Below are 124,433 nucleotides of genomic sequence, written 5' to 3'. Positions count from 1 at the left end.
GTCCCGCTCCTGGTCCAAGCCGGGTAGACTGTGGTGCAAGATAGAAAAACATGGTCCTGAAATTGGTAAGGACTCATTAGTATGAACCCCTGTTGTCCATTGCTACGAGGCATGCAGTACAGTATGTCTACAGAGAGCTCATTTGAGACTTTCTCTGTCACCATTACCGTTCCAATTTTCTTTTGAAATGACAGCACAATACCAGAAGAATTAACTCACTGGATTCTATTTGCAGGTCTGGCATTAAAAGACTGGCGTTATCTGCCGTGTCAGTGTCTCAGACGCTGTTGTCCTGTTAATGGGAAAAGGTGACGTAGCATTTAATCCGGAACCTTTATGTGTCTCCCTAATCCTCTTCACTGCTATTTTAGTGTTTTGGCTTCTAAAACAAGAGCAGTTGTACTGATTGGTTATATTTACGCCACTGACATATAAGGGCCATCGTTGTTTTAACGACATCTACTTAGACCTTAACAACAGATGAAAATATCCTCGATTTCGACAAGCGCTCCCAGTATTTACAAGAATACAGTGTCAGCTTCGAGAATAACTCGGGCAGGCTGCAGTATGACGGCCACAACATTGCTTTCATCCGTCTTCTCCTTGATTTGCTATTGCGACTCCTCCCATGTAACAGTGCTATTTGTGAACTCTGCATTTACCTCTCTCTTGCTCTCTTGTTCTCTCTACTACAAGCTCTTTTTTGCCGACTATTGTGTGTGCAGAGGCTGCTTTCTGCATCGAAGCCTTTTTTTTCTGCCAAGTCACCTGACCATCTACTGCTTGTTAAAGGCATCGGCCCCTTTTTAAAAGCCAAAGCAACTATTGGTTTACTTTAGAGCCACTATGTCAAATTGTGGTCACTGTCAATCTTTACCAACAAATCGCAGGAAAGAAGATACAAAAAAAGTGAACTAAAAGTCAACAACAGAGATAATTCTTCCATCAGAAATGAACTGAGCAAATGTTTCTGATTTAGGAGCAGAATAAAAAAAAAAAAAAACAATGAGATGAATGCTGTGCATCAGGCAGCACAGACAGGGAGAGCCACTGGATTGTGTCATACTACAGTAAGTGACGTAAAATGAACACTGAATGTCTGTATGTGTGTGACAGTGTGTGTGTGTGTGTGTGTGTGTGTGTGTGGGGGGGGGGGGGGGGGGGATTGTGTGCATGTGTAAACAGGGAAGGTGGTTAATCCTCTTACAGATTAGAAGTCCAAATTTATCAGGAGTGAGAGAGGCAAACTCAATGAGGTAATATGTCTTTTTAACCCACTCTCAACATTTGCGCAATCAGGGAAAACTTCAGAATAACTTGCAACAATTGAACTAATGTGTTTTTGATGTTGTTATTAATGTTATTAACATGATACTTGACTGGACCAGTAAAAAGCCAACAGTTGCACAAACTTCATTTTCTGCTGATTTTTCCTGCACAGACAATGTCCTAAAAGTACAAATTGTGTTTGGATCGTGTAATAGCTTGCATATCTCCTACTACGTTGCATCATCTTCTCTTCAGAGCGACCAATTGCGAAACGTTCGGAGATGTGAGAGCCTTAACACGTTCAGATGAGCCTGACACTTTGTTTGTACTACTGTATCTGCTGCAATATGGGTGGAAATAAATGGGAAGGCCACAGATGGAAGAGTTGATTTACACTTTGTCACCCTCTTCTGGCCCCCACTCTGCCTGTTGGGAAATATCAGATGTCTGGTTGAAAACACGAGTGGCTTTATGAGGTAAATACCGTGAGAGAAAAGCGCGTACAGATGTACAATGCACCTGCAGGTTTCCAACGATAAGCGTTCTTACTATTTTACCCTCCTACTGTATACTGCATTTCTGAAAGGAATATTTCCAAAACTTAATATGTATAAAAGGCATAATGACAGTAAGGAGAGGTACATTCTGAGTTTCAGCACAGTAGCTTGCAATAGTCTGCCCCCACGCTCTCCCTTTTGCAGCATGTTAGGTGTCTAGCTGCTAATGATACCTGCAAATAAATGCTGCTTCACACTTGTCTATTAATACATCATCATCTAGTGAGGGGGGGGGGCACTGCTCTGAGTTTAATTTTAGCACTGTCATGTCTTGGCTCTGTGCCACCTCTGATTCTTTAATCTGTGTGTAGGAGGGATTTGTTTTAAAAGACATTGTGTCGCTCCCCATTTTCTCACTGAAGTTTTATGTGGGCTACAGGTGATGCTGGCCCCCTGCTGTAAACACATCCGTCAGTAGATTCACACTGCCTCTCCTCGGAAGTCTTTTTAAAGAGCTTGTTTGCTGCATCTAAGTTTGGCCCGACAGCATCTGCTGAATTTAATTTGCTTTAGCTGAAAAAGCAGGGGATTGTTTAATTGCGAAATTTCTCCAAGAACCCCGAAAACGAGTCTGAGCGCATCGCATTTAGCCCACTTGTACTGTTTGTTTGACTTGAGAGGCAGCACCCCTCCCTGTAAGAATGGCAAAATAACTATTGAGGTCACGTTTCTTGTCTGTGAAAGTGGGTCACTTGTTCTACTGGTCAGCCTCAGAAGGCATGGTAAACTTCACCACTGCACAGGACACGATCGCCAGTAAAAACATATTCTGATGAACATCTGATATAGAGAAGGTTTGTGCTTTTCATATTTTAAGAATAATGCAAATAAGCACAGGGAATGTTGTTGCTGCTGTGAGGCCCCACTTGTACTCTTTCAGTTATCAGCTTGTACTTCCTCCCATGACCTTTACCTGTTTGTTTCGAAACTACCATAGTGACATTCCCTCGGGAGTCAAGTTTCTATTCAGTACACATAATTAAAGTTCTAAAGCTCCCCTTCCCTCCCCTTCTCTTCTCTTCTCTTCTCTTTCTGTCTCTCCTTCTCTTTCCATTTTCTTGCCAGTGGTTTAGCAACTCATGGGGTCTACTGCTGATTCACCCATTGACCAAACAAATCCAATTGGCAGGAAGGAGTTTGCTCCTCCTGTGTGTCTCATTCTCACCTCAGAAGCTCTGAGAGGCGGGGAAGCACTTTATCTCCTGTCCCTCTGGCAGGTAAGCAGCAGGAGGCCTTCCTTCACTAGGTTTATTAGGAAGGTCGACAGGAGCCAGAAACCTTGGTGTCAACAGCAACATCCCATCAGGCGTGTCAGTGTCCCATTGTGCTTAGGCAGGTGTGCATTACAAATTCTAGAAAAGGGAGACAAATCCACTAAATGGTTTTCTCACAGCAACAACAGCTTTAAGGACTCTAACTTTGTTTTAGAAACCTCAAGGCTTTGTAGTTACATAACATAATACATAATCATATGGTATTTGTCCACATAATCAGGGGTAAAATGATAAAATAAAAAGGCCCCAGAGGGAAAAAAAAGTCAAACAGTTAGTATTCAGGTTCGAGATGAAGAATATCTGTATGTCAACATCCCTTTACAGCAGATGATACATCCCAAAGACTGTGTTACTCAATAGCACCCCCTATATTTGGGAAATAGAGTTTGTTTTCATCATACCAAGTGCGCACTAAAAAGCCAGATTACTATTAAGGACCTCCTGGAATCTCTGTGACGCAGAAAATGTTGGTTTGCATCTCAAACATAAAACAAGCTGCGTCACCACTGTGTTGCTCACTTGAAGCCTAAGTTTTTATTTCCTTCGAAATTACGCAAAACAATAGAACAACCCTCCGTGCGTCAATGTGTGACCGTGTTTCGAAAGTATCTTTATCCTGCTTTCCTTAAAAAGTCACCCAGAACCGGTCAGTTATTTCTGATAACACTAGGGAAAAAAAGACCATGGTGTTAAATAATCGTGCCAATATGAACTGCGTAACGTCGTCTTCCACAACAGGATACGCACTATGATCCATCTCCTGCGCAGCATCCTATTCCGAGCTCTTCCATCACACGCCATCCCCTCCGATTCCACGCTTTGTTTACATCTTCATATTATCACTAAAACCAGGCACAACTCAAGTTTTAGAGCGAGAACAACAACGCTGCCGTCGCAGCATGTCCCACCATCGCAGCGGAAATTCCCACTGGATTGTATGTGGCTTGTCGGTCCTTCTCGCTGACGCAGTTTAATTTACCTGTTGTCATGTCGATGATGAAACACTCGTGATCTAAAGTGTGTATAACCTCTTCCATCAACAAGTCCTCACGTCATGTTTTCCTGCAAATAGGCTACAGGGCTTTTATTTTCTTTCTTTTACTATTCTTTACACTTCTACAGCCGCGCTGCTACAGCTGGGCTTGTATTATATGACTGTTCACACAGTGGCTACTCGAGTGGTTATGAATTAAATAGTGCTATTCTCTACGCAACATACGCACTATTATGTCGCTCTTGCCCTATAATAACATAAATAACTTACGTGTTTATCCCAACTGCATGTTTCCCTCCCGTGCCAAAGGAGTCTCATCCATTTCGCGACCGGCGCCACTCAGACCCGGTCCTCGGTGAACGCTATACATCTATGGGTGAACGCGGTCAGTCCACCAAGTTCCCGTTACAGCCTTATTGTTTGAATCTATTACGTTTATCACTGTGTATCCCCCCTAACGATTTTCCATAGCGCAACACAGAAACCCCGCCCATGACACGCCCCTGGCCGCTGGTTGGCTGGAGTCTTTCCTCATCGCCAAAATCACATGTGGATGACGCATGTTTACAAACATCGGTGAAATCACATGGGCGCCGTTTTACCGTAAACTACGTTCTTCTGACGCAGCTACCAGATGTCGTGCCGAGAGCCTTTTTCAATAACAGAATGGAAATATAAGATAGCCTATAGCCTAATAAATATTTCTATTTAAGGACACAGGAAATGCAACCACATCCTGTCGATGGCCATATAGGATAGGCTTACATAAGGGATATTATAGGGATTTAGAAATAGGAACCGCAGACTCACTTGATCCTACAGTTGGATCCAACCTGGGGGATTAATAAGGACTAAAAAGAAATAAGAAAATCCATGTATTAATTTAGTTTATTTTTCTATAATATTGGTTTTGCTTTTTCTTGTGAAATATGCCTACTGGATAGCTACATAGCCTACCTCTACGGGCCTTTACAAATCCTTCAAATAAGACAAATCTATGGAACAGTCAACCTATGTGGGGCCACAAGCAATTGCTTTATTTAAAATGGGCCAAAAAGTTTGGGAACCACTGTTCTTTATGTTACACTTACAAGTCTACTGTTATACTTCTGACCTTCTTCTGTAGCTTCTGGTGATTCTTATGTGTCATAATATCCACACAATATCTTAAAATATGAATTACCATGGCCCTTTTTGTTTAGTATCTTCATTACTTCTACAGGAATACTTTTCTTTGTAAAAAAAAGAAAAAAGAAAAAAAAGAAAAAATGTTTTGTTATCCAGAGATCCAGCTGCAATTTGAAGAGTGACAAGACAAAAAAATATATCCTAAATTGTAATGTCGTTTTTGTTGCAACAGATGGCAGTGTAACACTGATGATTGGCTTGAGTGAGTGTCTTGTGTGCTTTTTCAGTGTCCCTTTGGCATCACCATATTCTTAACTGGGTAGTGTGGCTGAATTGACATTATAGATATAGACATTAGGCTATCTTATGTAGCCTATTTCAAGTTGACTTGAAATTATGTCACATTTGACTATGACTATGGCCAAGTCAAGGACCAGCTGCTTTGAGGGGACAGGAGGCTTGAGGAAATGAGGTTTTGTTTAACTAATTTTCTGACTCAAGAAACAACTCAAAGATGCAACTTCTAATCAGAAACATAGGCTACATCAAAGACAAGGCACACATAAGGTATTGGTATTAGGTAGCCTATTACATGTGCTATTTTTGTTTCTCTATTTACTTTTGACTCCATATTCAAATTTCTTTTTTGGTATAGGCAAAAAAAAAGCCAGTAAAAAGCCATAGATAATGCTGCCTCCCTGCTTCACAGTGTAATTTACGGTAAGTGACGTGACTCTGTGCTCCACTTTACTGTCCTTTACGGTAATTGGCAGGTTACGCCCGTTTATATACCTTCTATGGTTACGCCAATCATGTTTTGGCGGGATGTTATCACATCACCCGATACCTCTATATCTAAATCAAATACCTCACCTGTCACGTGGAATTTGTGCTCGCCCTTTGACCATAACAGTCTATGCCTTTGACACACAAACTATCACAACCTTTCAAGTAAGTACACGTGTGTTTAACCAGTGGTGCCTGGGGAAGTGTGGGCCTGACAAGTTTTAAAACACGGCTCTGAAAGTAACGGTAGCTTTTGTATTTGGTTTGGTTGAAATGCAATAAGCACATAGCCTACTTAGTGTTTTTTTTTTTTTAAACAACAAGCTGAAGTCTCTTTAAGTAACATTAGTAGCCGAGCAACAGTGTTTTTGCGCACTGCGAACCTAAACATGAGACATACTGGTACTCGAGTTCAATTTTAAGGTAATGTAGTAAACAAAGCCTCTCTATAATCAGGAACATGTTTCCTGAACAACCTAATTGCTGCAATAACGAAGGACTCCCAGTAGGTGGAGACCATCTATTATACAGTCTATGGTGGAGACCATAGACTGTGTAATATTAATATACAGTCTATGGTGGAGACACAGTATTTACTATTGGTTGTGCTTTGCTGGAAACACATTATAGCACATATGGATCCACATTCATCACAGGTTGTTTTTCCATGCAGTCAAAGTGTTAGCGACTTAATATATTTCTCTCTTGCATCAGTGCACAATATGTGCTGCAGTAGGAAGTATTTGTACTTGTATTCGCCCTTTGCATAGGCCTATATTTTGTGAATATTTCCATTAGTCGCTACTTTATACTAAAACAAACTCTAAAAAGTTGGACTTTGTACTCAGGATTTTGTTTTTTTACTGTTTATCCCACTACATTATTTGGCATCTGTAGTTGGTAGGTTTGCAGATTCAGGTTTATATATTATCAATGTATAAAATGTGTATAAGGTTATTAGGTCAGGTTTTTTTAGGTTAAACTCCCCACTAGTACTATACTAGTGGTAGCTCCATTCTGACTGAAATGCTTATATAAATCTGTAATATTAATCCAATTATATAGGCTAGCCTATACTGTATGATGATTTATCAATCTGAAAGGGATAATGAGTACTTTTACTTTTAACACCTAAGTGCATTTTGCTGCAAATACTTTTACTTTTAGACTGGAGGTCTTATTTGTACACGGTGGTATTGACACTTTTACTTAAGTAAAGGATTTCACCACTGCTTATAATTTATATTAGGCTGTTTGTCTTATTTTGGAAGGTTTGGGATTATATGGAAGATGCACCTGATCATTTTCATATCTGACATGTTTGGAGTTGTAGTTCAGGTATTAATCAGGATTTGTGCTATGATTGTTGGCTCCTCCTGTCCACATGATGAAGTTCTCTTAAGCAATATTAGTATGCCAAATGAATGGAGAAATAATTGTACAAGAAGTAGTAGTAGTAGTAGTAGTAGTAATGTGCATGTAATCAAATTCTAATCGCGGTTACGATTTTGGCTCCTAATGATCACAAAAACAGAGAAATCAACAATAACGATTATTTTTTAACATAACATTTTGCTAGTAAACTGTTATTTGCCTTGTGTTCTGAAGGGCCATTCATTAAGTTCAATGGGAAAAGGATTAAGGGAAATTTCACAGTTCAAGGTAATTTCACTGTTAATTGTTTAACTATTTCACTGTTTTCTAAGTTCAATAATTGCAACATCTTTTCAAAAGTCAGTGAGATTTCTTTCCGTAATCGAGCAGCTCTAACAAGAAGTATAGTAAAACATAAACCCTAGCCCTTATTGTGTGACAAATGAGAGATTTGATGTTGTTGTAAAAGCACTGACATGTTGCTATATTTGTTGTTGTAGATCTTCAGCGACGGAGGGATACAGCCTTGTTCAGAGTCATTGCCGAACTGCTATCAGCAAACACCACGCTGACCTTTGCACCCGCTCAGCTTTACAGCAGCTGTACAGACAGTGGAAGCCTCCAGCCCGGTGTGCTTGGTAAGTGAACCGTTACAGCAGGCATGTATAGGCCGTCAAGAGTGCAACAACAAGGGTTGAAAAAGGTCACATCAGCTAGAATGACAGCAGTGGTTAATTTGCTGTTGCTCCATCAGCCACACACACACACACACACACACACACACACACACACACACACACACACACACATACATACATACAGAGCCAGGCTTTTCAGACACATACTATTCTCCCTCTCCAGAGTATCTGCACCCAGAAGGAAAGGAGACCTTGTGACGATGTGTTGTGTGACTGAATTTTCATGGCGGATCAGTGCAATTCCAATAATGTCTCAGACAACATAAGTAAAATTTGGCACAAGCTCTAAAATAATGTTGTACTAATAACACTAACTACTTGTAATGTTCTTGAGCTCTTTAGATTGTGTGTGTTTGTCAGGAGTGTCTCCTCCCTCTGTACATATGCAACTCTGGGCAATCCATTAGTCCACTGACTTCACTGTAGCACGGTAATGGTATGTTTTGAATACCAGATTTGATTTTTCATGATGAACATTCAAACTTCAGGCTTTAGTTCTCCGGGGCTTAATGTTCGACGATCAAGAGCCTACTGCTTTGCATGACAGGTTGTGTTCACTGGTTTTGGTGGAGTGAACAGTTTAAAACAGCCACAGCCATATTTAGTTTCACTGGTTCTTTAGGATAATGAGTATACAGTACTTCACATGTATATATTTACTAAGTAATTAAGTAGCTGGGTTAACTTTACCATACCAAGGATCTTGGATAGACTGTTTAGATATATTCCTGAGTACAGCTATGCATTTTTTTAACATGAAAGTATTTTACTGGACCTGGTGTGGAGGATTTTTGATGAATGCATTTTAAATGTTTCTGTTCATAAATCAAGTAACAGAAGTAAGCTGAAGACAACCCACAGAGATATTGTCATCAATCACAGTTTATGAGTCAGGCACAGGTACTACTAACAGAAAAAGCAGGCTTATTTACACATGCAGCACATTATGAAATCAGACAGTTGTTTAAAAGAGAAGCTAAACATGTGTACCACTGATGTAAAAAAAATATAAGTTTTATATCAACAACGCAAGAAGCCAGTCTTGGAAATGCTTTTTTAATGGCAGTGGTTTTGTTTACCAGCTCGGCACCTAGAAACTCCCAGTCCGTTTGGTGTTTTTTTTGTGTTTTTCCTTTTTCTCTGAATTTAAAAATGCTGCTGCTTTTTACCATTTCCAAAGACAATAGTGAGAGTAGTAAAAGTTTGCATTTGTTTAAAAAAACAAGAAAAACATGAATTAATGTACATTAATTACATCATTAAAATCACCATGCTATCACAAAAATTGAAATGAATTTTGCAACCTATCCCAGTTTAACTTTGACCAATGGTCAGTAGTTGTCAGTAGGTTAAGTTGTTAATTATGCGTATCATTCTAAAGCATTAAGTCAAATACTCAGTTTCCAGCTGACATTTCCATGGTATGAATAGCTTGGTAGATTTATTTCATTCCTTAGTACAAACCAAAGCCCATGATTGCTATGCTATCGTTGCTAATACTATGTCAGTTGGTTAACAATAGTGGCAAGCAATTCTTTTGCAAAGATGGCAGTTTTTTTCATTACAGTTTGGCAATCTGTGAGAAAACCCAAGTTAAAGTAAAAAAAAAAAAAAAAAAAGTTTAAAGATTATTTTTTGGCAAAAAACATTTCCTGAATCAAAGTTTTAAAAAAACAACAAGCAGTGACCATCAGTCAACTGGTCTCATTTCAACTGCCTGGTTTGGTTGGCTTCGTTGCATCACAATTGTGGATTGAAATAATAGAGCATTTGCTGCTTCTTCGTCGGAAGTCAACAGCACATATTTGGCATTGTTTGGGGATTGTGCAATGATTGTTACAACCAGACTAAAGTCAGGGCAGCTAACAAATCTCAGTCAGTGCCCTGCTGAGCAGTCTGAGTCCCAAACACAGTGTGTGTACGCTCCTCTTGACACCAGCAAAGATCCCAAACTTTTTCACATTACAGGCATTGTCCTTATCGTCATCGTTGTCATGAGCTCCACCGTTGTTGTCGTCATCAGCGTCCCGAGAGGTGCAGTCGAGGAAGAGTGGAGGTGAATGTATTTGGCGGATTCTTGTTGAATATGTCTGTGTGTTGACAGTCTCTGAGGCAGCAGAGGGGCTTGTGGGTAGTGTGTCCCAGTGGGTGATGGTTAGGAAAGGAGGTCCGAGGTGTCCTGATTCACATCTCCGTGTCGGCCACTGGGGTCTGGGTGGCAGAGTGTCCGTTAGTGGTGGGGGCAGGGTTGGTCCCATTTTCTGGTGGAGACTCACCATTGATGGTCGGCTTGTCCAGAGGCTCTTGGGGTAGGGGAGCCACAGACACCAGGGTATTGGCCTGGTTCTCTTCATCCACCTGGAAAGATTCGGCCTAAGGGGAAAAAACACTAACATCAGAGCTAAAACAGGTTTAAGATGCACATGTACCACCAACAAGTTACATTTTTACTAGACATCAAGAAAGAACCCAAGGCACTTGTCTTTAAGAAAAATTATTTTGAAATGTCTTCAAATACATCTGGCGCATTCTCAATAGAATAAGATTAAAAAACAAATTTGATGCCGAAACGCGTGAATGTTGTTTTTTAAATCTTATTCTATTGATAATGCGCCAGATGTATTAAAGGCTGGATTTGTTCATGCCCCCTACCAAAGAGCGCCATTTTTTGTCCACTAACACTAGTTCCAAGAAGCTCTCCATTCTCTTTTGTTCTTCAAGTTTAATTTTACTGTTCAAATATGACACACAAACAAGCAAGGAAGTGTGAGGTTGAAATTGGATTTGTTTTTTGTGGCCGTTGTGCAAAAATAAACAAATGCATTCATTGTTAATGAGGTTTATGGGTTTCAGCTGTGTTTGTGTGTGTGTGCACTCAGAAGGGTGTTTGGTAATTGTTTTACTGTTGGGAGGTTAACAACAGATGAACATATGACCCCTTTTGTAAGTGACTTTGTTTAAGTTTGGTCTGTCGGCAAGAAGCCTAAGGGTAATATTTCATGCCTGTGACAGACACTTATTCACTGAATAAGACACCAAACAAAGGCAATTTAGCAATCAAAACTATCATCCAAACCATTATATGGGTGTGCCCCCATATGTAAATGCTTTAAGAAGTGATTCCATGAGCTTGAGAGAAAGGGGGGGCAAAAAACTAAAACCATCTGTAGCCCCCTGGCAGGGGATTGAAGTAGAAAAAACAGAAAGCTCAGAAAGCTTGAGTAAGGAATTGACCCGAGGATAACCATACATGTGACCTCAAATCCATGTACATTTTTTTTTCTTTTCACCGTGTACAATTTCCTCAGTGAACTGGATCTTGTGGAGCCAAATTATCTTATCTTAGGTCAATAAAGGCTTCATTACAGCGCATGATGCTTTTCTTTACTTGCACTGAAGGGATAGGCAGTTTTCCACTCGCAGATCAGTCTGGCATCTTGAGATAGAGAAAATTTGGAGCTGTTCGCCAAACGACCAGGCCAATCAGCGTTGGGTTTGAGGCGGGTTTAGGTGGTGATAGACAAATGGTTTATCCAATCAGCTAACCAGTATTTTCAGACCGCGGTAGCCCTAATTCTGTTAGCTGCTCGCTAATGCTTTTTTCTCTTGGATCCTTCTTTTGGAATATGGACCGGGAACCTGAAAGGGGGCCTTTTATTACTAAATTCTCGTTACACAAACGGCAAATATCCTTTACCGACATGTTGCTTGCTTGCTGAGCTAACGAGTTATGCTTTGCCTGCAGCAGCATGGGCTTGGGGTTGTATTTTCAAACGCTTCGTTGATCTGATTGGTTGATTTGGCCCGTCTATTACCAACATAGGTGATAGACAGATGGTTTATCCAATCAGCTAACCAGTATTTTCACCCCTTCCCAAAAGTTCTCCAACAGAAAGTTTCCGGATGGATATGCCGAGCAAATGCGAAGCAATCCATCTGGCGGAGTCAAGTTACTGAAGGGAGGCAATACAGGGTAGAAAGAAGATGTTGGCCTGGGTGGGATTTCTTTAAAAGGTAGCCAGGGTCTTCGTTTAAATGCAACCTAAACAAGATGATTGAAGAAGCAGGCATTAACCGTGTGACACACCTCCTCTCTTCTACTCACCAGTCTGACTCCTTTGGAGTTCTTGCGGTGGGTCTTGAGGTAATAACCAGCTACCAGCAGTGCAGCCAGCAACAGGCCAGTCAGTAGCAAAGAAACCAGCACCAACTTAGAGTTCTTCCCCCAATGAGGAACAGCCTCCTCCACATCAGTCTGATAACAGGAATGAGAACAAAATAACATGAGTCAAGTGTTCACGTTGTGTGTCTCCCCCAAGTCAAAATTATAGTGCCTCTAGCAAAACAAATCAACTAACACTCTGTACAAAATCTGACATGCATGGATACGTTGCAGATGTTGCGGGTGTACATAGTGTGCAATCGTTATACTGGCAGGGGGAGATCTTCATTATCAGGTTACTGTGGTCTTGTCTATCATGACTAAAAGTAGGAAAAAGCACAACCTCACCCACAGACTTTGTTTATGGAGCTGTAACTACAGAATTGGCATTATTTCCTCAGGCTTTAAGGCAGTGTCAAAAAATAAAATATGGCAGCGAGCAGGCTGTAGACGGCATAATAAAGAGTGACTGTTTGGCTGACACGTTGGTAGATTACTTATAGGATTATTCAGTATGTGCTGGAGGGAAATGTAGTGTATGTTGAATGCAAAGAGACAGAGGGGTGTGACAGGCACACCCAGAGAGTGCTCCCTAGGTAGTAGAAATGATGTTTTTGCAGCTGACAAGTGGATTGTTTGTGGGCTTTTTGTTTGTCACACAAATTGACGCCTGGCAGCTTTAAAGCCTTTAGAAAAATCTCCATACTCAGGCAGTGTTTTTCTTCTCCTTTGTGTATTCCCCCCGTTTAGTTTGATTAGGAGTCAACCAGCAAATTTATGGTGGCTGAGTCCAGTGGCTGTAACCTTGTACTGCTGGATGTGTATTTTACAGGCCCTTCATGGTGCATGGTGATGTTGACTGGACATGTGATATCGAGTACCAGCTTGGTCCATGCATAGAAAAGATATAAAGCATAATGGATTTGGAAGAAATTCACAGTATTATAGCAGTGGTATGTACTGCATATGTATACATATGCAGTGTGTGTGTGTGTGTGTGTGTGTGTGTGTGTGTGTGTGTGTGTGTGAATGAATGAACACATGGAATTATGTACTTAACAAAAAAGTGTGAAATAACTGAACTGTCTTATATTTTAGATTCCTCAAAGTAGCCACCCTTTGCTTTTTTTGATAACTCTGCAAACCCTTGGTGTTCTCTCAATGAGCTTCATGAGGTAGTCACCTGAAATGGTTTTCACTTCACAGGTGTGCCTTGTCAGGGTTAATTAGTGCAATTTATTCCCTTATTAATAAAAAAGCAAAGGGTGGCTACTTGGAAGAATCTAAAATATAAGACATGTTTTCAGTTATTTCACACTTTTTTGTTAAGTACATAATTTTTGATGCCTTTAGTGAGAATCTACAATGTAAATAGTCATGAAAATAAAGAAACGCATTGAATGAGAAGGTGTGTCCAAACTATTGGCCTGTACTGTATGTATGTATATATATATATATATATATATATATATATACTGTATGTGTGTATGTATATGTATGTGTATATATATATATATATATATATATATACTGTATGTGTGTATGTATATGTATGTGTGTGTATATATATATATATGTATATGTGTAGGTATGTGTATATATATGTATATATATAAACATGTATGAATGTGTATATATATATGTATGTATGTGTGTATATATATGTATGTATGTGTATATATATATGTATGTATATGTATGTGTATATATATATATGTATGTGTGTGTGTATATATATATATATATGTATGTGTGTGTGTATGTGTATATATATATATATATATATATATATATTATATATATATATATATATGTATATATATATATGTATGTATGACATACCACTGCTATAATACTAACATAATAATATACTATTAGAAGGACAAGATAAATGTGTAGAGTTTTTCTACAATAGATGTGGTACAGTACCTTATCTTTGATGTTGTCATTGTTGAACTTGTTAGCCATGTCTGCAACATCATCTGCAAATAAAAGATTTTGTTTGTGTTTTTCCTGTTACATTTTTATTCACAGAGAAGTGGAAGTAGAGATGGTACTTAACAAAACGCTATCCTATAGTAATATAAAAGATAATCCATCATAACTGCCAGTAAAGTAAATTGGAGTGTTTAAAGTTTGGAGCAATGGAGCCCATATTAATGTAGGTTTGAGCTTGATTTAAGGTTCTGCGTAGGCTCCAAACAGAGCTTTCGTAAGTGGCCTAACGTTTATACTTGTGCGCTGGTGTGTGCGTCGAGCCGGCATTTGTGTGTGTCGGGAGTGGGTGAAAGAACGAGGGATAAAGTGATAGAGTGACGGCGATTAGCTTTGGAGCGTGTAGCGACTCTAGAGTCATAGTGAGTAAAATACTATGTACCCTGTGCTTTCTGACCATGGTTGGAAATCTGTAGCAGGAAAAGTTAACCCTCTCGTTGATTTCATGTTGTTTATGGAGAAGGAGAACCAGGAAATGAGTCGGGGGAAATGCAACGCTACCAAACCATGGCCGAGCGACGTACCTCGCCACGAGAGGTGCACGTCAGGCTACGGCATAAGGTCTGGCGTAGGTTTGTGTCTCCACGTACCTATGCACATAGCAACGGTCTAGATTTTACACAGAAGTATAAATCAAGCTTTAGAGAGAGCTCAATGTTGCTACTTAGAAAACTTCCAAAGCAGCCTCATAATTGCTGCTCATCTGATGCTTAAAACTCAGAATACCATCTATATGAGGTGTAACAATGTGCTTTGTCATTTAAAAAAAAAAAATCATATTAATTACCACAAGAACGTTACTGACCTTCAACATACTTTCCAGATACAAGGACATGGTTGGAGTTGTCCTCTTGGTAGATATCTAGCTTACAGTCTTCACCACACAGCTCCTGCAGAACACTTTCAATCTTCACTTTGCTGTCTTTCTGCAAGGAGACAAAAATAAAAGATAATTAGAATAGAAACATTTTATTGCCTTAAATCTTCCACTCCACCTCTAATCTCTCACCCTGTTTCTTTGTCTTTATTCCAATAAGGGCTATCACAACCCTGTGCACCCTGATGTAATTTGATCCACACATCAGAATGTGCCACACTTTGGTAGCCCTTGATCCCACTTCAGGAGTGCACAGATGGCTAAATGCCTAGCTATGGGCAGGACACAGTGACATCCATCGGGAAATCTTTGTCTTAAGAAGCTCTTTAATTGATCTCTGTGTAAAGAAAGCTCAGAAACGGCTGTATTTCCTAAGGAAACTTAAAATGGCAAAATTACTGTGCCAAGTTCTTAACTTTTAACAGAGGAGCAATAGAAAGCATCCTGACTGGAAGTATTACAAACTGCCACTGGGTTTGCATGCCCAAGAATAGGAGGGCACTAAATCCACGCATCTACCGAGCATCAGTGATAAGGATATTAAAAGAGTTAGAGTTCACTTTAGATCTCAGTTTAGTCTGAAAGGCTAAATATGGGGGGTGGTTAGAGCCAAAGTACTAAGGCAAAACAAAAGAATAATTACTATATCAATGGCTGGATTGTCGGAGTATGGTTGATGTCTCTGTTTGAGTAAGTAAGGAAAATAGAGGGGCTATTGTATATTTTGATGCTAACAGCCGTTAATGCATTATATAAATGCTAAATAATGCATGTTGGGCTATGTGAGAGCCATAGCTAGCTGAAATCACATCTAGTGGTTTCAGACTACATGGGTGCTGTGGTTCATATAGAGCTTAAAGCTGTTATCCTCCTCACACTCTGAAAAATGTATTTTTCTAAACACAAACACACCCACGCTGCTGCTTCAGGCCTCTACATCACACAGTCTACAGCAGCGGTGAGCCCACCCACTGTGGCCCTCCCCCTCTGCCCTCACGGCTCAATCCATGCCCTGGCTTACATGCAACAGAAATCTCATGGGCTTCCTCTCCGCATAAGAAGTCAGTGTTAGGAGGATAGACACTTTTGTATTGGCTTTGGAGATATAACAGTCACTGCCTCTTAAATAAGGAAGGATTTCCTGCTGAACTTATGTTTAGCAAGCTGGTAGCCAACTGGGAATGGCATCAAAACCAAGCGACAGATGATTTTCCTTTTCTAGTGCAGTTTGTTGGTTTGTGTGTAAATATGCATGAATTCTTTGGCACCCCTGCAGGTTCATGTGGCCCCTGTAAAATAGTTTGCTACCCTCTCTGTATTATCAATATTACTGCAATGTAAAAGCAAAAACTTTTTCTTTTTGCTCTGCCACACAAACATACTTTTATTCAATAGCACATGTTAGTAGATACATAAACAGACAGAAGGTGTTTTCTGAACTTACACAGTTGGAGGAGGCCTTGAGTTTTAGAATGACTGCGTTTTTGTCCTGGACCGCCTCCTTGCTGACACATACAACATCATCCTGTGGCACTGGCTGCAGAGAGAAACCAAAACTCCTTTTATTATCCCATGACTTACTATTCCGCTCATGACTGCTGTATGTCATTGTCCAAATTGTACAGAATTATTTGTTTGTGGCCTTTAACATATTACATCACATATTATGATGGACACTTAAAACTGAATGCCTCTGGCCTGCTTTTTTAAATGTTTTGATACTATTTATAGCAATCCAAGAGGAAATACAGAAGCATCTCAGAAAACTAAAGAAAATCATAGTCCCACTGGCAATGGGACTGAGATAAATCATTCATATACTACAAATTTGTACGCAATGTTAGCTGGAATAACAACATTTGTAAACAAGACCAAACATGGCCTGCAGAGAGAAGTATGAACAAATATATCCTTATTTTCTTATGCAAAAACTACCACTCTTCCTTCTCTACATGGAGAAGAACCATTTGCAAGTAGCGTCGCACCTCACTGTCATTTGAAAATTTGATGCATAAAACAAGGTGTCCCAACATGCAAAAGTAAGACAAGTAATAAATACTATTGATTTAATATAAATTATATAACACTGATTGTTATTCTGAGCTCTTTATAATAACTCGCAGATATACTATCCTTACAGATACAGCCAGACTGCATATTACAAACCAGAAACCTCATTTCTACTTTATGACAGACTGAGTGATCAGACTTCTTTATCATACCCGGGGAATGTTGGGTCCGTCGCCTCTGGCAGGCATAGGTGCTGGGGTCTCTGGTTCCACAATTTTGGCAATATCAGTATGGACCTCAACTGTGAACTCAGCTTTCTTATCTGTTGTCTCCTCTGGGCCACTGTGATTGTCGTCTCCTGCCTCTTCTGTAGCTGTTGGTGTTACTGCTGCTGCTGTAGTCTGTTCAGTCTGTTCAAGAGCTCCAATAGTAGGGAAAACCAAGATTTGTGGATAATCTGGTTCTGTAAAACCAATTTGTCCGATATTAAAACAGTACACACAGGCTTTCAGACACATGGTAGATCAGAGGTTATTATACAGTTGATTCTGAAAAGCAGAACGGGTGCTTGTTTTTGGTGTGCTGGTGATGAGTCAATCTATAGAGTCAACCTACAAAATATTTCTAGAAATGAATGTTAGTGCTAGGGAGTGTTTCTTACTAGGAGCTGCAGTTGCCTTTGGAATCATGTCTCCTCGTATGTGTTCCTCTGCAATCACAGGTGGCGCCTGTGCAGCGACAACTTCCTCTTGCTGTGCCGTGACTCCTGCTGTTAAATCAAAATAAGGCTTGGTGTGACTTTGTTTAAAAAACACGAACATTGTCATTGATATTGTCATGTAGATGCAGTGGCATACCGTTAAATCTGTGACTATCATTAAATCTGTGACATACCAGATACCTGAAATAAGAGATTTTTCTAAATCATTTCAAGGACTCAAGTACTACAGCCCTGGTATCCAGATATCTTATAATGTGATGTTTGTCACTTGCACACACCAACGCTCACATGTACTAAAGTGGACAGTTATCACAGCTGCGTAACAGATTCAGCAGAAAAATAAATTCTAAAGGATAGGAGTGTTCGCTTGCTGCTGTTTTTAGAGCAAAGTTTTCCATTTTGTATTTCCAGCTACTTTAGTCCAGCAATTCCACATCAACACATTGTGGTTCTGATGCACTGATTTGATAAAGTTGTAATGTGAGGACGGTCGGTAGTTTTCATCAGTGTGCTCTCGTAACGTCAATTATCATCGTAATGCATGAGCTCATGCAGTGTGAGAGCTCTTTGGTGTGCTCGCAGTGAGATTTCTTTGTGTCAGTAGAGGCCTCTACAGTGATGGAAGATTAGGTAAAAGATCTTATTGCAGTAGATAACTGATGTGCTCAGATCCATGGAGCGCGTTTGAATGAAGTCAATTACTTTGAAATTCAATCTTTCTCACTCCCAGGTTTTTCAAAAGATCCTGTGGTCACAGTGACTCACTTTAGGTTTGGCACGAATGGGATATACAAAATAAGTTGCTGAAATATATTATTGTGAGTGGAATGAGTTTCCATCTACGCTGTTAAACAGTTGAATGCTCATATTAAAATGTGCTCCTGGAAGGTGCCAGTTAATGATGCCATTGAAAACATCACTTTTTCCAAATTTTTGAATTGTGTAATGGTTCTGCCGTTCTACCATTTTCCGCTTTCAGAGATCCGTATGACTTTGGGGGGGAGAGTCCTTGATAAATTGAATTGAACACTAAATCAAAGTCTTGATAGGATATTTCTATTCAGGTTCTTTCAGCTGTAAATTACTTCACCTGCAAAGCTGTAATAACCTGGATAACTTTTCAGGACACGTTTTTATTCTCTGTGCAAATTAGGTAAATACGCTACCACACCCTGCATTCACTGAGCTAATGAGCTGAGGCCTTTATTGCTCTGATTTGCTAAAGTCAAATTGCAAGGGTACAATCCAAGAGTCAAACCAGAATATCCAGCATGAATTCCTTTTACCCAGATTTCCCGCTCTCTGTCTAACAACAGCATTACCTCACTATCAAAACATTCCCATAATGCCTTACCACTGCAGATCTCATTACTTCTCACTATTGCAAGATTGAGTTTGTGATTGATTTCAGGTGTTTGTAATTCACGTATTCTGCCCCCTGTTCTTACTTGCCACTCATGCCTTTGTTTACATTAAGATTAATATTCGCTGGCTGCTTGACTCTTGTGTTTAGTAATACAATTTATGTAAGCAAACATTTTACAGCATAACAAAAGAAACTGCATTCAGTTTGTTTGCCTACTTTTGCCTGCCTTATTGTACACTATTGTTTTTCACCTCTGTTAAACCCTATTGTCTCCTCATGGTGATCTCTAGTCACTACTTGAGATTTTCACACGAGGCACATACTGTATATTCACACAGTGGTGGCACTGTGACACATGTCCACTGACTTCCTTAGATAAATCATTGTGACAGACAGGTGCCACAAGTACAGAGTAAATACGGTGTGGGCAGTAATCTCCAAGGAGGTCTTTGGGCATGCTTAGCCAACTGTCCATTGCAGCAGTCTGTCATACTGTGTGTAAACGGGGGGAATAAGTCTACACTTTGTAACTGGTGCAGATAAATGAGAAAACACATCAGAGTCACTGACCTCTAGGCAATTTTGCACTTTCCTTTTTTTTTTTTTTTTTTTTTTTTTTTTTTTTTTACCCATGTCATACCTACAATAAAGGGCAAGAAGGCTCTCTTTTAGATCTGGAGCCAGAATGTTGCCTCATCTCACTATCCTTCCCATCTCCAGTTTACCATTCGTAGCATTAGTGTGGGTGTGGACCAGCAACAGGTCAAGGACTCCCTAATCTTGTTAAGTCTGTCTATTAGACCTCCAGTCTGCAGCCTGTAGCCTACAGCTGCCATCCCTCCCACGTCTCTGTGTGGTCTGTCTGTTTATTTTACCGGAAAGGATGAGGTTAAAAATAGGTAAGATGGTTGGGCATATATCAGAGTTTTTTTCACACAAATGTGACACACAGGAGTGTGAGAGTGCAAAGGCTGAAATGTGTTGTTTCAGCTCTGTGATCACTTTTGTCATCAGGTTATTTGTAGCACACTTTTAAAGGATATTGTGGTAAGTGACTAGAAATTAATTTGTATTTCCTTTTTAAAACGGAGAGAACCACAATGAAAAAAAGTATATTTGATTGCATTTCCGTGTTCACACAGCACAGTGGAGTTTGAAGGATTAAGGATGATTTTAAATCCATACTGTAAAAAGCAACTGTGTTTTACTAGTCTTGTGCTAATGATTTCATGGCTCCTCGAGCACAATTGTATAGCTTGGCTGCTACATTTATTAAAGCAAAACATGCTCGTTTAGATTCAGCCACAATGACACGTGCCCTGTTTTTTTGCAAGACTGCCAGTAAACTCTGTCCAGCTCTCTGACCAGTCATCACTCATTACACACACACAAACAAACTTCCCTTTGACAGACCAGAGCCCACATGGAATGATACCTCTGCATGTAATTGCCACTTATGACCAACATTTACAGAAACAGGATCTGACTAAGGCCTTTTATTGTTTTGTTTTCATTGTAGATCTAAAAGCTTCAAATTTGGCTGTTATTCATTTCAGGCAAACACTTTTTTTTCAAGGCTTGTTACACAACAACCATGAGTTATTATTTAATTACAGTGTATGAAGACAAAAGGAACTTTCTTGTTAATTTGTAGCCTGCACCTTTTTGTGCTGTAATTGATACAGTGGTGTAGGAGCCACAGCTAACAGTTATTACTCATTAATTTTATTGAACCATTCCACTAATGCATATTGTACATCAGAGACGCTCACAACCCCCGAGCCTCGCATCATCACTAATACCCACACAGACTTTATTCCTTCTTTTTGTGTAAAGTTAAAAAAGCGGCCAAGATATCCGTCATCAGTCGTGTGTCTCGCTATCATTGCATAAACATGACAAACCTAATCAGCCCTGACTCCATATGGTGTACAGCCTGGGCCCTGACTTCACTCCTCTCTTGAACATTTTTCCCACCAGATTGCTTTGAGTGACGGCTGCGGTCTTGAAATGCTCCACCCTCCCCCGCATCTCTTGGGACTCTGGATGGAGGAATGTGGCAGGCTTTGGAAGAAGACAAGCCTGCAGCTCGACGGCCTCCTCCCTCCCAACTCTCCCTGCCTGCTCGCCTTCTCACGCACCGCTAATCCCAGGCATCTATCGAGGTGATATGTCGGCTTCAGCCCTCACACCTCTCACACCATATGCTGTAATGTAAAGCAACATGCCAAGAGACGTATAGTAATAGCTACTTTCTCTACCGTCGCCATAGAAAGCTCTCCCTGCATTCAGTCTCTTAAGCTTGCTTCGTGGATATGTAATGGCATAACACAAGTTTCAAATGAAGGTCTTTTTGCATAACTTTGCATTTATGCCTCTTGTGCCTCTCATATTGACTTTGAGCATGGAAACTCTGTATTTCACTGACAAGATTTGTTCTACTTTCTCTAATGGACAGAAAGATTTTCATGTCAAGTTCCATAATTTTAAATTTAAGAAGTTGTGCAACTTTGCACACCCTCTTCTAAATGCAACCAATGCCCCCCTTCATCTGCAACTACTGTACATCTTTCACTGTGCACCCTCTATCATGTGTCTTATATATAAAACATGAACCAGTTGTGGGATGTTTTATATGGGTAGTCCCTTCCATGTCTTTGGCTTCCGGCCCAGCCTGGCTTCCAGAGAAGTTCTGAGCAACTGTATATGTTCATGAGGGACAAACCCCCAAAACAATCTGTTGGGGAACATCCTGTGCTGTGTAAAGGGGCATGGTGAGGTGATAATGGTCTGCACACGTTAGTGGACCACCGTGTCAAAGTCCCAATTAATGAGGTTCTACTAGTACCCTTGCTGCCACTTGCAGCATACAATAGTTACCACATGGCAAGTCTGTCCAGCCAAGACGGATTATGGATGCCTTGTACAGTGTTGATTGAGTTAGTTCGGTGGGAAGGGGCAGCACGGGCAGCCCAGCATGCAAGTCCCTTAAGGCCGCTATATGGTTGTGCGTATAATCGACAGCGTACCCGTGGCTTGGTAGCGTTGCATTTCCCCCTACTTATTTCCCCTTACTCATTTCCTGGTTGTCCTTCTCCATAAACAACATGAAATCAAGGAGAAGGTTAACTTTTCCTGCTACAGATGTCTCACCGTGGTCAGAAAACACATGGGAGACACTTTGTTTCTCTCACTATAACTCTAGAGTCGGTACTCGCGCCAAAGCTAATCGCCGTCACTCTCTCACTTCTCCCTCTACCACACACTCCCACAGACACACATATCGGCTCGACACACACACCAGCGCACAAGTATAAACACCAGGCCACTTACGTAGGCTACGGCGGAAGCTCTGCGCAGAGCCTACGCAAGGCATAAAAAGGCCTTTAACGCCCCCACTCTGGGACTTCCATGGTGGTTGATTACCATCACCAATTTGAAAAACTATTATGTTTTTAGAATAGTATTCAAGAAAGATGGTAATCTAAGTATAGGTGTTCTCTGTAAACGTGATTGTCAGCTTAAAACATTATATACAATTATTTCAGCATTTCTGAGCAATATAATACTGAACAAAAATTGCAAAAACGCCTGATTAAACTGCATGTCATCAAGTGTAATTTGTCTTCCTTTGCTGCTTCTGGACCTGCCTCAAAATTTTAATGTAATGTCAAAGTACCTCTTTAGAGGTTCTCTGTCATCACTGGCATCCATTGGATAGAAATTTGATCCAAGAGCCTACACCCCTTCCACCCCACCCCTCCTGCACTCAACCCAACATGGATTTTTAAAGTAGAACTGAAGATTGAGACAAAACAATTAATGTAATCACCCTTAAATACCTTTTCTGGCATCCCATAATTATACTATGATTTGAACTATGTTATTTTTTCAGGGTTATCAGAATCTACTCAAGAGCAGAAAAGAATATTATAGTTGGTTTCTTTTTCTGTCAAATGTAGCTCCAGAAGTTAATCAGCATTTTATATGGAGCAATTATAATTTTATTATTATTATTATTATTATTATTATTATTATTATTATTATTATGTGAAAATAAAGGTGCTACAGTATTTTTTTTTCTCATCTTTTTTTTTTGGCCCCGTAAGTGGTTACCCCTGTTTTGACTTTTTAGATACTTAATGAATTTGTCATTCATTCAGAATGTTGTCGTGATTTAAAGCATATCTTAAACAATCTGAATTTGAGTGAGGAGTGTGCTGAGGAATGTGACACCGGAGCTTAGTCCCTGAGGGTTAAACATGCTCTGCAACTCTACCCTCTTTGAAACAACAGACTGCTGACCCCGCTATCTTGAAACCCCCCCCCACACACACACACACACACACACACACACACACACTGCACCCCCTCCCCTGTCGTTCCTGTCACAGCGATTAATAGCAGAACCCAGCCCATTCTTCTCTCTTTGGCAGAAAAGCAACTGGATCTAATGGTTTCAATCAGGCCTGTGGAAGCAGCACTTACTTCACCCAATGCTGCCCAGCTGCAGCATTCACCCAACCCAACCCTGAGGTCACTTCACTCCCTTATCGAAAGCAAGATGCCTGTTTCTAGGGACCACAATCAGGAACATGACATCTGCTTTCAATCGTGAGCATTATATCATCATCACCACCCCCTCCTCCCAACACACACACACTCTCTCTCACAATTGCCCACCAATTCACTGCCTTGTTCATTACCTTGAATGAGCCTGTCTGGTTTGAGTGTATGCAGGTAGACTGTTAAGAGGATCCTGTTGCAGAGCGAGGCAGATCTGGGCATCAATAGCTCAGGGGCTCAACAATGAGTTTGTCCAGAAAAAAACAAGATATACTATATCTTTAAAAAAAAAAATCCACCAGAGTAATTACTTGCACACACATCCAGGGGTGGTAGTGAAAAACAACCATAATAGGCCATTAAGACGCTGAACTAGAGTGCCCTTTGTCAATGTGCGAGGATTTGTACTCTGCTTTTGAAACATCAGTTGCTTTCATTTTGAGTTTGTACAGTACACGTTGCCATCTGATACGCTGACGCTTTGACTTCCCTTTCACATATCTAATTTATATATCAGGGAACCTTCTAGTTGTTGGAAAAGGCAGCATGTTTGGTTTTACCATGTCAACCCTTATTGTATTTGAATAGACACAGTGTAAATAGTCTAAAAGTAAAACGCTGGAAGTGGAACAAGTTCAAAGACAAAGCCGTTAAGAGCTGAGTGGAAAGCAGCCTTTCTCCTCTTACGAACGGATGAAAAATACTAGCCCAAGTGAATAAGGATCTTGTGTATGAGTGTGGGTGTGTGTGCCCAGAGGTACTTGCCACCGCTGGCTCACTTGACACTGGGATTTGACTTGGCTCCCTCTGTGCTACTTTCTTCATGAGAGGAATGAATGCTCTTGTTGTTGACATTGTTCCTGTGATTATTTGGTGAATCGGTTACTTCAGTGGCTACTGCACAAACCATGATTTACATAATAACATGCTCTGCGGTTGGCAGTGAGATCGGACAGTGTTTGTTGCTTAACTGGGGAGCTTCTTAAAAACCACTTCACACCGCAGACAGACCTTAAAGTATATTCCAGGAATTGTTGTGCAGTTCTCTTCCACAGACGAGACATTCCAGGCACGTCCTCGACAACAAAGTTAATCTAAGCATCTTTCAGTCCCTGTGCACTGCTTCATCGAACAATCTTACTCCTTTTCCAAAAGAAGTATGCTAAACATTGTCAACAGGGGTTTCCCCACCGTGTTTCTGATTCTACTACCATGACCCCCCCCCCCACCAGGTTGTCTGAGTAACTTTTACGCTACCGCTCTGACCTCATCACCTTAAAGTTGTACAGTAAGCCATCTTTCCTCTGCTTACATAACTGCCCTGCTGCCATCTCCTGGGTTGACAAGACAATTCTGCAAGAGGGAGGGTGTGTTGTCCGAGTCAGGAAACAAGTGGTTTATCTTGTAGTTGAAATATAGTTAACTTAACTGGTCTTCTCTGTCTTTGCTCTGTTTCCCAGCTTTAATACATCTGGAATCTGCTCCATTGCTTTGTGTTATCCCCTTGTGATTTTTCAGGGAAGATAAACGTTGCAGTGCACGTCAAGAGATAATCATTTTTTTCTTTCCCTCAAAAGCAGAGTAAAATTTTTGCTGCTTCTGGTCTAGAATTTAAAGGTTGACATTATGTTACAGTTTCCAAAGCAGATGCAGCGGCCTCTTATTGCTGATGATCTCATTCTAATATATCCCATGAACAGGACAGAAGGTTTAAATTAAGCAATTCAGTGTGTGGTTCATTTCCAGCCACAACAGAGAGCCCTGCAGCTGATGGTATACCTTTTTAGTTCATTCTCGGCTCCATCTTTTTGACGTCTTGGTCTGGCTTTGTGTTTATTTTGATTTGAACTTTGCACGGCCACTATTAAAGGATGAAACACATCTACCATCTAAAAAGGTTCACTCCTGCACCACATGATCTATCTCTTTTATTTTTGGAAAACAAACGGTTTATTGTCTCTTTTTTTAAATTGTACTTGGCTTGGACTAGTGGACTTTAAAATTGGCTTGGATTGGGGGGACAATTATTTTTAAAAGTTTGGGAAAAACATTAATTATACGTGACTACATTTCTTTAAAAGTTAAAACGGACTGCATTGTGCAAAATGTGGTGATTTCAGAAACCCAGCGTGAATCTGAATTGGCCACACCCTATTGATTGGTTAACAATGATAAGATTATGTGCAGATGTTGATTGTTAAATTACATACAATAGATTAAGTTGTTCCATTCTAAATAAACAACTCTTAAATTGGTTCTTAATGTATTTAGAGCTCATGTGAGCCACATGTGGTCCTTACACATTTAACATTATCAGTCCTCCCTAATCCCTAAAGCTCGTACATATCGGCACAACCACATTAACAACCAAGCTCCACACCATGGACCCTCCTCTCACGCACGCTGGCCTCACATTACAAAGCTAAAAATATAAATAGACACATTCTACACACATGTCCTTGAAGATCGTGGGAATCAGGTTAGTGAAATCGCAAACATAGCACCAGAGGAAGATTCACAAACATTTCAAACTGAATAGCAAAAGGCAAGAAGGAAACTCATGAGTTAACACAGCAGCATATTGTAAATTCCGAATAAAGATCGTCACTTTAAATCATTTAAAACGTCCCTGTGCCTCCACATAATTAAAAACTTGGTTCTTTAAAATGATCCCTTTGTTTGCCAACATAATGTTTTCTGTCTGCATCTTGGAGAAAAAAAACATCTTGTATCAAACCCTTTCCAAACATATAAAGTTTCACGTTTTAGATTTGTTTTCAGTATGGAGATAGTTAGCATTCTAGAGAGTAAAAGGGTTGTAGGGTTAAAACTAGGATTCAACTCAAAAGATCATTCAAACAAACACTCCTCCACCCTAACCCCACACCTCCTGGACCTCCCTCTCTTCCTGTGGATGGCCATAAGATCTCTGAGAACTTGACCCTCTTTGCATTAGGCATTTTTAACTACTTACCATTTAAGAGTGAGGATATGAGAAGCAGCCCAAAAGCCAGCATTTTGCAGGGCCCGTTTGTTCTCCGTGCAGATGATGCTGCCATTCTGGTCCTGAGCGTGCACACGTCCAACACGTGTGAGCGTAAAGAATCGGAGAAAAGTGTGAAGCTGGTTGAGCCAGAGCAGTTAAGAGTTTCCTCTTACCCAGAGCAGGACAGGGTGGATAAAGCACCTCTTGTGTTCTGCCAGTTTTTATATACCACCCCCACCCTCCTTACTCCGGCCCAGCCCTACACCCCTTCTTCCACTGGTTACTTTAACCCTTCCTCTGTGCCTCCACCCCTCTCGAAGAAGCAAGGCAGACAGAGGAGAATGGGGTCTTTTTGGGATGTTGTGTATTTAAAAAAATATATATAAAAATACAGTATGTACAGCATTCTTCAAATACCAATCAATGTTTATACTTCTATATATATATACACACACACACACACACATTAAATACGCAGTTCCAGTGCTTGAATCCCCCATGAATAGGTAGGTTATGTTTCGGTGATCATTATGGTGCTTTCTTTTTGTCCACCGAAGTCGATTTACGAGTTGTTTTCCGGAGTTACGAACCGGAAGTTGCAAAAAGAACGCCACCGAGGTCGTATATATACGACTCGTCAAGTCGTCTGAACTCAGAGGACCCCGAGTTCACTTTCAAAGATGGCTACGTCGTGCATCACACGTAGTAAACATTGTGATTTTCTACAATTTTAAGCACTTTTGTCTTTGTTGTAACCAAATGAAGAAGTGGTACACATAGTGCTGTATACTGATACCTATAGGCATGTCGCTACAGTCTTATTAGGAGTTAAATACCGACTAATTAGTTATTTTGTAGCTTGTGCAGCTGAAATTGGCTAGAGACGCTCGGTTGCTATATGACAACAATGGCTTTAAGCCGAGTCTTGAGCAGAAAGCAGAGCAGTAGCCTAACGTTAATCAAAACGTAATTGTAATGTATCAAACTGTGAAATATATTTGTGTAATATGTCAATAACTGGGTGAATAGAATCCTAAATGTTACTAAAAATGTTACAAAAATCCATCTTTTCTCCGACTCGTAGTATTGTGTGACAAAAAGAACGCAACAACCCGCGTTATTCGTTTTTCGACATGGATGTGACGTCACACTCAAGCTACTAGTCGCGATTACGAGACAAAAAGAACGCACCATTGGTTCATCCTTTGCTCGCACTGGGTTACAATGTCTGCCTGATCTGTGAACCCTGTCTGGATGGGTGCAGTAATCCACTACACAATGAAAGGTGATCGCTGGCAATAGGGTGACACTCTGGTCCTTAATAGGCTTATGGAGATAGACCGTGGAGCAGCATATCATACTCCAAACAAAAGTGTGATCCACTGTTATGCTAATGGCATTAATCCGTTTCAGTGACCCGAAGCCCCCACCACTCAGCGAGGCCATCAATCAACAACAGCCACGCCAGTAGTGAAGACACCACAGGGTCCGCTTAAACCTTTCACACTTCCACAGAGTCCTGAAAGCACCAACCCCCTGCAATTTGGGGATCTTTGCTTTACTTTTATTAGCTTTTTTGCTAGCTGTTGTCATGCTCTCTGTAAATTACACATCTGGAACCACTGGCGAAGGTATGCTAAATGACTTGTTGTAAAAAACAAAAAGTCCCACCCTCCTAGACAAAGAAAAAAATAGCAACAACGAGAGGAGTAAACTGGACCACAGCTACATCTTACATGTTTGAGAAATGCTCTTGTAATTTGATACCAGTCCCACTGCTCATAGTCCCCCTGTTCCTGTTTTGGCCCCATACCCCCCCCTCCCATCACCCCATTTCCTCCCTGTTACCCTCCTCCCTTCTTGCCAGACAAGACCCCTATCAAACGTTCAGCTCAAACAGCAGGGCACTGAGATGGGCAATTGGCCCCTCACTGTGACTCGAGATGAGCTTTGCTGAAAACCCGAAGAGAATGTGCCCATTACAGCAGCCACAGCTGGACAGCAGCAGCCATGTCACCCCAGTAAAACATTCATTACACTGTTAGCTAGTTAAACATTTCTGCTACTTGAGTCCTCGTGAATCACAACTTCCTGACAAATGGCAGTAAGGCAAAGAATAGACCTTTTACCCTCAATGAAGGGCGGCAGGACAAACCCTGGCAATTTTGTCTTCCTGCCGACTACTAGATTTTTGGTATTGTGACACCCCTGCTTCATATATTGTTCCTTGTTTCCCTCTTTTCTTTCTTTTTTACCTGTAGTATACTATATTTATTCTCGCCTTCCATGTCATTTTACCTTGAAGGTAATAATAAATCCTTGTGTGCAATGACAGCCAGAACTCATTTACTCTGTCAGTGGACGTTTCATTTACTGGATATTTCCGGTTCCGCCGGATGTCCCTCATTTTCGGCCGGATGTCCTTCACCTTCCGCTTTCTTTCTGTTGGCATTCTAAACTCTGGTTGATTCGGGAAACCTCCTCTGAGCTAGAACCAACAATCAAATTATATTCTTTTTTTTTTTAGTAAAATTCTCATCATGCACTCGGCAGCTGTTGTAATTATGGAGCTCTCCTCCCTACGTGCACATGTTTCACCATCCGCCATGTTCCACCTTCCCGAGGCTGTTTTGCAGAGGCACTGCGTCCGGGCTCTTAGCGTCGCCCAAAACTATTGTAATTAAAGAAATGCCAATAAACCAGAGCACATTTTTCTCCTATCCAGGAATGTTATGTGGACTAGCCAGACCCTCCTCGCAGTGCTCTGGAGGAAGGTCTGGCAATGCAAGACTAGTAGACACGCGACAAAAGAAGACAGAGATAAGGAAATCTGTCTTCCTTTGTGACACTGTTTGGTCTAAAGTGTCACAGAGTAGCTTGTTATGGTCACAGAGCAGGAAACCAAAACAGACAGCAAGTGCATTCCTCCTAGGACCTTACAGAAAGCAAATCTGGAAAAGATTTCAACCACTGGCATTCTGTGATTCCTATGGGCCTGGCTCCATATGGCTTTATTTGTTTATAGTGTATTGACTGTTCTGCACATATGTTGCAGCTTATGGAGTTTTAAAACAGAGCCTCCATTTTCCTTTTAACTTCTTCTTCACTAACAATACATTTGCAATCATCATATCTGCTGGTGTTATAGATTATTTATGACTTTTTTTTTTTAGCTTGCAAGTGTGTTTAAACCAGATTTGAGTGTTGAGCTTTTTAGTTATTTTTTTGTTGATTTTTTTTTTTAGTCAATTTATTGAACATGTTAAACAGAAAAAGGCAAATAAAAAAATATATATATACCTCAGAGTATTAAATGCTTTCTGAAGTGTATGATGGAGTGTCTCAGGAGAATTTAGGCAACTGGATTCAATATCAAAAGAGTGCTTTTGTGCTTGCACTTTCTCACGAGGAGTCCCCTTCAGATTTACCCTATAGTTTAAACACCACAAAAACCCTGAGCTGTTGCCAAACACTTTGTGAACATGCAATTTTTTTTTTACTTGCATGCTCGGTTTCTTTTTCTTTTCTACAGTCAAGGCATATGATTCACACACGCACACCTGTTTCTGACCTCAAACAGAGAAAAACAAAGCCAAAGTTTTTTTTTGTCTATAATTAGTTTTGAGGACACACTGCTAAAAAACAAAACCCATGATGCTATAACTGGTTTTCTGAGAGCAGGGACCATTTAAACAGATTTATGATGGATGTGCACTACAACCAGTTTCTCCAGGGCATGGGTTAGACCCTAGCTTATGTTTGCATAATTAAGTTAATTTGTTTTTTTTAGAACACATATTTTAAATATGTTAATGAGCAATCACATTGCTAATTACTTTCTGGGTTAAACTAGCCAAACTTTGCCAATAAAAGAAGATCTAATAGCCTGGCTTGCAGTGACTGTAATATTTTACTTCTTGGGTGTGTTTTTAGGAAAAAAGCTCACTGGTGTTTTATCTAAGAAGGCCTATTTAGTGGAAGTTTAAGCTGATAATTGGAGACCCTAAGGATTACTGAGGCTTGGCTGACTAATCAGTAGGCTACTTTAAATGACAGATCCCCCTCACTAACTAGAGAGCTAATTAGCAGACTATGTCATGGATTATATTCTCAGGAGACTTCTGGTTTTATTTTTATTTTTTAAATGTAAGTTCAGAATGAGAGACAGTGAGTTTCTATTATAGCTTTGTTTAAAATGTGTATGGTCAATATGTTTTGCAGTACCAGCAGTGTTGACTATATTTATTCCGTCCGAGGGCAAGAGTTCACCAGCAACGGATTATTTGTAAGCCCCAGGCAGAGCGCTGGAACAGGAAGTTGTAAAACAGCGACTCTCCTAATGTGACGATCTTTTGTGGGCAGAGAATTCCTTTGCAACCCGTTCATAATTAACAATATAACTACAGAGATTCATGGTTCCGTTTTAAACTAATACATCACAGGAATAAAAAAAAGCAATTGACATGCTCAGCTAAATTAATGGTGAGGGCATTTTTTTAAGTCCTCATTGAAAGGGTGTTTTTAATTTAATTTTGGTTCATATATTTGTACAAACATATGCAACCACACACACACACATGCACAGAAAACACATACACGTTGTAATGCACATTTTATGGCCCTTTGAAAATGGGTGCCATAAATCCCACAAAGCTCACCGACAGGCTACGTAGGAGGGAGCCTGTCTTGAAGTGATTTCATGAGTGCTGGAGAGGAAAGCTGAGAAGGAGAAAAAGTGAGGGAAGTTTTGAGAGGAGGAGGAGGAGGAGGTTTAGTGGGAGGGGATTTCATTTCAAACTGCAGCACATGTTGACCGTTACCTCTCTGGGCTGAGCAGCAGCGAGGTCTTTGCCCTCGAGTGAGCGGGAAGAAGAAAAAAGAAATAGGAAAGAAAGAGAATGCTCTATTGGTGACATCCCAAAACCAAATGTGTTAAGGGTTCTCTTTATAGTCTCTGGATAGTCGAGTATGTCTGTGTCATGACCTACAGGACCACTGCATGGCTCTGCAGATGTTACACAAACACACACACACACACACACACACACACACACACACAGACGGTTGTGCTAAAACAAGACACTTGTTGTCACTGACACATGCTAACCCTTTGCCCGCTTCCTGCATCACATTTTGACAGCCTTTTACCCCAGTTTGTGCTCAAACTGACGTGAACAGTGAATGAATCAAGAATGCTCATTCTGTCTCATTTGGCCTGTTCCAAGTCATGCTCGTGATAACAACTTTGGCCAGAAGATGGCTCCACTAGACTGGTGTGTGCCATCCAGATCAACCTACTGGATATTAGCTTCATCAGTAAATCATTAAACCCTTCAGTTATTGCTTCATATTGTTAAATTTTGTGGAACTAAAAGCATTTCCACCTGCCCATATTTAAAGAATCCAGCCATTATGGTTAGGTAGTGAGTAATGAAGTCCATTATGACCGGTCTGCAAGTAACCATGTCATTGCTAGTGGACAAAAGATAAATTACTACAGCAAATTGGGGAAATAAAATGCCGTCATGGATTAGCTCAACGAATAAATCCTGACACAAGTTGTTACAAATAGAGGCTGAACTGTGGTGATTTCACTGACTTATTCTATACTGTCATCAGGGATGTGTGGTTTGGACAGCTGTCTTTTGTCATTGGCAAGAATAAACATATCAGTGCCTGTTTGATTGTGTGCACTCTGATAATGCAGTCTGCATTTAATTTAAGCAGCAGGAGACAGATGCTAGCAGACCTCAATAGCCCACTGAAAGTTTCTTCCCATCTGAAAAGAACCACAACCCATTAGAAAAAGCATCTGTACACTGTATATAAAAGGATGCAGGTTTATATGTGTGGTTATCATGCAATCCTGCATGATCTGCACACCAAAAAAATTACCATTGGCTTGGCGTTGAGAGTTTCTGCAAAAACGGATCATTATATATAGAAGCTTTATTCAGTTTATATATAATGTAGGGCAATTTTACTGTATTTAATGGCTGCAACTAATGATTATTTTCATTATCCATGAATCTGATGATTATTTTTTTCAATTAATCTTTGTACTCAGAATGCTTGTTTTATTTAACCAACAATCCAAAACTGACAGCCATTTAGTTTATGAACATAAATGACAAAGGAAGGCATGAAATCCTCACATTTGAGAGGATAAAACCACTGAATATTTGGGATTTTTGCTTAACAAATTAACAAATCGATTAATCTGTGAAGTCTTGGATTGTTTTGTCTGACAAACACACAAATATAATCACATAATATAATAACCTATAATAAATAATTGTCAAATGTTTATTTTCTATTAACGTCCATCAATCGAATATATATAGTCATTGTATTACCAAAGTCCCTTTCACACATGCACTGCAAACCTGAACTTATCTAGACATTACTTGGTGGAGCTGTATGTGAGAATGCAAATGACCGAATCAGTTGGATCGGACATCAAACGGTCTTTATCCTGCCAGCTCCGTAGTACAAAGTCTGTGTAATCTCCGAGTGAGCCCAAAGTGTGACAATTCACAACAAGCGAGTGGGCGCGTTGATGATGTTTCATGCGGCTCCCGCAAAACTGGAAGAAAATAAACATGCGAGGGTGAAGAAAAAGGGTGATTTACACGAAGACGGTAACCAAAATGTCTAACTTGCTAGACCATGAGATTCTGGAACTTCTGTCAGTAAACGCCAAAATCCTCAGACAAATTCAAGGAACGGCACGATACTTTTTTATGACCAAATTACGAACCGACTCTGTGGTGCGATGTACTCTGCGTCATGTCCTGTCTCCTGAACGCTCTATCAGGCGCCGCCCCTCGTCTAAACCAAATGGAGTATTTCCAGTAAGTGAGAATGCATCTGACACGGACAATCTCTTGTTGTGCGCTACAACTTGTCAGGACCTGAATATTAGGGACATGGTCCAGAGTTCAGATGTCAAATCGACCATATAGTAGATGGCGGTAAACTTGGCACGCCTCTAGTTTGAAAAAGCAGGCATGAGTAGCTAAGCTATGTACTGCTGTGGGCAGTTGCAACAGCAAAAAACATATTTTAGCCACCTATAACAGACCCACCTAAAAAAATTTATATCCATTGAAGTGCTTTATTTAGAATATTTTCGATGTTTTGAAGGGTTAGTTAGATCTACCAAAGTCACAAAATAAGACAACTAACCAATCAAAGCAGCGGTAGACCACCAACTCCAGTGTTATGACAGGTAAAATTACTGTTTTTGTCAAAAGAGTCTGGTGACTTTAATGACATCAGATGGATATAACTGCTTCAGTTCCCCATCCAAAAGGGCTGTCTGACAGCAGTGTAAAGCGGTGAAAATATTCTAAATACAGTGTACATTTAAACCATAGACTCTAATATATACAGTCTATGATTTAAACTTATATTGGTTTTTTTAAGGTAGTTTTTTTTTAAGGTGGCTAAAATCAGTTTTACTGCTGCCCCCGTCCACAGCAGTACGTTGCTTAGCTTACATGCCGGTACTCTAGTCTGCTTCTTCAAACTGAGGGTGTGCCGACTTCCATGTACTGTAGGTAATACACTAGTCTATATCCACGATATTCCACTTCCGGGATTGCACTGGTGCTGCAGGAAATTCCACAGGATGTCTTTTCGGCGATGTCCGTTTTCTTTCGCTTTCTTTCTTTCTTTCTTTTTCTAAACTCCGGTGGATTTATGAGGACTATGGTTAACTGCTCCTCAGATCTCTGCAGGGTAAATCCAGTCAGCTAGCTAGACTATCTGTCCAATCTGAGGTTTCTCTAGCATGACCTAAACAACTTTTGAACGTACACATGTTCCACCAAAACAAGTTCCTTCCAGAAGCTATTTTGCAGCAGCACCGGGGCTCCGTGCGAAGCTTAGCGCTGCCTGTGATGATTGTGATTGGTTTAAAGAAATGCCAATAAACCAGAGCACGTTTTTCTCCCATCCCGGAATGCTGGGTGGACTAGCCAGACCCTCATCCGCAGCGCTGTGGAGGTAGGTCTGGCAAAGCGAGACTAGTAATACACTGACTATGGTTTAAGTACCTCATACAACCACACTTAAAAAAAATCTGAACTACCCCTTTAAGGACATTGCAGCAGAGACTTGTCCGTTGACTATTAAAACAAACTCTGCTGGGTTGTTCAGGGTGCATGGAAAGTCAACGGCCTTTTTCCATTCCGCCTTCGTTCCACAGTTTGAATTATTCTACAAGATCTGCAGTCTGCGCGTCAGGTCCATTTCGCCCTGAATCAAATATTCTGCAGCATGAGAAGATGGGGATCTGTTATACCAGTGATTTCACAGAAATAATTAGTGTTGCACTGTTAGTTAACTGTGCATCACAATGTAGTGTCATCAATCCTGGTCCAAAGCATGATTCAGATATTATGACAACTGTCAGAGATTGATAGGAGAATAATGGGTTTCTAATGGCTGTAGTAGCTCCATAAACCTGTTTGGTACCATCTAACTACACAGTCTATCAAGAAGATATCCTGCAGGTCGCTCAGCTGTCAGTAGGTTCTAGTCCTAATGATCCTCCTATCTCTGTGTGTGTGTGTGTGTCTGTCTGTCTGTGTGTCTGTGTGTGGTACGTGAGTTGGAAGTGTGAGGTGGAATTGCTAGCTGCTAACTGTAGGCACTCCGACAAGCAAAGAAAGAGAAGAGGAAAGACAAGGGGTTAGAGCCTGGCAGGTATACAAAGGACCCTTCGATAGGCTGATGACACCCCCACCTGGACCTGACAGGTATGCGTTGGGAGGCTCTCCTCCTCCTCCTTCTCCTCCTCCTCCTCCTCCTCCTCCCCCTCTGCTCTGCTCTGCTTGCCCAGACCCCTGAGGGTTAAACATGAATAATGAATTCTGGCTCCTTATGGCAAGTGCTCAGGAGCCCCTATATGCTGCTCACATACCATACCAAATACTGTCACAGTATGACAGCATTCAAACTATTCTTCATTCAGAGAGGCTATTCACCATTTGTTTTTTATGAAATTCAAAAGGAAACTATTTTTCTCCAGGATATCTCTTTGTTGTTTTACAAGCTCAACTCCTCTTTTAAATATCAAATGTGCTACTCTTGCCAGACAAGGTGTGTGTTAAATGGTACTGTTTGCTGCCTTTGTAAACATCCGATTTCCTTTGTATGATTGCAATTAACAGTTGTCAAAAATAGTCAAAATCATTGGCTGTCTTTGACAAAATTAAAAACCACATTTCCCACAAAGGCTGTAACTTCCTGACATACTTTAAAGAGAACATTTAAAATGTTTTCTTTAATGTACCACTATCTGTACTTTTTGTTTTTCATTTTTGAAGTACTTAAACAAGCTGGAAGTGATTGTTCCATCGGTGCTTCTTTTGCTTGCTAAAAACAGCCTTAGCAGTTTGCTCTGGAAATACAACGCCCTCTTCCTGTGCAGAACTGTAAAGCAATCCAACAGACGGACATGGAAACCCAACCTGGTAAAAATTCACTTTTGAAAATAAAAATGTATGCCTGAAGTTCCTCATTTACAACCGTTACTGAAATAAGGATTAACAATAATGCACTTATGGTATAAGATATGGATAAGATTTAAAAATGTTTCATGATGTTGTAGTATACAGTGTTGCTATTTTGTTAGATAATTAATTTATCATTGATACAAAGCTGGAACACCACTTGTCTGTGGAGATGTCAGTGGATTGCTAATGTCATTTGTGTACGTGTCTAACAATTATGTTAATGTCTAAGTACAAAGCTGAACGATAGAGGTACCCCTGGGATTTCGGTCGATCTCTGACATCATTGTCTTGCCTTTAGAGCCCTTTCATTTAAACCCAATAAGAGCTTAACTGTCAATTTAGCTTGCAAGTGCTCCACTAACATAATAACAATAGATTATCCAGTTATGTGGGGCTTGGAAGTGAGGTAATCTCTAACAGGAGCAGACATTTTGTCTGAAAAATACAATACCTAGACATTTAATGGCCATCATTTGTGACTGATGATTCTTTGTACAATCAGCTGTCTTTTATATTGTTTTATATATTGCAGTATTATAAGTCAAAGCAGTCTGAAATACAAAATTACTTTCCACAGGAATGGAGCATTTTGACGACACAAGATTTTTATCGACCAGGGATTCATTTTAGGATCTAACACCTATAAATATGGAGAACTTATGTTCAACAGGATTTTTCCGAATTTCTCATCACAACAAAAGAAACCAGGCGAAAATAATTTTCATCAGCTGCGCATTTAATGTATAACAACAGTACAAAGTGAATCTTTTTTTGCTTGCAAAATAGGAGTGTTTTGTATGTACAATATTTATACAATAATATATAGTTTAAAAAACATGACAGTTTAAACGTCTGACAGTTTATTGCACAACACATTTATAAATTATCATCATCAAACCACACATGAAACAGATGAGTTCTCTGTCATATTCCAACACTTAACAGGAAATGTATTATTTATATTGTTTTATCTTACTCTTCTAGATTAGCATGAATAAAGGTCCTGTGGGGAGTACATTAACCCCACTGATACTGAAATGGTAAGAAGAGCAGCGCTCTGAAATGACACTGATAGACAGTCGCTGTGACTTTCATATGGAACGATGAAACTGCCTCAAGCACAGAAAGAAGTTCATCTTTCTTTCAGCATTGCAATGGGTAAAATACAAAACTAAAACCCTGAATTCACGCGATGCCTCAGACGTACTTTTTCATCATGAAAATCATTTTAAAGTTTAGATATGGCACTCTATAAATACAGCAGCAAGGAGACAACAAGCGGTCAGGTAAAATGTACATATGAATGCAAAATTAAAACTTGTAAATTATATGCTGAAAGAACAGCCCGGACTTAAAGCGAAAGCTAAGATAGCGCTGTGAAGCAACAAGCAGACGTTTAATGAATGAACTTTACAAGGACCAAGAACTGATCCAAACACATGTATCATTAATCATATATCCACTCTGTGGACAAAATATTAGGAACACCTACTTTATTCTGAGCTACAGACCCGCTTGCAGCACCCACAGCTCAAATGTCTCCAGGGTGAAAAACCCTTCTGGCTCGTTTCCTACGTTTCATTTCCAGGTTACGTTTTAAAGTGGATTTATTGGGGAAAATCAATAAGGCATCAAAGCCTTCATCTAACTAAATCTGGCCAGATTACTTCACAGGGGCAGCAGGCGTTCTTAATATCTTGTACACTCGGTGCATTTCAAGTATCACGCTGGATGTAAACAATGACTGATGAGACAGGGAGGGTGGAGGAGCGGCGCTGTTGGCCAGGGTTTGGGTAATCTGATTCACGATCAGACTTAAAGCATCATTAATCATGCTTCCTGCTACAGTTCAATTTGGTCTCCACTTATCTTTGAATGGCTGAATTGGTGGTCTATAGATCATCACTGTACAACATTTTCTATCTTAAATGGGATCTTTTCCGTACAATGACATGTATTTTTAATAGCTTCTACAGAAGCGTTTAACATGAATTAAACATGAGACATATTATATTTGGCACAAAAAGCCAGAAATTAGATCTGGAAATATCTCTACATATATTTCAAATTTGAAGATAATGCCTTTTGCACTATTATTAAAGAGCTGAACCTTCACGTCGTCAATACCAAATTTTGTGTATACTGTTCAATCCCTGGCAGACGTATAATTCAGAAAGGACGGGGAACTTCAAGTGGGGAAATAAAAACTGTAATGATGCCAGTGTCTTTAGTGTTCTTTTTTAAGCCTTCAAAAGGCAGTAGGAAAACACTGCTCCAAATGGTGATATCAATCCAAACCTGTGATATGTAGTGTGAATAAGTGTCCTTCATCTTTGACATATAAAAAGTACTTTGAGTCTTGTCTCATCACATGTGCCATCCCAATGAAATAGCTCCTGTCTTTGTTGAGCTTCTCCAGTGACTTTTCAAGTTGAGTCATTCTTTATTAAGTGCTGTTCTCTTCAGAGCTCCAGCCATGCCACACACACACATTTTGTATAAGCCACTACAAAGAAAAAACGTTACCGCGTGGGAAAGAATTGGCTGCAAATTCAGCATCCGTGATGGCCCAAATCCTCTGTCTGTCTCTCTATATAGGAGCATTTTAGAAATTGAGTGTTTGCCTTTGTAGTTTCTTCTGAAAAACCGATGACATTGGATTCAGCTCGTGCTTTGGGACGATCTGTGTGCTGTGGTTTATGTATGTACATTTGTATGTGTGTATTTATGCGTGTGTGTAAATGTCTTTGTATGTATATCAGTTTGTTTATACAGTAGGTCCATTAAGTCTGCAATTTCGTTTTCTGTGCGTGTGTGTGTGTGCGTGCGTGCGTGTGCGCACATCTGAGTGCCACGTGTGTTGCCGATGGGTTTATAACTCTTCTGTTATAGTATGTTTCAGTGTGTTTGTTTTGTGTGTGTGTGTGTGTGTGTGTGTGTGTGTGTGTGTGTGTGTGTGTGTCTCTGTGTGTATGTATGTATTTGTGTATGTGTCTCAGCTCTCTATAGACATGGCTGAGATGATCTGCTCCACTTTATACGCCAACTTCTGCTTCTGGGCCTGTTCATCCTGCTCCAGTGCCTCGATGATCTAAAACACACACACAGAAACACACCAAAGGGCACAAACTGTGAAACCGAGGATGTAAGGCATATCGCCGGTCAGCTATAGGAATCATACAAATAAGCACATACACATGACTGACTCAAACAAATACACATCTACACCAACAGCTTTCACTAGTCATTCTACTTGTGATGACTTAATATATTGTACATGCATTTAAATTTCAAAATTAGGTTTGCAGGTTCATTTGAATTAACCATCAGTGATTTGACTAAGAATCCATTGCATATGTATAAACATTAGCAAAACATCTGTTATGTAACTCAGTTATAACTAAAGCTTATCAAGCTAAAATATACTAAACATTTGCTGGTTCCAGCCTCTCAGATGCAAGGATTTGTAAATAAATCATTGTAAATAAAATATCTAAATATCTTTGGGTTTTGGACTGTTGGCTGACAGTACACTCAATTAGAAGACGCCACCTTGGGCTCCGGGAAATTGTGATCTTTCGGACATTTTATAGACCAAGACCATTCATTGATTATCATCAACATCAACATATTGATAGACTATGAAAATAATCATGAATTTCAGCCCAATCTACATGCCTTTAAAGAGTGACTTAACACTGCCGTTTTTGCTGACCTCCAGTGGTTTAACTTCTCACCTTGCTGCAGTGATGTACGGGTGTACTTCAAGACACCGTGATGTCACTGTTGGGTGTGGTTACAGGTGAAATGAGCCTGAACATTTCAACCGGAGAGGATGGCAAAGCGCTACTTTTCAGCCTGGTGTTAAGTTACTACTTAAACCGGAATTCATTGATATTTTTGGCGACTTGGGGGCAGCACAATATCGACACATGATAACCATATAAAGTTGTTATGGCGGACTTGTTAGCAAACAGTTTCCTATCTGCATACCCAACAGACGCAGAGCAACATTGTCATTCATTAAAAGTTCTGATAGTCCACATGATTAATTAATGTCCAATATTCGCTCTCCTTTTAGCTCGGCCTCTACCAACTCCTGAGGAAATTATCTGTTTTTTTGGTGGCTAAATGTTCCACTTCAGTTGCTAGCTAGTCGCTAACTTTGTCTGTTTACTGTTCTGTGCTGAACAACTAGTGTACAGGGAGTTTCTCAGAGTTGCAGTGGGGTGATAATGTGGATTCACCACTACAAGCGACAGCTTTTACAGTACACACAGTCATTTTATCTTTTTTTTTTAAATAAAAAATACCTGTTTTAATATAAAAATTGCTAACTTCAGTCAACTAAACACAGCAGCAGGACCTCTAGAGCACATTTCTATGTTACAGTGTGTTGACTGGGCCTCACCTCTTGGCTGTACTTGCTGACGTAAGCGTAGATCTCATGGAGGGCACTGAGCATGTTGAACTCACTGGAGTGAAGGCGGGCCTGTTCAGCCAGATAGGCATTCATATCCTGATCACTGATGGCAGGCAGGCGGTTGATGTCAGCGTAGTACCTGTGAGGAAACACACAAACTGTGTCAGAATCAAGGGCACAGTCATGCATACCAGAGCTTTTCTCCTCACCTGGATTCAGTCTGTTGTTGTGAAAAGTCAAAGAATATCCAATTTTACAGACGTCAGTAAATCAGAGGCGTTTTGGCAGGAAAATAAGGAAACCTGTCACTTATACTGTAGGTTCAGTCATTTAGTCACAGTGGTTCAAACCACACCAGCACACTGTTTTGAAACACACAGCCTTATATGACTGTACTCATGAATATTTTCACTTGATTACACATTCATTCTGTCACTCCCAACCCTATTAGAGCTGCATGATTAATTGGGCCACAATTTGCATTTATAACTCTATGCAATCCCATTTATACATGATGATTCTGCCCTAATAGCATGGAGATCTGTTGCATTTCATCCCTGCATCAACTAAGGACTAGACTCCATTGCACTATAGGACAAATGTGTGAGAGATTCGGAAAAGGAACGTGGCAAAAGATAAAACTTCAGACAAATAACAACAAAATGGGCCCTATCTTGCACTCAGCGCAATTGCCTTTGTACACCGACCCATATATCATTCCTATTTTGCACCCGACGCACAGCGGACTTTTCCCTCCACAGACGCACGTCGGTAAATTAGGGAATGTATTTGCGCTCCCGGGGGCGATTCAGGGAAAACAGGAGGCGTGTTCCGGCGCAAATGTTACTTGGTGCTATTTTGCAGTTTCAGAAAACAATTCCGCCACTGACCAGGAAAAACCTGGTCTAAAGTCAGTGGCGCTAGTCTAAAGTCGTTATTCAGATGCTATTTTAGGGGCGCATGCTTGGCCATAATGTAGCGTGTGCACAACGCGCAAACAATTCTCTCATCTACACAGATGCAGCATTTCCAATTTTTGCAAACCATACATAATTACAAAGAAAATACTACTGAAAATGTGCTTCAGGTGTTTGGATCGGTCAAGAGGCACTTTACAGTACAGTCCTCAAAAAGTTGCAGCATTCTTTATGGCTTGTTGTGTTTTACACAACATTTCCATGAATCATGGATGTGTTGATGACATAAATGAGGAAATATTAGAGGACTTAAGGTGACGTGATGTTGACCTACGGCGGGAACTGGTCCGGGAGTAATGCGCGATGCGCTCCTGATGGAGCGGGTGGACGGAGATGGAGTCGGGGGAGGAGGAAGGGGCACAAGAGGAGCAGGTGGTGAGTTTGGAGGCCCACGCTCCATGGCTGCAGCAATCTTCTCCAGACTTGAGGAGATGCGCCCGAGAGGCCGCAGCAACATCGCCACCCGGTCAAGACGGGCATTTATTACTTTGCCGTATACCGGACAGCTCCCACTGACGTGCGCCAGGCAAATCAGCCGTTATGATAGCAATCCACCATGGAACAAGCGCGCCTGCTCTTAAAGGGAATGTGAGATGATGCTCTGATTGGTTTATTGCACGTTACGCCCAAACCACACCTAGCTACTTCAGACCAACCCATTTTATATTTGCGTCGGGCGCAAGACTCATTTATCCCGCCGGTATAATAGCAACAGCGCCCGAGATCCGCCCACAAAGCTACTTGCGTTTCACGTTTGATACTTGCGTTTAAGATCGTTAAAATAGGGCCCAATGAGTCATAATTGAGAAAACCTCTCTGATGATAAGCAAGAATAAATAGATTAATCCGTCAGTCACTAAACCTCGTAGTCAAAAAGTAGATGAATAGCAACCAATGTTCTGACATAGTTTCTGAACTGTATAGTAACACCAGAAATTATGCAAATTTTCATGTTGACACTTGTATTTTGCGTTTCTACTAGAACATGTTTACATGTTTTAATGTCTTCTCTGATTGGTCAGCATTTCCGTGTCTTTCTATAGTACAGTTGTGACATCACAACCGTACGGAGGGACTGACGGCTCGTTTAAAGGCACAGTTTCTGAATACAGGCTGTGTCCATTTCTCCGTGGATTGAGTGTTTTGATACCTTCACAGTATTTACTAGCATAAGTGAATACACCAATGCTAAAGAGGAATAAAAATGCCTTAATTAAAAAAATTAGGAAAAATCCAACCTTTAAGGACACCAATTGTCTTTGTGAATGAATAATGTAAATAAATAAATGTTCTTCATTAAAATACAGGAGGATAAGTAAGTACACCCCTATGTTAAAATCCCATAGAGGCAGGCAGATTTGTATTTTTATAGGCCAGTTATTTCATGGATCCAGGATACTATGCATCCTGATAAAGTTCCCTTGGCCTTTGGAATCAAAATAGCCCCACATCATCACATACCCTTCACCATACCTAGAGATTGGCAAATCAAACCAGCTATTATTATAATTAATTTATATATTAAATAAATTAATAAATGTAATAAATTTAACTGAAATAAAACCATGCCAATCTCTAGGTATGGTGAAGGGTATGTGATGATGTGGGGCTAATTTATAACTGACCCTGATGACATCACATGAAGATGTGATGACAACCTAAAGACTCCTCAGTTGGGATTTCAATCATCTTTCTATACTCGTGGCATTTGGCTTTACACACACACATACACACCTTTCTACCCAGCTTTTGTAATGCGGTATGTCCTTCGCATAGAGTAGTTTGGTGGAGGGTGAGTCTTTGCCCAGACGGTGTTCAGAAGTTGAGCAAGAGTCCATAAAGGTTTGGGCCACCACAGACAGACAGGCGTCCGTGATGCTGCTTTTATGGATGTCAAACACAAACTGGGGATTTTTGATCACATTTACCCAGAAGCGCAGGGGCAGGCTGCAGATAATGAAAGAGGAAAGAGACAGATTTTACACATTTATAGACTTGCAAAAACAAAATGATTACTTCATGTGTACAAGATATTCTTTTTGATCCTCCGACCAATCCTGTATAGACATTTCAAAGTGACTTTAGCCACAAGAACAAGATGAAGTTGGCATTTAGATTCTACAAAAAGCAGCATAAAACTGAAAGATTAAGATAATTTAGATAAGGGTGCACCCTGGCATCAAGGTTTCAATCATTCAGAAGTGTTCACTGGGCCCCAAGCTTTGACTGTCTGTAAGTAATGAGTAAAAGTTCTATAGAAAAGTACTGCAAGTGGGCTTGTTAAAGAAAGTGAGATGTCTCTACAGTCACATTAAAGGTAAAGAGTTCCTCCCCGTCTCTCTCACCAGTTACTCTTCCAGGTGTGACGAACGTCCATGTCATGGATGCCGTGCCTGTCGGCCTGCTCGTCCAGGAAGTCAAACATATATTTGATTGCTAGAGGCAGGGCGGTGCCCCGACACACGGTGCTGAACAGGGTCTCAAACAGATCGTCCACAAACTTTTGCAGTGTGCCCTATAGAAAACAGTGTTAGAGTTGAGACTTGTAGCATTACTGCTTATAGTGTCTACTCTAAATTTAAAGTGTAACGTGTACTACTGCATGAAAAGTGTAACTTAAGATAACAAAAATTGGCACGTGTCCAGGAATAATTCTTAATTCTAACTGAACGCCGCACCATTTATTGTTTCTCATTATGTTTTGGTTTTAGGGATGTCAGTGATGTTTAGTGGTGTAACGGACCACAGTTGATCCGTGGCCCGTACGGACACAACATAGCACTTGGTCAATGCTTTTGTCAGAAAAACAACATAGACGGGACAAAATGGTGCGTTTACTTATAACTGGTAAACCTTGTGGTGCATTCAAAGTTATTGTAAAACACAATTTTCTCATCTGTTTTTGTCGTTTAACAGCAATTTACTGGTGAAAACAGTTATTGTTATAAGTTATCGTTATTACATTTTTAATAAATATTTAAATTCCCCCCTTTTTTGTGCTAATCCGAAAATGTATCCGATCCGTGACTCAAAACCGTGATCCGAAACCGACCCATGAGATTTGTGAACCGTTGCACCCCTAGTGATGTTGTTAAAAACAAATAGAATAAATAAATAAATCAAAGTCCAACATATTGTTACTATAATAACTGTAATATATTGCACCTTTGTTGCTAGTAGCCTCGTCAGGTAAATCTCAGACACCATCTTGCTGCCGCGCTCCCCCTCTTTCTGGTCTCCGTGGTCGTGGTTCTTTACCAAGTGCCAAACTTTGACCCCGCTCTCCAGGTCTGGGGTCAGCATGGGCACACGGGAGTGGGGGCTGTCCGGGCTGGTGGGTGTCGAGCGGAAGGGAACGTCCACACCTAGATGGTCAAATGACAGATATAAAGAAAATATAAATTCCAAAATGCTCTAGAATCTGTTTGTAAATAGAATCTGACACCCATAAAACGCCAGTTTGTCAGACAACGGAAAGAAAGTCACATTTGCTTAACACATCTGGATTAAAGACAGAATGTCTATTTGTAATGTGCAAGTGAGCAGGTTGGATGTGTGTGTTTTAGAGTGTGTAATCATTTGCTGTCATTATTTCATCCCTTGTCATAGTAATGACACAACATGCACTCTTTTACTAAAGACATGTCTATCACACTTTGTTTACTGTCATTTTCTTTTTTTTTAATTACTTGAAATCTATTATGAAAGATCCGTGTGAGCTGTAGTTTCAGAGATGTGATTGAGTTTATATGAATCTAAAGTGATGAGACTAGATGAATATTTTTGAAACCGATTTTACCTCTTTGTTGAATATGCTGTATAACAGTACCTGCTAATGTGCTTTACAACAGACTGATCAGTGACAACAACAGATGGTGCAACACGGCTGTGAGCTGGATGAATATTAAGTGTGTTTGTATTTCTTTAACAGTACCGACCGTATCTGCTGATGCTTCGTGGGAAGCTGGCTGAGGAAGGAATATTGAAAGAGGACATCTGTTTGGGCACCAAGGCCACCACACAGCGCTCCGACACCTGGAAGACAAAGGTAAAGATGGTCTATTATTTTTATGAATTGGTGGCTTGCAGCGGTAGGTCAAAAGCAATCATGGCTTGAATACGTTGTTTGCAAATACAAATCAAGGACCAGGGATTTGTAAAATTATGATTCAGACGTGTTGAATAGTCTTCCATCGTCCGTTGAGTCACACGACTTACAATAGACGTATAAAGGAATGGCCTTTAGTTCAAGTAAAACATTCTGTTAAAATCGACAGTTGTAGACATCTTCCATCATCTCTAGCTAGATAGAAATACAGATGGCATTTATCACAACAGCTTCAACTACCAAACACAGTAGGGCCAAACCCATAAATATCTACTGTATATCGATCATGGACTTGCTCAAAATACACCTAATTGAGCTAAAACTGGAATAAAGTAAGAAGATTTATCAATTGAAAGGAGACATCTTTTTAACAGCTTTTTCACAGCAATATAATTCTCTTGGGTGAAGTTCAAATGCAGTCAAGGGGAAGGTATATACATACATACATACATTTGGTGTGAGATTTATATATATATATATATATATATATATATATATATATATATATATATATATATATATATATTATATATATATATGTTTTTTTTTATTTATTATAAAGCAGGTCGAGGTGCTATACTGTATAAATAATACGAAGGTATCGCAATGCTCAATCCACAGCCCATATTCAGAAACCATGCCTTTAAACGGGCCACCAGGACGTCCGTTTTGTTAGACAAAAGTATGCTACACTGGAAATAGTGGCTGTGTGAGTGGTACACTTCCAAAGCCCAAAGCTGATAGTCAAGGGAAACATTTGACTGATAAAGGAACAGGATGACTCATCTGAGGTTGGTGACCTGTGTGTTGTATGAGCTGGAAAAAAAAAGATGTTGTAAAAGACACAGGCACACAAGTTCATGTTCAGTTGACTAGGCGTGCTTGTTGGCAGGGGGTGAGCTGAGTGATATGAATATTAATTAGTAATGCTCTGTCCTTCATTAACAATATCTGCTGTGAAGCCCTTGAGCAACTGGATTTTTTTTTTTTAAAAGGTGGAAAAATTTGTTAGATTTGTAAGAGTGGAATGGCTCTGAGGGACGCTGTAGTTCAGTCAGAGTTGGGGGTGCTGAGAGAAAGTCAGTCTATATAATGTCGTACTAAAATGCTGCACAACATTCATGGTTTTTGCATTAATATGAATGGCCAGGATAATTTATATTTAATAACTGTTAACATTTTACACTCATTTTAGAATGTTTTACACTACAACAGACTGCAAACTTGTGGGTGAGAGATGTGACCCATGAACAGGTTATTATAGTTTATAATATTGCAGGACAGTGAGGATACAGCCATTTAATACAGGAGACGTGCGCAGAGCTACCAATGTGGATTAACCCTTAGAGGTTCACCTGAGACAGCTGTCACTCTGTTGTCTGCAGTCTAGTTCATACACTTCAGTGATAAACTGAGAATTATACAGAGTTATAATCATGCTGTATGAGGACGTGTAGTAGCTACGTGTGTGTGTGTGTGTGTGTGTGTGTGTGTGTGTGTGTGTGTGTGTGTGTGTGTGTGTGTGTGTGTGTGTGTGTGTGTGTGTTGCGTGTGTAACAGAAATGATGTCCCTCTGTGGGTGTGTCATCGCATTCGGCAAAGACAAATATGATTACTTAATACATGTTTTCAAAATAAGTAAATCACACATGAAGATGCTCATAGTCTTAGGCCTACACCAAACCCAAGTTATCCAAAAATATTTTGATAGACAGAATATTAATCTGCAACTATTTTCTTATTATTTATTAATGTTTTAGTCACTTCTCAAACTAACATGCCTGGCGTTTGCTAGTACCAACTTCCTAAATGTATTTTCTGTTTTACTGTTTTTTATATAGTTGTAAATTGAATATCTTTGGATTCTTAAAAATTAGTTGGACAACAGGAGCAATTTAAGTATGTCCCCTTTGGCTCTGGGAAATTGTGATGGGCATTTTTCACTCTTTTCTGTTTGTTGTAGATAAAACAATTGATCTACTTATCAAGAAGGTAAACAGCAGATTTCATTGTTAATAAAAAACAACAACAAAAAAACAGTTAGTTGCAGCCCTAGTATTAATATTATTAACAGACCTGGTAGTGCATGAGTGTGTTGAGTCTCTTCCAGTCACTCTCTATCTTAGTGGTGATGTCCTCATCCTGCAGGACCACACGAGCTGTTCTGCCCTGCCGCCACTCTGAAGGAAAATGCAATCAATAGTGAATGTATGACACATGTCATTTTGGGGAATGTTTGTATCCCAAGCGCCAGGCAGTTACATATTGTCTAATGCCCATCGTTGTCTTGCACTGTCCCTTTTGCGCTGCAGGTGAGGTCATGTTATCCTTGTGCACTGTGTTAGTTTGTTCTCTGAAACTCTTGTTGTCAAGCCAAGCAGCCAAAGTGTCACTAAGACATCTTCCTGTACATTTCCTCTTGACATTTGAAGTGATTGTGATTCTACGAACAAAACACAAATGACACTGTGTCTTCACAGAGATTAAAGCTGCCCAAAGCAACAAGGAGAAACTGATCCTCTCCAAATCTCTAACCTGTAAAAGCTCATTAAGGTATATAGTACAAATCCAAGGCAGTATCAGCCACTACCTACATTATTTACCGCCTTTTGAAGGTGCGTGTCAGCTGGATTTGTGCCAAGTCATTCAGTACTGGATGACATATTGTGGGTGTAAGCCTAAGTGTAGGTGAGCTGTCAGTAAGGTTTAATGTCAGTGTTGTTGAGTGTTGCTCTGGCTAGGGCTGTAAACAGGTTTCGGGAGGAGGTTTTCTTCCAGAAACAAATTTTTGAGCTCTTTGCTGATGGCATACATCTTCAGTCAAACAACTGTGATAACTCCCTGACACACCCACTCTAAGCTGTATTCTTCCATCCTGTCATTATTCCAGCATATCATGTGCCATGGCTTCTGTCTCTAGTGTACAAGACAATTAGCATTATGAAATGAGTAGGGCTGGGCACCGAACTTCGATACTTTTAGGCAACAATCGACTTGCCTCCATATATCGAGTATCAAAACATGCCTTGTCATTCAATACCAAATTCTAATACCTAAGGAGTAATTCTCAGTGACAGTGAGCCAATAAGCATGCAGTATACTTCCATACTACCAAGTAATAATAATGATGCGGGTGATTGGCTGTCTACATGTCATAAAGGCATGCAGGAAAAACTCTACCTTAAAGGTCCCATGGCATGACAATTTCACTTTATGAGGTTTTTTAACATTAATATGAGTTCCCCCAGCCTGCCTATGGTCCCCCAGTGGATAGAAATGGCGATAGGTGTAAACCGAGCCCTGGGTATCCTGCTCTGCCTTTGAGAAAATGAAAGCTCAGATGGGCCGATCTGGAATCTCCTCCTTATGAGGTCATAAGGAGCTAGATTACCTCCCCCTTTCTCTGCTTTGCCCGCCCAGAGAATTTGGCCCGCCCATGAGAAAGAAGATACATCATGGCTTGCAAACGAGCGAAGCAATGTCAGTTGGTCAAGGCCACACCCCCACCCTCCACCTTGCCCCCCCCTCTCTCCTCCTCAAGAGCATTTAAAGCTACAGACACAGAAATGGCACATCCTAAGGAAAGCTCATTGTGGGACTGGCTCTAGTGGCTGTAATTCTGCACCAAGGCTGAATTTTGGGAAAAAGACTTCAGATGCAGTATTAGGGGACCACTAAGGCCTATATGAAAGCATCCAAAAAGCAGCATGTCATAGGACCTTTAAGCGCAGTGACGGGGCTCAGTTGTCTGTGTGTTGTTGTATTTTGAGAGGCTTGACTACATCACAGAGGTGTGAAGAAGCTGAACAGTTAAAATAAATATTTGTTCCATAATGTGTAATGTTGTAATTTCTTTTTCTTAAAATGGATTTCATAAAATAAAAATATAATATATATATATATATACAACAATTATTTGCATATATAAATATATAAGGATTGCAGCCTTACCGAGATCCATGTCTGCAGCACGTGGTCGCTGTGAGCAGGGCATGTTCTTATACACCGCATCCAGGATCTTCTCCTTTACCTGGGTAATGGTGTCACAGTTGAGCACCTTGACAGGGATTTCTGGGCTATTCTCATTGTCTGGGTTTACACAGCTCAGCGTCTGGGGATGCCGGATAGAGAAAGAGGGAGAGAGGGAGAGAGGAGGGGGTAGGGGGAAGTAAGAGAAAGAGGCAAAAAGAAAGGTGTTGCCTTTTATTTCATGCTCCTCACCAAACTGTCCTGGTGGAGCGTATCTTGGCCAGAAATGTAATTTCACACCTCCAGGATGTGGCTGTGCAGCTCCAGCAGGAGCATTAAACAAGTAATGAGACTCAGACTCTCAGACTCTCCGACATGGATATCAGAAAGGTGTCATCCTGTCGCTGGCTGTCTCTGTGTTGGAGCAAAAGCCTGAGGGGGAACTTATTCTGACGGGCTGGTGGAGGAACCCAGCCGGTTTCATTTTAATGGAAAGGTAAAAGAGAGGAACTTGTTGTGTATACAGGTGGCCCTACTACATGACACATGATAAATGTATGTTCCTTCCATTTCATTATTTCTCCGTTAATTTGGGCAGCCTTGACAAAGTTAATTCTGCCTAGAGAACCTTAAGCCCAAACGTTTTAGGCAAAAGCATGATCCTCCTCGCATATTATGCCCTTCCAGTTAAGCAAGGAGAGGATAAATATGTGTCTTCTTCCTCTACAAACCAACTGGACAGTTGGAGTCAACTGTGACAAGGACTGCAGTGACCAGGGAGTTGTTTTGAATAATGCAGACAGCCATGCTTTTACGCAAATAAGAAAATTAAGCTGGGGTTAAACTCACAGCTAATTGAATGTCTGTGTCAACGTTCTTAGGTCTTATTTTCTCAATTTGTTTTGATGAAACTTTGTCTAGATCTCCTTAAGCCTGATGAGATGGACATCTGGCTATGCAAGATTATTTGTTGTTATTGTTATTGAAACTCCCCAAATATTCAAACCATTCATACAATTACTTTCACAACACATGCCACATTTCTGTGGATCTGTCAAGGTTCTTTGCCAAGAGATGTACAAAGATGAACACAGACAATATTTGGGACTTTTTTTGTTAATGTCTTTATGACTCACCAGCGTCTTGTATTCAATCTGCTGTCGGATGAGCTTGTCCTCACTGAGGGAATAGCGTGCCTCTCCAGTGATGGAGTCTATGGGTCCCTTCTCCATTTGCTGTTTGATGGCACAGAACAGCATGAAGAGAGGCTCACCAGCACACTCCTTTGTTTTGGAAGGGAACCCAGGGATTAGAGTGAAAGGTGGGAGAAAGGAAAATAAGACATAGGAAAGAAGGGAAGGCAAGGACAGAGATCTGTATTCATCAGCGCAGACGATGAGACTTAGTAACTAGAGCATGACACATCAAACATGATAACACAGAGCTTTCTCTCCTTTTAAATTGCAAGCTGGAGATACATTTGACCCCCACAGGTAACGATTATCCTTCCACAATGTCCATAAAACTCATCAATAACACACCATTAAAATGACAGCTACAAAACTTACACAGCAATCTATTTCAAAATCGATGCTTATAATTTTAAGAAGCATTGTCATAGTACACTCTTTAGAATGTTACATTGACGCCCATAGAGATGAGGTGTGAGTTAATTTTACCTTGAGAAATTTATGTAGCAAGAAGGCAAACCAATTTGTCAGCATCTTCTCCGCCACCGACTCTGTTCTGCAAGACAAGAAGAAAGCACACTCATTTGTTAGCAAGAGGCGTCCCACAGAGAGCTGGAGTGCTCTGATTATTCTTTTATAATTTAAGACGTAGAAGAGGCTGACATTGTTGGATAAAAAATAAACTTGACAGAGTTTACAGAGAAACACCATCCTTACTCAGACGCTCTGTCTCAAAGGACACATACTCCGATATACTGTAAGTTGAGTGCTGCTAGTGCAGAGAACATATTTGGGTCATGACATAATTGTGCAGACACAACTTAGATGTCCACTTCAAGTCCTTTTACTGTTTCTTCCTCGCTGTGTCTGCACTTAGCTACTTTAGATTTCATGGTTTACTGTAGCAAATCCTTTAAATCATGTAACAGAACCGTTAAATGGCGTGTAAGCTCTTTCTAATCAAAATGTAATCCAAAGCCTGCAGTTTTATAGCCACGTGTCTCTCTCCATGCCTAACGTGCAGTCTGTCTGTCACTTGTTTTCGGTCCTTACCTGTATTTCAACCCTAACCTGTATTGACCCGACTGTTGACGGCATCCCATTAAGTGTTTTAGCAAGAGCAGCATGTTAGGGCTAACAAGTTTGTGTTGTATCGGCTCCCATGTGAACTCATCCTTATATTTAATGAGTGTGCTTCAGATTGAGAGAGCCCTCTTTTTCATAAAAAAAAAAAAAAACTCATGAAATATTCAGTAGGCCAGTCTCAGCACTGGGAAAACAATCGGTAGATAAGCAGAGGTGGAGGAAAGGGGGAGAGGCGAGAGAAGGGAGGACAGGAGAGGTGACGGGGGAAGAAACGTGAGCTACAGCTGAATGTTTCATGAGTGGCACACAAAAGATAAGTCAAACTGACATTGACTGTGCCACCACTGCACTCACTCTTCCCCATTAGTTTCTCTTCCTCTGCCGGTCCCTCCCACTCTCTATCACTATTACCGCTCCTGTCTTTCACCTGTCTGCTCAGGCACCCTGTTTCTCAGACTTGTAGCGGCTGTTTCACGCCACTGCACAAAGCAAAGCTGAATAGAGGTGGGCTTTCCTTTCTTTGGCCTACTTACTCATCCATCACAAGTGCCATAACTGGGCTGGAAAGAACAGTGCACAAAGGAATTATCCATGCCAAAAGATAAGCAGCGCTGATTAGAACTGGTCAGCTTCGTGACAGAGAAGGCCTCCAGTTTAAATCCTGTGCCCACAGTGGAAAATATGGACAGAGAAAGTGAAAAGAAATTGTCGGGTTTAAGTCCAATTTTGGTACCTGAAATTTACAAGGAAAGGTTTGTGCGACATACATGACTTACATGTCAGACTTCTTACCAATAATGTGCTTACCCTCCAAGTGAGTGTTATTTAAAAAACAGTGATATTCTTCTTAGCAACTGCAACTAAGATGCCTAGATGCCAGAGATGGGGGACTCAGGTTTGATACTCGAGTCACACTTAAGTCGCACACACAGTGACTTCAGACTTGACTTGAGATGTAGGACTCTTGAACAATGTTTATTTTTAGGAAACGTCTGATGAGCTGAATGTTATTTCCCTCCCTGCGTAAACTATAACCTACCTATGTAACAACGTATCTGCTGCGCCCGGCCACGTGTGAGAGAGGACAACCAACATGTTGACCGCAATGGCAGCTGCTGTGCCTTCATCAGAAGCTTTGGCTTTAAGAACTTCAGACAACAAGGCCCAAACAAAAGAAGCGCTGAATGCCAAATATGTGTTATCAAGATAAAGGATTCTGGCTCAACCACGTCTGATTTTACCTAGCACCTGAAAACGCACCCTAATAGGTTAGCAAACATGTTTAGCGCAACATTAGCCATCTAACGTTAGCTTGCTTCTTGCTTTAGCTACGACCTACGGGAGGTTAACTCAGGGGTGGCATATTTCATTATGTTTTAACAACTGTATACTACTATCCCTGTATGGATGTGATATGATTTCTATCTTTGTTGTCGATCTGGCTCAGGTTAAACTCTTTGTGAAACATGAACAAACACAAACAATGAATGCCCCAGAACTTTCTTTTATTCTCCAGTTTGACAGTCAGTCAACGGAAAAAGAACATAAATAAACTACTTTAATGTAGATTTTCTTTAGGGCTTTATTACGTGGTATCGGATCGGTCGACTTGAACTCTAGCTCAGAGACTTGACTTGGACTCTGGCTCAGAGACTTCAGACTTGACTTGGACTTAGCTTAGAGACTTCAGACTTGACTTGGACTCTAGCTCAGACTTGACTTGGACTCTACCTCAGAGACTTGAGACTTGAACTCTAGCTCAGAGACTTGACTTGGACTGTTGCTCAGAGATTTGAGATTTGAACTCTAGCTCAGAGACTTGACTTGGACTGTTGCTCAGAGACTTGAGACTTGACTTGGACTGTAGCTCAGAGACTTGAACTCTAGCTCAGAGACTTGACTTGGACTCTACCTCAGAGACTTCAGACTTGACTTGGACTTAGTTTAGAGACTTAAGACTTGACTTGGACTCTAGCACAGAGACTTCAGACTTGAATTGGACTTAGTTTAGGGACTTCAGACTTGATTTGGATTCTAGCTCATAGACTTGTGAGTGTCTCTGCTAGATGCCTAAACCTGAGCTTCCTGTGTGACATAACTTTAACCCTTTGTTGATGAATATAACACAGTTTTCCCCCCCAAAAGTACTGTATAACACAACTGTGAAACTACTGGTTTACCTGCGGAGGAGTAGTTTGGGGTGGTTCTTGCTCTCCAGGTTGCGCTCTATAAGATCTGAGAGCAGGTGTTTGAGGATGTCTGTGGCGTACTCCAGCCGCCCCTGCAGAGCGGTCATGATGAGCGAGGCGACGTAGCCGCGGTCCCGCATGGAGAAGGAGCGCTGCAGCTCCAGTGTACGGATGAATGTCAGCAGGAAAACCTTGTTATTCACCAGCTGAGCAAACTGCTTCAAGGCTTTCTCCACATTTGCCTGTCCACTCCCCAGCACCTACACGCATCATGCACACAAAGGTGCACATGCTCATTAGACAATGCTCACTCAGGGATCGGAAAAGTCATAACATAGATGGGGGGAACATAAAGACAGAACCACTGGTGTGGTTACAGGCTTATCGCTAACACATCCATCCCCACCGGGACACAATTGGTTGATTGCTTCTAAATTCATCAAGATGTTTATCAAGAAAACACATAAACTATGCGTATGCTTAATTTTTCTGCAACAAATACAGGGCCTGTTACTTTGATGAGTCAGGATACAATCAGAGACCTTTTTAAAATCATTGTGACCATTACAACAGCTTGATTAAAGCAACTAATGGCTAATTGGCAACCCCAGCCAAATTAATGTAGCTGAGAAGTTGTTCTACACTTTATGAAACGGCAAATGGTTTGTCATCAGAGTTTCTTTAAAATTAGTTATAGAGTGCTACACAATCCCTTAAAATGTAAAAACAATGTCAGCCGTGTCGAAGATCCTTTTAAAACCAGGTCCTCTTGAGTTTGAGACAAGATGCAATCCATAGGGAACTAGGTAAGGATGAGACCAAAATGAGAATAAAAAAAATCCTACCTATGACCAGTACAAAATAGGCAATGGACACCACAGCGCAAATGTAAAAAAAAAGAATAATACTTAGGGAATTTCATCAACTAAAAATGTAGAACCTTCATCCTTCAACATCCAGCTTGTTGATGCAAAGGAATATATAAACATTTGACAAACACCTAATACTATCCTGATGTAAAGTTTGTGATGAAGAAAATACACTGTGTAAGATCAGGTGTAGACAAATAATTTAGTTAGAAAGTTTTGACTGTAAAAAGTTAAGAGTCAGAGACTAAGAAAAGTTGGACTCAAAATAGCTGCGTGACTGAGGTATGCGGCAAACTAACCCACAAGCTCTTCCAGCTGGTGTGGACCCCATCAAACAAACAACAAGCAAAGACTGACATTTGCTCACATTGCTCTGCTAGACAGCAGTTTGACAGCACTCACCAACAAGCCCCAAATCAATCTATTTTGGAGTGTACTAGAGCCCTAAAGTCAAGATGTCAGACCATTTCAAAATGGTTGAAGCTGGATTCATGTACTGCAATCCTGCTTCAGAGGTTGCCTTACCTCCAGCTCCCTGAGCACAGGGTGATCATCGATGCCAGGGAAGAGAACCCTCATGGCGTAGGTGCGATAGTCCAGGTAGGGGATACCAGCTCTGTCCAGATCGCTCGTTAACTCGTTGATATCTGTCTGCAGCTCTGCAAAGGCTGCACGGGACAAAGGTGCACCTTAAACATTTTGCCTACAATTGTGTCACCACAGTAAACCTAAAAAAAGATGTTTCCTTTCTCAACTGTTTCTGATTGATAAATCAAACATCAGCCAAAACATCAGTTCTCAACAGATGGCGCAATAATGCAACTACAAATCAGACGTTCTTTTGAGAGTGTGACTGAAGAAAACAGGCTTTACGATCCCTCAGATCAGTCTCACTCACCTTCCTTGCACTCCAGAGCCACTCGGGACTCCAGATTGTCCATCTGCATCTGCAGTCGCTTCAGAGTGAGGTTGTTCTCATGCGACTTCCGTCTGTAGGCCAGTAGGACTATAATGACGATGATGAGGAGCAGTCCCCCTCCAGCTGTGATGCTGAAGATAGCAGGAAGGGTGAGCAGGCTGTCAGACCTGATGTGAACTTCTCCTGGAGAGATGTGGAGTCCTCCTACTTGGACCTAAACAATAATTATAATACAGGGGTAAGCAAAGTAATAAGCCCAAAACAGTGTTGAAAATGCTCAAATAACCAACCTGCAGAATGAAAAAGCTAGTCTGAATTCAACACAGTGTTGATGAAGAAGTAAATTGGCAAATACAATAGAGATGTGGATCATTTTCCTTCAACGGACGCCTTTGAAGAAAACAATTCCTGATAGTTCCAGGCACACCAGCTTTCTTTTTATAGCTATACCTCATTATTTACAAGATTGCCTGTCAGTAATTCTGCAGAGCAATGTTCTGTAATTGGGAACCCACCAGACCGTGAGTGACAGACAATGACAGAAAAGCCAGCGACTAACTGAAAGCCTGTCGGTGACCCACAAACACAGTGACGTACAGACAGTGACCCACATCCACTCAGACAGGCGATCAGATGCACAGGCTGACAGAAAACTGCCGGATAGGCAGAAACGTTTTTAGACTGACCAGGACTTTGTGCTGCCCGGTGAGGTTTGGTGGCTCGCAGAGTAACTGAGTGTCAGACACAGTGAGAGAACAGGGCGTATCTCCGATCAGCACCGTGTAATTCAGCCGGGCTCCACCAGATGCAGATGGCACCAGGTTACGTCCCTGCAACATGGTTAGAAAAGCATTGTACAAAACTGCAGAACATAACAATATATCAAACCTAAAACTTTTTTTCTTACACGACTAAAAGTAAACTAACTAATTGATTGGGATCCTAACAAACAAAGGTCTCTATGAGACTGTTATTTTTCTTCAAATTGTATCCACTGTACAGTAACTATTTAGTAGACAATCACCCCATTGGAATTCCCTCTATTTTTTCTACGCAGTTTCAGTTTCGTGGCTTCATTTCTTGCTGATCACATGTATTGCATTTTAAACTCAATAGATTATTACCGTGCAATTTGGGGGCATTAGTATAATTACTTTAATCAGCCTTCTTGGAGAACACTGTGAGCAACTGACTCATATTCTGCAGGAAATCAGCTAAATTATTTTACCTCACAAAGGCAGATTGCTTCAGGATGCAAAGCAATCTGCCATGCTGTTCCTCCACAGCACACAGAGGTGAAGGCAATTGCACATGGCGTAAAAGTGAAAGGCAGATGGAAAGATTCTATTCCAGAAACTAAAAAGAAGTAGCCATGTTCACTTTGTGACAGGAGTTCAGTTTTTCAGAAAAAAAAATGAAAAACACGAGTCCACTATTGTTTCGTTTGTAGTAAAGCATTTAAATTAATATCATAAATGTATGTTAAGAAATATTACGTGTAGCAGATTGTGTTATCAGATTTATTCATGGTTTAAGGGACAGCAGTGAGGCATTAGACTAGGTCGTATGTATTTCATATTCTCACATGTCACTGTCAATGGCAGATAGTATTAGAATTTCCACTCTGTCTATTGCAGTGAAATCAAAAAAAGAAAAGAAACCATAATCAAAGTAGCAGGTCAGATGTACCTTGAGTATAATGGGAGCACCTGGTTTCTGCTCCAGAACACCTGATAGGCTGAGGGGTTCCAGGTAAGGGTTGGGGTAGTACACAAAGCTTGTGTTGCTGTAAGTGAGGAGAGCTTGGACGTTGTTGAAGACAAAGCCAAACTCGTCCACGTGTTTGATCGTCTCCTGGTCTGCAGTGTACTCCGCCTTCAGAGAGGGGGCGAAGCAGCTGATGGTGGTTGTGTTCAGCACTTTGCACACCTGCAGATGAAATCAAATCAGTCAACGTTACACACGTCACAGCACATACGGTACCCACATCATACACATATTTAATGATGTAATGGCTCACAGTGTCTCCTGCATGATTAATAATTGCATAAATGAATGAAAGACAAAAAAAACAATTCATCTGCTTGCAAGTTAATTCTAAACAAATGTGGATTTTGAAGTCCTCAGCCGAATCGAGAGTCAATATTTTACACTCAGAAATGTGGTAGAATTACTATTCTCAGTCATTTTCAACATCCAGATGTTGTGCATTTTATGGAGTCTTAACTTGTGTAATAACATAAATATACAGACGGTCTCCACGGTGTTAACCTACATAAGGATATCTGTATGTCTGAATCTTATTCATTAGCTGCTACAGTATTCTTCACATATTTACCTCCTCCCTTCCATATGTTTACCTGTCTGCTCTTGTGTTTTTACCTTCTGCTTGTAACAGCTGCTTTGCCGCAACAATTGCTAAAGTAGTGACACTAAAGGCATGCCAGAGCTGGGTCATATGTTAATAGGGGAAGTTTTTCAGCCATGTTTTCTGCATATCTACCAGAAACTGTTTTTCATATGAAACCAATCACTTGCTCCCTTGATGAGGTTAAGATGAAATTCATAAAACTTCTTTCAGTTCTTTGTCACTACTGTTGTTAGTTATTGGATCACTTTATCAATAACTAATAGCTCTCTGGAATTGGCATGCGCCTTTGGTTTTCCTCTGCAGTTCTTGAAAATCCTTCTCAAAATCAAGCAAGTCTGTTAAATTCCCCCAGCTTCAGGCCAATTTCTAAGCTTCAGTTATTATCTAAGGTTTCACAGAAAGTTGTTTCAAGTCAATTAACTGCTTTTGTGACTCAAAACATTTTTTAAGCAATTCCAGTGATGTTTTCGAGATATGTGCGATGAAGAGACTGCCCTCATTAAATTTACCAATGACCCTCTTTTAGCAGCTGATGCGGGTTAAAGTTCAGCTTTAATCCTTTCAGATCTCAGTGCTGCCAGTGACACTGTAAAACATGCAGTTTTAATTGACTGGCTCACATTCTGGGCTGGCATCATTAACACACCATTTAATTAGCTCAGGGCATACCTCTAACACACAACATTGTCTACATAAAAAAATAACTTCTTCAAACACATTACATTTGAAGTTCCAGTCGCCTCATCTTGGTTTTCTTTTTTTAAAGATTATTTTTTGGGCATTTTAGGCCTTTATTTGACATGACAGAAGAAGACATGAAAGGGGAGAGAAAGAGAGGGGTAATGACATGCAGCAAAAAGCAGAGGTCGGAGCTGAACCCGCAGCCGCTGGGTTGAGGACTAAACCTCTATATATATGCGCCTGTTCTACCAACTGAGCTATCTGGGCGCACTCGTCTTTGTTTTCTTTCACATGCTTCCACCTGAGCTTTATTATCTTTAGATAATAATGTTCATTCCGGTGCTGTGCCAACAATATAGATATTTTCAATTTTCCAGAGCATTTTTTTTTCCAAACAATTTCCCAAACTGACTATATATAATGTATTGGTCTAGACAAAGCCATTAATGCTTTCATATCATATTCATTTTTGTTTTCTATCTTTATTTTGGCATCAAGAAAATATGTCTTTAAAATATGTACCTTTTGCTGATACAAGCAAACGATATTATCATTCCATATCTGGCATTTCTCCACTTGTAACTTGCTTAGAATTGATTTTTAAGAATATATTGATCTTTTTCAAGGTCGAGCCAAAAGTTCCCTCCATTTATTTTTGACCCTCCTTCAGCCAGTGTGCAGTCTCAGATCCTGAGGCAATTCCCTGACTGGTCCAAAGTGGAATAATAGAGGCTAAAGGTGACTGGACTTATGCCACCGGGGCCCCAACATTTGGAACAATCAATCACTTTGAAACGACCTGCCTGAAGAGCTCAGGCAAGCAGAATCAGCACCATAAATCACCTCCCAAAACTGAGTTTTACTTTCATGTCACTTTTAAAAAAAATCTCATTTTGGAAAGAAACCTCTCTATATGCAACCTCTGTCTAACCCATTAGTTTATGTATAGCTTCATTTGAACATACACAGCAACGCTGACGTTTTACCAACTATGGCCTATTAGACTGTGCCATTGTATTTTAAGCTCTTGTTTGTTGCTACCCTTATTCAAAAGTACTGTGTATGGTCCTTGCTTCCACAATTTCTGGAGAGATGTCTTTCATACCTATCTAACATCTTAAAGCGGATTCTAGATCCGGACCCTCTGGTAGCTCTGTTTGGCATTACAGAGAGAGACGATTTTCATCTGACAATCTGCAGAGCGCCGCGTGGTTGCCTTTTTTGCAGTTTTTCCTCAAATGGAAGGATGCTGCCCTGCCCACACTTGTGTTCAGTCAGTAGCTCCAAGTCATAAAGTCCTGCCTTAACTTGGAGATGATAAGCTTCTCAGTCAGTGGCTCGGAGAAGAAATTCTTTAAGACCTGGGGACCATTTTTGACATACTTTCATAACACCCAAAGGACATAGCATGACATGCATTCTAACTCTACCCTTGACATGAAAAATAACTCTTGACTTCATGAAAATAACTACATCTTTAGTTTTATTTCTTTATTTCTAGACATTACATATTCTAGATAATCTAGGGCTACCTTACTTTATTACTGTTATTATTGTCATTGTTACTTTTATATGATACTACATTGGTTGGCATTTTATAACAATCTGGAATTGCCCAAACCCTGGGATTTCTTTGCTGAAAATTTCAATAAAAAGATTTTGAAAAGAAGCTCTTGTTGGTTAATTTGCTCCTCATCCTGCATGCTGTTTGGTACAGAGACACTTTGGTAGTTCTGCAGTTATATAATATTTTGTACTCAAAACTAAATTAGCTCTAAACATCCTGTCACCCTATCAGGAGAAGCAAAACAGGTTTGTGACTAAAGCTGCATACATGCTTTACAAAGATGTCACTGCAGATCAGTATGCAAAACAAAAGGTAGTAAACCACAGCCCTAAATGTACCTTTTTACAATTGTAGCAAACCATCAATAAAGAACAACTTTACTGTGACATTTCCATCAGCTTGAGTAAGCAATGCCAATAAAAGGTTGCATGCAGTATATTAGCAGTTGTCACACTCACATTGACAGATTCATGGCCGGCATATTTGACTCTGACGCGTGGCTCCTGAACTACATCCAGGTTGGTTCCAGTCACTGTCAGGGTGGTGTGTCCACTGTTTGCAAGGAAGGAACAAGATTATTCATAAATAACAAGAATTGTTGGTCAAACGCATGTACACATGCACATACAAGCACTCCACTTCAGCTCCAGGTGACCTCTTTATGAATGCAAGCCATGATTCACCGTGATTCAATTAGAGTGACGGCCGCAGAGAGAGCAATCTTTTTAACTTACAAACCCCACATTTTCCAGAGGAACTGCATTAATGCAGGTTGGAGGTGGTTTTGCTGGCATGGTAGCTCACTCTTTGTTATTGGGCAGAAGAGCCAGATCAAACGGCAAACCAGCTGGCTGCTGTTTTATATTCATCCATAACTGTGAGGCTGGCATAGCATGAATACAGGTGCTGCTTGTTTACATATCTGTGCTAGATGTGATTAAAATAAATAACACTCTAATCTTTGTATAACCTGTGCTGCAGTGTGAGCTTAGAAAACTGTACTATGGAATTGGAAAGTAGAGAAGGAGAGACAAAGAGGGGGGGGAAATACAAGTGAGAAGTGATGAAAAAATAGCTTCAAAAAAACTGGCCAGCATAGTCAGCCTGACAGAGTGCCAATCCCTCTCTTCTCACACTTCAAAGGGTACCTAAGCTTGTAGGGCCACATAGTGGGACTGCACATTCACGATGAGGGCTCTTGATTGCAGCTCCACAAAGCTCCTCCTGTCACTAGGCTGAGGGCCAGGGTGTCACTAGGCTGAGGGCCAGGGTGTCTCTCTGAAGTCTAATCTGCAGGGACGTAGTGCTAGGTAATACCACCCGACACCAAATTAACTGCCATCTTTTATTTAGTGGCATACAGGTAACGCACCTTTCAGCCGCGACAGAAATGTTTATGCGGCAAATTCACTTTCATTGTAATATTCGCGGCATCGCACTCACATTCATCTGAAATCAGTTTTCATATTTCAATGAAATGTAGCATAAATAAAAGTACTATTTTGAGCACAGATTTTATTTATTTACGTGAGTCATCTTGTTGGGAACACTGATTTGATATCATTTAAAAATCTAGTTATAACCGACAGCCACAACACCTCAGTTACTGTATTTGCATCACTCTCCCTGTAAACCTGACTAAGTAATTTACAGATTGCCTGGCGCGGCGCAGGCCACCACATGCAGGCATGAGAGGGTTTCCATCTTATTTGATTTTTACTGGAAAACTACTATATAATAATACTATGTGATAATGTCAGAAAAAAGATAAGATAGATAGACGGATCAGTGTCCTTGTCTGTTTTGTTCAGCACACATTTACCTATGCTTATTTGCATAATCCCATCTTTGTTTGCCACACAGTACCACTAATGTTATACTTCCTATAAATAGATCTGCAGTTTGTGCACAGTTTGTTTTTGGATTTGATGGCATTAAGATAAATGCAGTAAAACAGAAAACAAAGTGCAATATGAAGAGCAGCTCAAGCTCTCATTTACACCTACTTAGAGTCTCCAATCAACCAGGGACCTGGTTCCTCAAATTTGCAACATGCAAACTGCAATTTACAAAATTAGATCACTTCGTCTCGCATTAATTATTACACGTTTCTCTAATCAGACTAACACCATGCCTGCAACCCATGAGCACGTGAGAGCCCTGTTGGCCTGCCAAATGTATCCACAATTTGTAAGCAACAATTTTTTGTTAATTGCTACCGTTTGCAATTTGCACCTATGTACTCACAAATCACTTTTGTGAGACAGGCCAAGGTTTGCATGTCTGTGGACTGTATGACGTAACAAGATCACAACAACAAAAACATAAACACTGGGAAGCAAAGGTGTAACTTTGGGTTCTAAATGGGGGGGAGGGGAAAATTAAAATTTTGAGGATATCAAACACTTCATTTTTTCTGCACCAATTTGTGCTTTTTCTGCATTAATTTCTGGTGCAAATCTATTTCATTATGTAAAGGAAATTATTATTAGATATTTGGGGGTTGCACTGGCCAGTGTAGTAAATTATGCTTATGCTGGGAGGAGTTCAAACTCCACACAGAAAGGTTCAGGGAATGAACCTCCATCCTCGTGAGGTATCAGTGCACACATGCAGCTGGTATCTGAACCGTATATGCAGTGAGGTGTTACCTGGTGATGCTCCACAGGGGTTCAATGCGCTGGACTGTGGGGTCCTCTATGTACTCAAAGGCCAGACTCCCAGGAACGTTGGCCCGGTCGACACTCAAACTGACTTGCACCGGCCCGGCTCTCGTCACAGACGGCGCAGAGAAGCACACGATCTCCGACATGGTCCTCCTGGTGGGAGCACCAAATGAGCGATTTATTCATGCCTTTGATTGTGACTCTGCCCACTTGTTACTGCAGTGGCAAATCCCTGACTTCCCGCAGTTATGAGCCAATGTAACTTGAGGGGAGAGGATTCATTACAGTCAGACTCGTCTCTTCCTCGTTAGAGATACATTAGGGATGGAACACTGTAATTAGAGGGTGCTCTAGCTAATGGCTTCCTCGCCTCACCCCTGACTCCTACCATGTGAGGCATTTTGAACTTTTAATAGATATCTATTAATACACAGAGAACCATACCTACGGCTGTGGGTTTCATCAACTCCTCACAAATCATTATCAAGACTTTTTATGTAAAGCACAAACACTTAATTGTATCTAAAGTGTGCTTCTTTAAATGTAGTGATTTCTTACTATGTTTCATAGAAATTAGAGAAGGCTAACTCTGTGATGTTGTGCGGAGGCAGTCTCATGTTATTGTCTGTGAATCTGGAGTCTTAAGGAATGTAAAGCCCAGTTTATGGTCCTGCGTACCGTAGGTATGTACATAGGTACATACGTAGGTACGTGTAGAAACAGACCCTACGCCTTAGCCTGACGTGCACCTCTCAAAAAATGTAACTAACTGTGATTGGTCCACTTGGCCTCCCCAGCATACACAAATGTCGGCTCTGCTACTCTCAAAGAAATACGCTTGAACAACGCAGACAACAAATATAAACCTCATGCTACTTAAGTAGGCTACAGCGTAAGATCTGCACAGAGCCCCCGCAGCATAAATCCTGTTCAAGGCATAATTTAACATCAGGAAGTTGTGTTATCAGACTCACCTGTACAGCTCACAGGTCTGATTACCAAAGTACACATTAACAGTGCTGCCAGCGCCCAGGTTCTCCCCGACAATGGTGACCTTGGTTCCCCCCGATTCAGGTCCTCTGCCTGGGGTCAGCGCCATTATCGAAGGGTTCTGTGAAGAACCCCAATTCATTAACTTTTTATTCAGCATAGGTCAAACACAGAATACACTGCATCTCATTAATAATCTATCAGCATTGAATAAATAAACCACAGTAGAAAAAAACTACTTTGTGGTAACAACAAAACTCTCTTAAAAAGGTAGACAAAAGAGCTTCTTTAGAAAAGAAAAATAGTTTAATGAGGTATGACCCCTATCAAAATACTATCAAAATACTAATAAAACAGTGCACCTTCAAAAGCAATCAAAATCATACTTAACTTGAGTGCAATAAACCACATGATTCTTTTCATTAGCCATGAAAATAAAATAATGCACACAGTGAACACACCTACAGAAACACCTAATGATGATGAACTCTCTATGCACGTCTCGTCATGTTGTACATGTTCTGAAGTCTGCATGAGCACATATTTTGCACATTCTTTCTTTAGAAATAGCAGTTCATGTGTGGGATAAGGTGCATGAATTGTTGATGCATGTGGCAGAAGTGTGGACTGGAGTCACATGACTTGGACTTGAGTCAGGCTCGAGTCACAAATTTGATGACTTTAGACTCTAGTCGAGAATTTCAGGAAAGACTTGCAACTCGATTTGGACTTCAAGACCAATAACTCATGACTTCACTTGGACTTAAGCCTTTTGACTTGAAAAGACTTGATACCTCTCCCCAAACACAAAGATAAAAAAAGAAAAAAGTATGTTTCTTAAAACGTGCTTTACAAATAAATTGATTTCCTTTCATTTCCTGAATCAACTAACGCTATTAATTCCCAGCAAGTCAATACTTTATGAACACATCATTTCTCAGATCCACTTTAACCAATCTGACGGACCGCAGACCGGAGAGAAGCATGAAGTGAAGTTATGTCGATAAGTGCCATTTTGAAATGATGACACCAAAGAATGTTGTTTGCGTATGAAGACTACTTACTATCAGAATTACTTTTTAGAATCTGCGCCCTACTGTTTATTTTCTGGGGGAGAGGTAAGTCTGCCTGCTGAGCTCCGCTAATCAGCATTAATCAGTTAATTACAAAGCAGTTTGCCATCCCTTTTCCATGGGTCTGACACCTGATGGGCTGTGCTGATTTCAGACAGTAGTCACCCACGGGACTTACATGAGGTCAGCCCGCGCAACAATTAACGTTGAGATACAGTACAGGCCAAAAGTTTGGACACACCTTCTCATTCAATGTGTTTCTTTATTTTCATGACTATTTACATTGTAGATTCTCACTGAAGGCATCAAAACTATGAATGAACACATATGGAATTATCTACTTAACAAAAAAGTGTGAAATAACTGAAAACGTCTTATATTTTAGATTCTTCAAAGTAGCCACCCTTTGCTTTTTTTGATAACTCTGCAAACCCTTGGTGTTCTCTCAATGAGCTTCATGAGGTAGTCACCTGAAATGGTTTTCACTTCACAGGTGTGCCTTGTCAGGGTTAATTAGTGGAATTTTTTCCCTTATTAATAAAAAAAGCAAAGGGTGGCTACTTAGAATCTAAAATATAAGACATGTTTTCAGTTATTTCACACTTTTTTGTTAATAATTCCATTTGTGTTCATTCATAGTTTTGATGCCTTCAGTGAGAATCTACAATGTAAATAGTCATGAAAATAAATAGCAATACACATTGAATGAGAAGGTGTGTCCAAACTTTTGGCCTGTACTGTATATGAAGGTAAAGCTTCCCTGGTGCAGAGCTTTGCCTCCAACACGACAAACTACAGTTATTACATGTTCAATTGTCATATTAGGAGGCATAGGAATAGCTAATTTGACGCCCAGATCAACAGAGAGCTGGAGAAGGAGAGAGAGAAACCACCTCTAACTGCGAAACTAAAGTAGCTCATAACAGCGTGTAAACATTAAACACCTGTGTGGTTAGCGAGAAAGTCGCTAAAAGGAGATCGCTATGAGTGCTTGAGTGAACTAGTGTAACATTAGGTTTGAATGTGAAGTGAATAATTAGCCACTGTAATGATGAATATAACAAAAAATACTGCGGCGAGCTAACGTAGCAAGACGCTATCAACACGTCAGCACGTCAGCCAAGCAGGAGGCAGGACAGGACAGCCGAGCCGGTGTAGTTTCATTGATGAAAGTGAAAGCCGCTCCGCAAATCCATAATGTTATGTGCAATTACGTGTTCAGTGTAACCTGTCAGACTGGAGATTAAAATATTAAAGATAGCCCAGGCCTATGTAGTGGTCAAAATTACAGCTACTTCCAACTTTGTTCATTTGAAAATGCACAAAGAACGGCAACGTTAAGTCAAGGCTAAATCATTAAATCAACAGAGGCGCTGTGTCGGAAAAGTGTTTTGGGTTCCGTGGGTTCCCTCCCTAACTCGTACTTAAGTCTAAGGAACAGAAATTGTGCAACCTTGCGGGTGAATGCAACTCTTTATGCCTTTTTATGTTTGATGCAAACTGTGGTGTTCTCTCACACACACATGCACACACAGAAAGTGTATTCATAAAGTGAGTTTTTTCTTCTTTTACATTTATCTTTTTAATTTATGTAGATATAAAACATTATGAACATGTGAAGTGTATGTGTTATTAAATTCAGTAGCACTTGGTAAAACTTGTTTAAAATAAATAAATACACATTTGAAAATACCTTCATGATTTGTGTAAATTTAATTTATTATTACTCCGGTTGTTTAGATTTGGTGAATATTGCGTTATGACTTGTTTAGGACTCAAAACACAAATTTTAGGACTTTGGACTTGACTTGGGACTTCAGTGCAAAGAGACTTACTTTAGACTTGCAAAACTGACTTGGTCTCACCTCTGGCATGTGGGCCCAGATGTTTGCTTCAGAACAATTGGACAAGAGTGAATTTGTTTCCAGACTGATCTAACATGTGACATATGACAAGACGCATACTCGCTTTTTAGCGTGTTTATTAATGCCGTTTGGCCTCCATTGACTAACATTACCTTGCGATTGCGTATGAAAGGGCGAAAATCCGCGTTGGTCGGGGTGGTGGTCACGCTTGTCACGTTTCCTTCATGTCCCAAGACTCACATTTCCTAAACTCAACCGTCGCTTTTTTCTTTTACTAAATCCAACCCCGTTCTTCTTTTCCTAAACTCAACCCGTCTGATGTATACGGTGCTCAAAATGCGTACAGATAACACGCCACTTGGCTTTAGAAAGTGGCGTGTATGTTTACGTGGCTGCATACAGTGATGACATATACTCGGATAGCTCAAAATGCGTACAGATAACACACCACTTGTTTACGCGAAGTCATGATGTCATGTTGGTGTTTCAGTGTCAGAATTACCACAAAGGAGTAGAGCTGGGAGGACTGTGTGCGTAGTTCTGGCCTGCATTCGCCAACACACAGCTTAACTGGACCTGGAGCACTTCCTTTAGGAGCCGCAGCCATCTCACACACAATCCTGTCAAAAAAAAAAGACACAAATGCAAAAGGTGCAAAAAAAACAGGCGGGCAACAGATTATCGTGCACACAAGTAATAACACAAGCCAGGCACACACAGCAGAATCACTGCACTGTATCACATTTGTTCTGAATTGCACAGGGACAAGATGGCCTGTGCTGGCCAGTGTGATTGAGGCAGACTTTCATAGAAGTTGTGGGTCAATATGGAGGGCCATCTTTCTTCCTAATGGGAAACCTATAACAGCAATATAACTCAAAGGATAAACTACACCCCTACCCATCTTCAGCAAGATTGTCACCCACCATTACCTCCGGTTGCCATGACAACATGAGGGTTTCTTCAATAAATCAGTATTGCCTGCCAGGTCAATAAGATTAAGTGTGCCATGAATAAGTCATTATAGCAACTGACCCCATGCCGAAATGAATAGTTGTAACAGTTGTAATGCCATGTTTTAAAGCACTGTGTGTGCCAAATGAATGGCCCTGCTGAATGCATTGCTCTGCTCAACAAACTCTGCGTTTCCCTTTACAATACCAGCACCCAATGAATCGTCCCCGCCCATCCCTTCTATTCATACATCACGAGAGTTTTCCAATTTTCTGCTGGCATGTTCTTTTCTTTTTTTTTTTTTTTTACAAGGATATAAATAAAGTCCCTGCAGCCTGAGCCCAATCGCATTACATGGCTGTGAGAGAAACACATGGCTAACAGATTGTCCCTGCAGTCAGCAACATGCAGCGCATTTCAATTACAGCTGTGCCGACAGCCTCATAACGACAACGACACAAAGACTGTCTCTTCCTTTGGCTCTGACTGCACCAGAGCAATACAAAGCCCCCCACACAATCCTACAACCTGATGAGGCATCACAGGCTCCAGCTTATTCACAGATTCTGCTAGTGACTGTGAGAAAAATGGTGTGAGAGAGGAAAAGTGTGTGTGTGTGTGTGTGTGTGTGTGTGTGTGTGTGTGTGTGTGTGTTTACATCTGTACAGTATGCCTATGTATAGTATAGTATGAATCCATGCATGTCTGGGCAGGAGAGGAGTCTCTCTTACTGTTCGGCAGTGATGTATCCCTCCTCCTGTGGGATGCACTGCATACCCGCCACCTCCACGTTACCCTCCAGCTCAGAGAAGGACAGACCCAGGTTCAGGCCCTGGATGGTGACCAGTGTGCCCCCCTCCAGAGGACCTGCCACTGGGCTCACCTACATGGGAAGGAGAAGAAAATAAAAAAGGATGAAGAAAGGATTTGACGTACAGTGATAGGTTCTCAGGCCATTCTTGTATAAATAAACCCTTTTAGGCAACACTTGTCTTTCCTTTAGGTTTATTCTATCACCAGCAGATGGACTCACAGCAACACACGTATGTCAAGTGCATGTTCGCTCGAATGAGTGAGGATAGCAGTGAGAGCCGGTTATTTATCCAGCTTTAGGGTCAAGCATTATCATTTCACAGAGACACGTCCCTTAAGTCTAAAAAAAAAGAACAGAGAACAGCTGAAAACGACCAAGATTTTAAAAGTCTATTGTTAAATTGTGCCTTTTAAACTAGATAAAAGTCAATTTCTGGCAGAGTTTCTGGCGGGTACACATAGACGCTGACACCTGCGCATGAGAGACACAGCAAAAAGCTACATCACCTGAATGATTGAGAATCTACACGGACACGCTTCCCACACGCTTTCTGTGTAATCTCCATGTAAACAGTATATTATATATATAAGTATATTTACCTTAAGTCACATTCTGACAGGGTTTATTCAAAAAGCCTTGAAATCCACTATAATTGAAAACAAACTTTAATGAATAATGCAGTGCATGACAAAACCTTGAGAAACCTATTCACAGTGTAAAGTTAACCATCCCAGCAGGAAACCTTTAGACCTACAGAGCAGAACAGGAGCAACGCCAGAGCAACACTCCCTCTACTCCCAAGCAGAACTCGGTGGTTAATTCATTCTGCTGCAGCTCCCTCAGAAGCACTAATAATGTGATGGGGACATCAAAGGCTCGCGGCTCTTTGAAGTGGAAGAGCCTCGCATCTCTGTGCCTGACCCACTGTGCCTCATTCATGAGAACGAACAGGAGTTTGTGACATAAGATCCATCACCACTCTCTAAACAGACTGAATTAATTTAGCTGTCGAGCACTTAACGTATTCAGCCTGCGTGGGATAAAATGTAAGGTAGTCTCAGGTAAACAGGCCCTTGGAAATTGGAAAGTAGCCACGGATAAAATGTGTTCGTTATTGACATTTACATACTACCAGGAATATCCAACAAGATGTTTTGGCGTATTGTTTTCTGATACTAAGAGGTTCAGATAGACAGACGGTTGAAGAAACAGGCTTGTTCAAAGCCTTTAGCCCCCCCAAAATCTTCCAGTAAAGAACAATAGAACTTAAATGGCGGTTTCCGGAAGTATAAACTATTAATAATCTCCACAGGAAATTTGGTTATGCCTGCACTATATTTGCATAGGAACACAACTACAGTATATGATCCTGCAGAAGTCAACCTAATTTTTAAAGGAACACGCCGACTTATTGGGAATTTAGCTTATTCACCGTAACCCCCAGAGTTAGACAAGTCGATACATACCCTTCACATCTCCGTGTGTGCTGTAACGCTGTCTGATGGCTCCAGCGGCATCAGGCCAGCACAGAACATGCAGGTAATGGTTCCAGTAATCCAACTGCTCCGAATAAGTGACAAAATAACGTTGTTTTTTGTACACGCTGTGACTATACAAATCACAACATGTAAATAGAAACATGTTGGTGTTATTTTGTCACTTTTGTCACAATTCGGAGCAGTAGGCTAGTTGGAACCAGTTACCTGCAGGATCTGTGCTAGGCTAAGCTAATGCTGGAACCGTCAGACAGCGTTACAGCACGCACGGAGATGAGAAGGGTATGTATCGACTTGTCTTACTCTGGGGGTTACGGTGAATAAGCTAAATTCCCAATAAGTCGGCGTGTTCCTTTAAGAGATCTTGTTTTTTCCCACATTTCTGAAAAAGCACAAAACTATCCGACAATCCTAAGCTGAGGTCTACTAATCAAATGTTACCGTAACACCACTGTGACACTTATCCACTCAGTTGGTAACCAGGGCAGAGTGAAATAAAGTAGTTCCAGCTATTTTAACCACCTGCTTCACCTTGGTTTCTCTGTCAGACATGCCTTGCACATCAGTCAGAGTTTGCCTTTTTTTTTATTGCTAACAAAACCCCTGAAACAAGACCTATGCCTTCCTTCCATCTTCAACTTCATTTTTTGACTGATGACTGACTGCCTGACTGACTGACTGGGCAACAGCCCAAACAAACAATCAACAGACCTCAGTAATGCGTGGGTTGGTACACTTGACATTCCTGGCAGACAGGTCCAGCCAGCGGCTAGCGTAGGGAGAGATGGGAGGACAGTGCTGCTTCATGGTGCATCGGCCCTCACCGCTACACCAGCCACACTGGAACTTCCTCTCCGCCCGCAGACACATGCCACAGCTGTCCCGCAGGGCGCTGCACTTGTAGAGGTGCACTGTGGGAAAACACAGAGGTTATCTGCTCAGTTAAAATATCAAGTCATTTCACTTTTCAATATTGATGATTTTGGAGAATGTCACTGCTATGAATAGGCTAGCAAAGCAAATGTTAAGCATAGAATATTCTGTAAAAACAACAGCAGGGAGTCCTGTTACAAGCTAGTCTGATTTAAAATACTAATCAACCAATTAGAACACATCCTTAAACAGAAGGTATTTACAGTCAACCCCCCAAAAAAACAAGAATGGTCTAGCTGCAGAGCTCCAGGTTTGGGCCCACCTTCTCCTCCGGACCCTTGGAGCTGAAACGTCTGAAATTGTGTACGCCAGTCGCCAGAGACAATACGATCAGGATACTACACCCTGCCTCATAGTTCATTAGTTTGGGTAAGCCACACAACCTCTACCAATAACACCAAGGTAAAACATACAACCTTAATATGTCGATACTGTAACTTAATAATGTAATTAGGGATGCACCGAATCCAGGATTTGGCCGAATATTGGGCTTTTTGACGGGATTCGGTTTCTGCCGAACCTTCGAATTTTTTTTCCACCAAATCGTAAAAAAATTTGTTTAAATCCCTTTGTCTTAAGAAAACAAATGTCAAAGTAATCCAATAAACCTCTTCTTTAAAGTTTGCTGCTTACATCCTCTCCCGTATAAGTAGCCTATATTTATGCCCATATAAAGTAACTTACCTACGTTCCTTACGTGCCTTATGGCCGTCACTGTGTATATCCTTGGCTATGGGGATGTATTTAATATACAACCCACAATGACAACTGACAAACACCTTTTCTCGCATGATGATGGAGAGGAAACCAAGAGCAGCTGTGAGAGCCAAACTGAGCAAATATGAAGATTTACCCTTCACCCCTCCGGGCACACAAGTAATTGGGTGCTTTTTTGACAACACTCCCTGCTATTGTGAACTTTCTCTTAAGGCCTTTTGTGAGCCTTGAAGCGGTCTCTATGACCCATCTATCCTCTGTGGATTGAGTGCTTTACACTTCTCTGGCCTGGCAGTGATGGATGGCAAAGGCACCTTTAATCTTCTCGGGATTGTCGATGATGAAATTGCCGTTCCATACGATGGAGAGGTCCACTGCCAGGTCACTGATCTTCACACCCTCGTACATGTACTGAAAAGAAGAAACAGAGAGTGAGGGATTGTGTGGTAAGTGGATCCAGAGAGAGAGAAAGACAAAGCGAGACAGAGGATAAAGTAAAAACAAAAATACAGAGAGAAAGACAGAGTGGAGGAATATGAGATGATGAAAGGGCAGCAGACAGACAAGGCTTTTAACCATCTGTCATTTCTGCTATGGTTGTCTGCTCCTCTCCTCTTTGACATGTAGGGACGCAGGGGTGGCCAATCATCCACAACTGAGGAAAATGTCCTTTTCATTCATTGTCACAGAGTAGCGATGTACTGTATGCTTTGCATTGAAATTTAGTCTGTGACTTGCATTGTGCAACAACAATCTCCTGTATTAATCCCACCATCACTGTTATGCTTTGTGAACACTATACTGTAGGTGTTAGTCAGACAATATGCTGCTTACTAAACAAGCTAGTATTGAGTATACAGCCAAAGTCTTCTTTCTCTCACATGCTTTCCACCTTTCCTCATCCCTCTCACTTTCCCTTTCCTCTACTTTCTCCTTAGTACGCTCAACACCTCAGGCAGTATTCACTGATGTACCCTATGTACCTTGCCTACACAGCATCCAAGCTGTCTGCCTCATTTGACAGCTGTGAGACTCCCACTGGGAGTGTTTGAGGTCATACCGAGCTGTTCTGGCACTGCACGCTGGTGCTGTTGAAGCGCAGCGCCGTGACACGGTGGCTGACACCCTGCACATGCACCACACACTCGTAGCCCCGCTGGCCTGACTGCGGCTGGGGAAGGTTTCGGGCCCTCAGGGTGATGGGTCGGACCTCGCCGGCCGGAAGAAGAATTTCCCCAGAGTGAAGGAGCTGAGGGCAGTCCTGTGAAAACAGCACACACACACACACACACACACACACACACACACACACACACACACATGTAATTGTTCTATTCACAGTAAGAAAACATGCATGCTTGATTCATGTTGTCCCTGCAGTTTAGCCTTAACATTACCAATGCATAATACACAAGTAGTATTTTCATCCTTTTCATCTATTTCATTTCTATTTCATCTTGAGAGATGAATTGATTTATCTACAAACGTTCCTATAGTATGTAGGTATCAAGGGCGGACTGGCCATCTGTCCACTTTCCCGGTGGGCCAACCACTGACACTTTTTTATTTTTTTGTCCGGCCCATGAACCGGCCCATAAAAGTGGTAGGCCTAGATCGGCGGCCCATTGCTTTTTCAATTGACACTGGGCTGCTGGCCCAAAACACTTCAGTCAAAAATATCACATAGGCTAGGTTATTTTTTCTGACAGACGCGGCCCATGAAACATTTATTTAATTGACACTGGACTGGCCCAATCATATCTTTACACAGCACCCTCTTTGGGATTTCTGCCTGCATGCAGTTTCAGTGTGCATCTGCCAGGCTAGAATAGTGATGGAGATAATTGAGAAGAAATGCAAAGGAGGTGCAGAGAATCTGCGTGAGAAAAAGAAACAGGGCCCTTCAGGCAGACGCTGCCAAATGTGTCAAATTGACAGACATGTTTTCGGCAGTAGCAGGACCTTCATCAGCTCCCGTGGCTGATGATAGTGGTGGTGGTGGTGTCGGCGGCAGTGGCATGCACAGTGAGGAGGAGAGGGACAGAGATGAGGGAGTGAGGGTAGAACCTGCGGTAAGAAGATTTCCCCTTAAAACACTTCGCCCCTTGATAAAATTGAGCCAAAACAAGTGGTGGACAAACTGTTGATGATAACACTACAACCAGTGATGGGATTAACGTGTTACAAAAGTAACGCAATTACAGTAGGCTAATGTATTCCTTTTTGCTGTAACCCAGTAATATAACGCGTTACTATTAAAATGTCGGTAATATTATACCTATTAATGCAAGTTACAAATGACTGCAGAGACGGATACATTTGCGACATGGACATAATTTTCCGGAGGTTTTTACACTGCGTTGAAGCGAGCTGTCTCGTCACTGTTCCCGTGGTCAGAGCCAGAACCAGAGACGGTAGGCTAGGGACATCTGTGTCCTGTCAGTGCCGACAGCAATGTGACCGAGCAACTGACAGATGAAATGTCGGGAATTCATGTTTAGTCTTGCTACACGTAATATCATTACATTTTATCAGCGGTGGAAAGTAACTATACCGTAGGCTACTTAGATTCAGTTGTAAGGTGCTTTTAATTGAGTGTTTTCATTTTCTCCTACTTATTAGGCTACTTCTACTCCACCACAATTCAGAGTCAAGTAGGCTATTGTACGATTTACTTAACTATTCATTTTATAGCTTTAGTTACTTTGCAGATTCAGATTAATAATACAAAATAATATGAATACATTATTATATACGTATATAGTGGATAAAGATGAGACTTTGTTGATCCTGTGGTGAAATTCACAAACTACCTGCCAAGTCATACTTCCGCTTTTATTTTTGGTGAAAGTAACTCAAAAGTAGTGTAAAGCATTACAATTCAAAGACAGTAATATTGTAATATAACTAATTACTCTTAAATGACAGTAAGTAATCAATAATGTATTACATTTTGGAAGTAACTTGCCCAACACTAATGAGGTGTATACCGTTTTATTGTATTAATAAATGGCACTTTTTTTAGTATTTAAGTATTTAATGTCAACTCTTACTGATTCTTGCTTACTCATTACATGGCATTAGTAGTTTTAAGGTAAGACTTGGTATACATATTCAGGGGAGCGCAAGGACAGGTGGTATTTGTGATCTTATGTGGTGGGCCGGTCTGGGCCAAAATGCCAGGGCCGATGTTTGGTCCCAGTCCATCCCTGGTAGGTACTGTATCTACTAGAAATGTTCCGATACTGATACTGCCTAAAACGCTGGTATCGTTATCGGGAACTACTGGAGTTTATGCACCGATCTGATACCATGTAATAAAGCCCTAAAGAAAATATACGTTGAAGTAGTTTATTTATGTTCTTTTTCCATTATAACTGTCAAACTGGCTATCACCAGACCAAGCTCAATCTATTAAGATTTAACATTAGTCTGGGGAGTCTGCTCTGTATTTTCTACTGCACAAGATCAGCGGGCATAAGTCAAATGACTCTCTACGCAGTTGGATAGTCCTTCAACCAATCAGACCAACGTTCAGGGTGACGTAGCAGCGACAGCAGCATCAACGGGTTGCTGTGCTTTGGTGGCCGCCATGTTGAATGTAAACAAAAAGCTGCTTGGTCGCTTGTCTATCATCATCGTTTTCTACGTTTCATTCTTCGTATTGCAAGATATGTTGTTCTATTCTTAGTTCCTGATGTGAAGCACTTTGTTGTAAAGCGCTATACAAATACATTTTGATTGATTGATTGATTGATCGTGTTAAACCCGCCAATAGCGCACCAGGTGGATAAGCCAGTTTGTGATTGGTTCTTGCAGATTTGTAAAGCAGGATAGATAAATGTACAGGTTTCCAGCCTGAGCTGCAGGGCAAAATCAAATCGCCGGCAGATCAGACTGGGTTTACCTAGTCTAGGCACCCGCCCTACCAACTGAGCTATCCGGGCGCCCCACAGGATGAATTCTAATGACTTTAGGGATCCCCTGACTTTTCCTTTAGCACAACCATGAGGTTGAATTTTTTTTTTTTTTTTTAATAAAAAAGTATTTTAGTCTTAACTATTCAAAAGATTGCCATTACATTTGGTACAGACATTCATGTCCCTCTCAGGAAAACTTTTAATAACTTTGATGATAACTTTTCATTCAGCGCCATCATCAGGTCAAAATTCTAATTCATCTAGTACATTGGTTTATTGTTGTTAATGTGAGCATGTTAGCATGCTGATATTAGCATTTACCCACAATACTGTTGTGCCTAAAATAGACGCTAGCATGTTTTAGGCTGTAGACTCTAAGCTTGCTTGAGTCTTTGGTGCGGCTTTAGTTTTACATCTAAAACTTGGATTGTGCCTTTAAGGTGTGTCACAGAGAAACAGAGAAAGGGTGCTCTGGAAAGCTACACTTTAATCAGCTAATGAAACTGTAACTCTCTTTATGTTAATGAAATGGCAGTACCTCTGAGGCGTTGACTCTTCCCTCCTGGAAAGAACAGCTGCTGGGGTCGTGGGTGCACAGGTTGCGGTATTTACACCAGTGGCAGCGGAAAGTGCTATTTACACAGGACAGACACCTGCAGGACGAAATGAACACATTACATGACCAGCAACCTATTGCCTCCTGTATATCGAGTTGCTCTGCATTCGTGTAGTATGTAAAAAAAAAGATGAACTCCATTTTGTTTCCTACCCATCATCTAGGCTTCATATTCCTCTATGGCGTGAAGAAGGTTGAAAAAGGGAGACTGATGAAGGATTATAGCTTTCAGCTGAGTTTATCATCCTTTTTGTCGTATATGACCATAAATGACTTTAAGTCTTTGCAGGTGTAACTATTCAAGTGTCCCTGTCACTTAAAATCCTTTTGAAGCAATTACAATTAAACAGTGTTATATAAAAACATGTAAAGGTCATACAGTGTCCTTGTTCTGAGCTTTTCATTTCATAATTCATGAATCCTTTTTTACATTATGTTGATTTGTATTTCTGATTTATGACTACAGTAAATTTCACCTATCGAACTCTATTATATACTAAAGCTTGAATAAAAGCGACAACTGAATATTTGATGGGTAGAATTGCACAACATATTTGGCTCTGATTCAGTGAACTACAGCCAACGTTGTGGATTAAAGTTGGGCTGAAACAACCCTGATAGACTGGATTTAGTCACATTTCGTAAGTGAAGTGAATAGCAGCACTCCAATACTGTGGCTCATAGCAAGCTACAAATGCCAATAAATGTAGTGCAGCACCATTACATTTTTATATTAATTAGCTGCCTAGGGCCAGTATGGACATAAAAGAGTGTGTATATGTGTGTGTGTGTGTGTGTGTGTGTGTGTGTGTGTGTGTGTGTGTGTGTGTGTGTGTGTGTGTGTGTGTGTGTGTGTGTGTGTGTGTGTGTGTGTGTGTGTGTGTGTGAGTGAGAGAATTTTGGGGGTTGGGTATTAATAGAACCGGACTGTCAGGGAGCTGCAAACACCGGATAATTAATTATGGAGGGCGATGTGATGGTGGTATAGGGGAGGTGGAGGAGGTGGTGCTGGGTTAGAAGTGTGTTTGGTTTGAAATATTAATCACAGGAGTTCACAGGGTCACTCTGCAGCTAATGGAGGCCGTATTGGTGTGGGGCGGATGTGATGAGCTTCCAACTGTTTCTCTCTAATTGCTTAATATGGTTATATTAGGGCATTCATGTCGCAGTCAAAGAATAGGTGACATGTATATCCACTGTGAGCTAATTTCCAGGGTTTGGCTATGAATAAACTATTCAATAGGGAACTTTGTTTGATTTTGAGGATCAAAACCGACCCCGAGCTAGCTTTCTTTCTATTAGACAAGTAACGTTACATGCAAAGCATGTGAAATATATTGTGATATTGTGGTTTTGGCTGGCTAATGTTAGCTAGGTCACTAACACGGACGAACTGCTAGCTAGCTAGCTAATGTAGCAAAATACTGTCTTGAGTTTATAATGTCAGCTAATTCATCCAGACTCCCGGTGCTGATCTTACTGTAAATTTGTAAGCTTGCCATTTTCAAATTAGTTCACCAGCTAATGTTACAAAGCAACCAACACTAGATCCATGCTACACAGCTAAGATAAAGCTAGCTGGCTAACTTTAGCTTCATGTGACTGTTTTGGCCGATGCCCAGAATGCTTACTCTCGCCTACGGAGCGCGGGAATGTGCGCGAGAGCAAGGAACAGCTGGATGCTGACTGCATTTCACCTAACCAGTGTCATTAATATATGACTCTCTCAGTAGCCTCAAAATAGAGAGAAAGTGTTTTTTTCTGTTACTGTATCGTTCAGAATGTGGACGAAAAATTTATAATTTCATGATGGTCTTTCAAGAAACTAATTCAACATTGTGTCATTTCACCTTTTGTGGAGATTTGTTAACTGCTCAACTCATTAAGTTGCTGATTTGCAGACATCTTTTAAAGCTGACAAATGCTGCTAATTGACATTCACTGAAAAACTGTAGCGATTTGTATTTAAAGTCATAAGCAGTAAGCCCACAAACCAGTTCAAGCAAAGTCGAAACAAACAGGCCATGGCAAATGCATCATGTTGATTTAAATGAAACCTGACAGATAAATTGAACTCAGAGGTTATCTAACAGCCCAATCTTAAGTGGAATTGTGAGCATCAGTACATCATTGCCCTAAATTAAGTCGTGCTCCTCCATCTATTGAACAAATCAAAGTGTGTGTGTGTGTGTGTGGGGGGGCTTGGCGGTGGCAGCTGGACTCACGTTTGATGGGTGCTGCAGTTGTAGAACTTCACCTCTGTGCTGGCAACCATTTGACCCGTCTCCTTTGAGTTCAGACGAAGCTCTACGCCAGCCCAGTCTGAGAGAGAGAGCATAATGAGTGAAAGGACGGAGAGAGGGAATTAAAAATATGCGAGAGAGTCGATGACAGAGAGAGAACAGTGAGGAAAAAGAGAGAGAGAAAGAGGGAGAGATTAAGAGAGAGACGAAAAAGATGGGTGAAAGAACGAAAACAATGAACGAAAAGAGGAGGTCAAATTGAGAAAAAATTCTTTTAATACTTTTATCACACTTCTGTAAAGAGCCACCTGGTTTCTGCGTCATTGCAAGGGCATATTGCTGTTGTCGTTGGAATGCTTTCAGTCAGAAACTTCAATTGAAGGATTACTGTGTATGCTCTGAGAAAATTCTTCTGCTCCTTGGTACTTATCAAACTCTTTGGATAAACAAAAAATGCAAGGTGGTCCATCTGAAAAGTTTCTTGTGTCTGGAATATTGGTATTCTTAGTTTTTTACCGGACATTGGCATCACCATTACTCTGTATATTTAAGATGTATATATCTTTATTTTTTTTTTATCCGTTTGTTTTGATACATGATATCTGAGCTCACCTTGTCCTGCTGGTATCTGAGGGACCTCTTTCCCAGCCGGGGACAGACACATAACCCTGTTCCCGTTGACGTGACCCTCCACTTGGGCCTGCTGGCCAAATGAGCAGGTGATTCCAGCAGAAAGGTCTGGAACATTATTCACCTCCAGCAGAAGCTTAAAAGAATAGGAGAGGGAGAAGATTTAATGTGCTGAACGTTGTGCATTGGTGACTACTGTGACAGTGCTTAATAATGTCATTATCAAAGGGTTAAAGAAATAGTTCAACATTTGAGGAAATATGCTTATTTGTTTTCTTGGCACACTTACAGTATATCTAACTGTTAAATATGAAGCCGGAGCTAGAAGGTGGTTAGCTTAGCACTCCCTGTTCCGATACTAGAAACAAGGAGAAACTGCATTTTGTTGCCTTTGTCTCTGTCCAAAGGCATCACAATCTGCCTATCATGACTTCTTAAACTCACTAATTAACACATTAAATCTTGTTTGTATAATCCATATCGAGGCCGAACTGTAAAAACGACAAAATTTACTCCAGGAAGTTACTGCCCCTGGCCAAGAAATAGTCCGGCAGACAAGCACCTTAATCTGTTGTTTTTACGCTTGTGTTTTTGTACGGATTAAACAAACAAAAAATTAAATGTTAATTAGTGAGCCTAAGAGGTGCTGTTAGGCAGGGTTTGTTATGTTTGGACAGTGCCAGGCTAGCCTCTTCCACTGTTTCTTTGTGCAAAGCTAAGCTAGCCAGCTGTTGGCTCCAGCAGCATATTTAACAGACAGATAGAGAGTGGCATTAATCATTTAACTCTCGGCAAGAAAGCCAGTTAAGTGTATTTCCCTAAATGTCAAACAATCCCCTTAAAATAACCCATAGCTCCTACTGTACTTGCCTCCGCTGTGCTCTTGGCTACTGTACAAAAACAGTTGAATTAAGCTTTTAGGAAATATAATCAACTTTTTGGCAGATGCATCAGAGATGCTGACACAGTAGCTCACAGCCACAAAAACATCTCCCACCTTTTTTTAGAACATTTGTCCCCCACAGTACATGTGTTTCAACCAAAATAAATAGAGTGAGTGTCCTACAGGGAGAATCAATCTTCTCTGCATGTACTTACTGTACATGTGGATGTACAAGGCTACTCTCAGTGATTGCTCATAAACATTGTGAGTGGAGTGACAGAGCAGTGGTATTGGTGGAATGATAAGCAGACTCACAGGGACACTATGTGCTGAGACAGCCATGCTGTCCGGGTGAGCAATAACCTTCACACAGCGGTCAATGTCCGTGGCGAAACGGAATGTCTCCTCCGCCCTCAGACACAGATCCCTCCTCGAGCACCTGTGGATTACATACATAAAAAATGTATGTAACAGTGCAGCAAGTTTAGTGATGAATTGACATATCTCGACAACTACTGGATGTATGCAAGTTTGTGCAGACATGCATGGTGCCCAGAGGATGAATCCTACTGACTGAATGCTGATCCTGTGTCTTTCCCTCTGGCGCCACCATGAGGTTCACATTTGCAGTTTTGAGTGAAATATCTCAACTATTGGATGGATTGTCGTGAAATTTGGTACATTTCTGGATGAATTTCAATTATTTTGGTGACGTTTCATCTTGCACCATTATCAAGTAAAACTTTCAGTTGTTAAAAACCTGCAAAACTAATGGCATTCCCATTGGCCGCTGCTTTACTTTGTGCTTAGTGCTAATGAGCAAATGTTAGCATGCTGATGTTAAACCAAGATGGTAAACACAGTAAACATTATACCTGTTAAACATCATCTTGTTAGCATGGCTGTAGAGACCTATTGTTAAATGTGTACATCAATAGCATGAATGTAAAGCTATTAGTGAATGTCTTGTCTGAATCAAAGCTGAGGTGACATCTGTAGTGATCAAAAAGTTATCCCTGAATCTATAAATTATGGACATATACATTAATTTCTAAAGCTGTGTAACACCTTTCTTTTTTTTAACTTGACCACAAAATAAGATTGTCCATGTTTAGATTGTTTTTGGTCATGGTCATCTCCTGCACATGGCTGCAGAGCACATTACACTGAGTGCACCAGTAGAATAAGCTTTAACTCCAAGATCCCAACAGGCAATTAAAAATAAGAAGTGAAGGGGTCGACACCATAGTGTGACCTTAAAAAAATCTTGTAAGAGAGAAGTGCAAGTAAAAGTACATTCAAAGTTATGGCAAGGGGTAGTAGAAAGGATTTTTAAAACGTTGAGTAATTTTTCCAGTTTCAAAAATGGGGATTTGTTGATGAGATAGTTTTAATGTGGTATTGATACTGATTTATTTGAAAGATGCCTTATATGGGTTAGGTTTGTGCAAGCTCAAATAGCAACAAGAGTCTCTCAGCTGTAGAGTTAAATTCACAATGGCAAACTGAGAGTATTTTGGCTGTACACCATCATCTATTTCTTTTAAATGTGTAATGCGCACAGCGAGGGGAGAGAGTACTTAATACACTCTGAGATGCTGCTGAGGGGTGGGCATCTCCTGAGAGAGCTCAAAGAGCACCGAGGCCTCTGCTGTAATTACAACACAATATAAAGGCGGAATGGAAACGCTGTGAGAACTGATGCTGGCTGGGCTCCTTGAGGCGGACTAGAGCCACAGGAGTATAGACAGTCACCTTTTGACCGCTCATCAACTGAAGTGTCTCTGAAAAAAAGGACACCTTTCATGTCAGATTTCTTTCATTGCCTTTTGTTTTGCCTCTTTATTTCACCACGTTTTGTCTGATGGAGCCATTTGTTCCCTTTTTGTCAAGCTTTGTGCCTGTTCAGCTACGCCCCCCCCCCCACACACACATACACACACACACACAGATAGGTGCTTTGGTGCACCGTGCCAGGGGTGAGATCCATACCCTCCGTGAGAGTCATTCAGAGGCTAGACAAAGACCCCAATCAGGATTAAATAGACTGAAAAATAAAGTATCCTCCTTCTGCAATGTGAGGAATCATGATTGACTTTGGGGTTACTTGAGGGAGCAGCAGCCTATCTGTTCACTGATAAGTGTAAGGCATTAACTTAAATAAGCAGCGTAATGGGTCTTGCATACAAAGTCAGCACTTAGAGAAAAAAGGAAAAACAACTGCTTAATGAGGTAATTTGGATTAAGACGAAACAAAAATGTTTCCTCTCACTTCACTGGCGATACACTGGGAGCTGCAATTTAAATAATGCTGATCATTGTCAAGATATTCCTCGCCGAAATGCAGACGTCATATGATGAGATGGGTAAATCCCCGGCTGAGGTCAGCTTCACACACAGCGGCTGGTTCAGAAACACAGCGTTTTAATCTCACGATTCCCCTCTGCTCCATATCGAGGTATAATGCAAGCTAACCCGGGGGTCAGATAATTAAAATGGAAGAGATAAGCTTGCTCTGTCAGGTCCAAAATGTTCCCTGGGTATGTAGAGGTGCAGTTGGACTGACAGGCTAATCCCTCCACCATTAACACCAGTCGTCCTCCCGCCTGACAGACAATAAAATCTGGTGGGCGTGTAGTTTCTGCTGTCCTGAATAGCGCTATTTAAGAGGGATCACACTATCCAACAACCACTTCCTGGTTTTCCGTTTGTCCTGCCAGCTGTTGATAATGGTAACCTCCAGGGAGCACAATATCTCTGTTATATTAAATCACATGAGCACGTGCTTCAGCCTTATTTATGGCTTTCTACAAGCTGTTAGGTAAACAGTTATGTTGTGGTTTTAATCCCTCGGCTGTGATGTGTGTAAGTGAGCATGGGAGAAGATCAGGGAAACAGACTCACATGTTGTACAGGACACACCAGCCACAGTGGGGGTCCCCAGAGCTCAGGCACTCAGCACATGTACCGTACTGCTCACAGGCCTCCACGGGGACCTGGGCCACCTAAACCAGAAGAAGGACAGGGAGGATTAAAATGTGGAGTAGCACACGTTAAGGAAAATGTATGGACATGATTCCAGCGGCACCTAAATTGAGTTTACTGCACAGAGAAAAGGAAGCCCGATTTGGTCCTTTTGTTGTGTACATATCATACAATCTTTCAAGATAGTTTTTTTTCTCGCATTTTCACTTTCACATAGTTTAGATGCAAACAGGAAGAGAGAGAGAGGGTTTATGACATGATGTTATGAACCAGTGTCCCAAAGGGTTTGGGTTCCCTGAATAGATCTGGTTAATGGATCTGAATTTAGATTTTGGGGTTTGCAACAGAATTTAACATGGTTAATTCACCACTGTACAACTACCTTTCTGTCCTGGCATATTCATGCAGTTGTATATACGTATATATACGTATATATATATATATATATATATATATATATATATATATATATATATATATATACGTGTATATATATATATATATATATATATATACTTTATATATATATATACACGTATTTTGATTTTTACCAATCAAAAAAAGCTCTGGACCAACTGAAAACTTCTTAATTGGCAACTACAGTATTTTGACAATCGATTAAGCAATTCAGTAATCTTTCAAGCAAAACTGAATTTTACAGCTATTGTGATGTGAGGTTTTGCTACTAATCTTTGTCTTATATCATATATTTTAAAAAGACATTTGAAGATACCACCTAGGGCTTTGGAAATAGGGCTATTTTCTAGTATGTTATAGCCAAGACGATTACTTACCTACTTGGTATTTGTTTAAATATTGTCTGCTGAAGAAGAGTGAGCAGACTCTCTTATCAGTTAGGAGACAAATCACAGGTGTGATACAGAGGACTCTTTGCCCCACACACAGCATTGTGTAGACGTACAAAAGTCACATTCCACACGCAGCCTTAGTCCATCTTAAAAAATTGCAATAATGATGCAGTTATATCCTGAGAAGAGATAAAATATACATGTATTTCAGAGGACTAACTAGGAAGGCTACTATATACTGTAGCCTATGTGTATATAATCAATTTCATCCAAAATCCAACAAATCCCACACATAATCCAAAGGGAACTACGGTAGATGAAGTAAAACTCACTTTTACTTTGTTTGACCTGCATATGTTTAAATAATACTACTGTACAGAGGCCCTCTTATTCAAATGTAAATAATGTTATGTATAAAATGTTAATGCACATGTCATTCTCCTGATTAAAGTTTCCAAATCTTAGTGTGACAATTGTAAAAAAAAAAATTGACTGGAAATAAGGTCAATGAAGGCGTGCCACCAAAACATTCTGATGAAATAATAAGCAGTTCTGATGAGGAGAGACCTTTTAATCATGTTGTCTATTTTGCAATATATGGAAGCCTCATCACAGCTCCCACTGTGGAATATCTCAGAGGAAAACCACTTTGACACCAGTTTGCAACATGCAGCATTGTGGTTCTGCCCACATGAGGAATTTTCAGATTTTTCTTTTTTCTCAGATGTCAGAAAGCACATGATGTGACACTGCAACTATTTGAGAAGCATTTTTGCAGCAACATTCTTATTTAACTTTTCTTTTAAAAATTCATAAAAGATGTTCTTTCATTGGTAAAGCATGACGACTTGTAGACTCCTGCAATAGTAATTACACTGTTAGCACGCAGTGTAGGTTTATGCTGCTATTACACACACACACACACACACACACACACACACACACACACACACACACACACAGACAGACAGACAGACAGGCAGCCATACACTCTGCTACTGCTGCCACTTCCATGCATGAATGTCTGGCAAAGCATAAGCTCTCCATTAGCTGCTGTGAGAGGCACTGCTGTCACACGGCCAGCACCACCCCTGCATACAAAACCAGGTTTGGAGCTGCAACCCGGTTATTTTATATTTTGTTATTATTCAATGTCTGGACGTATGATGCAAGCAATTTCCTGATGTAAGCAATCACAAATGAAGAGTGGATTATGGATTAGAGTGTCTCTGGGGCTCCTGATAGCATAAGTGGGTGCTCTCTCAGGTCTGTGTTGGCAAAATGGATTATCTGCTGCGCCCTATAAAAGAACTTTCTCTTTTTTTCCCCCAGCAGTTCAGAACCCATTCGGTGCATTCCATTAGCAAAAGGATTTTGTAGCGTTGGGAGGGGCTGAGGTTCTAAGTCCATATCTGACGCAGTGGGAATAATCCATGAATTGTTGTGGGCTGGAGCTCGTCCAAACTAACAAAGTTGGTCCGTGGCCGTTAGGCAGCGTGACCTTTACAAGGGGAGAGCTATGGATCTTCTGCTTTCCGCGAAGAATCAAATGTGACGCTCTCGCTGCACATCAGCGTTGATTTGTTTAGTGGAACTGGCCTGAGCAGGAACGCGCTGTGTTGAATCCAAATAAAATCAAAAGACATGACCTCAGGTTTTATGTTCACAAGGTCTAAAAAGCATCGCAGCTCAGCATGTGAATTAGCATCAGCCTGCATTATATTTTTTCACGTTGGTTTAAGATGATGTTATAGTATTTTGCCTTTATTGGATAGCGACAGTTCAAGTACAGGTCAGAAGCATCATAAAACATGCAACAAAGGTCCCCAGCCAAAATCAAACTGGGGACTCTCCTGTTATATGGGTCTTAACCACTAGGCAATTTGTAGATCTTAATAAAGCACTAAATATGACAAACTATGGCCTACAGAATTAAGGTTGAATCAAATCCTCTCTGACAAAGGTAGCAGACCAAATCACATTGACATTTGTATTAATGCAAATTACTAATAATCCAGCCTTTAAGCTGCCTTTAATGAACACAATTTTTCACAAGCCCTGGACCATCACAGGTTAACTGTCCCCAGCGAAAAAGAATGCAGCAAGTGAAGAGACGTCACTAGTCCAGACTTGGCTGTAACAACATGGCTGTAGACCTTTTTAGACAGCAGAGATTACAGCTAAAAAGTTTTTTTTTTTTTCTATTACATTATATTGAGCTCTGGTGGGTATTATGGACAAAGCAGAAACTAATAGTTACCCATGTAAAAGTACCCGCGCTGCTGCAATGGTGAATTTTCAAGTGAGATAGTTTTAGTTATGCTAACGACTTAATAGTTGTTTGACTTTGTTCAGGTCACTAAGGGTTCAACTTCAAATATCAAGTATGAATAGAACAGAAAATGGATAGTAACCCACAAGAAAGAAAGGTAAATGAAATGCTAAATGAGGACTGCATTGAGCCATGGAAAATACTGTCGTGCAGGTGTTTCTTTTAGTGTCCAGCCCAATATGACAGTCACCATAACATATCTTATAAATGTAATGATACACGGGAGTTGATCCAGCACACCTCTTCTCCCTCCCAACTTGTCACATACGGATGCTTAGTCAGTGGCCCTACGCGTCAAAGTGTGACGCTCCACGTACCGCTCCAGTGTCAGTATTGCACGTGCAGGGCTGCCTGTAGTGGCTGTAGTAATTATGACGGGAGTAAAAGTAAGTTAGGTGGCGTAGTATTAGGAAACAAAGTCCATGTAGGGAGGAGGGTTGGCGTGGATGAATGGGTCAAACAAACACAGGAGTTTCACCCAGCAGACCGCTGTTTGTGTCTTGCGTGAATCCAAAAGTCAACATATACTTATTTTAACTTGAGTACGTAACTTAACTCACGTAACGTACTTAACTTACGCCACATACAGAACATCCTTAACTTATGTACATAACTTAAGGAACATAACAAACTTATTTATTTTAACCCAAATCATGATCTTTTCCTAAACCTTACCAAGTAGTTCAGTTGCCTAATCTTAACCAGGTGTCAAAGTCTATCGGACTACCCAGCACGTTAAAAAAACGGTTTCCTGACCAAAGTGTCAGTATGTGATGAATTGGGGTGGGGGGAGAATGTGTTGGATCAAGATATTTTATTGTGGAACGTTTTTTGTTGAAAGTTCATATTGTGGTGATGAGTTTAACTTCACAGTATAATCTACAATAAACTGATCTATCATCTTTCTACAATCGTGGATCACTAAATTAAGCCTTCATTCCCAGTTTATGTCCAATGTATTTTAGATTCCTCCTTAGTCATTGATTATCAGTAGTATTTGCTCATCAAGCTTCTGTTTGTCTTGTCTTCTCTGAGATCATTTCAGAAGAAGAAAGTGATCATTTAAAGCCAACACAGAAAACCAGTGAAATCCCCACGCTCCCGAGAGGCGGAATCTCAGTCTGGCTGATCATGCGTTGTATCATGGCAGTTGGATGATCATGTCCACTTTTCCAGCTTTGGGAATTACAAAATCCTTATCTTTTCACAACATCTGGGATGCCCTCACACTAATGCTCATTGTTATTATCTTATCAGCTTAAATACTTTCATCCGGATTTACTTGAACTTTACGAATGCTGTCAGATGAGCATGCAGGGTTTGAAACCCCTACACTACTGTCATCCTATACATCCTCCACCTGGCTCTGGCAAATCCACAGCCATCACGTGATACTAACGTTCATGGTGTTATCCGGTCATATCCAGGATTTTTTAGTTTTGTGGTACTCGCCAAGAAAATATATGATTCGGAATTGTTAGACCAGATTTTATTATTCAGCATTAGAAAAATCAATAAGTAGTTTCCTAAAATTAAAAAAGAAAGAAAAAGAAAATCACTTTAAAACTCATGAATGAAAGAAAATGTAACCTAAGGCTAATTGTGAACTGCAGAGCACAAGCCATAAACAATTACAGATATGTGACATTTTAGAAATTCATTCTACAATTAGTAGAATTGCAAGCATTACTGACTGTATTATCATGCAGTTACCTAGATCAGTTTATAGACAGTAGCTTCAGTCTGAAGATAATATATCTACACTTGTGCCATGTTACATTAACCTTTTCACTTTCTCAAAGTCTGTTACAGTAAGTGCACATGCTGTACAGCTGTGATTTCCAACCACGGTTATGTGTACCCATGAGGTATGAGTTGCCAATGGGTGGTAAACTAGTAAACTAGTAACTACCAGCTACACCTGAACACCATCTACTGGGATTCAGAGTTCATCAAAATTAGTTAGCAAGTGAGCAGATAAGTTAAAATATAGTTAAAAGTGCTGATAAATGGTTGTAATGTGCATTGTCTGTAGTTCAATATAAACTTGACTGAACCTAATTAATAGTATAACATCCAGTTTAAAATCCATTCAAATGAGCGCATTTGGAACGTGATGGATGGTGTTGGTAAACGGGTGCTTGAGCTCATCTGATAGAGCTGTGGAGTTATGTTGGTTGAAAAAAAGTTGGAAACCACTGGTGTACAGCACTCTTACCTACAGGTGAGAGGAGGGGAGACAGACAGAGAGAGCTAGAGAGAAACAAAGAAGTGGATTGGTGGGATTTCAAGCAATTATTCTACATTTTACAGAGTGGCACTTTGAGCGATTGCCCTGGAAAAAACCCTGCAGCAGTTTCCCCTTTTCTCTAAGGTTTAAATCCTTCAGCCATCATTTCACAGACAGATGAGTGACATTCAGTGTGGTTATAGGGTGTTTGGATACTGAGCATTTCTATTCTCAGAAATCATCAAACTAAAGGCACACAGTGAGGAAAAAAAGATTAACTGCTGTGAAGATTTTCTTTTCTTTCATATCAATAATGGTTCCCAAATGCTGTTTTGGTGCGGACACAAGCACAAGTATCCACACACACACACACACACACACACACAAACACACACACTGATTCCCTCTTTTCTCTCCTCACTCTTCATCATCATGCTAACCCTGCGTGTTTCACTCGGCAGGAGACAGAGAGGCTCATTGTTATTCCACAAGGGTCGGCTGATCTCAGCCAAATCTGTCTGTGCCTCGCTCCTCATTCCACATCATTCCTGTATTGTTTGGCTCCCAGGAATCTCTCATCTCTGGGATCTACTAGAAAATGTGGGAAATCTGTGAGTGAAGCCCTCTCCCTGGGGGATTCCGCACCCGAGCCGAGCAAAGACGGAGAGGGAGATGGAAAGAGGAAGGCTTTACTTTGCTCCGAGCGCCTTAGGGCTACAAAGCCAAAGCTGTTCTAATATTGAAAGAAAATGCCTGGCCAAGCTGCATTTTAGTTTTTGCTCAGTTATTATGTGTCACCGGAGGCAGAGTGAAGAGAGTAGCCGGCTCTCTCCTTGAAGGAAGCATGCGTCTCCTTGAACGACCAGAGCTCATCAATAAGTGATGTTCTGTCTCTTCCAGTCTATCACACAGAAGGCAGAGCTGCCTTGATTTGTTTTAGAAGACAGTACCCAACACAATAGTGTCTCTATTCTGCCTATTCGCTCTTCAGATGACATCACTTGTTTTGTAAACTTAAGGCTTTTATAGATTTTTGGACTGGTTTTCAAGCTTCCAGAAAATAGTTTTGAAGTTACTTGGAAATAACTGACACAACTGCAATCACCCCAATGCCCTTTGCCTGTCGGTCCTGTGACTCTGGCTCATCACATTCCAGCAGTCAGAAGACAACTGGGAGCAGTGATAGGGGCGCTTTCTTTTTGTTTTTTTGGCCGCACTGCACCTAATCCCATTTCACAGTGCCATGCTGCTGCGCCAAAATAATCACTTGATGGGAGTTGAAAGTGATTACTACTGTTCACTCTTATCTCCAATGAGTGCAGAGAATAACGTCCAACAACAACAACAACTGCTCGCCTCTGTGATGCCGGGCCAAGTGAGGAGCAGACGAGAGGGGGGATACAACCACACAGAAAAAAAGCCCCTAATGGTTTTTTAATGGTGTGTGTGTGTGTGTGTGTGTAATGTACAAAAGATGCATGCACTGTAAGTCGATTCGCATGGATAAGTAATTAGACCAGTGGTCCATCCCCTTACACACAGCCTGCATATTTAACAATCCCTACTGTAGACATGCAGCTTCTGAATGTTTGGGAGTTGCCACATTGGAGTTTGGGGATAAGTCATAATTATCTGGTCGGATTCCAAATAAATGGCATTAATTTATAATTTAACATAAATTAATGTTTTTGATTTTAAACTGTTTTGCTGCCAATTCCTGAGCCGTATACAATAATAAGGCTAACTGTAAAGCTGGTATCTGTGCAGAAAAAAAGCCAAACATTTCTTTTTGCAATGTCCTGATAAACTGGATCCAATCAAATCCTCAGAAAATAGGATTGACTTATGACTTATTGACTTATTTTTTGTATCTATATACGTATGTAAATACTAGTGCTGTCAAACGATTAAAATATTTAATCGCGAATAATCGCATTAATGTCATAGTTAACTCGCAATTAATCGCAATTAATCTCACATTTTTATCTATTCTAACTATCCCTTGATTTCTTTTTGTCCCATTATTTTTTTTCTCATTTTAATGCTCTTATCAACATGGAAAAGTGGATCGGCTTGCTTTGTGCTTTTGTCGCCTGTCTTTGACGAGGTGGCGGAGAATTCGCATCAGCTGTGTGTTTGGCCATCAAGTGGTATTTCAGACTGGACGTGCTGCGATGATAGCTCAGTTCACAACGACAAAACACACACACATCACTTTGGTCTTGTCAATGGAACCATTTGGCAACTTTTTTAAAGTAAACTTTCCATTCAGAATCTTATTGGCATCCATTTCGGCGTCTCGCGCTCGCCATCCACTCAAAACGTAAGGTTAGCCTACTACTCTTTGGCGGCTCACAAGCCCAAACAAGTGTGTGCAGCGTGCCTGTTGTTCTGTTTCCGGTCTAGCTAGATCCGGTGTGGAGTTGTAGTTTTTCTAACGTTACTAGTTACTAGTTGTGAAAAAAACTACTAAGTTTGCTAGGCCAAAAAGAACGTTAATCTTGCGATAAAACAATGTACGCCGTTAAAATGGGTTTGCATTAACGCCGTTAATAACGCATTTAACTGACAGCACTAGTAAATACTATATTAAGTGTTTGCTTGTACAATTTTCAAGTAAAGTCAAGTAAAACTACCAGGGCCCTTTGCTGCATGTCATGCCCTCTCTCTCCCCGGCCTTTCCTGTCTGTCTCTCTCGCTATCACGGTAAAAGACAGAATGGCAGAAATGCCTAAGTAAAATACACATAAAATACACTACATATAGAGTTTCTCGCTCAAGGACGTGTCAGCATAGCGAACGCTCGCTGTCACAGGGGCATGAACTCGGGGGGCTTTCAGCTGAAGGACCGTCTCGCTACTCACTACATCAGTCTTCCGCTTAGCGTTTCTCCTGACAGCAGCAGCAAAATGAGGGCATTTCCTCACCTGATTGTCAGACATGACATAGAGAGAGTTCCTGTCCAGGGAGAAGGCCATGTCCCGGAGGATGGGGCTGCTATCCTTCATCACGGTCACTGTCTCGTACAGCACTCCTCCCTCCAGAGGACCGTCCACTCTGATCTGCAGAGACACAGACAAATACAGAGAGTGAATTCTAGCTGCAGGACACAGTGACTAATAGTTACTGTACTTTTGTATAGTGGCATCTGTTGTCGACTGTGTATCAATTTAGTATGCCTAGTACGCTTCCTTTTGCATCTGTATGCGAGCTGCCACTTTCCTTTTTGGAGGGAAAATATGAGATCATTAGCATCTTTTCAGTTTGATGACTGAATTTCAATTTTAGCTTTCTTTCTTGCTTCAAATGGTTATAAAACTTTTTTATTCACTTTAGGGGATTGCTGCAATGCCTAACACTTCAGGTCATTTCAGTACATTGTGAAGCAAAAATGTCTATTCACGTTATTTTTTCCAGAGTCACCAACATAGTACGAAATGTCCATTTACATTTTTCTCAATAATGACAAATACACGTATAGTTGTAAATAAACTCTCCTCCAGTATAGCACTCAATTAGCTTAATAACAGAGAAGCCGATAGTGAGCAGTAGCGATATGGAGATGATCAAATATCACAATATTTTTTACCAAATACATGGATGTCGATATTGCAACAATATTGTAGGGTTGACTATTGGTGCTTTCACAAAAATATTTACACAATAAGAGTTTTAATAAATAATCATCAGTAATGTGGAAACAATGACTAAGTGGGTAAAGGCAAATAATAGAACCGCTAGAACAGTCTGGTAAGTTCAGAAAATTAAGCTACGTTCAGACCAAAAATTGGTGGATTTGTATTTGCCGCAGGGTTGTGCGGCGGAGGGAATGTCACTTAATAAAGGGCCCATTTGTGTGACGTCTTGTTGTGTTATTCAACCCCCCAACGTAGCACAAGTAGATTTTTTTATTTATAGATCTAGACCTTTCCGACCGCACTTGAAGGTAGCTTTATTTCACAGGAGAGAGAGAAAGAAATGAGACGAGCGAGACACAGCGAGTACTTTGTTGTTGCAGGAAACATTCAGCTATTGAACAAACTCCAGGCCAGTTTAGTGCTTGTGTTTCATTGTTTACCCTTGTAGTGTTTTAAAAGTTTCTTGTGGCAGCGATAAAGTTAGTGATGTTTCCTGTTTACTGTACGTGATTCTGTTGGTACCCGATCTGTGCTGCCTGCACGATCCGTCATGCACATGCGCAAGATGTTCGGGCATGTGCAGATGATAATCCTGTTTTACGAGGATCTACGACACTGCACAATCTGTTCCACACTTCTGGTCGTAGTTGTAGCGGTCTGCCGTTAGCCTCCACTGGGAAGCTAACGTTAGTTTAGCTAACAGCTAATTCTAATTATGGCAGCTTGATTCAGTCTAAAATATCGTTAACTCAAACTAAACTCTGGGAAAAGCAGGCTACAGCTAAATGAAGACTTTACAGTAATAACAATAAAGACAAGTATTGATTGATTGTATTTTAAATGAGCACAAGTAGAACTGACGTAACAGCTGTTATATATTTTAACGGTTATTTTCAGGTTTTATTTTGAGGGTCTTTTAAAGTTATTACATGCTGTCTCAGCTAGCGGTTAGCCAAATTAGCTGTTAGCTAAACTAACGTTAGCTTCCCGGTGGAGGGGGCTAACGGCAGACTGCTACAGCTACGACCGGAAGCGTGGAACAGATTGTGCAGTGTTGTAAATCCTCGTAAAACAGGATTATCATCTGCGCATGCACAAACATCTTGCGCATGACGGATCGTGCAGGCATCACAGATTGGGTACCGACAGATTCTCACACCGCTTCAAAACACACTGTCAAGTCAGATCTCCAGTTATATGATTGGCCACCGCAGCGTGATGTGTGGTTGTGTTTCTCCAAAAGTTGAGGTTTCAACGTTGACGGCCGACGCAGGCAGTGTGAATGAGGCCTAACAGCCATGACGCTGTAGTTGAGATTTGAAACGTGTTCAGTGAGCTTAGCCTTAATTTGACTTTAGAATGACTTTCAAGCAGCAATCTTTTGCAAGCATGGAGAACACATGCCCACTGGTGAAGGGTTTTCAATTATCTTCTCCCACCTCTGCCTACAAACAAGATGTGCTGTTGCAGTGAAGCAAACAAATAAGCAGGGCTGTCTTTGTAATAAGTGGCTTACTGATGTTGGAGCTGTCGAAAGGCAGCCTCGTGAGGATGTGAAACTGTTTGTAAAGATGTAAAGTGGTGAGTAAGCTAGAAGACCCTTTATTATTGCTGAAATAAACTACCCGTTAGTGTTAAAATGTATACATTTTCATCTGCTTACCAAAAAGACCTCCTTGTTTGTTTGGTTTATATTGCGTAACCATGCCCAATCAGCTTTGCACCACAAAAATACTATTTCACAAAAATACCTTGCATCATACAGCAATGATAATTTGACACTCGATATATAAGTCAGAAATGTGAAATGGGGAGAAAAGTCTGAATTAAGCAGGATAGCTAGAGAAAAAAAATCCTTATTAGCTATGCAAACCCAGGTTGAAGCTTTATTTAAATTCCAGGGAGATCATTAACCATGTGATGCAATTACAGTAAAGCTGAATTAATTTCTCAATCGTATTATTTGAAATAAAAGCAAGATAATGAGGAATTGGAGCAGAGAATTGTGGAAGTGTTGCGATACGTCTGCAGTGTGATCATGGTATTCTTCACTGCATGCATTCTGACGCATGAACTTAGGCGACCTCGCCACCCAAATCAAATTTGACTGCAGAAGATTTTGAATGCGTGCCAGGTCTAGCTCGCACACATGGTGGCAGAGCCTCAGTAGTCGCTCAATGGGGACAGTCAATCAATACAAACTGATTACATGATTGGATCCCCTGGGCACCAAAACTTCATCAATCAATCACGCCTCCACCTTCCTGGCAGCTGTGCCTCTCCAACCGTCTGCTCCACCCCCCAAAAATGAAGAAAGGAGAGAGTGTGTGTGTGTGTGTGTGTGTGTGTGTGTGTGTGTGTGCGCGCGTGCGCGCAAAAACTTGGGGGTACAGGGAGGATGGGGCATCATCTTTCACATACAACAACACTAAAGTAATGAGCACAATAGTGACAAGATATGGTCTGTTGATTCTGGATCATAAGAACAGACTGTCTCTCCCACTGGTTATTTCCTCGACACTGTGCACACACCACGCTATCCTTTGAAACGGTTATTTCATAGACAGATTTATTTTTTATAATAGAAATTTTAGGGCTAAGCTTCTTTCTCTCTCGCTCATTGTCTGGTTTCTTTTTCTTGCCCTGTCTTCTCTTGCTCCTATTCTTCCTCCACCTCCTGCTTATCCTATTCCTCCTCTCCCGTAACACTATCCCACGCAGTAATGGAGACAGTTTACATTATTGTTTCCCACACTCTTCATTCTATATAAATAGCATAAAAAGCAGAGCATGTAAGCATTTCTGTGGTGAAACAATGTTAAAATAAAATAGAACAATTGTCTAGAGACAGAGCGATACTGAGTCATGTGGGTTTTCAGTTGAGGATGATGAGACTGACTAAGGGCCATGGGTGCAGGGATAAGCTCAGACAAATACTGACCCATCATGACCGATCCGTGGTGTTTGATTTCAGTGGATTTGAAAGTGTTTTTTTATCATTTAAAACAGGGCTGGCCAGGCAGAAGCCCTCTGGGAGTACAACAGGTCCTTAATCTCTCCTTAAACCCCACAGCTCTATAATGGGAGTAAGGCAGGTTTAATTGGTTTTATAATGAGCCTGCTTGTAGGAAATGACACACAAGGTTGCACACACACGCATTCCCACCTACACACACACACACACACACACAGGCATGAAAACAAAGACACACACACTTGCATGCAAACAGACTGCAAACTGACTCTTTTGTTGGTTGCCCTCATTAGATTTGTAGTTGTAAATTATGTACATGATTACTTGTTTGATCAATACACTATCATGGATTATTGCATATCAGGAACATACACCCAATATGTAACAATCCATATAGAGCCAAATTAGGCCCCATCTTCACTTGTTATGAATAATTAGGCCCCCAGGAAGTGCATTTAACCCTGCAGCAAATGTTTGCAGGATTGCAATGGGAAAAAAAACCTACGGCACCAAAAGCATTTTCCCCATTGTAAAAAAGGGACATCTGTAAAACTGCCAGGACACCTCAAACGGCAAACAGGGTCAGTTACGACTCTTTTTATTCTGAATTTTTAATCCATGGACTTTTTATATTTGATCAACTTCCTTCTAGCTGGGAAAAGCGATTTAAAAACCTATGACATCACCATAGCCGAGCAGGAACTTGCGGGCGGGGCCAGCGGGAGAAACACAACATATTCAGTGGGCCGCATATCACAGAAGCTTAGAAACTTTTTTGGCGTATGTGCTAGGTAAGCAACTCCACTGGACTGAATAGGTGCCATATTGGGATCCAGTATCCAGTTTATATAATACATCTATGGTATCCATAAATAAATAAAACACATTGTTGAATCCTATTTGGGAAGGACAGGACTAAAAACAAGACTAAAATTACATCATCTTTACAGTCTTTGACTCACGCCGCTCCCTCACCTACAGATATTTTAGGGATTATACTGGTCAGGGGTCAGATATATGCTACAAAAGCTCAGTGCACCTTCTGTATGATCAAATGTGTTCAAATTAGCTGCCATTGACCCTGTGCATGGGTGTTTACACAAAGCTCTTACAGTTCAATATCTAGCTAGAATGCGACAACTGGATTTCAATCCACCTTGAATGCTTCTTGATTGCATTTGTACCTAGATATTACATATCAAAAGAGCTATCTGATCCGACCGAAATGAATGAAGTGACTAAGTGCAAATTAGGTCTTATTTAAGTAGTTAGGACACTTTGTTCAAAGTCAATATGAACAACTACATATTTCCCAAAACCCCCAGTAAACCTCGTTTTAAAATTCAAGCAGATTCCTCTTGTGTGGTCCATGTCATGTAACAGAAGAACTGAACTGATTTGCCATTAATACCACATGTTCATATGACCTCAGCGAGCTCCTCATTTCAATTTCTCTTCCCAGCTTCTCACAGCTGACGAGGATATATATATTTAACCCATGAATAATATTTAAACCAATAACAGCATTGTCTTCCTGCTGCTGAAATACCATTGCAGAACCTGCAATGGAATATAAACAACCCAGATTAGCATGGTTTCCACAAACAGATATGCAACCTGAGCCCATGTGCTCTTAACGAAAACAGCCTCCCTTTCTCGTAGCTGGGTTTGCATCTTAAATGCTCGGCTGCACTCTCATCCTGTGAGAGCCAAAGAAAACAAAACAAAAAAACCCAGACTTCTTAGATGTCACTTGGCTTGAGTCGGGTTGGCTCCGTTGTAAAGCTGCCAGACCTTGCATGAGCAATACACTCACCCAAATGTCTCTCCAGTGAGTATTTACATATGGGGTTGATTTTGAGATTCATTTCAGGCTATGATTTTATTCGTGCTGAGAGGAAGTATACATGGAAATCTCCCCGAACCCCTGCTTTTCCGCTGCAGATTGAGAAACATTGTAAAACAGATGATTACTTTGTTTATGTGGTAATGGCTGTCCAATCTAAAAAAGTGTGTCCATATGTGGCCAGCCGGTCTGTGCCCTCCACATTCACCCAGCTAACCTAAACATATGGATGATGACCCAGGAGGCATGGAGCACTCTGTTAAACCAATCATTCCCAATCTGCCACTCTGACAAGGTTTCATCTGTCCCTGAAGACCGCTCTGACCGACTTGAACCAAACACAAAGAGGTCGGTTCATTTATTCAACAACAAACTTGTCTTCTTCAGTCTTTGCATGGGATTTTGCTGGAAACCAGTGATTCATCCTGTATGCAAACATCGGAATTACAGTGAAGTATTGTGTTTTGCATAAAAAAACCACCAAAAGTAAATAAGTCACAATTGGGCAGGAAACTACACACATCTTCCATAACACTGGGTAAGGGGCACAGAATGAAAATACGTGCACGACCAGATATGGAGTAAATGTACACAGACTGTGAGCAAGACCTATTTTGGCAACAGCTTGACTCAATATTGTGACACGGGGCATGCAGCGACATAAGGGCCAGACAACTGGCCACCTTTTAAGGTTGAGTGGCTGTGCATATGGTCCGATGGAGGATGACAGCCGAGGAGAGCGGGCATTGATTAGCCCATATACCCATCACGCCTCTGTGAATGCTAATGAGACAAAGCTAAGGATAGAGCTGAGCTGATGCGGCGGATGAAAACAAATAGCGTTCAGGGGAGGAGGGGTCACTGAGGTGGAGTTGTGTATTACAGGACAGAACTAATCATTCAGCCATCACATTAACTAACAGTACAGTCACAAAGCCAAGTGTATTGATCATAGCCACTAGATACGCTGTATGTCGGTAAGTGCCCATAACTTAACGCGATTACCAACTGGGTCGGAAGAAAGGTCATGGCGTGTCACGTGTGTGTGCGTGTTCATGCATGTGTGTTTTTGAGGGTTATTGTTAAAAGCCTCCCAGCTGCAGCAGCCAACATTTTCAGTTTGCTCTAACCTTCAGCTGCATGGCGAGTTTCCAAGTCCTTATACTACAATTTCTACAACTTAACCACATTCTCCTCTGTCTCTGCATGTTCACTTCTTTTCTCTCTCCTTGAGGACATGGTTTCCTGTTCTCTGTTTCCTGTCCTCCTCCGCACGCCCCCCTGTCCCTCCAATCATTCCCATTGTTTGTCGGGTTCCCATGGCCCACCAACAAAAGCAGTGGGAGGGGGACAGTGGAACCATTAACGGCACCCGTATGGTCTTCATTTTACTGACCGCAATGTAGTCACAGTCCTCTTGTGTGTATGTGAGTGAGCAGGAGGAAGAAAAGAAAGAGAGGAAAGTGAGGACAAAAACAGTTTGAGAAAGAGATGGAGCTGCTAAATAAAACTGCAGTCAGAAAAAGCAGAGACATGAACACTTTTCTACCTTTCTGTTATCACAAAATTGCCTCCCTTAATACCATTCACTATTTCAGCTGAACTGAGACATCTAATGGCGATCCGCTCTGAAGACTTTCACCCTCAGGTCCAGCTCCCTTCTGGCAGTTATGAAAATTCTTTTCAGTTGGTGCCCCTCCCCTCCTCTGAAACTCCATTCTTATGCTTTCAATCACCAAATCTCCAAAATCGTGACTTTGAAAAGTCCAAGTCGTTTAGCCGTGCTCTGGAGAATTTCCCCACCCGGTCAACTCTCAAGAAGCCATATTGAATCCACTATTTGCGCATGAGAGTATTTAACTAAAGCTTTATTTGTTGTGAGCTTGACATTTCCAACCATTTCTAGGGAAATACCGCTGCTGAGTAGCTGAAGCCACTGAGGTAATGTGCTGGTCGGTTTTTATTTTGTTCAGCAACACTGCAACCCCTTCATATTGCAGCGTGCGCATCCTTCACAGTTATATTTACCAGCACTGAGTTAATTATCTTACAGTGATTGATCAGTAAAGGCATCAGTGGCTCACTCAAAAGCAGTGTTGAGGCAGCTGCAGGGATCAAATTTGTGATGCTTCAGTTAAAGGACCATTTCTCCACCAGACCTCCCTCCCCAGCATGTGGAGAGTGAGATGGAATCTTTAAATATTAAATGGTTTAATCATATGATAAAATATTACTGCAGTTGCTTTGTGGCAGGTAAGACACTGATTTCTCTCTGAATTGGAATGCACTCTAAATATTAGTAGAAACTCGGAACATCTTGATACTGAGTTGCAAGATCCTCGTCTTAGCACTCACTATGTCAGGGAAGCATCCGGTTGCACTGTGTATGCCATTGTAGTCCTTCTGAGTATTACGGCGCTCTGCTGAAACTATTCCTCAGAAAATCAATTCCACTCAACACCTGTTATGTGTTTGAGGCTGCCACAGGATAAGCAAAAGTATGTTATTCTACAGTGTGTTTGCTGCTCACTTATACTGTACTTGCTAGGATTCAGGAGCATGGAGACATAATTCTGCTGTCCTTCCTAAGTGGAAAAGTGAAATGGACCATTTATTTACAAATCAAACTACAATGCTACTCAAACCACATTTTGAGTCTCTTTACCGATTTGAGTTGTTTTGTTCAGTTCAGTCAGTAGTCACTTGTCAGTAGTCACTGACTGTGATTCACTGTTTTTTTCTAAAATAAGTGACCACTTCATCATTTACTATAAATGCATTGCATGATTGGATGGATGCATCAGTGAGCCATAACTTGACTCTTCATAATGCTACAACCTTATGGAACTGCTTTTTACTGTGTGCAGTTCAGTAGTGATGTCAGTCTCTTTCTGGTTCAAGTTTTTTTCTTTCTGGGCATAGATATGCACCGTTTATGCGATTATTGCTCAGCAGCCACCTGTCTGCTACAGAATTATTGCATCATGATTGTTTATCTTGCTTTGGCAGTCGTTTAGTAACTCAAAAGGTAATACATTAGCTGAGCTGCTAGGTACATACAGTGGCTAAGCTCTAATGCTAAAAGCTACTGATTTGGTTGGTGACAATGGCATCAAAGATTTGTCTGTACATGTACCAAATTCACCTCTACTCTCTCCACCTAACCAAGCTTCTTTCAATATGTGTTCATGTTTATTAAAACATTATGTATCTCAGGCTCTGCCTTCTGGTTTGTGAGCTCCGGCACAGTCTTTGTCACATTTGCTCAGAATTTGTTGTTTGTCACACCACCAAACTCAATATTGTTGCAATAAATGGTTAAAACCTTGATGTGACTGCTAACGAGGGGAAATTGTGCCATCGGCGCCAATGAAAGTTGCATCTACCAACACCTCCTGCCTTTAGACTGGAATAGATTTAAATAAGGATCAGTGAGATAATGGCTTTTACCTGGATTCACCTCATTAGCGTGCATGCATACAAAGTGTAAAAGCCCCTTTTGTAATCAGCCCAGAGCTACCTACAGGGTTAGGGTGGTCATATTACTCAGCTAAAATCAACGACCTAAGGCAACAAAACTGTGACAGGTGATGATAGAAATATCCTGTTCTATATCTGGACTAGGAGTAGCCTTATCGAGAGACATTGATGGACTCATCCATATGGTGCATGGAGCCTGGATGGTGAGACTGTTGTTTATCCCTGTGACCTTTCACCCCAGCTACACCCTTCCTGTGGCAGGCTTGACCTTTGCAATGGCCCTGCTGCTGGAATGATCCGCTGATGGCATTTATTGTCATGCCCCATTTCCACTCAGCCTGTCCATTTGGGGGTGATGGAATAGGATTCGAGAGGTGACCCCGGTGCTCCTGGAGGCTCCTGGGAGTCTGAATCATGGCTGCTCGTTCTCTCAGTGTAATGACAAACTCTGGCCTTTAGACACTATGCACTTAGAGCAGTAATGACGGATTCCTTATGCTCCTAACCCAACCTTTCCTGAACACATACAAAGCATACATTTTGCTCTGTTTTTTATTGATCTAACTTCTCTTTCTTCCATATTTAGGAAGGAATCCCTCTTTCTTTTTCTAACTGAAGATCTAAGTCTTTTTACCTCTGTCTTTATTGTTTCTCTCTACCTTTGCCATTTTTCTGTCTTTGTCTCACATTGTCTGTCCCAGATTCTTCTTTTTCTCTGTCTGTCAGGCTATCTTGTCTTTTTTCCCCGATGGCTCATCCAATGAAAGAGCTGCAGTGATGCTATCTGCGCTCCGAGTCTGGACCCGTGTGTGTGTGTGTGTGTGTGTGTGTGTGTGTGTGTGTGTGTGTGTGTGTGTGTGTGTGTGTGTGTGTGTGTGTGTGTGTGTGTGTGTGTGTGTGTGTGTGTGTGTGTGTGTTTGTGTGTGTCAGACAGATTGCTCCTCATAAGACTGAGGCCCCCAGGCTAATGTCACAACAGTCCTCTCACACATTTCCTCAGTCAGCTGCATGCCTGTACGACTGTGCAGTAAGCAGAGCCAGCGGTGCTACCAAGTCAATCCAGTTAGATCAAAGAATGAGCCTTATAAGAACTTGATTATGAGATATCATTACAGTATGCATTTGAAATCAAACATGATGGACAATGAGTTAAATCAACTTCATGAGCCCCTCAGAAAGAGGTCATTGAATGTCTGTGGGCCTTGAGGGATCCTACATGTATAGCTGTGAAATAAATCACTATGGTGGATGATGCTTTCCTATAGATGCCTGTTTTCTGTACGTGGCATCACATCTATAGCGTTCTTTTGTTTGTTTGCTTTGCTTTGTTTGCCTACCTTATTGTGTTAAAGTTGTTGTTCAGTGAGTTTCAAACGTACATCGATACATCATAGTTAGGCATGCCAAGGAGCATTAAGGGGTCAGTATGCTGTAAAGTGCTTGTCAGAGTGCCAAACAGCATCTGAAACCATCTCACACCTTTCTGATTTTTGTAACTGTATGAAACCAACAATCATGTCCACTTCACTCAATCATTGACCAGGTGTGCAGAGTTGAGAAATTAGACCTGAAATCATTAGTCGATTGACAAAAAAAATTGCAACTATTTTAATAATGAGATCATTGTTTCAGTCATTTCCCCAAGCAAATATGCCACACATTCTCGGATTGTAGTGTCTTAAATGAGAAGATTTGAGGCAATTTCTGTCATTTGCATTTATTTATTATTTTCTAACCCCATTTTTTGAGCCAGAATGAATAATCAATAATTGATTCATTAATTACGAAAAAAATGGTAGATTAATCCAAAATCAGTAGCCCTAAAAGGGTCAAAAATTAAGCTTCTCTCTCATGCTCTATTTTTTTCATTCATCACTCAACTTCTTAGTTTAACACCATAAAGGCACCTGATGATGCAAGCACGGAAGCAGCAGAAACCTAATACTAAAGGAATACTAAAGTTACACTTAAAAGCATAAGGCTGGCAATATCTTTTAAATTTTTTTTTATTGTTAAATAAAGCTGAGCACTGTCCTTTTTAGCGAATGCTACTCAAATGGGAGTAAAAAGTGCACTTGTTGCGGTTTATTTTCAGCTGCAGATTTGGTGTGTTCGTGAGTATTTATGGCAGCGGAACAGTGTATATGGGCTGACTCAAAATAAACTACAGTGCCCATATTCATCATAATACAAAAACATGTCACCAAGTGCAACACTGTGGCTTAAGGATGTGTTTTTAATAGTCTTTTTGGACAACAATGGAGGTCTGTGGCACAGAGGAATAAGATATATCATGATTAAGGATACACAAGCAGTATTACTAGTATACATTTATGTTTTTTGTCTTTTTATTGGATTTATTGACAATAAGAAAAAAATTGCCAGGCCTTTGAGACCTTGAAGACAGGAACAAGAAATTCATAGAACTTTAAAGTCAGAGTAAAGCAAAATCAGTGATTTTTCAATATAGCCTACATGTTAGAAAATACTTGTTGAAAACATATGAAGAAAATAAACTGTGTAGTACTCAATTGTGGAGTTAGACAATAGACAATTGTGGGCGTCCTAAAATCATGGTTTAATGATGCACTAAAGTCATGGTTAACATAACCCCTCCCCCCTACTGTATAAAAACGATGTTGTGCCATTGTGTGCTACTTGCTTAGTATGTGCTAGTGAACTAACACAGCTGCAACAAGAGTCAGTCGATGCCAGCGGCCAATGGCAGCGGCTCGTTCTTCCGCTCAGTGCCCCAAGTGTCTAAAGAGCAGAGAATACTGCTTATTGTTTCATGATTTAGAAACCTCATTTTATATACTTGGGCGATTTTTGTGCTCCTTCACAGACAGACTCAGAGCACATTTATTTTTGCTTTACCAGGACATTACAATAATAAGAAAACTAATGTTAGGCTTTGAAATAAGGAAAACTCAAATTAGAATTGTTAGACAAGTAAATTAATTGTATTTTCTTGTTTTCTTGTGCCTTATAAGGTGAAGGATTTAGTGGAGTGATTTGAACCTGCCTACAAGATACAGAGAACACTTACAAATCTAATGATGTTTTATTAACATGTAAAAATCCATGTCAAGCACACAAAGATAATGTGAAGTGGACTTTTAAGTATTTTGTAATGCTAAACGCTGTTCAAACCAAAATCCACCAGGACATGTGTTAAACAAGAGGCACTAGAGCTGCATAATTTCCTGTTACTAAAACAACTAATACAAAGGGATCGAAGGAACAAGCATGTGCTTCAGTTGCAGCTCAAGTTGTCACAGGCGGAAATTTACATTGGTTTGTCCTCGGTCCAAAGGCTGCAGATGTAGTGCTGCATGATTATTGCACCTTTGTTCAGCTGCATAATGTCCCACATAATCACCATGATATACAGTATTAAACACAACCAGTTATGCTAATTAGGCCATTAATTTATCATATTATTGCACTAATTAGTGTTAATGGATTATTATTACATTATTACATAAATCATACTTGCAAACTCAGAAGGGCTGAAAAAGGTGACACCCCGGATCCCGCCCCCCCCAAATAAAAACTCTTTCGATCTACACAATTCACGTGGTTGACATTTTCCCATCTAAGATGCCGATTTTCGCCGAAAAGCGACTAGTTTGCAGGTATGATAAATGCACCACAGTGGTGAGACGCAAAAACACCTGTGAGTGATGAATCTCAGTGGTGTATTCTCATGGTCGACTGACAAATGATGTAATATGAAGTTTGGTGGAAAAAACCTTTTTTGTGATTTAACTAAAGGGACATTGCACCAATTTTACACGTAAGTTAATTAGTCATGGTGAGTGCAACACAGCCTGTGAAAATGTTTTTTTTCTTGTCTTTGTTAAGTCTGAGAAAGTGATGATGTCACAATGATGTCATCAGGGTTATCTTGACTTTGGCATTGGCCCTTCAAATTCTTAACAGCAAGCCTGCGTTACAAACTGTGGGCATGGAGTTAGACATGAGCATTTAGGAGACAGGGAAGGTCTAACCAAAAGGGGAAATGCAGGTTCCAGTGTGTTTGGAGTTTGACTCCCCAAACTAGGAACTAAATGTCAGGATATCTCTGGCTCTGCTGTATCAAGTTTGACTATTCTTGTTGTAGTCTGTCCCCAAACTTTATGGAAGTGTCATACTAAATTGCTGGTGTAGTATTTTAAACTTTGAATTATTAGGTTGTGTTGTCAGTCTCTCAGAATCATCAGTTAGCATTAAAATTGTTTTATATGCTCATGTCTCATCAGGTCAAGGATTTAGGGGAGTGACTTCAAATGTTATTAGATTTTTCCCAAATCACCCAGTGACACAGCCATCCTGCTGAATTTGTTGTTAGTTGGCACAGAACATTTTATCTATCATAGAAATGTGTCCTTTTAAGTGTTGTTATTTCTGTGCTTGGACTGATGCTGGACATTGATGCTACTTCTACAGTTTCATCAATCTTTCTGTGGCTAGTTTCCATTAGCTAGCCACCTTTGTAAGAACATGACTTTCCCATTCTTAACCCCGCCTACTAAGCTCTGAGGAGTTGATTGTTTTGCCAACCATTGGAAATAGCCATGAATGGGCATGACATCAGACCTATTTGAATCACTGCACAAATCTGAGATGCCAATAGGTCATCAATAGCAGCCTTGAGAAATCGTTGTTGTGTTTTGAGTAAATAAGTGATGTTACTAGTCATCAAGAGGATCTGGTTACCTCTCTTGAGCATTTCGCTTTAAACAACCAGACAATCCCTCAGTATGCTCTCACCTTCTTCAGCCGTCCACTCCTGGTCCCCAGGAAGATCACACTGTGTCCATTGTAGACGTAGGAGGTGACAGAGGTCAGCCTGTCCCTGCTCTCAGTGTACACCGTCCGACCCGACACCAGCTGGGAACCCCCGAGGGGCTGGTTTATATCCAGGCCACAGAAGTGATCATCAATGGGAACAGGCTGTGTGGAGAGAGGGGGGGGGATGGACAGATGGGTGTTGGGGTGAAGATGAAGAAGGCATTAAGAATATGAAGGCAGAGAGGTGTTATTTGAGAAGGTGTGGGGAAGAAAACAGGAGAAAATGTGAAAGGAGGGAGGGATTGAAAAGGGAAGAGAGTGAGAGGAAGGAGGAGTGGGGATGACACATGTAAGGAGGGGAGGTGGAGGTAACGAGAGAGAGAGGGAAGAGCGTAAGTGGGAGCCAGAAAAATGACTGAGATCACTGTAGACACATACAAATACAAGACGAGAACTCAAGCTGACCTGTGGCAAGCCTAACATGCATTAAGCGCACAATATTCAGGGTTAAAAACGGTTACTTCAAAAGGGTTCGGGCTGCCGCCTTTATCAGCAAGCCTCGGTGCAGCCAAATTTGCGGAGCAGACTAATTGCTGATGGCAAACACGAGAAACTCTGTGTATTTTGCGCCCGTTTCTGTGATTTTTAGATCACTTGATCTGACATCACACAAACACACAGCACAAGATATGTCAGGTTTAAGCATCAAAGAGAGCTGCATGCTTTGCAGTCCTGTTACATATTTTGTACTAACATGCAAACCTTTGCTAATTGCCTGTCGCTCAGTGTATGAATACCTTTTTTAGGGCAGCTAATTTCTTATTTTACATCCTCGACTTCTAACGCATATTAGCTCTTACTGTTGTTTTTCTTTCATCAAGCAAAGTGCCTCAGCTTTACTGATTGTGATTAGTGAAATAAGCTCAGTGTAAACAAAAACTTCTTATCTCACCACATATAAGCCATTTTCTTTCTGGCTATAGTATGCGTGCATTCAACTCTTCTCTTTTGAAACTTATTGTACATATATCTGTGAATATTCTTAACAGTTGCATTTGTTACTGTTCACTGCTTGCAAAATTGCCAGCCTAAAATTCTGCAGCTGAATTTTTAATGGCATACCTTTTATAACTACTTGGAAATGTTAGATGTTAAATTAGAAATATGAGCGCTTCATCTAACTTCCAGGTCGGCCTTCATAAATACTTCATCATCCCTTCACTTAGTCATCCCTGCAACAAAGACATTGGTCTTTTTAAGTAATTATCTTAAGATAGGCGCATTTAAAAATCTTGACACGGGAAAGAAAATATCTTGATCTTTCACTTTCAAGATATCCACTTTCACAGGAAAGAAAATAGTTTGATCTTTCACTGAGTAATTAATCATTGAACCAAAGAAACAGTATCTAATCACATCTTAAAAAAGCAGAACCGCTGCTTTTCATTTACAGTCCACTTTAGATATAAAGCCCTTTTGGTTAACTGCACAGCAAGAGTTAATTACAAATTATTATGTGTCTCTGTCCTCCCTCAGCTGCTTTTATGGATAACATTACTGAACATCTTATTTGTTTATTGGCATGGTGGAATCAAAGTTCATGTTGTGAACCAACAGAGCAAAGGATGCGATGAATATCATTGTTTTCATGATTCGCTTTCAAGTTGTTTCCATGAAAGCCACTCATTATGCAGAATTATAGCTTTCACAAAGAACAGACTTGGACATTTACAAGAAAGCCCTTTTCTCAAGATCAAGAACAGGTCTCAGAGGGCTCTAATACAGCTGACAGCGACAAGAGTAGAAGGAAGGAGATGGGGGGGGGGGGGGGGAGAGAGAGACAGGGGAGGAGAAGTAGGCGGGAGTGAGTGCCCAAACCCCTGAATGAAATCAAAGCTCTATACAAAACTCCTGTGATTAGCATTTTGGAATTAATCTCCTCCAGCTCTTCTGCTCTTGTGGGAAACCTGAATGGTGTCTTCAGCACAGCTCTGGCTGACGGCCTATCAGCTATTTAGGCTTCAGTCATGGTTGTAGATAAGCTTTCAGTAAATCTATATCAGTGCAGCTCACCACCTTTCATAGTTGGTCTGTTTCAGGAGGCAAAATGTCTGTACATTTCACCTACCGCCTTGGTGCACTGCACGTCCTTTCCCAGCAGCCAGTGCAGCTCCAGGTTTCCCTCTCCGTGGTAGCAGGACTGCAGTCGCTCCTTGATGCGAGCGTTGATGTCCTGGATGGTGAAGACGCAGAGAGCGGAGTGATCTGGAGGGTCGTGGCACTGCTTCTGTCCCTTGGAGAACACGGCAAAGAGCACGTCCTCCTGGGCGCTGATGTTGAGCGACTTTGCCAGAACCCTGCCGGCCTTAGACAGGTAAGCCGCCTGCAGCAGACGGTACTCCTCGCCTTTATGTACGCACCCCACAGGAAGCGACACGTATGAGTGGAACTTCTTGTCACCTTTGCAGAGGCGGATGATGCGAGAGGTGTAAAACAGGTCGCCAGGGGAGCCGCCAGCAGGCATCCCGTTCTCAGGCGTCTCCGGCTGCACGGTCATGAAGTAGACGAAGCTGCCGCTAGCGAAGCCGTAGATGTAGTAGATGTCAAAGTGTGGGACAAGAGCCAGTGTGTCCGAGGGGATTTTAATAAGAGAGGAAACAAAGTCAGTGTGAAGCTCGTAGTCCAGCATGGCAGAGGATTCTGGGTCGCGAGGCAGCTTGCGGCTGGAGATAGTTGGGAAGTAGTCCTGTTTGCCACCGACGGCCGTGCCGATGTACAGAGTGGCATCCTGACCCTGCGAGGGAACAACAACCCCGTACATCGTCCCTGTCTGGTAGTCACTGGACAGGTAGTGTTCCTTTTTGTGCGTGGGCTCCACGAGGATGAACAAGTCATCCAGCCTCATCAGCTTGCAGACGCCCTGGTAGAGACTCCCGCAGGCCAGCAGCCGGTTGTGAGAGTAGTCGATGAGCAACAGTTTGTTCACGTTATCGGTAGAGGCAAGAGGCTCAGAACAGGGCTGGACAATCAGCGGAGGATAACACGCTTTGTTGTCATACTCTGGCCCCGTGTCATGGGACACCAGGAGGGTGAGATTAGCTGACAACTTGTAGATTCGGTTGACAGCTCCGACGTACAGAGCTCCAGTAGACTGATGCACAGTCAGGTGGTTCAGCGACCACTCCCTCCTCTCTGATTGGAAGGTGTTCAGAGTCTGTCCAACAGTCGTCTTTTGATTCACAGAGATTAGAGTCAATAGCCACAGTGCCAGGGGCCATGACATGGCCTTTAGTGGACAGGGACCTTTAGCGAGGCCGCAGTAAGTCCATCCTTTATCCGAGCACGTTCCCATCCCCACAGGGCCCAAAAAAAATACCAAGCTCGTACAAAACACCTGGGATCGTGTGTCACCTGGGAGCAAGACTGTGCTGAAAAAGATGAGCTGAAGTGCGGTCTCGTTCTCCTCAAGTGATCTTTACATCATTCTGAAAGAGAGAATAAAGACATTTGTTTTAAACTCAAAAGAGCCTTGATTCTTCGAGAGGGAAAAACTGCTTTCAGGGTATCATTAGACACTTCATCTAAAAACCTAGAAATAAATGTACTTGTTTTTCCCTCTTTCTCTACTTAGTCAGACACATGAGACATCAAAGAAACAAGTAGTCATTTGTTCAAACTGCCTCCCCATATTTACTAGCCCGAGAGATGGTCCAATATTCCCCCTATCAACAGGGGGGCTCATTATATTGCATCTCTGGAAGAGAGAACTAACTGTGGTCTATTACTTGAACAAAGCAGTGACACACTGTAGCTTTGCCTTCCCTCTGTTTGGGTGGCTAATTAAATGATCCAAATGTATTAATTATGCTTCCATATTTTGGGCTCCCTGTTTTCCTTTCTCCCCTCTGCCTTGTTCGTTTAAGTGGTTGAATCCAGGAGGAATTAATCACTCTCCACTGCGGCCGACATTCCTAAATTAATCAGGCTTTTTCTAGGGATGGCAGGGAGTCATTAGAGATTCAGAGCCAGGCAGCATCAACCCTCACACTTCCCTGTTTAATATCATTTGCATATTTTATGTAGATATTTCTAGGGGACAAACAATGTCCCTCAAACACACGATGGACTGGAGGATGAATGAGTTAGACACATGGCAAAGGATGTTTGATGTGTTTGTGACAGTTTTTTTACCCTTGTCATAACAATTGTGATGTACAATATGTTTTAGTTTGTGGTGTTTCTTATACAGATGAGACAAAATAAGCTAATTTGCAACAAAAAACAGGAATAAAGAGAGATGTTTAGTGAATGCAACACAAGCATCGTAGATAAAGTGGCTTCACATACGCCGTTACTTCATCGTGGTCCATTAATGGAGTAATAAAACTGCCTGCATAGGAGGACGGATCATAAATTAAGACACCTACATCACCCTAAATCCTGTCCATGGGCCACCAGAAGCTTCTCCAATCTGGCCCCTAAAGGTTCTTTCTATCTCCCCCTTTTTTATCGCCAGCAGCCCCTTCACACTCCTTTAATCGTATCTCTACAAATGTCCTCCAAAGATATGCTGCCAAAAAAGCTAGAAGGCTTTAGCTCAAAGACAACTGTCTTTTTTTGGCTGCAGATAACGTAAACAGGGTGTTTTCTCAGTCAGACTTCCCAGTATAAGTAAAGGTTAAATGAAGACAGCCATGTCGGATCCTAATGCGGGGGTCATGATGGGGTGGGCGCTCTCCATTGGCTGACTAACAGGACTTCTGGCTGAGTTGAGAGGGAGCCAGGGATGGAGCGGATGGACTGACACTGAGCTGGCTGGGCCGACTCCAGCTCCACTCCAGCATCTCCTGTCCATCTGTCCCCGCCTCGCTCACACCAGGGGAGAAGTCACTCGAGTGTCTCGACCTACTCTGCTCAATTTGGCAGGCTCAGTGGGAGAAACTTTACCCGTAATTGGCCACCTAAGAGTAACATCTGACGCACATTGTATTGCTGAATTTGAATCTGAAGTTCAGTGTTTGCTTTTCTGTAATTGTAATGCATGACATTTCATTCAGACCTATGTGAATCAATCCTAGTCACACTGTTGCTTTTATCTATGTACAGTATCTTTATCTATCTGCTTAAATGTTGGATCACAAAGCTTCTATTCTTTTCTTGACCACTATTTTCCAACTGGACAGAAAAACTTTGCTTTTATTAGTTCTCAGAAAGCTGAGATTTGGCAGGACATGTTGGCTCCAATATTTACAGCTTCTTTATTTTGGGCCAAATGGTGTCCAACAAATTCCTTCTGTAAATCCCTGAAATCATCTGCTTTGCAAGCTGATGAGTCCCTGAACCAATTTCTGGTTTGATGTAACCACCATTTTCTATTATTTGTCCATTTTATGTGAAAACCCAATGAAAAGAGTATTAGGCCTTTTGAAATGTTTCAGAGGAAGCAGTGGCAGTCCTCTATTTTAATGGCTTCTGGGTAGACAAAAATATAAACTATTTTAAGCATTTATGTTTGTTTTCAGTAAACCAAATTGCCTAAACCAGTGGTCACTGGAAACCTTTACTCCCTAGATTGCAAACCTTTTTCTAAATCTGTCTTCTTCTTTTTGATGTAAGCTAGTGGGAAAGGGGATGCTGGAATGTATGCATTAAAGAGCTGTTGAAAGTGGGCGGATTATATCACAAAAATCTGACAATCCTTTGTACATATTCTTGAGCTGCCACAAAAAAAACAGCAGAAAAGTGACTTTGTGTTTACCAATTCAACGGGGCGTCCAACAAAATCCCTCACCTTTGAATTTCTCTTGTTCAAAATCACACCGCAAACTTCCTGGTGAAGACTTTAAATGTAATTTGCATTGTTATCAGCACCTCAAGCGCTGTCCTTTTCTCAACTAGAAGACAGCGCTCTTGATGTCCGACAGCAAATAGCGGACCATATGATATTTGCAAAGCCAGGTTTGAGTCTGGCATGACCTTAAACAACAGACACCAGCAGTGCCACCCAGAGGTTAATTCAGTGTTGAGTCTCTAGTCAAACCCCTGGAGGAATTACAAAACAGGGAGGGGATAAAGAGAAGAGGAAAAAGGAAGTGCTGGTGGCAAACGAAGCCAGGCAGACGAGCAGCAGCCTCATCATTCCATCCATTTCTGTTCTCCCGGCTTTGGTCACGTCTAAGGCGTGCAGTCATGCTGCTCAGTGTTTACCCTGGATTATAGAGACAACTTTTTGCCCTGTGCAGTCCTCCCTGCTGAATTCTCCGGCTCGCCACTCAGACACGCTCCAGCCCAGACGTGACTCATTCACACTCACACACAGGAACATGGTTTGCTGAGGCCTCTGGGGACGCAAGCTCTCAGCGGGCACCAATCACAGCGCAGATGAGAGAGAAGCCAGCCTCTTGTGCTCCACAAACACGACCCCTTGACCTGGATCGAGATCAGTGGAACCAAATCTATCCTTTGGGTTCAGCTTTTATCGGGGTGAAATGCTGTCATAGCTTCTGTAGCGCCCTGTTAGGCATGATGCATGGGACAGAAGGGATGGTTAGCTTTTGTTTGTTTGACCCATCTGCCATCAGAGATGAACTAAAATGTTCATAGGGGATATTTCTTTGTTAGGCTGTCCAAGTGTATCATTTTCATTGCTCGCTCAAGTTCGATAGCATGGAGCCGGGCTTCCAACAGGTCAGCAAACATTTTTCTTGTAGTAAATTCACGAATTATAATGAGCTGTCATGGGTTATATCACTGATGTTATGTAAAAAACAAAACAAAAAAAAGAATTCTTTTGGTGATTTTGTGATTTCTTTTCCTTTGCTGTGAAGATTGCACCTTTGTGAGACATAATGGGTTTTGAAAACCCTGTTAAACCCCGGTGGATAATGTCACAAAGCATTTCTAAATATTACGTTTTCATACACCAGCAATAAGATGGCCCAACATGATCTTTTCACTTAAAAGAAATTTTTTTTTTAGCACGAACAGTATGGTGTCCAAGTTTATCTTGTTTACATTTTGGATTATAGATTTGGGTGAGATCTGTCGACAGACTGTGCCGTGATCTTTCTAAAGGTCAGGAGAAACATTTCTGTTCTCACACTTAGTCAACAATGGGAGTCATTATCACTAGCATCAGAAGTGATAAAACATTTTGTTTTTTTGTGGCCTAGATTTATACGGCTGCACAAAAGCAATAACAGTATAAGAGCACGGGGGCAGAAAGGACAGTTCTGTCTTTATGATTTCCAGCCAGCTGGGCAGAAATGCACAGGTTTTTTTGAGTCACTAGGTTTTCCGAGACAGGACAGCTGATGGAAGTTGAAAGTCAGTTTATGAAGTTCGTTCTTGGAGATGATTTCAGATTTGGGGTAAAAGTTGTGGCTGCAGCTCTTCTTAGTAATGTGCTGCACAATATTTGCACTTATTGGCCCTCATTTATCAACCTAACGTAGAAACCAGCGCAGATATGAGCGCAGAAATCATTTTACGACAGGCTTCACGTGGGATTCATGAAAAGTTCGTATCACACCAATCCGAGCGTAAGAATGGTCGTGACATTGATAATGCGCGGCGGCTGGAAACGATCGTCATTTAAATATCACGCCCCAATATATTCTGGGTTTTGAGGCCTCGCCCCTACAATTTACGACATGGCGAGACGTAATCCGGCTGAGAAGCGGAACTTTTCAGAGGTGGAGATTGAAACCCTGATATCTCTGGTTCATTTGCACTAACGTGTGTAGGCCTACTATTTGGCAGCCTGAAAACTGGTATTAAAGGCTGTAGAAAGAATGTGGTATGAAAAGAGATCACTGATGCGGTCAACAGTGTTGCCGTAGTAAATCGGACTCCAGCTGAAGTTTAGCCTATTTAATTTATACATCCTTGACACATTTTCTATAGTCCTAATAGTAATATACAGGCTTCTATTGCAATCTATTAGGCCTACATGTAGGTGTACCTATAATTAAATAAACACACGGTAGCGGAGTTTATGCAGTGTCTTTTATTTTACTCGTGTTTGTCGGAACGAGGCAACAGCTGAGGGAGAGCGCGTGTCCTCCGCCCCCCCGTGCTGGACCCTGTCTCCTGACAGCAGAGGGGCTGGAAAAACAAGCCAAAATAACTTGGTCAATGGCAGAAATAAATCATTCACTTGAAAGAGAAACAAAAACCTGAAGAATAAATAAAAATGTTGTGCATCGTCATGTTTCCTGTATTGAATATCATTGCCAAACATAACACTATAGGCTACCTTTTAAAAGTGAGGAATAATATCCTGTCTCCTTCATATAGCCCTCAGTTGGTGGCTGTTCTGGACACTGCTCTCTGGGCATCGGGTCATCTGGCTCCATCGCTACATTTATGGCACCGTGTCTTCCTGCACGATGTTGTGCAGAACCCCCCAGGCTAAAACAATGTTGCAGACCGGCGCATAGAGGTCTTCTAAAAGAGCCAGATCTGCCATTACTGATACGTGATCAACTGGTGACTTCTCCTTCTCCTGTTAAACTGATTATATGCTGCACCGCAAGTCCACACTGACTCGAAAACTTGCGTACACGAGTTCAGACCAGACGTGAGATTTGATCGCCGCCTACGCTCACGTCCAAATTGATAAATGCCGAGCTTTGCGTAGGAATCGGCGTACGCCCGTCGTACACCTGTTTTAGGTCGTATGCACGTTTCATAAATGAGGGCCATTGTATGCAAGCTCACATGCCCTGATGGGATACTCTTGTCTGGGGTTTCCTGCCATTACACATGGACGAGTCATTGGGGGGAGGGCCATCGTTGTACACATTACACATGAATGAGCTGAGAGAGCGCCAGCCGCAACTGAATTTGACTTCCAAATGAATAAATGAAGGCAATTAGTAGATCTGTTTACAATGTTGTGGAGACAGAAGTAGGTCAAACGTGGCGGAGACAGGAGGGAGGAGGGAGCCAGCAAGCCAGAGCCAGGGGCTGTCGCTGGTACGTACAGCGATGAGTCGGGGAAATGAAAATGCCGTCTTTATTAAGGATGACTTATAAATGAATGTCATACTGAATCACAAGGGACCGGTGGGGTTTATTAGAAAAAGCAATGTTTTGTGATCAGTCCACCGTGTTGTATCTGTGGCTGCGTTGTGAAGGGGCAGCCCAGGGCAACTGGCCCCTCCTCTTAAGGCCCCATTACAGAAACACAGACTCGGGCCTCAGATGGCATAATGTGTAGCGTGGATGCTCACACTGCAGATACCCACAGGATATCTCCACTTTGATGCCGCACAGTGAAATTTTGTGGCAGTTGGCCTGTGGTTAATTTTCTTCATTATGCTCTGCAATGGAAATTCAAACGGCAGTGCTTCTTGCCAGACATTTCTCTCAGTCATGGGGATGGAAAACATCTTACAAGCAGTATTTTTTTTTTTTTTTTTTTTACTTTTTATTACAAGCAGTATTTAGAATAATGATAATAACGCTTTGTGATGCTAGTATTCTCTGGAAACGAGTGTGAATTGCTGTAAATTAATTTAGTTTTGTTGGCAGCACTTCTGGCATGTCTGACTTGTTGTTTAGTTTATTGGTCAGCGCAGATAGGCTACTGCACGCTTTAGGACTCTCCAGCCAGCCACTAATCTTGATGGTAGCGTAGCAGAGGATGTCTGCTGGGAACAGTAAAACAGCACTATGTCATCGCAACACGCTCTGCTCCTAATAACTGCAGGATGCTGCGAGGGACCTGGGCACAGGCAAATGTGACATAGGGGACCGATTCTAACACATCACCACAACACAGTCAGCAGCCTCCTCTGCAATGCATGCCATTATCTTAGGGCGCATGCATTATACATGCAGATACAGTACTATATCTGAAATTGCTGTTAAGAGCAGGGACCAGATGAAGGGCGCTGCTGCCACCGTCACATTTAACCATGCATGCCTTTCTCCTCCCTTCCCTCTTCTCAGCTCTGTCTCCTCTTCCATAAATCTCGTTGTCGGTCTTCCCTGGTTAATGGTGACCTCAAGCAGGCTCCTTTCAACTGCCGAAGCCCTCGTGTTGCATGTGTGATGAGCATAGAGAGGGAAAGTCAAAGTGACCTCCAGCACTGTGATGAAAACCCATGCAGCTCGAGTGCAATAGAGGGTCTTCTATAATTCAGCGGCCGCAGAAGAAGACAGAGTGAGCGGCGTTTGCTTTGGAACCACACAGCGTGTGCGTTTGAGCCGTGCTGCAGCGGCTGCCCAGCACCCCTCCTTCTTCAACGTCACTTAAGTGCAAGAAGAAGAACAAAGGGTAAAGAGAGGAGTCCAACCGGGGCTCTGAGTAATCTGTGGACAGTGCAGCTGAGGGCATAAACTACTAGTGTGATATTCAGCCTCTGGCATGGCTGTAATTGTATTGTCTGCTCCCATAGTTTCTGTCTCTTTTGTCTGAGTTGACGTTGCTCTTTCTCTGTAACACAGATATATTTCTGCTCAGACTGATTCTGTTACAGATGTGCAGGGCTATATTGCTTTTGCATGCATAAATCATGGATACCTGACAGGGAGCATGCATTACATTTGGCAGAGACTAGACCCCACGCGGGTGTATGAATGAGAAAAATAATCAAACACAGTGATGTAGAGCATCCATGTGAAGCTGTGAAGCACATATGTCCATAATTCCCACACCACTGCACACAGAAATCAAAGAACTTATTCCAAAGAAGCCGGTATGTTTCCTCGGCTTTCTCCCTCTTTGCCCATATGGCTTCTTGGGGTGGAGGATGCCAAGGTTGGAGGTAGCTGGCACGAATAATTACGATCAAAGAAATTACAATGCGAAAGGAACAGCTGCTACCTCCACTGCTGACAAATCACTGCGAGCAAGAGGAGACGGCAATAGACAGCGAGCGGGTGAGAGAGAAACAGCAAAGAGGAGGAGAGAAGGTGCATGTTCTACTATTCGACAACTTTTCCTCTAAGTATCTGGTCCTCCAAAACCCATTTAAACATTTAATCCACAGTGCAAATAAAGCCTTTGGAGGCCATTCACCCAAAAAGCTGTACAAATACAAGCATCTGCCCAGATTATCTCAGTTTGTCTCCATGGTCGGCCCAGCCCGGCTTGTCCTTAATTCTAACCCACTCTGAAACTATATCCTAATCTCCAAAATCTCTGAATGTAATTTTGGGCAAATGCATATAAAGTTCCTCAATGTTTAGAAATAGGCATAGCCTGGTTAAAGGTACAGTACCCTAGTGGGCCAGAGGTCTACCAGGACTACAATTTCTCACTGGAAGGCAAATGGGATGCAGGTTTTTTAAATCTTTTTTTTTTTTTTTTTTTTTTTACAAAAGCCCCTAAAGTGATAATGCATACTGGGGAAAAAGTATAGAATTTACACAGCAGAGAACATTTCTCATCGCTACAACCTGTCCTTCTTGATAGGTCTTGATCATCAAATTAATACTGAATTCTCCAACTCTATTAAGTAAGTCCAGTCCCACCTGGTTTGTTGCTGCCAAGGGCTGAACACGGCTCGTCTCAGATGTAGTCCAGGTGCTCTGGGCTTTTGGGACATGTTGTAAGTAACTGATCACTTACTTTATTTCTAAGACCAGCCCAAGAAACTCATTCAGTGTTGTGCTGTTATCTTAATATTCCCCCAAAGACAGCCAAGTCACAAGGGAGAAGCAATTTAGTAGCGTCCTCCTTCGGTAATTAAATTCAGTTGGTGTGAAACAAAGGTATTTTTATCTATGACCTTGAAATCTCATAAATTCTACATTCTTTAAAACCGTTAAATTCCAGCAACTGTAAATCCACTGATAATATTTTAGGAAAATGTTTTAATGGGTGAATGACCCTAATTGCACGTCACATTCTTTGAAATGCGAAAGTTGCAGGTTGTCTGTGACGGGACTGATGAATGTGGAGATTGTTTAAAAGTAACTGATGTTATTTTTATTGGGAATTTCACATACTTTTAGTGACATGCATTGAAGAGATTGCCACAAAGTTAGCGTTTTCTTAGAAATGGAAAATGATTTGAGTTGGAGGCATTTGCTGAAATGGAGGAAGGAGACAGTGGAGTGACACAGATTTGCCATGGCTCTACCACATTAAGACCAATTTCCATACATTTTTCATGTCATACGACACATTTTTTCCATGACCAATATTACTATATGAAATTCTTACATTTTAATTGATAGCTTATTTGAATTCTCCAAGATTATTTTTTGTTCCCTAACAATGACATGTATGAAATTATGTTTTCAAAGGTTAACTTCACTGGGTTTAGCATTGCAATTCCATAAAGTTTGGGGACTGCAAGAGACGGTATTGTGCAGAAGAGGCCGAGATATTCTGACTTTTGGTTCCTAATATGACTCAGCAGGGGATGCCACATTTCTCATAATGCAACTTGATAGCATCATTTGTGAGACCCTCCCTACCAGGAAAATGTCTTTCAAACTCTCTGACCTGAGTTTGACTTTTTGTTAAAAATCTGTAGTCTGTAGTCAAGCCGGACCTGAGATCACCCCCCAGTGATATCGGATGATTATCTCAGAATTTAGGGAGCTTCTCCAGAGCCACAAAAAACATTATAAGTCTGTTTAAATAAGTAGTCCTGCTTATGAGTAAACTGATCGTTGTGTGTAAAATCACTGGAGTGCCCCTTTAAGAAGAAAGAGTTTACAAACTTTTCAAATATATGAAAGTCAATTCCTTCCCAAGGAAATAAAAAGAACACACATGACTTCCGTTCGTTTTCTTTACAACCATATGCTGTCTGCTTACACCAGTGCCAGAGGAAATCATGCAAAAACACACACACATCAGCAAAGTTATTGCACTGTTTGTATCAACAACGGTGTGACAATCTGGAGGCGGTGCGCCATATTGCAAGACCGCCATCACTGCATGCTGAGAGCTGCCAAAGTTGCCATCTGGCAGGTGAGCTGCACGCTTTCCACTTGTACCTCTCCTCCCTTTCACTTCTCTCCTCCACTGTTTGTTACTACCCCTCTCTCTCTCTCTCTCTTTCTCTTCGCTCTCTCTGTTTGTATTAGTGTTTCTCACTCCCGCAACCTATCTTTTTCTACCTCTTCCTCTCATCTCTACCCCTGTTTACCCCTCTCTGTCCCTATTCTCCACCTCTATCTTCCTGTATATCCACCTCCCTCTAGGCCTGGTTCGCACACTAAAACAAGAGTAAGCATGAAGATTGAAAGGGGGATGAAGGAGAGAAAAGAGTAAGGACAACAACATATCGGTCATGCTTGATGATCTGCAGTATTTTGTTCTCTCGCTGTTTCACTGTGGAGTCACACTAGTAAATCCACATGTGCACGCACACACATACTACATGCACACACATGCAAACACTATCACACACACACACACACACACACACACACACAGTAGGGCTCTCTTTCTTCCTCCTCCTCGGGCTGTAGCATCTGAACAGTCGTGTTTAATCAGTGTCTCCGTTGGCAACGGGGGTAGTGGTGGGTGAGGGTTGGAGGCGGGGGGTCGCCAGCTACTGTATGGGTAGTAGTAGTGAGCTGCTGTGCACTCACACACTGTGTAATTGTGTTAAATACACTAATTCTCCTGATGTACTATTGCAGCGACTGTGCGTCGCCTTTGCCCCTGACCCACATCACCCTCTAATGTTCAAATTACTCTAAAATCAATGTCACGGTTAGAACTGGTGGTCATTTAAATCTAAAGCAGTTTTGCAGCTAGAGTTGTGGTTCTGACTTCTTCCCTTTTCCTGTCTTCTCAAACGTACACTATAGTTTATGAATCTCTGTAGAAGCCTGAGTAAACACTTGACTCCTGGCTTGTGGGTATTGTTGACAGAGACAGATGTTCTAAATTACTTCACCTACACTGGTCCTGCGTTGTCTCCAGGGTCAAAAGAATCCAAAATAATGCAGTTTCACCTGCAATTTCTCTGCATTCAAAACTACCTTAACAAAAAATGGTAAAAAAATATAACACGCTTCAAATAGAAATCAGTGAACAATCCAATGAACAATTCATGCTTTATTTATTTTTATTTTTATCAGTCTGACACTACGTTGTGGAAAAATTGTATGACTATATCTTAAAAACCTCAGCATGTAAAACTAATAGTATCTGCATGGCTAGAAAATACAAGGAGTAAGGGGGGAAAATATGTATTTTTGAAAAAATTGGTCAGCCTCTGAGTTTAGATTGGTTAACCCCTTAACTGCATGTACTAGATGAACAGCTTTCATCACAACCCAAACCTCAAATTTAATTTGGTGCTGTCAAAAACTGCAAAAGAGTGAGAGACAGAACTAATGTGGAGATTCATATAAATCCTAAAATTAGCAGGAGACTGATAAAGTGTGCATGACTGGCATGAACATGCTGAGAGAGAAGCCAATCTCTCTCTCTCTCTCTCTCTCTCTCTCTCTCTCTCTCTCTCTCTCTCTCTCTCCCTCTCTCTCCCTCCCTCCATGAGAGGCTTTACCCACTCTGGAGGGGCCAGGAGAATAAAAAGCTAGTCCAACTGGCCAGCCAGATAAGCCAGACCAGAAAGAGCATACAGAGGTAACACAGGTTCATCTGGTTTGCATGAGGGGTGAGAGTCAAAGAACCGTGAATCTAACAACCAGCCCTCCACCACCCCTCCTCACCCCCTCTACTTGCACTCAAACACACACACACACGCAGACAGAGGCTCTAACAAAGATGCACTTGGTCAACAGCATTGTTGAGGTTGGCAGCGCTACAGCCGTGTGTGCTTTAGTTCTCTCAGGCTCAGGCTCCATCTCAGCTCCTGCCCAGCCTTATCAGCATCCCAGTAGCTTCTGTTCTGCCCAGGCTGCCAAGGCTGCACAAGCCCTGGCTGCAGGAGGCAGGAGGCAGGACAGCACTGGAGGACTCACTATCTCCAGGCTAAATACTGCACTTTGGTATTCTCCTGATGACCACTGATCTGATGCGCTGCCCAGAATAATCCACAAGTGTATAGAGTTGTGGAAAAATCTGCACAAGCCGCAGGCTTTGCCTGAAGTAGAGTGAAATGTATCCCTGCGATAATGCAATGATTTGCACCAAACCTACACAATGCTCTGCCTCCTGTCTGTGATGGGTGCTGAAGCTGAGGCATTTGCAGTCCCTCTGTCTCCAGAGCATCAGACCACATCTGTTGCTTGCCCCAGGTGGGCAGCAGAGGAATAATTTGATAATTTGCTCATGCAAACATTTCATATAACACCTTGATTCAGAGTTCACCGGACGTCTTTCACTACGCCCAGGCGCGTAAAGTCTGCCCAACTTTGCTCTCCTGCTCACTGCCGGGCTGCACAGCACTACAGGCTGCTGCTCTGCTACTAACAGTAAAGGAGAGGCTACTCACCTTGAAATAAGAGGAGACTCATTCATGAGTAGCACAGATCCGGTAATTTCGCTGGTTTTTTTAAGGGGGGGAAACGTCCCGCGCGTCAGCCAGCTTGCCAGCCAGCAAGTGAATGAGTGTGGACGCCAAATTCAGCGAGATAAATTGCCGGTTAATTTATTCTACGCGCTGCACGCGACGCACAGCCAGCCAGTAAAGTCATCTGGACAGCAGTGAGCATCTCTCCGTCAGCGGCTAAGACGGAGACGGTATCAAGTGACCCTCCTGCCTCGTTCAGAGATTGATCATGTTCTGTAATAGGCTGCCATACAACTCTCTCTCTCTCTCTCTCTCTCTCTCTCTCTCTCTCTCTCTCTCTCTCTCTCTCTCTCTCGGTGTGCATGCCGGTGCTACATGAAGTCACTCATCAGTTCACTTGCACCTCACGTACAGTGTGCGTTTTTAGACCCAACCTCCGTCGCGTCATCCTTTGGCACAACTTGAGCGCACTGCAATACATTTAATGTTCCTTAGTCATTAGGTGGACTCTCTAACGTGTTTGTAGATTTATACATCAAGACAGATGAAAAATAATCTTCTTTTTTTTAATATGGAGAAATAATCAATAAATGCATGCATGTAATAGAGATTCAACAGAAATATATCTAGAATTTAGACATATTAGGCCTATAGCCTGCCTATGTTATCAGCAGCCCACAGGATGGAGATAATGTCAGGGTCTAAAATAGGTCTATTTGTCAAATGATTGCTATCTTCATGTTTTTGTAAAATGACTGCCATCCACATGTACAAAGGGTTGTATTTGTGGCTCATTGTATATTTTGAAGCAAGTATCCATCCACACGTCCTCTGGGATAAATGTAAATGTGGTTTAGAAGAATGTGAAAGGAAATGATGTTACAGCAGCTCACATGCTGGTTAGGCCCACTCCTGCATTCAGATAGAGACTGAGACAGGACCATTTTTATAAATAAGTCATACAACCTTTCACAGTGAATATTTATGCGCTTTATTTTCATTCAGAAGACACTCACTAGTTTCCTTAGAAATACTGCCATCTGTAGGACTTATGATGCAACTACATATCCGTCTATCACAAAGCGGTGATACGGAGCCTATGTATAGTATTTACAGAAGAAGCCTCATTATTGAGTTGTGAATAAGAGGGTGTATTGTATGATACATGGATATGCCTGACTTTGAAGGGAAACTGTGCGCATGCACGCACAAACACACACACACACTCACACACACACATCCAGGCAGCAACATGCCTACATGAAACTAACAAAGAACTGCTTTTCGTTGCTAAATAGCTCAGTAGGCAGTTTTCCTGGGTCTGTCGGCCAGCTGTCTGCCCCTCATTATCTGCCGTTTGGTGTGTTGGAGATGAGTTGGAGATGTCAGACGTGCTACCTGTTAGGGGCGAGCAGCTCTGGGTGGCCGGTGGACTCCCTCAGGGATGACCAGATGGCAGCTATACTCCTTACTGGCCCCATGTCAGGCGCTGGGGTTCATGAGGCAATGTGACACACACACACACACACACACACACACACACACACACACACACACACACACACACACACACACACACTCACACACTGTAATGCAAAAACACACATGCCTGCAGGCATACAAACACATGCAAACATACACTTGAAGCAGGCGAATTGTGTCAGTGCTGGAAATAGTTATGCTGCATGCATGACTAGAGGGAAACTACAATGTCAGGTGAGGGGAAAAGTGAAAAATAGAAAAGGCACGTATGTTGAATAGGCTTTTAGAGATGTGTGATGGTGTGATCTTGCTTGTAACAATTAATTGTTAGAATACTTCTCTGTATGAATTCAAAAATATTTCTCCAAATTGTAGTCTTCTTTATCAGATTCATCAGTGAAGGAGCTATCCATTGTGCTGAAACATACATGACTTATGAGTTCGGGTAAATGCTAAGCTAAGCATAATGATTTGTGCTTGTATGAATAACACACAGTAGTTGTGCTGTTTTTCAATGTTGGTCAAGGCAGCGATGAAGACTTAGTGGAACTGAGTTGTAGAAGATTGTTATATTTCCTGCACAAGTTCAATTACACAACACTGTCTAATTTAAGGGCAATCGCAGTTGTTGCAAACTTGTGCTATCACCCCTTCAAGAGCAGCACTTGTACAGTGTGTTCAAGACTCTGGAGAAAACTCCCAGAGAGGAAAAGTTACAGGTTAGCTGCTCAAATGAAGAGCATCTGAATGAGACTGCTGCAGATGCAGAAAACAGACTTCTCTTTGAAATACCTCATTATATCGTTGTAGTTGAAAAGGGCTGTTGCCCATAAAATCTGTAACATATAGCAAAGAGGATGTAGCTATGTATTTTTTTCCCCCTCTATAAAGATAATGGCGAACAAGAATTGTAGCTAGATAGGTTTTACATAACTATGCATTTCAAATAAAAAAAATTGGTAGAGTATTTATAGTATTAATCATTAATATAAATACTAAACTAATTAATGTCTGGGAAGGTTCTTGTCATTCAGAGAAGGGTTAAACTCAAGGGCAACTTGACCTGGTTAAAGGTGCTATGATAAATGTTTATCAAATTCAGAATCAGCTTTATTCCAAAGTCACCAGATCAGTGTTTTCAAATTTTGAATTTCTCTCAATGCTTAAGTGCCTTTTGTTTTGAAACCTTTATTTTACCACGATATGCCCTAATGGGATGTTTCTGCCTGCTTGGTTTCGAGTTAAGTCAATAATTATTATATATACAAAAATCACAAATTTGCCTCAAAGGGCTTTACAGAATTTGTCAACCTTTGTCCTCAGACCTATGGATGAAAGATTTAAGGAAAAACTCCCCAAACAGGTAAAAACAGGACAGACAGACATGCAATAGATGTCATGTCAGAGTACAGAGAAGTAATAATGAAGTAACGGCATGAAGCTGGGGGGGGGGGGGGGGAGGAAAATAGGGTAAAGAGGACAGAACAGAACACTGTGCAATAAATTATTAATAATCTAGTCACATACATACCTGGACACTCTAACTGCTCTTAACTGTTAATTTATGCTAAATGTCATTTATTTATTAACTGTATAATAACACAATACCATACACAGTCCTATATATCTATCTTTATTTATCTGTAGTTTATTGTTGTTTTACTGTTTGTTTATTTTTGTAAAAATATTTAGCTAAAAGTTTTATTGTTATTCTTATACTGTATTTTTTCTATCTTTTTTCTATTTAAAGAGTGTTTTGTAAGATGCTACAATCTGCTGCTGGAAATCTAATTTCCTTGCGGGAGTCATCCCAAAGGGATCAATAAAGAGAAGTCTAAGTCTAAGTCTAAGTCTAATCATGAACTTAGGTTATGTGGATAGTAAAATGACACTAGACTCTAAAATTACACACTTCATTCTTGCCTTAAAGCAACGCTATGTAACTTTTAGCTGCAGCTGTAGTTCAAATGAGACAACCTGTAGGGGGACCGAAGCGGGAAAAGTTACATAGTGTTGCTTTAACCTT

The 124,433-nt window shown here is 41.2% G+C and overlaps 2 protein-coding genes and 1 long non-coding RNA gene across 5 annotated transcripts; 1 reads left to right on the top strand and 2 right to left on the bottom strand.

Moving 5' to 3' along the window:
- The first annotated feature begins 6,032 nt into the window (after positions 1-6,032).
- On the top strand, positions 6,033-29,445 carry LOC114554819 (uncharacterized). Of its 3 annotated transcripts, none has more exons than XR_003692471.1 (4): positions 6,033-6,173; positions 7,883-8,020; positions 21,192-21,376; positions 28,177-29,445. It is a non-coding gene; the product is annotated as an uncharacterized LOC114554819 (long non-coding RNA). The 3 variants fall into 3 exon arrangements; XR_003692472.1 differs by lacking the exon at positions 28,177-29,445 and adding an exon at positions 7,617-7,670 and having other exon boundaries at positions 21,192-21,572; XR_003692470.1 differs by lacking the exon at positions 28,177-29,445 and having other exon boundaries at positions 21,192-21,572.
- On the bottom strand, positions 8,985-26,975 carry si:ch211-286o17.1 (hematopoietic progenitor cell antigen CD34). The gene is made up of 8 exons (XM_028576867.1): positions 26,752-26,975; positions 17,786-17,893; positions 17,337-17,587; positions 16,559-16,651; positions 15,043-15,163; positions 14,172-14,224; positions 12,186-12,335; positions 8,985-10,453 (listed from the first exon to the last, which is right to left on the bottom strand). The coding sequence occupies exons 1-8, from the start codon at positions 26,834-26,836 to the stop codon at positions 10,265-10,267; spliced, it is 1,050 nt and encodes a 349-aa protein (XP_028432668.1). The 5' UTR covers positions 26,837-26,975; the 3' UTR covers positions 8,985-10,264.
- Positions 29,446-39,282: 9,837 nt separating the features above from the next.
- LOC114554010 (plexin-A2) lies at positions 39,283-108,810 on the bottom strand. Its single transcript, XM_028575538.1, has 31 exons — positions 107,656-108,810; positions 105,507-105,689; positions 91,720-91,854; positions 83,341-83,441; positions 80,752-80,875; positions 79,536-79,689; positions 78,906-79,002; positions 76,603-76,717; positions 73,205-73,405; positions 72,459-72,555; positions 71,206-71,405; positions 68,916-69,067; positions 67,733-67,850; positions 64,277-64,413; positions 63,288-63,455; positions 61,095-61,188; positions 57,707-57,946; positions 56,704-56,847; positions 55,997-56,231; positions 55,624-55,766; positions 54,221-54,489; positions 51,444-51,510; positions 50,901-51,047; positions 49,747-49,906; positions 47,872-47,975; positions 45,626-45,722; positions 44,853-45,052; positions 44,033-44,202; positions 43,422-43,634; positions 40,699-40,849; positions 39,283-39,378 (listed from the first exon to the last, which is right to left on the bottom strand). Exons 1-31 carry the CDS (start codon positions 108,808-108,810, stop codon positions 39,283-39,285), a joined length of 5,667 nt encoding a protein of 1,888 aa, XP_028431339.1.
- Between the last annotated feature and the right edge of the window lie 15,623 nt (positions 108,811-124,433).

This window comes from Perca flavescens, chromosome 4 (assembly GCF_004354835.1).
Source record: "Perca flavescens isolate YP-PL-M2 chromosome 4, PFLA_1.0, whole genome shotgun sequence".
In the NCBI taxonomy this organism is placed as follows: Eukaryota; Metazoa; Chordata; class Actinopteri; order Perciformes; family Percidae; genus Perca; species Perca flavescens.
The sequence above is the reverse complement of the archived record's forward strand: the minus strand, read 5'-3'. Positions and strand labels throughout refer to the sequence as shown.

Coding starts and splice junctions, on each gene's coding strand:
- LOC114554010 (XM_028575538.1), bottom strand. CDS start 108,810: ATGTCATGGCCCCTGGCACTGTGGCTATTGACTCTAATCTCTGTGAAT. Junction 83,442..91,719: donor ATGTCATGTCTGACAATCAG/GTGAGGAAATGC, acceptor CTTCTGGTTTAG/GTGGCCCAGGTCCCCGTGGA. Junction 56,848..57,706: donor GTGCTCCCATTATACTCAAG/GTACATCTGACC, acceptor ACCATGTTGCAG/GGACGTAACCTGGTGCCATC.
- si:ch211-286o17.1 (XM_028576867.1), bottom strand. CDS start 26,836: ATGGCAGCATCATCTGCACGGAGAACAAACGGGCCCTGCAAAATGCTG. Junction 15,164..16,558: donor TCAAGGCCTCCTCCAACTGT/GTAAGTTCAGAA, acceptor GTCTCCTTGCAG/AAAGACAGCAAAGTGAAGAT. Junction 12,336..14,171: donor ATGACAACATCAAAGATAAG/GTACTGTACCAC, acceptor TCCTGTTATCAG/ACTGATGTGGAGGAGGCTGT.